Here is a 121,896-nt window from a genome sequence, read left to right as displayed (position 1 = left end):
TATATTATGTCATCATTATAAATTATTAAGCATGTTTGCGTATATTGCATACTTTTATATATGATTGTTATGATGTTAATTGGAGATGCTTTACTTTGATGGGTCTCGGTGCCGGTGGGTGCCTGTGCCAAAATCCCGAATACTATATACATTTATGAAGTAATTATGTTGAATGTCATATTAAACTGTATGCGCCGTGCCGTGCTAGTAACCGGGCACTAAACCAGATGAAAAGTTGATGCGCTCGGATTACCTCTCGGGACGATAGGACTTGCATGTAGTATATCTGCGGCTAGGATTTTACACCCTTATGCTACAACCCTTACCAACAGGGGTTTAGGTGTTGGGTAATCTGTACACCGGATTCTGTGGAGGTGGGAGAGGCCAGTCATAGTAGTATTGGTTATCAGGGGTCTGCCACTAAGTGGTCTTGGAGGCTTCGATCGGCGTAGGTCCCAGGTGACAATTGAGGTTTCATTGTAACGATAAGTTAAGTGACCCACAGTGTCTCCCGAGTTGTCACAGTAGCATATACCTCTGACTTAGTTGTGATGTTAGGTGGAAAATTTATTTAACATATGCATGCATCATTAGACTATGTGAATTGTGTGTTTGTGCATCCCCATCCCCTCACTAGCTCAATAGAGCTAACCCCCTCGTGTACACATTTTTTAAAATTATGATTCAGGTACGGAGGAGCCGAAAGCTGTGTTAGAAAAACATGGCAACGAGTGTCCTTGTGATGATTGTGCCTACGGGCCGTGAGAATTCTAGGGACTTGTTCCCCTTTTGTTTATTTTAGGGCGTAGGCCCATGTATAAACATTTACTGTTATACCCTTGTTGATCATTATTAGATGGTAATGGAAAATGGATTAATTACAGTATTTATCATCTAGGCTTTGATCATCTTGTAACTATTTGATTTTATACGCTTCCGCAAAACTATTGATCTTTTGGAATGTAATATTCCCCTTTTCGCACTCTGATATGATATTGTTTTAATATTGGTTATGATTGTGCGTTGGGACACTGTGTCAGTGATCCTAGTAGATTAGTAGGATGACACGCGTCGTCCTAGTCACCCCTTATAATGTATTTTATCCCTTGTCTGGGATGGGGGTGTGACAAATATTGTCATAACCACCATAGCTCGCCTTTGGGAGATAAGCCTCCCCAAAACAGTAACATCCACCTGGAGGATCATCTAAAAAAAACATATATAACAGTGTGAGCTCCACCGAGCCCGTGAATGAAAATGTCACCATGCATGCACATGCAAGCACAACCATATCCCCAATACATGTATCCCTGGTGCGGGCTTTTAACCCCTTTCCGCGATACACCCATTGAGTTATTGGAGAGGACCGATCAGCTCCCGCATCAGTCACCAAGGTTAGCCCGACCAGCCCTCTGGGATTAACCTGTGAGGCATCCATCCTTTCTTTCACATATCACATATCTTTTCTTGCTTATAGCCCATAACATTTCTCTTTTCTTTTCTCCTTTCATTTCATTTCTTTTCTTTTCTTTTCTCTTTCGTGTGGTCACCCTCACAGGCATCCAACACCTTAACCGCTGTTGACAAGGGTGCGTAGCACAGGTGATGATACTCTAGCCTAATGCATCTATATGGCATCTTATGAGTATGGTGGTGTCAACCGTATCCCATTCTACGGGCTACCACAGGCCTCATTTTCAAGCCGACTACGGCATCTAGTCTAGCAATTCACATACAACATTCATTGTCCATACACAGAATTCACCAGACAAACATTCTTTATTCAATAGAATTCACAGTAATTGAATTAAGTGAACAGTGTAAAAGTATCATTGTAATTTGTGTTGACATATTAGCCGTGTCGCATTTACATACACGGTGTAATTTCACTCACCTTGTTCTAGTCCTACTAATTCAGCTGTCAGTTCTGTTCTGGTTGGTGTCTGACTGTGCACCTCGAGCACGGGTTCAAAACCTAATTTATTGGATCATAAATGTGTATCAATTAATATTTAAAGTTACATTAATACCTTAATGTTGGCCTAGGCTTACTGGTCTGACTTGTATTCATACTACTATTGCTTGGGATTTCTCTAGGTCTTGCACTGGGCTTTCAAGTCTATCTCCCGGTGCATCATCCAAAGATGTGAAATTTATCTGACTTGGTACCTAACAGCATAGTCAGCCAATACATGGCCCAAACAGTCACACAAACCAGTTGCCACGCCCCCATCCCAATTATAGGAATAAAGCATAGTCAAGGGGTGACTAGGATGACACGCATCATCCTCTTTCCCACCAGGATCAATAACACAGTGTCCTAGTCCATAGTCAATAGTCAAGGATAAGCATAATAATTGTAATTTATAGAAAAGGAAAGAATATTCCATTCAAAACAGAGTGAATACAAGCGGAAGCGACATAAATAGCAATTACTATATGTTCAACTGGCTAAGTGATACAATAATAGTTTAACACTGTTTACCGACTGACCATGACGTAACTACTCAAAAGAATATAAAGTATTACAATCAATGTTCGTAATGGGCACAAAGCCCCAAAAGAATCAAAAGAGTGGATTGTCCCCAACAACATTACGGCCCGTAGGCACAATCATCACAGGGGCAACCGTCGCCGTATTCTTTCGACACAGCCTCGGATTCCTCTGCGCCAATACCATCGTAATCTGCTGGTTGAGCCTCTAGACCAGCCAGATATCCATCATCTGCATCAAAATCTAAAAGAGTGTATACACAGGGGGTTAGCTCCACTAAGCCAATAAGGGGAAGGGGAATGCATAAACACACAATCACATATAGTCCATGATGCATGTAATGTTACATAGATTTTCCACCTAACAAATAATCTAAGTCGGGGTATATGCTACTGTGATAACTCAGGAGACATTGTGGGTCACTTAACTTATCGCCACAATGAAACCTTTATTATTATCAGGGAGCCTACGCCGATCGAAGCCTCCAAGGCAACCCAATGGCGAACCCCGATGATCAGTGGTCATCCCTGACTTGACCTCTCTCCCCCACTGGCAACAAGGAGCCCCGATCACCTAACACCAAAACCCCTGTTGGTAAGGGCCGTAGCATGGGAAAGTAAATCCTAGCCGCAGATATACTACATGCAAGTCCTATCATCCTGAGAGCTATTCCGGGTGCATCAACGTCCCATTCCATCTAGTACCCAGGTACCAGCATGCCACGGCACATACAGGGCAGGATGACAATCAATAATTCTTATAATCATTTCTGGGGCTCCGGCACTGGCATACCCGACATCGTAACCCGATACAATAAACATAATCACACATTGCATCAATTCGTAACCAACATAGTTAATATGCAAGAATGCAACATGTTAAGAATGGATGCAAGCATAAGCACAATTATATGATCTATATAGTTATATATAACAAGCCCAAACATCACCCAAAACCCACTCACAGTTTGATTGATTGTTGCTCAGGGTGTTTGATAAGATTTACCTCGGTGCACGTACTCCCGTACAAGTTACAAAGTCTGGGGATGCGTGAGAATAATGTTAGAAGAGTATAGGTGGGTTCCATGAAGGGTCCCGACAATTAGTTTAAAGTCTAAGTCAAGACAGCATGGACGGACGTAGGGACGAAGGCAACCAAGTGAGTCTGTTCTTGGTTCCGCCCAGACAAGCTGTGAAAGATGGGACGGATTCACGGACGGAACTTCCGAGTGAATCGTCTGTGCATCCGTCCAAACCCTGAGACTTTCCCGAGAGTGAACGGAACCACGGACGGAACTTCTTTGTGAATCTGTTCCTGGCTCCATCCCAACCAGTCCACCAGGTTATACCGAACAGATCAACGGACGGAACCACGATGTTGGATCCATTCGTGGATTCATCGAATCTCTTTTCGAGATTAGGCAAGATTTCCATCTCCAGCCTCCCATTCTTGAGACCACAGGGTTCCTAGGCTTAGGGAGGTGAATCTCAAGCTTCGATAGGGTCCAAAGCACCTAGCCTAACATGGACCTTAGAGGATTTCAACGGGTTTGGAACCATCTCCAGGGTTTCCCAAACCCTAGACTTAGGCCTTGAGGCTTAGAACAATAGTCCAATCCATTCAAGTCATGAAAGCATCAAGGGGGAGAGAAATAGGTCTCTAGTCAAGGATCCAAAGAGAGGTATTGGGTTTCGAAAAGGAAACCCTAAGCTGGAATCGATCCCAAGGGGTTCCCAAGTTTAAATGGAAAGAGAGGGAGAAGGGGAGAGTACTCACCTCAAGGATGAGCCAATGAATGGCTTCCACCTCCAACAGCTCTCTCCAATCACCTTCTCCTTCAACTTCAATGCCCTCCAAGCTCTCAACGGTTTTAGGTAGGTAGGAGAAGAGAAAGAGCCATAAATGGCAGGGTTGTGCCTTTATAGTTAAGCTCCCACTTAGGGCCTGTTTGGTTTGGGACTTTAAGAGTTAAAACTTCAATTAAATGCCACCATAGGCAAGTGGGTCCACCTATATAGCATATGCACAATTCAAGGAGGCCAAGGGAGGGGTCCACCTTATCTAGGTGCTTAGGTAGGATGCACGGGATATGAGGTGTGGGTCCCACATGAGGAAAACACTCAAAAGCTTAAAACAGTACGGACGGATTCACGGATGGAAGCAGTCTTGTGAGTCCGTTCGTGACTCCGTCGCTGCTGTAAGGGCAGATCTCAAGGAGAATTGTTGGGCTCTGGCCCACACGTCAAGGCCTTAAAGAGGAGGGTACACTAAGATACAGCAAGGGAAAATCTTACCCCTCGACCATCACGACGTGTCCTTCGTGATCCCAAAGAGTTTCCCTACCGCAATGCTAAGCTCATCGCCGAAGGAGGTGTCTAAATGTGGGGACACAGGAAACACCTTTCGGTACTCTTCACTCCGGGGGCTCGTGCTAGGAGGGTGGTCGATGAAATCGCCATCGACGAATCTCCCCCACTACTGGTTGAGGAACCTTTCTTCTACAGGTAGACCTGTGTAGTGGTCAATGATCTTGTAGTTGGGTTTGACCACAAGTGAAAATAGTTCCCCAGCGTACAAGGTAGCAGTATCTACACATCACAAGAGAGAGAAACTATAATTAATTAGCAAATTCGGGTGCGAATGTAACACCAATACCCAAGTCAGCAGTTCAGCTAAAACCAATCTTGGACATGGTTACTTGGCCCTGTGGGGCCCCCTTAACTACCCAGGGTATGGAGGACAGCAAGCATAAATGGAGAGGGGTATTTTAGTCATTTACCACCTCATCACACAACCCACAGGTCCCTGGTAAAGGTCCAAAAAGGCAGGACACAACATGAGCCCAATTTATATCTCTGGGCGTTTCACTGGGTGATTGGGCCAATCGCCCAGTGCATCGCCCAGAGCCTGTTTGACACGGGTTTGGGCAGTTTTTCTTGGATTTTGCAGTAGGGGCTGCCATGACTTTGATCTAGTATGCATGAGGGATGATCATGGACCATAATTGAAGTAAAATTCAGTGGTCTAAATGGTTTTGGGTTTGGTTTTCCCATTTGGAAGCCAGGAGGTGTTTTGACAGCACAGAGAACAGCTGTCCAGGCTGAGCTCAAGCTCAAGGATCCAGTTTGGGCTGCATGTAGGGCCTGTTTTACGTATATTTTCATGGTAGGACACTGATCCTAAGGTATGCAAGGATCAGCTTGCATGCAAAGATCCATGCCCAGACTGCCTATTCTGGGTGCAACTATGTTGTGCAGTCAAGCATAGAGATTGACTTCAGTCTCAACTGTAAAAACAGCAGTAAAACTTGCTATATTATGATTAGATCTTACATGCAATGGCTTTGCATGTTAGATCTAATGCATCCTAAGGCATTCTCATGGTGTTCTGAGCATTACTAGCCAGAGATACCACCATCAGAGTAGAGATCAGAGAACAACCATAGAAAATAGCAGCACACAAAGATTATGAGCATTACCTGGAGGTTGTATAAGGCTGGATCAGTGCTCAGAGTGTAGCACAAGTCTTCCTTCTTCTTATCTCTTCCTTTCCTTCTCTTCTTCTTCCTTTTCCTTCTCTTTCTCTCTTTCTCTCTTTCAGCTACAACAGCAAGGACGAAATGGCAGTAGGTCCTCTCTATTTATAGAGCTGGGATGACTAAGGCCTGTTTGGCCTCAGGGTCCATTTCCCAAGAATGCATTTTTTACTGCATTTTGGGCCATTCTGGCTGCACAGGTGGGGTCCACACAGCTCCAGGGGTGGGTAATGGTTCCTAAAATTTCCATCTACCCCTAGAGGGTGTTTATGGTCTGTATGGGTGGTTCCCACATGTCTGGAGTCCAATAAACCCATTTCAGCCACTCTAGGCGATTCTCTGGGTCTTTGGGCCAATCGCCCAGTGCATCACCCAGAGAATGCAGCATTGTCGTATAGGCCTTGGGCTTGCATAGGTGCTTGGCCTATGGCTTGGGCATTGCACCAACACCTCATCCAGGGTCTAACACACATTTGAACAAGTGTGGGCCCCACATATATATATAGGAGAGAGAGTACCTGGGGCTAATGTAGTATATCATGCTGTGGGCAGTGCAACTGCATGGGTCTGCAACCCATCTTCTAACAGGTATATAGGAGGACATCCTCGGGGGTTCTCCACTGAATTCAACCACTGGAGTGATGCTCCACAGTGTGTTTAGGTGTCTGGTCAAAGGTCCATGTCCTTCATCCAAAAATTCCAGTCAGTCAGGGGCAGGTTTGACACATATTGTTCTATTCTTTACTGTATTCTCTGGATGACTAAATCTCGCTACCAGTGGTACCATTACATATCGGCGTTGCACCCTGGTAGCCATCCCCAGTGTACCGTTATGTATCACCACCGCACACAAAAGACACGTCTCACTCGTGTTGTTACGTATCACCGTCACACGCCCCCAGTGTACCGTTACGTACCATCGTCACATATTGGAGGGGAGACCTTCACCACTTTACTTTCTTGAACCTCTAGTGTGCCTTTATTTTATTAAATTCTTATACTTTGCTTAACCTCACAGGAGCTTCCACATCAATGGGGTTGCCTGGTCTTGGTTTCTTACTTTGCTCAACCTCACAGGAGCTTCCATCTCAATGGGGTTGCCTGGTTTTGGTTTCTTGTCGTGCTTTACCTCACAGGAGATTCCACCTCAATAGAGTTACCTAGTTTTGACATCTTACTTTACTGAACTTTTTACTGTGTTGTCTACTATACTTTCTTTGCTCTATTGTGCTTTATTCTACCGTGCCTTTCTATACTTTGATGTCCATTACTGTACTCTACTATGTTCTCTATTGTACTTTCTTTACTCTGTTGTGCTTTACTATGCTTTGCTATCCTTTATTGTTCTATGTTGTTCTGTATTGTTATTATACTATCACAAATCTTATTATTCCTCATCTCACTTGGTAAAAACAACATAATAGCATTTCTTTTAATCAAAAGTACAATACAAACCCAGAGGGATAATAATAAACATGCTATTATTGGAAAACATGCAAAGATATCGCCGAATTCCCCTCTCATGTATGGGATACGTCAACCTTACTTGAATTACTTCAAATATTGCACCAAAGAAAACTAAAGAAACTCCCTATTGTGTCTCGAGTCTCCGAACTCGCTTCCTACATAAGCGTGTGCTTCATTTCTTTAGAATCTTAAGTGTCAAATTAAAATCTAAGGCTCTTTGGGAACAAGGTTCCCTTTCCCCCTTTACGCTTAGTTTACGTAGGCAGCCTAGGTCTCCCAAGTATGAATCAATTTCATATTTTGGGTTCTTAAATTGTTATATAAGTCACCCCTTTTTACCAACTTTGACTCTCATAAAATTAATCATTCCAGACCCTTTTAACCCTTTTAGTCTATTATACAGTATAACAAGATCATTTAGATCTAAAAAGAAAGCCCCTTAGAGAATCTCAAAAGCATAGTTATAATATTCAAGAATTTGGGTGATATTATGAGATGTCCTATCCTATTGGGCATACTCAATTTTGCCATCTCAGCAGCACATATAACCTTTAAACAAAGGTTTAGGGTCAAGGGAACAAACCTAAAATATCATGGCAAGATTTTTTAGTGCAAATGGTGCTATCTTGGTTAGCTTCCTTCTCACAAGCATGACAAAACTCAAAATCCAGCATTACAGCATGTTCTTAAAATTAATAGCATGCCCCACATCCAAGACAAGTATAGAGAATCAATAAACTAAAGTTCTCTTTAAACATCTACCATTTTAACATCCAAGATATAAAATAGTGCATTCCCCTCATCATCGGCATGTGCATCTTCTTGACATTTCCATCATATAATCCCTCAATTACATAACATATGGTTCTAACAACACATTGTCTAAATTTCAGCAACATGTATAGCACTTTATTTCATCCAAAATACCATAGAGAAAATCCAAAAGAAAGGGGATCTCAAAATACTAGACCCATAGCAAGGTCTATCTTCTTATTCCATTCTAGCTTTCTTTTTCTTCTACTTCAATTCTCTTTTTCTTTTCCTGTAGCTATGGCTGAGGCCACATGGACCTCAACCAAGCACCTTCACCCCCCCCCCCACACACACACATACAACACTCAAACTCTTCCTCTAGCTTATGCCCTTCTAATCCCTTGCTTCGCGCTCCTTCCTTTCACTTGATTTCTTCAATTTCAGCATTAGGAATCCAAACCTCTCACTGTTTTCCTTCCACAAGATGCGAAGAAATGATAAGAAAGCACTCTTCTTCTTGCTCTCAAAACCCAACCTTGAATCGCCCAAAAATCCCCTCTTGCAACCCAAGACTGTACACTCAAACCTCCATTGGAATAACCCCCATCAAGCCATCTCTCCTTCCCCATGATTTTTCCTCTCTCTCTCTCTCTCTCTTTCTTCTTAACGAATTTGCTTATATTTCCCCCTTTTAACCCTAGTTCATAATGATATTTTCATATTAAGTTATTAACCTTTATAAACCCTTATTTTTTCTTACAATCTAACTATGACCTAAATTATTGGGTCCAAAACTAACTTAAAGGTCCTTGACCAATTGGTTCCCTTGAACCGAACCAACCCAATAACCCATTCCAATAAATTGACCCAACTCATATGGAGAGTCCAATAACTTATATAAATAAATAAATAAATAAATATATATATATATATAATTACATTAATTTAATTAATCCCATGACCATATAATAAATCCCTTGTAAATTATTTAAATACCATATCATAAATTAGAATTTCTGGTTCTTACCTTCGAGTGGATACACTCATCTTCAGGTTCCAACGAAATCTGAATCTGCCAATGCCTGATAGCATCAACAAGAAAATTATAAGTCTAAATGGGATATAGGGTTTTACATAGAGACCTCCATTACTTGGACCGGTGTGAAGAATGGCCTTGGTGGTCTGATCCTTCACAAATAAATGTGAAGGATGAAGCTCAGAAAAGACACCATTATCATTAACAAATTTTTGCACAAAAGAAAGTAAAGACTTGGTAATGGAGGAACATGAAGAACGTCAGACAAACAAAAGGAAATAAAAGGAGGGGGGAGAGAGAGAAGCATAACCGATATGAATTGTTGGTTGTGGGAGTACTTATTGGAGCAGGCGTCTCCGGCAACATTAGTTTGCTGAGGGAGGAAGATCATAGGAAATCATGACTAAATATAAAGCTAAGAAGTTCGGTATAGGAGATGGCATCAAAACAAGCAAATAATGTGGGAACAATGTCCTTGAGATTCTACAAAGACCACAAAAGATATGGATCTTGAAATCTTTAGGAGAATTGGGAAACTGGTTCATCAGACTTTTGAACCAGTTCCTGAAGGCTGAGATGCAAGGAGAGAATCCTGGTTGTTGACGCAGATCCGAAAGCCATATAAAGAGCATATCAGATCGCTTTGCTCGTATCCTTACTGATGTCACATGAAACACCTCTTCAGAGAGGGAAACAATAATGAAACTCATCAGAGTGGAGTCTTGTTGATGCCAGTGAAGAGTGGCAGCGGAGGTAGAGGGGCATGGGAGTGTGCCATCATGATATCCAAAGAGTTGTTGTCCCTTGAGGAAGGGAACAATTTAAGTCTTCCAATATAGAAAATTCTTAGAATTCAGTTTGAGAGAAAGAGAGAGTGATGGACAGATTGAAGGGATGGATGGGAGAGGGAGGGGATAGAAGCAGTGGTGGGGGTTGTAATGGAAGATGAGTTGACGAAGGGGGAATCGTCAAACATGGTGGTGGTGGTGAAGAGAGGAACCGCCTAAAGATGGTGGGGGCGGAGAGAGAGAGAGAGAGAGAAATGTTGATTAGGGTTGGAGGGCATCTAATACCATGTCAATGTTGAATATTTTGATTGTATTTCATTCATTCACAATTGAAACATACATACAAGATAAGCCCTACTCGGCTAAGGCCTACAAGGAAAGGATGTACAAGGAAACTTAACACAATTAGAATCCTAACAAATATGGAAACCGAATATTGAGTTCCATTCAAATATGGTAACTCAATATTTGGTCAATATTTTATTGCTTGGAAGTGATCCGAGCAAGAATTGACCTTAAATTCTACTATAGTAGTGGAATATTTGGTTGTTGATAAGTAGTTGGAGTGTTTAGTTGACTAGACTTATGATAATTCCTAAGCCAGTAAAGCATCTTGTTGTTCTACAATGTGATAATAAGAGAGTATTTATATAAGCAATAGAGTTAAGGAACCATCTTGTAAGAGGATTAATCCAGCGAGCTGATGAGATCAACTTGAGGAATAATTTCTCAGTTCCTTTGGCACAGGGGTTGGTATTGATTCCAGGAGGTTCTCTGCTTGGTTGACTACCTTGGGGAAACCTTTTGTTTTCGTTTTGAGAAAGCAATCGGGTGGTTGATTTCTTAGCGAACTCTTCTTCTATCTCTTTGATTTCCTCTTCTTTCCTTGTAGATAAGGGCATTTCTCAGGATCTGTGACGTATCCTTCGGGAGATCAAAGTTGGCTTACCAGTTTTTCGTATGTAATTTCTTATTTTCTTTCGCTATGGAAAAGGGTGAGGTGTTTTGGTTTCGAGTTGAGAGTTATTGTTTCTCCTTGGGTTGGGGTAAGGCGGGTTATGTCCCTCCCCCATTGTACTTATTGGCTTTAAATCTTAATAAAGTTTAGGGGCTTCCCCGGATCCCAGATAATATTCATGTTAAAAAAAAGGCTAAATTACATGACACCCCCCAAAAATCGAATGATACTCAACTCACCCCCTCTTATTTGAAAATACTCACCCATCTCCCTGTATTAGAGCACTATATTACAACTTAGTCCCCACCAATAGTTTTATACGATTAACTTATGAAATTAACAAATTAAATATATTTAAATCCCTAAACTACCCTTGACTAGTGTAGAGTTACTATTTTACCCTTGAATATAAAAACCCCAAAATCGATCCTCTTCCTCACATGACTTGCAACTCAATCTCGATTTTTCTTCTCTCAGATTCCCTGCCCGGTCGAGTTCATAGGTTCTTCTCATAGGAAGGGCGGAAATGACTACCTCACCCCCCCTGGGTAGGGTGTTCGGGCAGGGGGTGAGGTCGTCATTTTCCAACCCCCTATGAGAGGAACCTACGAACCTGACCAGACAGGGAACCTGAGAGGAGTTAGATTCCTCAATCTCCGCCAGTCTAGTTGAGCTATGCATCGGAGAAGAAGATCCAAGAATTGACGAAAGAAATTTCGACTCTGGTGAGAGGAAATCCGATGATGTAGGGTTGCAGGGACTTGGATAGCTGCTCTAAATTCACGATTTTGCCTATTATCTTTCTTGCATGTGTGAATTTTGAACTGTGAAAGAGGGAGAGAAGAGAACGAGAGAGGTCTTATACTAAACGTTCGAAGGTTGGTTTATTCTTTACTTTCTAGTTTTTTCTTCCTCTTTTATAAATGAGGTTTCAATTTTCATTTCATTATCATTGTTAACAAAAATGGTAAGAGTGTGGGACTGAGATTGGTGGAGGTGACGGTGCAAACTGCAGATGCTTTTATCTTTATCTCTATGGCACTGGTGAAGTTCCAACCACCGGCAATGTTCGATCACAACAAAAGAAATGGAAAACTCTAGTTTCCCGATTGATCTGGAAGGAGAAGAGGGACCCAAAACCTCCGATCGGAGAAGGCGCAACACTAGCCTGAGATCTAGAAGACGAAAAACAAACCTTGAAAACCTCTTTTGCTTTTCTCCCTCTCTTTGATCTTTTTTTCTCGACTCCCCCTGATTTTTCCCTCTTGCTCTCTGAAACTAAAACGCTAATTTCTCGATCTCTTTCCCTTTTCCTTTTTTGATTTCACTCTCAAACCCCCTGATTTCTTAGTTTCCTTTTCTCGGTTTTCCTTTTCTTCTCTCTCAGTCTCCCTGATTTTTCATCTCTCAAATAAGAATCTGAGATTAGAAATCCAGATTTTTAGGTGATTTCATAAAACAGAAAATTAGAGTGTCACATTGACACCAAACTCAGATCGAAGAAGTCTTGAATGGAGTCCAATAATGACCAAAAGAATTAGACACATCTGATGTCAGATAGAAACTAATGCCAGATGCAAAACTGCCCAGAAATTGAAAAAAGAGAGAGAGAGAGAGAGTATCGCTTGCACTTGGAGAAAACTTAAATATCACAACAGCAACTGCAGGTACGGGTCGAGTGTCCTTGCTAATCAATCCCTAAAATCGCAGATGGAACCAATGGTTTGATGCAGAGACTAATTGAATCTCAATTCTGCCCAGAAAAATAGAGTATCACCAGCATTATGTGAATAAAACTTGATGTTGGTGGATGGGGAATTCCATGGAGAGCCAGATGTAGGGAATCTTCATTTGTTTTATTTGACTAAATCAAACGGTTTGTACAAAGGAATGGGTTGAGGTTAAATTTGTCATTTCACGTTTTATAATAATAGATTGTGGTTTTCCACTTCATTTAGTTTGTGTTGTTTTTGTTCTCCTTCCCCCCCCCCCCCATCTTTCTTGTATGCTCCCCTCTTTTTATTATTATTCTATTGTCTCTTTTGGGATTCATGTAGCTGATCCCATTACATTGGGATAAGGCTAGAATGTTGTTGTTATATATTAACGGGTTGGGGTTTTCCATAGGTCTTCACCTAAAATTGTTTACAACTAGGGGCATAATCAAACATTTTGTTCCTATGATCTTCACACTATGTGCTCTGAAGAATGTTGACTCCAGTACACAAGTCTGAGTGTACATATGGTGTATACATCGAACTATCACATGAGAATCTTGAATTAACTACTGTAAGGTGATTCAGGAACATAATTCTCATTAGTAGCTTACAATGTAATGATCTTGACCAATCTCTTAGGGATTTTTAAGCCCTCGGTTGCCTTACAAAGATCAAATAGAGGTAGAGGTAAGAGGAGTGGGAGTGAGGGCGAAAAGGGGAGTTGATTGGAAATCCTTATACAGAAAAGACTTATCGTGCTCGGATAGATTCTACTTGTGGAAGATGATGCTCTTGTGGAGTTCGTTGCCTATAGTAATAACCTTTAATTTAGTGAGATGGGATAGGGCAAGAAGAAGAAACAGAGGGAGGGAGGTTATCTTGTGGATTGTTCTTACGTTTGCGAGTGATTTCAATTGAGGTTCTCAATGTGGGATTTCAGTTGCACACAAAAGACTGAAATTCTCAACAAGGGATGCTTGATGGGAATAACGAGGGATTCTTAGCGAGGGATGCTCGATGATAGTTTAGATTGAGAGGGTGGGAGGGATTTTAATCGGTAACGTGTGTTTATTTTCCTTTAGATTGTTCTCTTTAACAAGGTGTTTTAGGCTGCAAAACACATATGTTTTGTTCTTCCAAACTTCTTCCTAAAGCCATAGATGTGCCTAAGGGTGTTAGTCGGTATGGTATCAAGAATCTGGTACGGTTTCGATATGGTACAGAAGATAGAAAGCAGATATTGAAACCGTACTGTACCAAATGCAAACTACATTTTCAATATTGATACCGTACCGACTCGATACGGTTTTGATACCGTATAGACTCATTACAATTTGTTTTCAGTATAAAAAACGGTTTGTATTCTATATTAAAAATGGTTTTTATTTGGTATCGAAAACATGATATTGACACGGCTCAATCAAATCAACTATCCATTAATTCTCGGGAGCTTTGATTTGATTGAGTTATTCCAACATCCCACTTTCACCCACAACCTACGATGATGAAGGAGATACAATAGAAGAATGGAAGATGAAAGAGCATGAACACTTGCCTCTTGTTGTTCTCATTTATACTTGCTGAGAGTTGTGGATGACATAGTTCAGGAATTTGACCAAGCTCTTCTTAAAGGATATCAATAGTGAGAAAAAGGGTCACTAATTGATTGTAGATTGAAATGTAGGAAAAGAGAAGGATTAACAAGAATTTCAATATAAACAAATATATCTTTCATGCTTCGAAACAAAATTAGGAATGAAAACTTAGGGTTCTAATTTTGTAGGTTTAGTACTTTGGTTATACACTTTAGCCTTGGTGTGGTACAAGTACGATATGGTAGAGGAAATTTGGTACGGTATCGGTACATACTGACGATTTTGTCTTAGAAACTGATACCATATTGTATCATACCTAGGGATGTAAATGGATATTCGTAAATCCATATTCGATCCGTGTTCGTATCCGTCCGAAACTAATCGGATACGAATATGATAATCCCCCTATCCAACCGATTATTATCCGATTTGTTTAACAGTCCGACCGTAATAAAATATCTGAAATACAACTCTGTGTTTGTCTATCCTTTTAAGTTAACTTATTGGATTTTGTTATCTTATTTTTATAAATTTATAAGTTAAGATAATGTGATCATTTTTCTAGATTTGCTATTGGTTTATATATATTGTTTTATGCAGTGATACATGAAATTACATATCTATTAAAAAATCAAAAGTAAAAAACGTAAGAGAATAAAAGACTAAGAAGAGTAGAAGAAAGGGTAGTTACTGGACTCTCAAGTCTCAATCTAACCCTCATCATTAAAACGGTAAATATGTCAACGGATAGTCGAAAAATCGTATTCGATCCATATTCATATCCATTTAGGAGAATCTGTATTCAAAAAATCACTATCCGAAAATTATCCGAATCCGTCCGAATATAATCGGATACGAATATGATAATACCACTATCCGACCGAATTTGATCCGTTTACATCCCTAATCATACCGAGAGATTCTATTTTCCCATACCGAAACTGTACAGAATTTGTACCGGTACGGTTTTATATGGTCGATTTTGATTTCGATTCCAAATTGACACCCTGAGACCTGAGCAGGTTCATTAAAGATCCCTTACTTTTTTGACCAAAACGCCCTTTGGTGAACCTGTTGCTATTGTCTGCATTTTTTTCCAGCTTCATTTTCCCACTTATTTCATTTCGCGAACTTTCTGCGTTTAAAAGGAAAGAAGAGAAAGACGACCTTTGAAGAAGAGCGAGAGAACTTTTCCTGCTTGCAAACTAATTCTTGATGGAATCCGGTGAGTGAGAAGCCCTGAAACTGAATGGTTACATGTTCTTATTGGTAATCTCTTTGCTCCGAAAGGATTCTAAGGTTAGGGTTTTCGTGTTAGTTCGTCTGAATTTGGTTTTATCTCTGATTTAACAACCCAGAGAGAAACTTCTGTGAAGTTTGTGTCTCTCCGTATAATGCGAGGAGAAAACCCCATAAAACACATTGAGATTATCTTCAAATTTTATTGGGTTCCTCTAATCATTTTTTTTGTTATAGCAGAGTGGAAGTTGAAGAAATTTTGACGTGTGTAATGTTATGGTGGTTTGGGGTTGTGGGTTTTGTTATGTCTTTCCTGTGAATAGCTTCGTACGATCGGTAAGTGAGGTGTTTTCTTAATATGTTCATCTTTGTTATGGTTCAGAGAACAGCCGAGGGGCGACTTCTGAAGGTGTTTCTGAAGTAGGGTGGTATATTTTGGGGCAAAACCAAGAATATGTTGGCCCCTATTCCTTCTCAGAGTTAAAAGGTGAGTTTTGTATCTTTTAGAGGTTGTTTATTTTTTCATGAGTATTTTCCTGTAGATTTTTGTATGGATCAGTGTCTTTGTTTCTCAGATTGAATTTCACAATTTCCCTTGTATTTCGTTCTCTCTTGATCTCAGCTTTACCTTGCACATGGTCCAGAAGATGGGCCTGCTTTGAGTCTTTGACTTCAAGTACGGCAAAGTCCTCAATCTAATTCCAACTATTTGGTTGTATTTATGTATGTTTAGTTCACCATACAGCACATCGTGATTATCATTTTTCTCTTTGAAGCAACATGATTCATTAATTAGTTCGATTTTCTTATTCAAGAGAAATTAGGATCTTGCCATTTACCATTGTGGAAAGTGGAATTTTTAATTGGCTATGGTTGATATGATTACCCACCCATTGATGGAGAAGCTGGTTTTTGTATGGAGGTGTCAATTTTGTGAACATATTGATTTTGCTTGTTGCTGTTGTCTCCCCTTTCCCTCATTAAGTGTTTTTATATCTTCACACAAGACAATTTTAGTGTCGCTGATTGCGAAAAAATTGTGGTATTTTCTCATTTTTGTGCATCATTCATTTGTTTGCAGCTGTCTAATGTAGAGGGTTTTTATTTAATTTTATTACAATTCTGATTTTACCTTCTAGGTGTGGGTGTGGGGGTGGGGGATGAAATGTCAGCAGTCAAAACTCTTGGCAAATTGCATTATCAATTCAAACTAGCAAAGTATTTGACACTCAAGAGAGAATAACCACTTTAATAGTCTTGCATGTTTTTTTCCTATGAAGGCTCTGTTTGTTTCTGCCGGAAATATTTTACAGGAATTGTCCTCCCTAAAGTAAAAAGGAAGTTGTATGAGAATTAAAAAAAATGAAAATATTTAACTGCATCGCAATACAAAGATTTGTGAAACAACTTCAACTTTAAATTTCTGGTTGTTGTTTTCCAAGAAAAGTAATGGCATCTTGGTTGTTCATACGATTGAGACCTATGGAGGATAATACTCCATCTGTCCATCATTTGGTTGGAAAAATTTTCCTTAATCAACTCTGCCCAAAATTTGCTTCATTGTCATGGATAAAATAAAAAATGGTACAAAATGATTTTGCAGAAAAAATATTTTCTGTCAAGGAGCCAAATCAAACTTCAAAGTAGAAGTTTAGGAATGTTCCTTTCCACTTCCCGCTTCAAAGTAGAAGTTTGGTCATAGTCGTTCCCACTTCTCTCACCAGAGAAGGAGAAATTAAAAAAAAAAAGAATGAAAAAAATTCAATAGGAGATAAAGTCCTGCTATTGGAATGCTTAAAGCTTATGGAACGGTATCTAGTGGCCTTGTAAATCTAATAGAAACTAGCTGTCTTCAACCCAGACATTTTTACACAGATTTCTCTTTTAAGCTCTGGGTCCCCCTAACTTAAATGAAGAGGCACATTATGTGTTCTTTGTGCTGTGGTCTATGTCCCCCCCTGCATAGGCCTGTCCACTGTGCATGACAGGTCCATTAGCCCAGCTGACTTGCTTTTTTGGGCTGAGCCGAGGCAGTGCATGCGTTACCAGGTGTTGGACTAATGCAAGATTTAATATCTTCTTATTTTTAGCAAGAAATAATTTTTCTGTTGCATCTCAAGTATTGAAGTGATTAAGTATCGCTTAGTTGAATGGTGCATATTTTATCTTAACTGGTTTAATTGACTCCTCCTTTTTTAGTGTGAGTGTAGGACTGGAATAAAGATTTCCATATTTATGTATGGATAATTATTTTGTTTCTTGTTTTCTCATTGGTTCGCAGATTTAAAAGGTTTTTTTTTTCCCCCTTTTGAATTTCAGTTCTGCCAGTAACCATTATAGCACGGTTTCAGGACAATTGTTCCATCTGTGTCATGTTCAAATGGTCTAATGAGCTATAGAACAACCTACTTAGCTGTATTTGCTTCGCCTGGGCAGAGCATTTCTCGAATGGATACGTCTCCGAAAACACACTCGTATGGTCAGAAGGGCGGAGTGATTGGCAGCTATTATCATCGATTCCTGAGTTACATAGTGGAATATCTTCACGGGGACCTGATTATTCTACTGCAGGTGAATATGTCACTTAGAGCACCTTAATCTCCAGTATCATGTATCTCACAATGGGCCTAACTGTGTAGTGACTTCCGAAAATGATGATGAACTTGCAAAATGGCAAAAGGAGGTTAGAGAGGCCGAGGTGGAAGCAGAGTTGTTGAAGAATGATGCTCCATCTGCTGATGTTGGTGGCTTTGATGAATTGAAACACTTGGAGGGAGATGATGGTGAAAGGCCTACGTCACCACCGGATGGTGAAGAAGAATTCACTGATGACGATGGAACTACTTACAAGTGGGATCATAGTCTGAGAGCATGGGTTCCTCAAGTAGGTGTTTGGACATATTAGTGTTTCATTTTTGTTCGTTTTTAGTATAAAGAGAAGGGCTAGAAAATGGTGTTATATTGTGTTGGAAGAGTATCTGTTCCTAATTTACAGAGAGAATTATTTAATTTCTTCATGGAACTTGTCTCTCTCTCTCTCTCTCGTATTTTTGTGGTCCTGTTAAAACATTACTAGAGTTGGTGAACTCTCTCTCTGTTGCCAGCTTGCCATCTGACAACATGGTGGGTGAATATGATAGAGAGCCCACCACTAATCCTAGTACTGAAGCTTCAGCTCAAAACAAATGGGGAAAGTGCCATAAAAGTGTGTTAACAGTGGCAGGATGCCAGGATTACAGCGACACTAGTACATTCTATTACAATGAAATGAGATTTTTTATTTTTTTATTTTATGGAACTTTAAATTCCCCTTTTAACCAATTCCTATGGTTGTTATGGATGAAATTTGAACTGTGAGATTGTGTCAAGTTCTCTATCATGGACCCATCCTCGTTTGTTCACTTGTCTTCCATGTTGCAAGGAAGAGTGTTTTTTACTTTATTGAGGTGGCAGGGGCTCTTTCTGGTTTTTAACCCTGTAGAATGAGGATTATTGGAACAATGTTTTGAGGAGCTTCGAGGTTTGGGACAGGTTGGGCCACTGTGCAGTTTGACGGTCCGGAATGGGAAGACACTAAAGCTGTTGGTTTGGTTGGTGTAAAAAAAGTACACTAACCAAAGAAGTAGTGTTTGAGTCTGTTTCTGGGTTGTTCCTTCTCGGCTGCTCTGTAAGGTCAAGATTAAGGGGTTCAGTTTGGTGGAGGCGTAATTGTTAACTTTGGATTCTCTGGGTGCTGGCATTCCTTTCATTTTGGGTGGTCCTTTGTTCTGGTTTTAGTAAAATTTCGTTTTTCCTTTTCTGGCATCTTTTCCAGGACAACTCAATCAGTAGAAGTGGGCAGTATGGTTTAGAAGATATGACGTTCTTGGAAGAAGAAGAGTTATTTCCCACATTAACGGTTGCTGAGACCTCTGTAAAAGAAAAGTCCAATGGTATGCCTGATGCAGAGCATGTGGAGGGTGGGGAAACGAAGCCTGATCTAAAGCGAAAATTGCTTGAGAAGCAGGCTGAGAAGAAGGTATTCCCCTCTCTTTTAAGTTTTCGCTTTATTTTTCCTCTCAACTTTGATAATATTTTCTGTTCTAATTTTGATTACAGAAAAACTAGCTGCATTGTAACTTTCTGTTTTGTTACTCTAATGTGATGGGTTTTGTTAGAATGTTTCTGTGGTCTGAGAACTTCCTTTCTTTTTGTGTTTTTCTTGGTGGCATACTAATAATTTGATTAATTAATCTGTTCTTTGGCTCTAGTCTGAAGATTTATACTTCTAGCTGTATGATGATTCTTATATTGTTGCATTCTTCCCTTTACAGGAAGCTAATAAACCTCCTGATAGTTGGTTCGATTTGAAAGTCAATACACATGTTTATGTGACTGGGTTGCCGGATGATGTTACTGCTGAGGAAGTAAGTCATGCCCCTTGTTCTTTATGCTCTGGCCTCCTGATGTGTTGTTCTAGGTAGGCAAAGTAAGAGTTGGAGAACACAATAACCACAAGACAGAATCACAGAAATCCAAGTAAGAAACAAAAGGGCTGAATATAGAAAGTTATGATATCTCAGAATCTAACGGTTGGATGGTGACGAAATTTTAGACATCTCAATAGGTTGGATCTGCTGCAACAGTGGATAATAGAAAATAGGAACTCAAAAAAGGCAGAATTAGTAACTTCTAAGACAATCAATAATAACTCACAATCCGTGGGTCAGTTGACCCTCAATTCTGGTCGAAGGTAAGGTGTACCAAGGAGCAATAATACTCAAAATTTAGACCAATCCAATGGCTGGATTGGCTGGACTGGAAACACAAAGTCCTGCAACTAGATTGGGTTGGAACAGTAACAATAACTGAGAACTGAAGAATGACACCTGCAGAACAGTGAACAAATAATGACAGAATAATAAATAGAGTAGAAGGGAATGCGGGGAAATAAAGGGTGAGAAAACAAATCAAACCTAGGAACCGATGGTTGTTGGAATACAACCTAAAACAGAGAATATGATGGAAAAAGCAGAATCCGTAGGGAAGAAATTAGGGTAGAAACTTGCAGGAAAAATGAGAAGACACTAGATATAATAAAAGCAACAATATAAGACTCCAAGAGGAGTGGATTATACCTAGAGATAGCCCCGGTAGAGAGGAGAGGTGATTGCTGGAAAATTGACAGTAGGAAATAAGAAGAAAAGAAAGAGAGGGGATGGGAAAGAGGCGGGGTTTTGGTCTCGTTTCACCACCAAGACCTTGGTTAGGTTTTATCATCCGCCACTCCAAGGTTTCACCACCTTTGTTGTTTCTACATCACCATAGATGCTTGCTGTCTCATAGAGAACGCTCATTATCTTTTTGCCAAATTTGTGGGAGGGGGTTTCTCTTCTTCTATTTATTAACTTGAATAGGTGTAATACAAAATGAGGGCGGGTCTCGGCGCAACATCAAGGTTGCTCATTGCGGCCTAGTGGTTGCAGGTTCAAGTAGGGAAACAGTCTCTCTGAGAAGTGGGGGTAAGGCTGCGTATGCTATGACCCTCCCCAGACCCCGCAGTGGCAGGAGCCTCTTTCACTAGGTACACCCTTATTTAGTTGTAATACAAAACAGAAACCTTAGCTACCTAGTAGCCTACAATAAAAAATAGATAAACCAAAGAGGAAAAAAATAACATTAAAAACATAGAAACTATAAAGGTAGATGTTTCCAACATGGGACCATAAAATATGTTGTCCAGCAACTCCATCAACCAGTGGCCCATTAGGAGACAAGATATGGGCCTTAATGTAGTGTAACTGAATGGCCTGTAATGGGCTTAAGTTATAACCAGAATATGGGCCTAAGTGTGGGCTTAAGTAAGTGTGCTGGTTTTAACTTAAACACTGGGCCTCAAATAGGGGTCTGTTTCTTCTTTCTACGCTGGTACATCCTTAGCTCTGCATCACCCCCTCTTTCCCTTTCTCTATGTTGTCCCCTACTCAAAGTTCCGTGGCTATTTCTATCACAATACATGGTTTTATCAACTGTAGTGTGTAGAAAAAATAAAATATTTTCTTGGAAGTTAACTGGATATCTGTTGGTAGCCCATTTGCATTGTTATCTAGTTGATGCTGCCTTCTAATGTGGGCATGTCTTGCAGGTAGTGGAAGTCTTTTCCAAGTGTGGTATTATAAAGGAGGTATGAACACAAGCTCTTTTGCTGTCATCATAATTACAATATTAAATGCATTTCCATATTTGAACTTACATAAGGAGGATGATCCTTGCACTTACCACTATTACTCAACCAAAGTCAGTAGCTCATGAATGCGCACACACACACAAACACGCAAGTACGCATGCACATATATCAATAACAAAGAATATTGAATAGATGTGTCTAGAAAACAGATCAGATGTTGAATTTCTTATTAACAGATCATAAGCAATTATATTGACCTGTATTAGATAACCCAGATGGCAGAGAGCCTTCTGCAATGCCTGTAGCAGGTCAGGAAGGAACATGTCTGGACACAATAGGGTTTCACAAGGGGGGGGGGAAAGGAAGGCTCACAACCCACACTTCTTTCAAAAAAGTAGTGTTTGAGTGAACTTCAAACACTTGAACATATTCTAGTAGAATTAAATAACCACTAAGCAACCAAGTAGACTCAAACACTAACACTGATTAGACTAACAATAGTTAGACTAACCTTAAGTAACCCACGACCTGTCAATGGCCCCAGATTAAAAATAAATTTACAAATAATGGCACTAGAATTTAATGGAATAGCAATAATACCCCCGACAAAATAAAATACTATCTAATTACCATCTACTGGCTTTATTTGGACCCAAACCTGAGCCCAATGGCTTAGAGAATAGACTGGACGTTTTGGGCTTTGGCATCCAAAGACTATTGTGTTTGTCCGGCCACTCTAATGCCACTTCATCAGGTACTCAATGAAAGTCTTAAGTTCTTGTTCATCTAGCAACAACAACACTAGCCTTATCCCAACTAAATGGGGTCAGCTACATCAATCCTTACCCTCCAATCAGCTCTATTCGAGGTCATACTTGATACAAGGCCTAAGCTACGCATGTCTTTCCTCACCACTTCTTCCAGAGTCATTCTTTGTCTGCCCCTGGCTCTTTTAGCTCCTTCAATCTGAATGAAATCACTCCTCCGTACTGGAGCATCTAAAAGCCTCGTTGGACATGGCCATGCCACCTCAAACAACTTCTTGTAGCTTATCATGTATCCTTCCTAGTTTTTCCACACATCCATCTCAACATCTCATCTTAGCTACACTTAAGTTTATCTAAATGATGCTTCTTAACTACTTAACATTCCGCACCATGCATCAAAGCCATTCATATGACTGTCCTATAAAAATTCCTCAAGTTTTAAAGGAATACGTCAATTACACAACACTTTGGACCATAGTACTAAATCTCACCAAATTTTGCCGAAATTACCGAAATTTCGGTGAGGTCGAGACAAAATGCACCATCGAAATGGAATAAGAACATATTTCGGTCGAAATTTCGGCCAGTTGTGACATTTCGCCGAAATATCGTCCTACTGTTACAAAGCCTAGTTGTAAAAGGGCATGAACTTATGGGTCTCAGTCGAAATTTTGACCGAGACCTCACCAGAGTGCTCTTTTTGCTCCCATTTCAACTCCAAAGGCTGGTTTTTTCTATTTTGAGGTTCATTCTTCGAATTTTTGTCACATCGTCGGAAATACTTGGGAAACATTGCATTGAAGCTTCTTCTCCACATATTTGAAGCCTTCTCCATTGTTCAAGGTAAAAGTTTTTTCTCCAAAAGTTTTTTTTTTTTTGAAAAAATTATGATCAATACATGTTGGTTGGTAGACGAGATCTTCTCATACCCTGGTTACCTAACCCACCAGCCATACATGCTGCCAATGTCATCATATCATAGTGGATCAATGGGTAGTTGTGGTTCTTCACAGTTTGGTGATCCATATCCTAGGATAGGTTACCTTCAGTATGTCGATGATGCAATTTACATGGCAACTATAAAGGATTATACTCGTTTCTTCTCCCAGACTATGACGTAGGATTCATATGTCCTTCAGTCAGAGAACAATGCATGTCGACTCTAGCGGACCATGAGTGGGGTCAATCCAAGAAAGCGCAACAGTTTTTACTAGTAGACAGTTGTATTAGGATTTACGAAAGTGTAAATGTGTATTGGGTATTATAATCTTGGCTATGTACTTAATTCTATGTTTATGACTTTATGAGTTTAAAGGCTACCGTTGAGATCTTTGTATGATTTACTTGTTAACTTGCTTATTATGTTTTCTAGTACTTAGGCAGTGTGTATTTAACTATTTATACAACTAGATCTCACCGTATACTATCAATCAAGGGTGCAAATCCAAAACACCACTTTGAGTGACTATTTTTGTGATATGAACATTTAAATATGTTTATATAGCTTACAATAGGGTTTCCATGAAGTATCAGTTCTTAATTTGACCTAAAACCCACTGAAATGACCTACCGAAATTGGGCCTAAAAAATACCAAATTTCGGCGAAATCTCGCCGAAATTTTGGTATCTCGCCCATTTTGGTCAGGCCAAAATGGGCTGAGACGAGATTTTAAACTATGCTCTGGACGCACCTCTCCACTTCATCCATTCTATTTTAATTCTCTGTGAAATATCATCCTCCATATCATCTTCTTTATTTATGATTGAGAGCCCAGATGCTTAAAGTTCTTGTTCATCTAGCAAATAGATAAATTGATTGTTTAGTGTTCGTGGATGACATTTGACTGCAATTTGATAAATGAAATCATGTTAAAGAAGAAGGGAATTGATGAAGATCCAATACCAAAGATTAAAATAAGAAAGATATTAGCTGTTCCGCAAATGGTTTTACATGAATTGGAGGAAGATACAATCATACAACTATATGTCGTTTTCTCTTTTTGTAAGTTAAGAATGTATGGAGAAATGATTTTGCCTAAAAACATTCGGAGATGTGGAGCATCATCATAGTTATCAAGGCAACACTGTGACCCAAGGCAGTGACCAGGTGCATGCAATATGAGTCTATAATGCATTACCGGTGGCCATTGCGAGAGTCACAGCTCACAGGTTAGTCGCAGAAGAGCAGAGTCGCATTGATTTCATGCATTATTTTACCAAATATGTACACATGCAAATAAAAAAAGTCAGAAAACTTATCTACTTTATATAACGTAAGTGTTGGTTTTGGGAATCGTAATGTGTCCATGAGACACCAGCCCACTTCTTTATTTATAATAATGAGATACGGAGTACAAAGACAATAGAGCCTCTAGGGCAACACCAAATAAACCCTAAGGACAATTCTATCGTTATACCCCATATTACAACACTCCCCCCCAAGTTAGTGCATGGATATCACATATGCCCAACTTGCACACAAGAGGAATACATACTTGAGTATTTAAACCCATAGTTGTCAAGGCGTCTAGGCGCCTTGATCGACTTGAATGCCTTGGTTGCCTAATTAGTGTTGCCTTGATTTTTGACCCTCTCCGACTCCTTGGGTTGCCTAGACGCTGTGACAATTATGTTTAAACCCTTAGTAAAAACATCAGCTAACTGGTCTCCAGACTTGACAAATGGAGTACAAATTAGTCCTTGTTTCAGCTTCTCTTTGATGAAATGGTGGTCAATCTCCACATGCTTTGTGCGATCATGCCGGACCGTATTGTGAGCAATACTGATAATAGATCTGTTGTCGCAGTAAAGCATCATAGGTAAAGATGTAGGAATAACGAAGGTCTTTCAACAGTCCCTGGAGGCCATATCAATTCGCAAATGCTATGGGACATGGCATAGAACTCAACTTCAACACTTGACCTAGCATTCTGGCAATGACAGATTGTTTCTTGCTCCGCCAAGTAACTAGGTTACCTCCAACAAAAGTGCAGTAACCAGATGTAGACCATAGATCATCAGGAGAGCTGGCCCAGTCAGAGTCGGTAAAGGCTTCCATCCGCAGGCGATCATGAGGGGAGAAAAGAATTTCCTTTCCTGGGGCAGACTTTAAGTACCGTAATATACAGGTCACAACTTCCAAATGTGATTTGTAAGGGTCATTCATGTATTGGTTAACCATGCTGAAAACAAAGGTGATGTCTGGCCGAGTATGGGAGAGAGAGATCAACTTTCCAATCAACCGTTGATACTGTCCTTTATCCATAAGGTCACCAGTCTTGCTAGAGAAACGAACATTTGCTTCAAGAGGAGTATCTGAAGGTTTACACTCTAACATACCAGTTTCAGATAACAAATCCAAAGTGTATTTCCGTTGAGAGAGAAACACCCTTTGGTAGAACGAGTAAACTCAATACCAAGAAAGTACCTCAATTGGCCAAGGTCCTTGATCTCAAATTCCTTCCCAATATATGATTTGAGAAGAGAAATTTCCTCAGTGTCGCAGCTAGTGACAACTATATCGTCCACATAGACGATAAGAATTGCAATCTTGGATCCAGATCATTTGATGAAGAGGATGTGATCAACATTGCTTTGTGTTTAACCAAAAAAGACCATCACACCCTGAAATCTTCCAAACCAAACTCGTGGGGACTGCTTTAATCCATAAAAAGCACATTCCAGCTTGCATACTTTTCCATGAATCTTCTGAGTAGCAGAACTAGGAGGAACATCCAGGTATTCTTCCAATTCACCATGGAGGAATGCATTTTCCATGTCCAGTTGTTGCAATTCCCATCCAAGGTTAACTGCACATGAAAAAATCACACGGATAGTGTTCATCTTCACGACTGGTGCAAATATCTCCTGGTAGTCAAGCCCATAAGTTTGCGTGAACCCCCTAGCAACCATCCTGGCCTTGTGTCAATCCATAGTACCATCCACATTTTGTATGATTGCAAATACCCACTTGCAACTTACTATCTTCTTCTGAGGAGGAAGATGTACTAAGTCCCAAGTGCCAATTTTTTTTTCTAGAGCCTGCATCTCTTCAATCATAGCTGCCTTCCATCGTGGGTCTTGAAGAACCTCTTGCCAATTCTTAGGAAGAGAGACAGAGGACAAAAAAGATACAAAAACACGGTATGATGGGTAAAGAGACTCATACGAAACCACTTGTGAAATAGGGTGTTGATTACAAGTTCCAACCCCTTTGCAGACAGCAATGGGAAGGTCTGGGGAAGGATCTGAAATAATAGGAATAGGAGATTTAGGAAAGATTACCAGGAGATGGTGGATCTGATGCAGGAGGATCTGGTTGATTGGGTAGGTTCGGTGCAGCTATGGTGGTGTCTATTTGCTTCCCATGAGCTCGACAGGTATAAACAATAGGAGCTGGAACCACTGCAATAGATTGGGGCTCCCCCTGCACAAAATAGTGATCGTTACCAATAAGAGAAGGCATATCGGGCATATCGAGCACATCATCACCAACCTATGGAGAATCTCCCCTTTGATGAGATGCCAGAGAAAAATAGGGCGCAACTTCATTAAAAATTATATCCATAGTGCGGTGGGATAGAGGATGGTAACATTTGTAGCCCTTTTGGGTAGGAGAATAACCCACGAACACACATTTCAATCCACACGGTTTCAATTTACTGGGATGCGGGTGGTTCCTTGCATAACACACATTCAAATACCTTTGGTGGAAGAAGAAAGGTATTGGATCCCTGGAGAGCCTGAAGAGGAAACCGAAAGTCCAGAATACGAGAAGGCATACGATTGATAAGGTAAGCAACAGTCTAGACCGCCTCACTCCAATATTGGGGTGGAACATGCATCTCAAACATGAGAGATCGGGCCACCTCTAGTAAATGACGGTTCTTGTGTTCGGCGACCCCATTCTGAGCAGGTGTATCAACACAACTTGTCTGACGGATAATTCCTTGAGCTGCAAGATATGCCTAGAATGCATCATCCATATACTCCATCTCATTATTACTTCGGAGAATCCGAATTTTTGCATTGAACAGGGTACGAACAAGATTGCGAAATAATTGAAAACATGCAAAACTTCACTCTTGTGGTGCATCATGTAAAGCCTAGTGACTCGGGTATGACAATGAATGACGCAAACCATTTATACCCAGAAACAAAAGTACAACGGGCAAGGCCCCACACATCTGAATGGATTAACATAAACGAAGAAACACTTCTAATATTTAAATTAGAATAAGAGGAACGGGTTTGCTTGGCTAAAATGCAAGCATCACAAAAAAGTTTCTTGGGATTACATGCGGAAAATAAATTGGGAAAGGTTCTAACTAAAGTGCCCACTGGAGGGTGTCCTAAACGCCTATGCCAAAGGAGCAACTCAGGAGAAGCAGCTGGAGCTGAAGCAAAAAAGGTCTGATGAGCATGACAGTTTGGTGGAGGAGCTTCGTCGAGCAAATAGAGACCACCATGAGCCCTACCAGTCACCAAAGCCAATAGTTTCCCCCATTACTAGATCCTGAAAAAGGCAATGAGATGGTAAAAAAGTCACTTCACAGTTAAGGTCAGAAGTGAGACGACTGATAGAAATAAGATTGGTAGCAAAATTAGGAACATGTAAATTGAATTCAATTGCAAAGTAGAACGTGTGATGGACCCCTTCCAAGAGATGGAGGGAAGAGAGCCATCAACAATGCAAACCTTGTCTTTATCAGAACAAGGAGAATATTTGAAAAAAAGGCTGGCAGTACCGGTCATGTGGTCAGAGGCATCAGAGTCGATAATCCATGGACGGGAGACAACAGATGCACAATTACTAGCAAAATAAATACCTGGAGATGCAGAATTCGAAAATACCAAACTGGAAGATGAGGCGGATGAGCCCAATTTGGTTACCAAATGTCAGAGAAGCTTAGTAAGCTCATCCTGAGAAGTGGCAGGGGTAGGCACCAGGTGGAGTGGTGGGGGACAGAAATCGAGAAGAGGATTGAAGGAGGTAGAAGAAGAAACCAGAGGGGGAGGGGAGAAATCACACAGAAGAAAGGGGAAGAAGGAGACGTAGCAAGAGAAGGGAGCGTCCAAGAAGGGGGGGGTTTGCACACACGCACAAACTTTCTTTTCAATTCATTCTTCCATATCCAATACCGTGGATTACAGCCCTATTTAAAGAAAATAAAATCCTAACTATATGGAAACTTGCTAACAAAGAAACCGAAAGTAAAATCCTAACTATATGGAAACTTACTAACAAAGAAACCGAAAATAAAATCCTACTAGATCCAAACACTTAAACTGGACCCGGTTCATCTTGGTTTGGGTTCACAAACGGGTTTGGGTCAATCCATCGAAATTGTCCTACATCAACTCTCTCGATGTTGAGAAAAACTCGTCCATGAGTTTTAAAAAAGGAGAGGATCAACACCACTCGATCAACATCTACGATCAACAACTTGGATGGGGTGAACGTACGGATGTAATCGTAAAGACAAGGACGACACTCCTCAAAGTACTTCAAGGAGATGACGAATTCTATGTGCCCAACCTTAACGTCGTCAGACGTATTTATAGGGCCATATGTGTCGCCTTCCATTGTGTTCTTGACCTCCACAGTTTCAATCTCAAGTACCTTAGGACCCTCTTGGCTGGTCACGATTAACATAGTTGTTAAAGGGCCAAGTTCCTTGGTCTCGACCTCATAGCCCACTAATGCGAACATATTGCTTTCGACGTCTTCCACATGATTCTCAGTAGCAGGAACTTCGCGGGCTGGATCTTCCTTGAAGACAGAAATTACTGAAGCTTCTTTATTCTCAATCAGTGTTGCTTCAACGTCAGGCTCTTCAGGGACTGTCTTATTAGCAGTTGGGGCAGTCATTTGCATTTCATGGTTAACTGGAAGGTTTTTCAAGACCTCTCCAATCAAACGATCCAACCGTTCAAGTCTCAAGAGCTCTTCATCCTGCGTTGATTTGTTCGTGAAATCCCATGACCATTCAGTATTGTAGTTCACTGGTAACTGTCTGAAGCATGAAAATCGAATATCTAGTGCACAACAATCATCATAAATATTACGCCCTTGAAGAGCATTTCTTGCTGAAACGGCACTCAGGAGTGACTGATACTGGATAAGGGCTTGAGAACTAGCAGACTTATGAAATGCTGTCATGATCTTTTCCACAAATCCATAAGGAGAAAATACCTGATGCAGTGCTTCCATCGTTACAGGATATAATAGGTGATGGATTGTAACCAAGAGAATTCGGTTGCATTGTATCTGAGTCCTACAATTGGTCAATTCTGGTAAATATGGTGAAGTGTAGAACATTGATGGCACAATTGTAAATACAATGGGATTTATGATATCAATGGCAGAATTGTAAATATGGGATGTTCAATTAGAAACACACAAGAAAAGAGTCACGGGTATGGGGAGGGGTAAACTTGGAAAGTAATAAAATTAAAGGAGAAAAGGAAATTAGAGAGAAAGATGGGGGTAATTCTGGAAAAATAAAGAAAACAAATAGGCAACACTTAGGGGTGAGGGTAATATGGGAAAATGGAGAAGCAATAAAAGGGAGGAACCATGAGATGGAGGGGTATACTTGGAATAAAAAGAAAATAAGGGAGGTCAGAATTAGATTAAAAGAAGAGGGCAGTTTAGGAAATAAAAATAAAGAAAGAAAAGAGAAAAGTAAGATCGTGGGTAGGGGGAATTACCGTCTCTACTTGTTAGAGTCTGATTCTGGTTCGAAACCAGAGAGGAAGAATGGAGGAAGGCGCTGCAAGGAAGGAGGGGCTTCACGACTTCGAGGGATGGTGGTAATGCGAGGGAGCCAGGTGGGGAGTTGAATCGTGAGAACTTCTGAAACAGGTATGTACCTTTTTGTTTTTTTTGTTGGTGCTGTCTGCGTTGTATCTCGCTGCTCTTCTTCTCTCTGCACTTTTTTTTTTTTTTTGTTTGTTCGAGTCTGGCGGAACCAAGAAGCAGGGGGCGGTGGGTGTTAAGTGAAAAGGAGGCGGTGGGAATGGGTGCCGCTGGGGATCGAAGAGGGAGAAATTTTTTTTTTTGGTTTGCTGTTACAACGAGGAAGAAAGGAAAGGGAAGGTGGGCTGGGTTCAACTAAGAGGATGGAACGAAGGGAAGGCGTGGTCGCTGGAGTCGAAGGACAGGGAAAGGGGCAGGGTTGCGGCGGGAGATGGGAAAGAGAGGGTTGCTGTGGGAAGGGGACAAACGATTTTTTTTTTTTTGGGGTGGGAATAGCAGGGGTTGTTGCGGTTGGGGTTTCAGTGGAGTTGAAGGAGAGAAAGAAGGGTAGGGATGCTGCAGAAGATGGAGATTGCTGTAACAGTAGAACAGCAATGGGAAAAATAGAAAAAGAAGGAGAAGGGATGGGGTTACTGTTACCGTAGAACAGTAATGGGAATGGAAGTTTGGGAAGAAGGAAAAAGAGATGAGAGAGATTGAAGGGAAGGAGATGGATCTTTGCTTTGATACCAAATTGGTGGGGGACAGAAATCGAGAAGAGGATTGAAGGAGGTAGAAGAAGAAACCAGAGGGGGAGGGGAGAAATCACACAGAAGAAAGGGGAAGATGGAGACGCAGCAAGAGAAGGGAGCGTCCAACAAGTGGGGGGGGGGGGTTTGCACACACGCACAAACTTTCTTTTCAATTCATTCTTCCATGTCCAATACCGTGGATTACAGCCTTATTTAAAGAAAATAAAATCCTAACTATATGGAAACTTGCTCACAAAGAAACCGAAAGTAAAATCCTAACTATATGGAAACTTACTAACAAAGAAACCGAAAATAAAATCCTACTAGATCCAAACACTCAAACTGGACCCGGTTCATCTTGGTTTGGGTTCACAAACGGGTTTGGGTCAATCCATCGAAATTGTCCTGCATCATGGAGAGTCAACTGCAACAGTCTTAGTATGGTTGGTGGATGGTTTCCCACGACCACGATCCTTGTTGGAAGAGGCAGTGGGATGACCATGAAGCTTCCAACAAAATTCCTTGGTCTGCCTCTCTTTCCCACAATAATCACACCGGATGTTTTCTTTGTCAGAACGATCATTGGGACGAGATGACCCACCTTTGGGTTGTAAGGGAGGACCAGAAAGAAGGGCCGATTGGTCCTGGAAAGGAGACGGCAACATAGCAGCCTGATGGCTGTCCTCGAGTTGAATGAGAGAGTAGGCCTGCTCTAGAGTAGGAAATGGATCCCGCCTAAGCACCTGAGCACAGATTTGGTCATATTCCACATTGAGTCCAGCAAGAAAATCATACACCTGAATTTATCCTCAAGTTTTTGGAATTTAATAACATCTGCAGGGGTAGAGGCTTGGGATGTATCATAGAAATCCAATTCCTGTGACAAACTGCGATTTTGAATAATACTGGGACAGGTTGAGCTCCTTCTGCTTGGTCTCATGAAGTTTCTTGCGCAATGCATAGGCCCGGACATCATTCCCAACCTGTGATTAGGTTTCCTAAGCAGCTTTCCAAATCTTGGCAGCAGTACCCAACAAGAGATAGCCCCTAGCAAGTTGGGGTTGCATACTACTGAGAAGGTGAGACATAACCAGGGAGTTAGCAGAACTCCACTTCTCTTGTTCAAGACCTTCAGTAGTAGGCTTCGTCTTCGTGGCAGTAAGATTTCCCAAATATCCGCGGGAATCAATAGCAAGTTAATAGGATCAAGACGACATCAAATAATTGCTCCCATGATCCCATCCAAACGAACGAAGCATACATGGAATGTAGGGAAGCCGTCATGAGAACCATGAACGTGCATTTCGGTTCCGGATGCAACAGTAGAAAGATCAGACGACATCATCATTGTCACGACAAAATATTCCCATGGGATGCTGGAGAAGAACCTTCCAACACCAAAACAAGCCACAAAATTGAAGAAGAGATGCTAGAACATCAAACAATCCCCAAAATATTCCACAAAAGAGTGGAAACAGCCCTTTGCGATGCTATGAGTCGCATGGGATTCCCTAGTAGATTTATCCAATGGGTTCAAGCATGTGTGGAGTCATCCATGTTTTCTATTTTAATTAACGGGAGTCCGGCTGGTTATTTTGATAATAGAAGGGGGATTCGTCAAGGGGACCCAATATCCCCATATTTATTCACTATTGCAATGGAGTCCTTGACAGTCATTTGGCAGATTGGTGCAAGATGAGAGAGTGAATATTCTTCCTAGTTGCAAGGCGTTGAAACTTTCTCATTTGATATTTGCTGATGACATTATGCTCTTTATAAGGGTAGACATAGCTTCTATCTCAAAGAGTTTGGAGACTCTCTGTACATTTTCTAGCTGCTCTGGGTTGCATCTCAGTAGAGCAAAATCCTCCATTATTCTTGGAGGTGTTGATCAAGCTGTTAGGCAGGAGTTGGTGAACGTGTCAGGATTTGAGAAAGTGCAACTTCCCATTAAATATTTAGGGGTGCCTCTGGTCTCTGGGAAATTGAAGGTTAGTGACTCTGTTCCTTTGTTCGAGATGGTTCGTAGAAAGTTGGAAGGATGGAAATGCAGATTCTTATCTTATGCTGGCATGTTGCAATTAATAATTCAGTGTTACAAGGAGGTTTTATTAACTGGTGTGGTCTCTTTGCCTTGCCAGGTAAGGTGGTAAAGAAGTTGGAGTCAATGTTTGCCCATTTCTTATGGTCAGGTCCGGGTCTAGAAAGGAAGATGCACTTAATTTCATGGGATACTATTTGTAAGCCAAAATTGGAGGGTGATATGAATTGTGCAGGGATTGTAAAATTGATCTGGTGGATTGCTTCCAACAAGAATAGTTTATGGGTCAAATGGGTGCATAGAAGATACTTGAAAGTTGACTCTTTGTGGACTGAAAGTTTTGAAAGACTGTTCTTGGGTGTGGCGAAAAATCTTGAAGTACAGAGACAAAGTAGAGCACTTGATCCAACCATAGTACTAAAACTCGTGAAATTTCGGTCGAGATATCGAATATTTCGAGTATCTCGACCTGTCCGAAACGAAACGCAAGTCCGATATGAAAAAATGCAATATTTCGAATATTTTTGAAATTTCGATGAAATTTCGGTCATCTCGTTTCGAAAATTTCGGAAATCTCGAACATTTTTGGCATTTTACACCCACAGAAAAATACCATATTTCGACCGAGATTTCGACGAAATTTCGGTATCTCGGAAATTTCGGTCAGACCGAAACACTGAAACGAAACGAGATTTAGTACCATGGATCCAGCATAGGGTTGGTAATGGTGAAAGTACTAGGTTATGGCTTGATCCGTGGCATCCAGAGGGGGTTCTAATTAAAACATTTGGGGATCAGATTCGTTATGATGCAGGTTCAGATCGACTTGCTCTTGTGCATTCAATTTTAGATGATGGGGGGTGGGACCCAGGTCCAATTAGATCGTATGCCCTTGAGGTTGCATGGAGCCAACTCAGAAATATTTCAAGGCTTAATGCTTCAAATGCGGATAAAGTTGTTTGGAAAGCAAACTCATCAGGTCTCTTTTCTTCTATATCGGCTTGGGATCTTCTCAGAAAGCCGAATCCAAAGGTCAATTGGGCAGCTACTGTATGGTTTCATTTGAATATCCCAAGGCAGTCCTTCACTTCTTGGAGATGCTTAGTTGATTCGCTAACTACTTTGGATCAGATTCAGAAGAGAAATGTTCATCTAGCGCCATTTTGTTGCATATGCTGGTCAGGTTCGGAATGTAGAAATCACTTATTCTTCGAATGTAGTTTTTCTAGTCAGATCTGGAGAGACATTTGTCGACTTTGCTCTTCTAGAACCCCGACCTCGGATGTTATAGTTGAAGCTGAGTGGGTTGTTAGGGAGTTTGGAGGCGACCAAGTGGGAAGCATTGGTAAGGTGGCTTTTTGTACGACTATAGCTCACTTGTGGATGGAGAGAAATTTCAGGATATTTTGGAACAAACTTCGGACCAGACTTTCCATTGTACGAGATACCACTACCGATGTGGGAAATCGTTTTCTCTCCATTACACTAAGTGGGAAGAGATCTACTCGAAACTCTTATTGATAAATGGGGGGTGAATGCTATTCTTTTGGGGTAGCTGTGTTGGGTATGATTAGTGGCCAGTAGGCATAGTTCGAGAACTCGTTTCGTTTCGGTATTTCGGTCGAAATATTGTATTTTTTCTGGTATGTTTCGATAGGTCATTTCGGTGGGTTTTAGGCCAAGTTAAGGCCTGAAACTTCATGGAAACCCTATTTTAGGCTATATAAACACATTTAAATGTTCAAATTGCAAAAATAGTCACCCAAAATGGTGTTTTGGATGTGCACCATTGATTGGCAACGTACGGTCGAACCCTAATGTATAACTTAGTTAATTACACATTTACACATACACATTGTACATTAAATAAGTAAATTGACTTTGAACTAAGTTGGAAACATAATGACTCATAAGTTAAGTCATAAATCATAATATTAAGTACATAAGACATCAAGTCAATAACAAGTTAACAAATAACAACTTAAGAGTTAAGATTTAAGAAGATGATATCAAACATTCCAAATCACAATATGTCAATATCTCCAATTGTCCCCTACAAGGCTACAAGTCAAGTAGTCAACTAGTCATCATTCATCTCAAATGTTTACAAATTTGCTAATAATAACTATTCCGCCGTCCAAGATCAATCCCACTCATGGTCCGCTGGAGCCGACGTGTATTGCTCTCCGACTGTAGGACAAATGCATGCCACGTCATAGTCTGGGAGAAGAAGCGAGTGTAGTCATCCACAGTGGCCATGTAAACTGCATCATCAACATGCTGAAGGTAACCTATCCTAGGATATAGGTCACCAAACTGTGAAGAAGTACTACCCACTGATCCACTATGATATGAGTCATATGACGGCTCTGGGAGCATGTACGGGTTGTACGGCTGCGGCTGGTGGGTTGGGTAGCCAGTGTAGGAAAAGAAGTCATCCACAAAAGACGATCCACTATATCCTTGTGAGTGGGAGTCATACTCAAAACTGGGAATGGATGGAGAAGATATAGGCTGCTGCCCCCAAGGGTACTGCCCAGAATGCCCTTCACCACATGGATGTGAATGAGATGAACCATGCTCTGATTGTGCTGGAGATGGACTGCTGTCTACATGAAAAGATGGGGCATGGAAATGCCCACTCGATCTACTGTCTCTATCGCCAATACTCAGTCCACCAACAGAGCCAGATAGGGCATCAATGTCCATAAGCTCAGCCTGCCTACTAGTACCACTACCACGACCACCAGGCCAGGACTGACCACGCTGCTTTCTCGAGTAGGTCGAGGTGGACGATGTGGGCCGTGTGGCTGGTGTGGGGTCAGTGGGGGCACGGATTGCCTCTTGCTGCTCTTGTACCACAAACGGGACTCGAGTTCCCTCATATGCTTGACCACCATCACCATCATCATCACGTCCATCATCACCATCTCCACCAGGACCACCACCACCATCTCCACCAGATGACATAGACCAATCTTCATCCTCCTCATCAACACCACCAGTAGATTGGAACGGTATGGGTGACGCGTCCCGTGCATGTACCTCACCCTCTGCAGCCATGAAGTCATCCACATCAGCTTCTATGTGTTCAGCTATCATGGGGTCAGGTCTACCTCCAGGCTGATCTAACACTGGCTTACCTCTATCCCTCACCCAATCAACAATAGGATCTTCATCATCTGACTCCACCTGGAAAATGTCGGCGAGATCGATATTTTCCCTGATACCCTCTTGTCCCATGCGTATGTGTTGCATCTTCAACCTCAAATTATAATGCACATACACTAAGTCAGAGAGACGTTCAGAACCCAATCTATTTCTCCTCTTGGAGTGGATGAGAGAAAATGTACTCCAATTCCGTTCACAGTCAGATGCTGAACATGTCTGGGAGAGAACCTTGATTGCTATTTTTCTTAAATTGTTTGCCGAACCCCCATACAACACCCACCATTCAGCTGCATTACAACAAAAGAAACATGTCACCTTCATTTCAAAAGAATAAGATATTGAATTGAGTAATGACTAATGAAGTAATGACTAATGAGTACCGGCATCACCGTGTGTCCGGCCTTGCTATGCAGCTTCGGTTCCAAAACTTCCCAATGCATCCCTAAAAGTCTTCAACTATAATCATTTGAAAAATATTTAAAATTAGTAATGACTCGTTACTATTTAGTATTGAATTGAGTAATTCCAAATGAATTATAACTTATAAGACTCACCTCATTGTTGCATATCGCCTGTAATTTACTATTCGGCTCCAACTTGGCAACTACTTCTTTGACTGCGTCAATAAGACTATTATTCAACCCAAGCCTATGACTGTATTGGTACTTGGGGTTCAAATAATATGCTGAAATTGACATTACATATTGACTAGTTAGTAATATATCCTTCAAATTAACTTTAAAAGATGTAATTGCATAAAAAACAAAGAGTGTACACTCACCAGCCTTATGCAGTGGATGCATAAGTTGATTTTCCCAGCGCTCCTTGATAATTTTGAGAAAGTGTTTGCTACCTCGTGGATTTGCATTGTAAACACCTTCATTCATCAAGTCTATGGCAGCATATAGATGTGGCATGGTTGGTCTCTTGATAGCAGAATCAACTATATGCAAAACCTTGACCACTGGGTCCAGAAGTTGTACCACTTTATGCAACTTAGACCAAAAGTCATCTGATGAAATTGTAGCTTGTGCTTCCCTACCACCATGGGTATTGGACCCATTCCAGTTGAACCAGTCTTTAGAAGCAAACATTGATCTTAGTCCAGACTTCTTGGTTTCTATACTCTTGAGTGCAATGTAGTTGGTGGCGAATCTAGTTATGCCTGGCCTCACTAAGTCATCCCCACACTTCTCCCTCAAGAGGTTTAGTGCAAACCCATGGTTGTAGACAAAGTTGGTCATTTGCCTTGCCTTTTCCACAGCATGTTGTACCAATTTGATCTTTCCTATGTCCTTCAACATGAGGTCTATACAATGGGTAGCACATGGAGTCCAAAACAATCGGTACTCATTGTTTTGCATCAACCTCTCACCGGCACTCTTGTAGTTGCTTCCGTTGTTCGTTACAATTTGGACAACGTTCCCCACTCCTACATCTTCTACCATTTCCTTCAGCAATTTGTAGATATATTTTACATTCTTTTTCTCTTTGGATGCATCAACAGACTTCAGAAAGACTGTCCTCCCATTACAATACACCATAAAGTTGATGATGGACTTTCTTGTAGGACCAGTCCAACCATCACACATTATGGTCACCCCATAGTTCTCCCACAGCTCTCTCATTTCATTGATGTAGTCTTCAAGTTCTTTTTTCTGTTGGGGCAAATACACATTCATAATCTCATATGGGGTGGGCCCCTTATACCTTGGGCCAGCCTCAGCAATGGAATCTATCATAGTCTGATAAAAGGAGCCTTGTGCTGTGTTTGCTGGGATGATATGGTATAACATCCACTTAGCTATAGATTTCTTCACCATCCCCTTCAGATTTTTCCATGCTCCCTTGATTTTTGGTTGTTTGTTGCCTTTCTTTCTATAAACACCAGGTGCTTGGTGAAGTGCTGGGTCATCTTGTGGTGGTGGAGGCGGAGGGGGAGCTGCCCTCGTACTCTGTGATCTTCTAAAGGGATTAGGCAACCCACCTCCTCCACTTGTACCTGCTCTTCCACTACCACTAGCACCAGCTCTAGAGGTACTAGCTCCTCCACTACCACCTACTCTCTGTCTCTCGACTCTCTCCTGATCCTCATGATAACTGGCTCTGCTCATCATCTGTGCTCGTCTCCAATCCCTAGCCTCTTGCTCAGTCTCTATATCATTAGGAACATAGACATCATCACTGTCATCATCATCATCATCACGATGGCTTGATTGGCCTCCCGCTGTACACCTCACTGCTTCCTCAAGATCTACTTTTGCCTTCTCCCTCTGAGCCTTCCTCTTACTCCCTCCCTTCATGTAATCAATGACAGCCCTAGATACCTCCACAGGGACCATATGACATGCGACCACTTCAGGAGAATTCCCAGCTAGATGTTGTTTGAGTCTAGTGGCACCACCTCCCAAAAACTGCATGTGACAATAGTTGCATTGGGATTTTCTTTTATCCCCATCAATTGGAGTGCCATGCAACCATGCAATGTCACTCCTAGTGCGCTGGGTGTGCTCCCCTCCCCACAGGTGCGGGCCGGCTGCTTCTGCCCCTCTTGCCTCTGGCTCTGTCGTTTACCACGGTTCGTCATAATCAGACTAGTTTACTGTTGCATGAATAAAAGACAATTCATTAATCACTGAAGCACATGAATTCTTTTAGTTTAAATGTTTAAGAATTAAGATTTAAGAGCATTAACACAAGTATATAAGTATATAACTATTTAGTATTTTTCCCCTAACCCTCATATTTTTCTCATATTTAAAAACAATTTTTAAAAATATTTTTCAAATAAATATTGGCCTAGCACAACAAAACCGAAAAGATATGTAAATGGGCAGCAAATAAGAAGTATGTACAATTTACTTTTATATTTTTCAGTAATTTTAAAACAAAAACCTCATATTTTTTCTTATTTTTTGCTATTTTTTTGAATTTTTAAAATATTTTTTATAATTTTTGAAAATTAAAATAATTAATTATTGGCAGAAAAATATTTTTGACACCATGAGGCCATAGATCGGCCAATGGTGTCTAACATATATTTAATTCATCACCATACAATATACATAACCCCTATTATTTTTTGATTTTTGTTGTAAATAAATCCAAATTTTGAAGTAGAAAAATAAATAAATAATATATATACCAAAAAAAAATTTCGACACCATGAAGTCGTAGATCGGCTTCCAATGTCTTAACATACATTTATTTCATCACAAACAAACATATTGATCAAGCATTTCCCTAAAAAAAATCAATTTTGAGAATATGGTTTTACCTGAAATAGTGGAAAGGCTTCACAGATGTGCTACGAAGTTTGTTCTCCAAGTGATTCCGGCGTAGATGCGGCAAGGATTCAAGTGGGAAGTGGAAGATTGAAGAAGAAATAAGCAAAAACCTTCAAAAACGAAGCAAAAGAGGAAAAATGCTCTCTGTTTCTCAGTCTCGGTCGAAATTTCGACTGAGACTATCGAAACATGGTATTTTATATAAAGCATTTTCTCGAGATTTTCGAAATCTCGCGAGATTTTGATAAAATCTCGAAAAATCTCGAAATCTCGAGAATTTCGATCGAAATTTAGTATTTTTTTGATTCGAGGGGTCATTTCGTTTCGAGGGGGTCGAAATTCTCGATCGAGATTTCGCGAGATTTTGAACTATGTCAGTAGGTCTTTCCTATTGGGTTCTGGGGCTATTCTGTGCCTTTTCTTTGTATATCCCTTCTTTTTTGTTCTATATATTTGATTTTCCGATAAAAAAAAAAAAAAGAAACAGCCCTTCAATTCATGAAAGAGGACTGAAGGACAAAAAAAGGAGGGAAAAAGTCCTCGGTGGTGGAGAAAAAACACCACCAAGGGTGGCGGAGGTGGTAGAGGTAATACCCTCTGCCTCTTGGTGGCGCTAGAGAGAGACCGAGAGGTAGAAGGAGTTAGTAGGAGGAGGCGGCAGTGACTAGGTGGTTGCGACGACGGTGGCCATGGTTCGAGAACTCGGTTTCGCCAATGGTTTTGCTTAGGCAAAAAACCGAGTTGGGTTGAGATCTCGGTGAGTTGGTGCACTTTTTTTTTTGAACTCGTTTGATGGTTTCAGTGGGTTTTTGACCAAGTTTGGTCATGAAACTTGGTATACAACCTATTTTGGGCCATTTAAACACAATGGCACTATCAAATTTTCCAAAATCAAAGTCCAATAGGAGTTTGACTTTGGACCCTAGTTTGGTAGGCTACAATGTACCAATAGGCCCTATTCTACACATAAGTTAGTAATAGAAAGCAATCAAAACATACAATTAATGTAAAACATCTTAAATAAGCATTAGAAATGTAAAAGTGTAAAATACATCAATCTTAACATATACCTCTATGATTCTAAGCCATAGTTTCGAAGCAAGTGAGCCTTTGAATGTGACACATAGGCTTCCCATGTCATAGTGCTGTTGAAGCGTTGCATATACTCTTCCACATAATACATAAAAGTGTTGTCATCAACTATCTAAAGGAACCCTATCTTAGGGTATGGAAGAGGCGGTTACGATGAGATCGATCCACTACTACTGCCACCAGGCTGTTGGACTACCATCGGCATGTATGGCTGTGTTGGGACTGTGAATATGTCGTCCACAAAACCTAACCCAGTGCTCCAATTACCTCCATAGTCGAACTCATGTGCAGAGTGTACTGACTATGGTTGCCCAAACTGACCATAGCCACTATACTCAGAATGGGTGCTCTCTTGGCCATAATCATAGTCATACTGAGGCTGAGATGCATGCCACGATTGACGCTCACTAGTAGTATCTATACTCATGCTTCCGAAACTGTCAAGCATGGTCTTCATAGTCATGTCCATCGACCGTGCCTCCTTGTCCTCATCCTAAGCTTGTGATTGTGTGCGACTCAGACGTCTCTTGTACGTAGCGGGGGCACCATGGTCTTCATCCTGTGTGGCATGAGTAAACTGGCTCTCACTTGTGTAACGCACCGGCTCCAACTCCAGCCCGTACTGGTACTGCTCGCGCATCCCCTCATGATGATCGCATAATAACCACCACCACCACCATCAGATGGTTTCCCATCTGACTCGTGTTCCTCATCATCAACCCGACTTTGCTTGCACACGCCCCTCTTCCGACATATAGTCATCCACATCGGTACCCATCAAACTTGCTATGGTGGGGTCGGGTCTAACCCCAGCTTGATCCAATTCTGGTTTACCTCGATCCCTCACCCATTGGAATAGGGGATCCTCCTCATCTAAGCCTCTTGGAAAATGTCTGCAAGCTTGATTGGTTCTTTAGAATTCTCTTCCATTTCTTCGCGTATGTGCTTCATCCTTAGTCGCATTTTATATTGCACATACACCAGTTTCTCCAGTCGTATGTGACCCAATTGGTTCCGCCTCTTAGTGTATTAGTGAAAATGTACTCCAGTTGCGCTCGCATCCGTAGGATGAATAAGTCTGTGAGAACACATTGATTGCTATCTTTCTCAGGTTAGGTGCACTTGAGCCATTTATCACTCACCAGTCGACTGCATTACAAATATAGAATATTAGGAATATTTATAGGTGTGTGAAAAAATTATAATTTGTAAATGTAATGCCAGTAGGCAATAGTGGACCAACTAGGGTCTGACATTTGTCTACCTTCCATTGCAGGTTTTCGACTGAAACTCATAGAAGCATTTCTGAAGTATTGGATCTGTTTTCATTTCAAAGTTCAAGCATGCCTTGAATTAGTATTTACTATTTAATAATTAGTACACAGTACAATAAAGTAACATTCTTTTGCTTACTACCAAGTTTCACACTCTCACCTCATTATTTGCGTCAGCCTGTATCGTTGCATTTGGCTCCAACTTCTCAATGACATTTTCAACTGCTACTAGTAGTTCTGATTCAAGTCCAAGATTATGCTTGTACTGATATCTGGGATTGAGATAGTATGTTGGTAATGACATATATAACTTGTTAGTGCTTTTGAATATCTAAATGTAAATATGACTGTAAAGTGTAAAGTATGTTGAACTCGCCAACTTTATGCAATAGATGACTCAAGTGCTTCTCCCATCGATCATCAATGATCTTAATGTATGCCTTCGCACTCCGGGGTATAGTAGCTCTTACAAATTCCTTCATCTTTTGAAGGGCAGCATAAATGTGGGCCAAGGTAGGCTTCTTCTCTATATCCACCGTCCTTAGTACCCTTACCACTAGCTCTGATAAAGCAACCACTTTATTTAAGTCACGCCAGAAATTCTCACTTGCGATGGTCTCTTGTGCTGCTCTCCCTTCCTTCGTATTTGACCCCCTTCAACTAAACCATTGTTCACTGGCAAACATAGACCTCAAACCGACAACCTTCGTCTGAAAGCTCTTCAATGTAATGTAGTTGGTGGCAAATCGAGTAAGACCAGGCCTCACCAAATCACCATTGCATTTCTCCTTCAACATTTGTAATGTATAACCTTGTTTATATACAAAAGTGGTCACTTGTCTTGCCTCTTGACAGCACGTGCTACCAAAGTTTTCTTCCCCCATGTCCTTAAGCATTAGGTTAATGGAATTTGCTGCGCATGGTGCCCAAAAGAGGTGGATCCTCTTGTTTTTTTATATTCATCAATTTATCTCCAACCTTTTGAAGTTAGAACCGTTATCTATCACAATTTGGATAACTTTCTTTGGCCCTACCTCAATTTTCTTCAGTTCCTTATACAAAAATGTAGCATACTTTATGTTTTTTGATGCATCCAAAGGCTTCAAGAAGATTGTCTTACCATTATAGCTGATTATGAAGTTGATGATTGACTATCTAGTAGGGGTGCCATCCAACCATCAACCATAATAGTAACTCCATATATCTCCCACCTTGTCTTTAATGTTTTAATATAGTCTTCCAACTCTTTCTCCTTTGCCAAGTAGATATTCATCAATTCATATGGGGTGGGCCCCTTCATTCTTGGGCCAGCCCTCCCTGTAGTGTTGAGGAATGCATGATAGTATATTCCATGAGCTACATTAGGTGGGACGCTATTATAGAACACAAACTTGCTAAAGGCATCTCTTGTTGCATCTTTTTTACTACCAAACATTTGCGGGACGGTTGGCTGATAGGCATCGTGGTGCCTATATATGGTGGGATCCTGTTGACCAACAGGATCTGGGGAAGGTCCTCTTGAAGAGCGGGATCTGGGGAAGGTCCTCTTGGTCGGGGTGGGGGCTGTGGGGGTTCCCTCAACACTCTGTGTTCTCCTAAAAGGAGGAGGAATCTCCCCCTTTCCATGTCTATGCTTTTTCCTCCTTTCACTTCCTTGCACTGGCTCTATTGCAGCTGAGCCAAATCCCCCAGCTCCTCTCGCCTGCTCATATGACTTTATATTTTCAAAATGGAAAGATTGTTGACTAGTTGCCGAAGTTTGCTGGTAATGTCTCCACTCAACTTGTTACTGAAAATCCTCTGGAGGCCTAAAATCACTATCAAAATCATCTGCATTGTCCTCTACTGCTACTCTCTCTAACACTGCTTCATCAAACTCTCGTTGTTGTCGTTCCCTTTCAGCCTTATTTAATCTGCCTTCTCTTAAGTCCCTTGATATGGCCTGTTGTACCTCACAAGGAACTTGTGTGCATTTGGCCTCATCCTTATACCCACCAGCCAATTGTTGTTTCAATCTAGTGGCCCCTCCAGAATTAAGCAACTTCCCACAATGTTGACACTTGGATTTCTTTTAATCTCGCGACGTTGGGTCTCCATATTGCTATGCTATCTCACCACGGTCAACCATTGTGTAGCAAATCTCTTACTTTTACACTGTTGCATAAAAAAGTAATGTATTAAAAACTTAATGTATTAGTAACTATTAAACATATTGTCAAGCTACTAAAAGAATCAAATAGCTAAATCATATTTATCCTCAACTTTAGTATTTATTTCTTAATTAAAATAAAATTTTAGAATTTCTATTAAAAGTAATTTTACCTTAAAGTATAAAACATTATAATGGAATGATGCATTTGACCCCATTTTAATTTTGACATATAGTACATAAGTTGTAATAATTTTCCTACAAAAACAGATATTTTTTTTCTTAATTTTTGATATTTTATAAAATTTTATAATATTTATTATTTCTGAAAAATAAAATAATATAATTTATGGGTGAAAAATAAAACAGACTCCGCAACGCTGTAGAGCGTCCACGGTGTCCAACAGACATAAAAATCACTTCCAAACAATCACAATTCACCCTATTTTTTCAAAATTTTTTTGCAACAAATTATTTTTTTTCAGAAAATTAAAATAATAATTACAGAAAAATAAGTCGGACTCCATGAAGTCATAGATCGGCTAAAGTTGTCTAATATATATTAAATTGACACCCAACCACCAAGATTTGAACATATGTTTGGAAAAAGAGATTTAGGGGAAAATGGTCTACCTTGGAATCCTCCAAACTTCTTCAAATCACTGCAATCTTGATGTAGATCGACGTTACCACGTGTTTGTTGAAGTTATCCGGCGATTTTTCCGTCAAAAATTGAGAAGACAAAGTTTTGACAAACCACGAGTATTCTCTCCGAGACAACCGAGAGCAATAGAGTTCTCGACTGGTCTCGGTCGAGATCGTGCACTCTTTATACCTGGGTTGGGTTAAGTGAATCGAGATCTCGGTCGAGACATTGTAGTTTCGCCCATGGTTTCGTTTCACTTTTGCAAAAAACAACGAGATATTACTAAGATCTCGACGAGTTCTTGTTCCATGGCGGTGGCGACATTGGGGAGAAACCGAGGAAGAGAGAGGAGAGAAGAAACTCGATTAGGGTTTGGAATCCCTAGGTGGATTCTGCTCTGTTACCATGTTGGTTTTGGGAATTGTGACTTTTGTCTATGAGACACCAACCCACCTTTATTTATAATAATGAGATATGAGGTACAAACACAATAGATCCTCTAGGGCAATACCAAATAAACCCTAGGGACAATTCTACCATTGTACCACATATTACAACAATAAAAAGATAAAAAATAGTACACCATACAAAGCATCCTCCCAGGTCACACGTACAGAAAGGCGATAAATGACTAGGGAAGCCGGCAGAAGCGCCTTGACAACTATGAGCATTTATTGTTTCTAAAAGCTATTTGGAGTTCTATCAATTGATAAGTGTTTTTTTTCTGTACAAAACCTACAAATTTATTACAAAAAATTAGCACAAGAGAAGCTCTGGCTTTTGGGGAGATTTACAAGGGGGGGGGGGGAGCTTGAAAAGCCAAACCCAAAAGGTAAAAGATCTAGAAGCACATGAGGCCAAAGAATGGGCCTCCTTTACAAAATCACGAGATGCATGAAAAACAAACACAAGGAACAAGAAAAACGAACTATATCAGCTACAATGACGCTGGTAGCCCAATCAAGAGAAGCCATTATGCCGTTTAAGGCATGAATAACCGGAAGGCAGTCCAAGACATGACAATGGAGGAGATCGACAAACTCATAGCCAAGATGACAGCATCTTGTGTAGCTTCGGCTTCCATGGCGGGGGCCGAAATAGTAATACTACGACCAGCTCCACATTTTGCAGCTAAGAAAGATCCATCCGTGTTCTGTAAGATAAAGGCTCGGGCACCTCTTTGGGTGGCTGCATTCCAGGCACCATCAGTAATGCCTAAGGTAGCTCCCAGAGGGAGAGGAGGAGAAGTAATCCAATTAGAGAGATCGCATATCTCAGGGCTGGATGGAGGGAAGCTAGTATGACACTCAGCTAAAAGCTGGCATGCAAACATAGTAGAACATAAGTCGGGAATGATAAAACTAAAAACTGCTCTATTTCTAGTTTTCCAAATTTGCCACATTATAGAAGACCATTCAATGAGAAAATCTAATTGATTGGGCAAGTTTTTGTAAAGACTGACTGAATGAAGAAGCCAATCAATTGATAAGTTCTCACTCCTCCAAATTTGGTGCTCAGGTAGGCTCCAGCTTCTTGTATTCATGTGTTAAGTTTTACCAGAAAAAGGAAGGTTTAGTATAAAAAAGTCGGATTGGGCTAGTTGACTAATTTTGCAGATGGATGATTAAAATGGTTGATGTTAATGTTTGGAAAGTCTTTGAATGCCAAAAACACGGGGGAATTCTAATAAATAGTGGACATATGGTTCAGATGTCCCATGAAACTTGATGTGGGGCAGATCTAATTTTGAATTACCCAACTCTAGATGGCTCAGATCAGGTTTCCATGTTGTTAGGCCTAGCAACATGTCCATGTTTATGACCATTACCATTTTTCTCTTTGATGTTGGTGGTTAGTGTAAATGAAAACTCTGAAGGAAGAGGCTAGAACATGGAAAGTAGATTTTGTCTTGGCCAGTGAGAGGATGAATCTTCTACATGTCCCTTAATTTATTTCTGCCTAAAGTTGTATGGTTGTTTTTATTTTGATTTTTGGGTTGATATTGTAGTTTTGAAAGATACTAGCAATCTAGCATATGTCCCCGCAAATGAAAATTCTGAAGGAAGAGTTTACAACTGGGAAAATAGATGGTATCAATGTGGTCTCGGAGCTCATTTGGAGGGGAGAATCCTTGGAGGATGATTCCACACTCAATCCTTTGGGAGATTTGGAAAGAAAGAACTGCTGCATTTTGAAGGAACCGAGGTGTTCCTAATTATTTTTGTAATAAAGAATCTTTGATGGAATGGGATCTATAAGTAAAGAACTTCTGGGGGTTGATTGGTTCTGTTTTTATGCAGAATTGGTCAAATCTGATGTGGGGAGAATTGGCCATTGATTTCCAGCTTTCTATCCCGTTACTAAATCAGAAACAATATTCGGCAGTAACTAGATTCGAAAGAAGAGAGAAGGAAGAAATAGGGGAGAAAAGAGAACAGTTCGATAGGGTTCAGAATATGCTAATTGACCACCAACACATATTTATAAGCTATAAAATTCTGTAATTCCAAAGTGTAATTGTAAATTCACCCCCACGATATGTTCTCCCCCAAGCTGGAGCATTTATATTACACATACCCAACTTGGAGTAGCCTTGAGAAAAACTCTTCGAACCAAAGCTTTGGTAAATACGTTGCCAAGTTGATTGGTTGAACTGACAAATATTCACCATCTAAAGTAACGATGAGTCGAAGAACACCATGCATTGATGGATGGTGAGGTGTGTGGAAATAAGCTTCTGCATCATAGCGTCCTGAACAAAGTGACAATCATCCTCTATATGCTTGGTTCTTTCATGAAAGATTGGATTATTAACAATGTAAATAGCCACTTGATTATCACGGAACATATCCACTGGCTTGTTAATTGGACACTTAAGTTTTTGAATGAGACTTCAACCCATTGTTTCAAAAGTCGAAATAGGATCGGTTGAATCGGTAGTGACCGATCCAGATTCTGGACATTATGGAGCGGCTGATTCTATGGTTTTTTGGGACCGGATTGGTGGGTTTTCAGATCTGAGGGGCCATTTCTAGGATTTTTTAGATCGATTCCGGCTCCGGATTGGAATCCAATCCCCAATTTCGAGTTTAAAATCCTTACTTCAACCATAAACTCACAAGCAATATGAGCTAGAGCTCTGTACTTTACCTCTACATAAACTCTCCTCTGCGTAAGAAAAACTCGACCTTGGGTTTTAGACATTCGAACGATCACCTTGTTGTGATGAAGGTCAAGCTTCAGTCCATAACAGAACTCCGGCAACTCTTGGAAGTGGGGAATGCTATCTTCTAGGCAAGGAGTCTCTTCAAAATATTTTGGTGGGATGACAAACTCCACATGTTCGTCTTCAAAATCAGAGGTGTAGTCAAGTGTCATGATCATAGAGTCCTTAACTTTGGGAACTTACTTATCAAAGACTTGAGATACGAACTCCATCCCTTCAAGGAGTTCTACTGGTTATAATACTAGGGAATGAACATACTAAAATCTGGAAGAATTCTACTGGTTGGATGTCTGAGAAATTACCATTGAAAGTTGTTAATTGAATGAAGTAATAAAGAAAAGGAAAAGAAGAATAAGAAAAGAAGGATACGTAGGTATCTCACCATTGAAAGTTCTAATAATTTTTAACAAAGCCAAAGCGACGGAGTTGTCTCGGAATATGTGTACTGAATCTCTCAAGTGGGCTCAGCATTATCTTGGTGATGCCATATGAAATGTTAGAATTAAAGGTACAATGTCTCCTCTTGTATGGTCCACACTTCCCATTTTGCTGGGTGGTGCTACCTTTTTTTCCGTTTCTTTGAGTGGGAACCTACGCACTCACAACCCGGAAGACGCAGTCATACTTCAATTACATTAAATATTGCAGAACTGCTATTGGACTCTGATGCTAACCCATTAAATAACTTTCTTCCTGGAAGAAACTTATAATAATTTTTAACAAAGCTAAAGCAAAGGAGTTGACTCGGCATATGCGTACTGAATCTCTCATGTGGGCTCAGCATCATCTGTGTGATGCCACATGAATTGTTAGAATTAAAGGTACAATGTCTCCTCTTGTATGGTCCACAGTTCCCATCTTTCTGGATGGTGCTACCTTTTTTTTTTCCCGTTTCTATGAGTGGGAACCTATGCATTCACACCCCGGAAGAAGCAGTCATACTTCGAATACATAAGCTGTTGGCTTTCTCTCCAATTTAAATTCTGAATTATCATTCTCCCCATATTTGCGGTCTAACCTCCTTTAGCGTGCAGATTGTAATAGTTTCTCAAATTCATCAAATAATAGAATATCCACTAACACTCTAATAAAACAAATAGAAATTTCTTAACTGTCTAGAAGCCTATATTAGTTGGATATTAAAATTTAAAACCAAGAAGAACCTTGAACATATAATGAATGTCTGGAGTAGACAACCTTGTCTAGTTCTGCTTAATCTAGGTGTAGCCACTGGAATTGTATAACTCATTACCATCAAACAACAAAATGCATCAAGCAAACTTCTTTTTGCATGTGTTTTCCCCTAGGGTCTAACAGAGCTCCAAGTGGGCCTGGCACCACTTTGATTGTGCTAATTCAAAATATTATTTCTTAGAATTAAGGTCATATTCTGTTATATGTGCTCTCCATCGGATACTAGTAACTTTGTTTCTTAAATCCATTTTGTTATGCTTTATTTCTCCTTCCTTTTTTGTTTCTATGTGGATAATTGTTATAATGAAACCTGTAAGTTTTTTACCCCACTTTCAACAAGTAAATAAAATATTTATCAAACAATGAAAAAGCGGGTATAAAATAAATTTATGATCCAAAATGAAAAGCTGAAGTTTCTTCTTATTCTCTGTATGTGATGTCTTTATATGGCTGAATTTCTGGGTTATTCTTATATACTTATGTGGTGGAATCACCTTTTTCCTGGGAAGCCATTTGTTGTTTTGTTAGTTTTATAAATATTTCATGTTCATTTGGTGTCATGAAACTCATAATCTTTTACGCCGTTATATTGCTTTTTAACTAAAAAGATTGAATAATTTATAGGATACTGACACCAAAAAGCCCCGAGTGAAGATCTATGTTGATAAAGAAACAGGAGGAAAAAAGGGAGATGCACTCATTACTTACCTGAAGGTATTTCTTTAGCTATTACTGTGCTACTTACGATATCTTAAATTGATAGATGGTCATTTTTTTTAAATTTTCTGTTTCTTATACACTAGGAGCCTTCAGTTGATTTGGCTATCCAAATATTGGATGGTTCACCTCTCCGACCTGGTGGCAAAATTCCTATGTCAGTAACAAAGGCTAAGTTCGAGCAAAAAGGTAATTTAGCTCCAATAACCTGTCTATTCCACTGTATTGAATTCAATTTGGGTGATATTGAAAAGGTAAAAGGTATTTTGCAAGGCCCATATTGGAAGGCCTTCCTATGCAGCTCACCTACTTTTTACTCCATGGAAAGGTGACGTAACAATTCTAAACGCTGGATAGATGGGGCACCGTCTTTATTGTCCACATGTCAACTGTCAGAGCTTAATTCAATCATATACCCTTTTCTGTATTGGCATGCGCCCATTTGATTGTTCATGCACCCTCTTAGTAGCCCTGGATTTTAAACTGTTGTTTTGATATTTGGCCTATTCATTTTGGCTGAAACTTCACAGGTGAGCAGGGGACCTAGGGGTCTCTGTCCACAAAATTTGGCCCTTATCCAGCCTGTCATGTGGTTGATATATGGCCGTCCAGGAAGGTCTTCCTAGGTAGCTGTGTGGAAACGGCTACTTTTTTTTTGGAAAAGAAAATGATAATTGCAGAATAATTTCTGTAACTGTCTTTAATAAAAGGGTTACTTTCCTGTAACTCTCTTCTGGTAAAAAATTAATTAAAATGCAATAGTTGCTTGATTCATTGGGAAAATTTTTTTAGAATGTTTAACATTCAATGTGATGTATTTATTAAATATTTATGTTGTCCTTTGCTAAGTTGTGATACATGTTCTGCACAGGGGATACATTTATTGCTAAGAAAATAGATAAGAACAGAAAAAAGAAACTAAAGAAGGTTGAAGAGAAGATGCTTGGTTGGGGTAAGTTCTCATTGTACATGTTATATGCTGTAGTTGATAAGATATATTGGTTATTTAATTTTTATGATTGGTACAACCACATATTGAAAATGTTAGATTTTGTTTAATCGTGTGTGCCTGGACAAGTTGTGGAGTCAATACCGTCATGTTTGACACATGTTTTAGTTGTAGTTTTAGGTAAGATATGGAGATGAGATCTCCTTTACTAATTTTGGTACTCTTTGATGGCAGCACTTCAGTTTTTGACTTATTGGTTAAATTCACTTTTTCATCAGATTATAATCTTTCTGAATGAAACTATATTACAATCAAGGATTGAAAACTTGGTGCCGACACTAGTTTCAACCAGCCAGAAATCGAGATTGTCTCTGTTTCAACCATATCTCGGTCAAAACCTAGTACTTTCTCCTGGCTAACTCGAACCTTGGTTTCGAGGCCCAGAAGTTGTTTTTTTGCCCTGATTCTTCTTGTGCTGCCTATTTTTGACATTTTGAACCCAATCCATGCATTAGTTTCAAATAGAGAACACTCAAAATAATACTTGTGGTTTTGACCCAAGTTTGAAGTTGTATATTGTTCTTGAACATGGTATCGAGCTTAAATCTGATTTATATTGAAAGAGTTATGTTCCGGTCAAACTTAATTTGGTGTGCGCGAATGTTGTTTAAAATCGTTCCGAATGGAAATAAATTTCTAGACATCAAAACAAATGAATATTTTACAGTTCATTTGGTTTTTTGCAATGTTTTATTGTATTAAGATCTATTGAATTTTTAGATTTGAGAAAAAAACCAGCATTTAAAAGTTGAAAATTGCACCTACCGTTGAAAATCTAGTTTTTGTTGACCTTTTATCATTTTATCATTTTATTTTTTAATTATTTTTATTGGATTCAAATAAGGGGGTATTTGCTTCTTTATAAATAATATCTTAAGTAAATGAAATAACAAATATTATTTCATTTACTTATAAATGATATTTGCCGTATATAAGTATCTGTCCTGGTTTCTAAATAAGTGCTTGTCCTGGTTTCGAGCCAGGTTTCCTCAAGTTTTGATGGGGATAAGTGAATTTATATAGGTGTTTAGGTTGAAACTTGCGAAATTACCGAAATATGGTCGAAACAATGTCGAAAATGGTCGAAACTTGGTATTTTTTAAAACTCCCCTAAGGTTTCGTCTCAGTCAACTACGATACCAAGATTTAGTTCCATGATTACAATTAAGGTCCCTTTCGTTTTGCATAAAATATACTAAGGGTTTTATTAAATATAATCTTTTTGAGTGAAACTGTATTACCAATTTGGTTTTATGCGAGGAAGATCCCCAACAAGAGCTATTTTTACTTACTTGGGGGACTCATGGAAAGCTATAAAGATTGCAAGAAGGATCTCCATGTGGTCTTTATTGATTTAGAAAAAGCTTGTGACAGAGAGTCCTTGGAGAGTTAATTTGGCAAGTACTAGAGAAGAGAAGTATTTCAAGTGAAAATGTGGACATAATTAAAGATAAGTATGATGGTGTGGTGACTAGTGTAAGAACTGTGGGGGGCGGGTCAAGGAAGTGAATTCCCAATTACATTTGAGGTACATCAAGGATCAGCTTTAAACTCTTATTTGTTTGCGATTGTCATGGATGATTTAAAAACCATAGACATTTAAGATGATGTTCTTTGTTATATGTTTTTTGCTGATGATATTGGTTTGGTGTATGAGACAAAAGCAGGGATTAACGCCAAACTTGAGTTATAGAGATCAACCTTGGAATCAAAAAGTTTTAAGATTGGTAGAATGAAAATGGAGTATATGGTGTTTAACTTTCGTTACACTAGGATGGATAATGAGATGAAATTTGATGAAGGGAGATTCCGCTGGGATCAGTCATAAATAAAGAGTGTTTTATAAAGGATGATGTTTCACAGATTATTAAAATAGGATGGATGAAGTGGAGAAGTTCGTCCAAAGCGTTGTGTGATTGAAGGGTTTTTTTTTTTTTTTTTTTTTTTTTTTTTTTTTTATAACTTTAGGAAAATTTTATAGGACAATCGTACGTCCGGCTATGATGTATGGTGTGGAATGTTGGGTAGTTAAGAAGCATCATATAGATAAACTCAGTGTAGCTAAGATGAGGATGTTGAGATGGATCTGTGGCAAAACTAGGAAAGATAAAGTAAGGAATGATCGTATTAGAGCTGATTTGAGAGTAGCTTTGAGCCTTTGATACATGATAAGCAATGAGAAAGTCATTTGAGATGGCATAGCTGTGTTCAACAGAGGCCTTTGGATGCTCCAATACAAATGATTGATTTGATTTCGATTGAAGGAGCTGAAAGAGCTAGGGCAGATCTAAAATGACTCTAGGAGAAGTGGTGAGGAAATACATGAATACCTTATTCTTTGTATCTCGAACAGAGCTGATTGGAGGATAAGAATCCATGTACCCGACCCCATTTAGTTGGGATAAGGCTGAGTTGTTATTGTAGAAAGCATAAGTCTTACCTCCAAACTGCTTTCTGTTGTCTATTTCTCTCTTGTAAGGAAGGACTAAAAATTTTATGCCCAACAAAGATATTGGTGCAAACTTATAGAGTCCTTGGGGGAAAAATTACATTGATTTTCTCTCTCTCTCTCTCTTTTCTCCTGTTTTTCTTGCAAAAAAATGTGCCACTCTAAAATCATATTTTCGGTGTAAATTTTGTTTTATGGATGTTTTCTGTTAAAGCAAACATTTAGAACTTTATTTTTGTTGAATTAATTATATCTTTTTTTTTTTGGTAATCAAGGTAATAAGCCTTTGTTGAGGGAATATATCTTAACCTAACAAAATAACATAATAATGTAGTTAAAAATTTTCAGTATCATCTTTTTGGTTCCCAGATCTTGAAACTCTACACAACTAATCGAACCATTTAATTATTAGATCTCTACGCCAGTTGCTCCATTGAATGGCAATTTAGTATGATCTCAAAAATGTATGAGTTGCATTCACTCCAAATGACATGGGAAATTTCTTGAAGCAGAACAAAGAAAGTACTGTCTTATTGAATTTGCAGCTCAAAATATTGGGAATCTTTGTTGCTTTATTGGTCGAAACAGAGGATATCTTGATTTGGGGAGAGAATGGGAAATCCCATATGACCCAATATGTCTGACAAGTCGCACTGTACGTCAACCCAAATTGCATCTTCTTCTCTGGGACTACGAAAAGGGACTTTTGGAACACCAATAGGCATTTAAATGAAGCTAATCGGTGGGGGAGGGGTTTCCCCTCATCTTCATTCTTGATTAGCTTTTACTTTATGCATTTACCTATGGATTCGGATTCTGTTCTTTCTGTGATGCACTTATGAGACAATTTTCGTTCTGTGACTCGTATAAATAACTGACCTCAAATATAATGGCAATAAACATATCTAACAATCCATATCGAGTGAGTTTTGCTGGTCCAGATAGCCTCTTTATTCTATTAGGAGTGGGGTTATAGATAAGCTGCATTAGTACATTTGTGCTAATCTTATTCTGTGGTCATTCTCGTACACTGGGACAAATCTTATGTATGGCTTCATGTTCGTTATTTTTCTGGTGGTTTTTGTTTTTGTGTGATGCTTCGTCATTTTGAATTCATTTTCATTATCTTGGCAAATTCATTCCTTGTATTATGAATATTTTCCACTCCTTTAGGTGGTCGTGATGATGCGAAGGTTTCAATTCCAGCTACTGTTGTTCTCCGTTATATGTTTACAGTTGCTGAAATGAGGGTAAACATTTGCAAACCTTAAATATTGTGGTCATAACATGTAGAGTTTTCTTGTCAATGTTGGTCTTTAGCCAGATGAGTACCTGAGTTGGCTCGTTTGGATTCTTGGGTTCAAAACTCTGATTTTTGTGATGGGTCAAGTCTCTTGGATTGACATTGTTCGGTGTATGCAGTCTGATCCCAATCTACATTCAGAACTGGAGGCCGATATTGAAGAAGAATGTATCAAGCTTGGTCCAGTGGACTCAATCAAGGTATGCAGGAAGCTGAACCCTTCTAGGGACACTATGAATACAATAAAGAAATCTTGATATAGTCTAGTATCTTAGAGGAGGTATATTAAATGATAAGCTGTATAATGAAAGAACGTTATTCACTGATACCAAGGTGAGCCCAGGCGCCTTGTAGCATTGGCGCTTAGGCAGTGCCTAGGCGACTAAGGTGTGCATGTATTGAGTAAGGCTTTTAGATGTAATTGTGAAGGGGGGGCGGATAAAGTGAAAAGTTTAATTCTTTCACATATAAATGAGGGGCAATGTGTAAAGTTTAAAGAATATCTTTTCTGAAGTTATAATTTTAAGTTTTAACAAATGAATCTCAAAGGAGGCAGTCTATTTTTTTTCCTCTTTATGTCGATGGTGGAAAATGTGGTGGTTGCAGCAACCGATCCAGCTTCTGCAGCTGTTGCTCCTTCTTCCGAAATAGGTAGCTGGGGTGGTTGCAGTGGCAATGGCTGTTCCATTTCCAGCAACCGATCTGGAATCTGTGACTGCTGATTCTAATTCTGCCGTCTTCTTCTGCTATGGTGGCAGTGGATGCCGCTGCAACTATTCCAGCCGTAGTGACAGCTACTACAGCTTCTCCCCATTTTTCTTCTTATTCTTCCAGCCTTTGGGTTTTCTTCCGCTTCTCCCCATTTTTCTTCTTTTTCTTCCATCCTTTGACTTTTCTTTCCTTTTCCTCATCCCCCCCCCCCTTTTCTCTCTTCTTTCCATTGTTTCTGGGACCTAGGTACCTAGACAACTTGGCAGCCGGTTGCCTAGGACCCTGAAAATGGACTTGGCGCGTGCGTCTTGACAACTATGGGAATAACATAGAACTTCTCATTTCCTGTCCTACTCTAGGATTTCTAATAAAATACTGTATATTGTTTATTTTACTGTGATGCGTTGGTGAACAATTTGTGGTCTTACCATTGTTAAACAACCAAAGAAACAGGGCATCAGGTATATGGTCACATCACTACCAAATCACTGTCTGGCCAATCCAGCTCCTCCAACATGCCATCTGACCAATACTAGTCACTGTTTGACACATGTAGACTCTGCAACATAACTCCCGGAGACATTTGGCCATAGTTGTCATGGCGTCATATCGCTGGAGAAGTGGGCATATCGACCACTGATATGGATGATGTAAGAATATCGACCGATATGGCCTCCATGTTGTCGCCATGGCGCCGCCATGGACGCCATACCACGACATATGGTCATATCGGGCGATATGGTTGTTTCAAATTATAAAACTTAATTTTTTAACAATAATTTTTTTTAACCATTTTTTATTTTAATGCTTTTTCCTTGACATAAAAAAAATTAAAAAAACATCAAACAGAAAACACTAATACACAATCACATATTCACATCAACAAATTTTTTATTTTATTTAGATGGGTTGTTTATAAGCTTTATTCGCTCAATATAAATTACGTTCTTGTAATTGTTTTTTTGTTTTGTTACTTTTGTAATCACTTTCATATGAATCATATCTCAACTCTCATGATTTTTCAACTTTATTATCAGCAAGACTATTGCTATCAATTATTTGATAATCCATGATTTCATATACACTAATGAATATTACACTTTCATGAATTAAACCATAGTAGATTAGTCGTACACTTTCATGTTAATTTTTTATGTTATAGGGTATATATTATAGCATACTAAATGACATTAAAAATAGAGAAAATAAAAAATAAAACATGGTCGATATGATCACCATGGCAACGCCATGGCGGGCGACATGTCGATATATCGACATGACACCCCTCCACCGACTTGGATCGCCGTGACGACGTGACAACTATGCATTTGGCATTGCTACATCACTAACAAACACTCTGCCACCTCACCAGTACAGTCCCAGCACTATCACATCACTTGTGAATACTGTGCTATATATAAGCATGTCATTTTGGACTGCCACATCACTTGTGAATACTGTGCTTTATATAAGCATGTCAATTGTGACCATCGTATTATGTGAGCATATTCATCAAACCAGACTGCCAAGGATGCTACCACATGTACCGCTAACTCACTATGTGCCTGCCAGATCATGTTGTATATTAATCAGCCATCTGTCATACCTCTGTCATGTTGCCACATGTCCATAAGCTGCAACTGCATTACTGCACTGTCTGCACTGTCAAGTGGCTCTCTATTTCTGTCAGCTTTGCTAAAACACATGTGATCCCTGTCACACCACTATGGATGCTCTACCACACGGCCACACCAGTTCATTGCCTATACACCTCGGTACTCACGTCTGCCATCTATACTACTGCTCTGCTGACTCAACCTGACTGCACTGTGATGCACTTACAAGTTACAACAAAGACAACACTGTTTTGAGACCACTCGCACTGTGTCTACAACATTTCTCTTTTAAGTTAAGGTGTTTGGTTCAGTTTCTGTTTGGTCCTTTTTTGGTGGTTGGGATTGAACCTATGGGACACATGACATGTATAACCTGGATTGTTTCTTTCAGCCTAGCAGAAACAAGAACTGCTGTCAGCATGGTTTACAGGATCAGTTGAAACTGCTGCGGATCTGAATCAGCTTGTGCTTTATCCTAAATTCCTAATTTGGTGGATCATGATCAAATTGATTCTCAATGGATTAGCTAATGCATTATGGATTAGATTGGGATTGGCTGGCAGTTATCTATCCCTCGTTCCAGATCCTTTAAACCATGACTTACTGAGGAACTTTTATTTTATGTGGTCTAATTTGCAGTAGGTTAGTTCTGTTTTTATTCTATTTTTGTGTCATTTTTTGCTATCAGATTGATGCTAAAATACATATAATAAATTCAACAGAATTAATACTCTTTTTGTTGTCAATTAATTTCTTGTGCTTATGATTTCAGGTTTGTGACAATCATCCTCAGGGTGTTGTTTTGGTCAGATTTAAGGATAGAAAAGATGCTCAGAAGTGCATAGAGTTGATGAATGGAAGATGGTAGTTTCTGTCCCTTAACACATGAGCATGAACATCTTTTACATTTAAAAAATTTGTTTATAATCAAACACTATCCAAATGGTGTTGGAATCACATGACAATTTATTGTTTTCCGCAATCAACATCTTGGTCCTCTCTCATTAATGTTATTTGTGCTAGTTCTTATGTTGAACAAGAATACAGCACCTGAAAGTATTAGTATCTGAATCATGCGTGCAGCCATTCTTACACACACACATATATGCATGCCCACACAACTTTTGTTTGCTCTCATGTACACATGCAATCAAATAGAGGCAATCAAATACCACAGTACTGATCCAAATGCTTCCTCATTTAATTCCTCCTGGCCTCCCAAGAAAATATCCCAGCTAGATCCCCTTTTTCGGGAATAAAGATATACCTATTAAACTTGGGAAAACAATTAAATGAGAATTAAGCCATATAGTCACAGTCCAAAAGTTCAAAATATTTATTTATTTTATTTTCCCTATATAGGACCTTTTAGCTTCCGCATGGGCAGCATGATAAACACTTAACCTACAGTAGTGCATTAAATACTTTATTGATCAATAAAGATTTACATAGTCCATTAATGTCTAACAAAAGAGAAAATAAATCCCATGGCCACAAAATGCTTTGCTCATGTTCTGACCAATTGACAATCTTTCATCTGTTTCCACAATTGTGTGAGAAAACTCAAATCAGCTAGCTGTTAACTTGAGACGGCATTGACCTATGCTCTCCATCAAATTTATGCATGATCTCTAATCATCACTCGCATTGCCTCTGATTTTCACGAAGTGAAGGAAGCAGCTTTGTTGATTTTAACCTCCAGGGTGACCACTTTACACTTGCTTTGACCCTTCCAATGTTTTCAGTCTTCTTTTTATGGATTATTTCTGAGGCATGCCATGTGTTTTGACATGAGACAGTTCTGTGTAAGTTTAGGTGATTTTGTTAGCAGCTACCATTATATTAAATTGTTTTCTCCGGAGCACAATCATTTCTCTGTCCATAAGCCATGCACAATTTCAGCAAGAAAATCTAGCCCATCTTTCTTTGACTTGTTGTCTTAGTTTAGGAACCACTTAACAAGAGGAGACCGACCATCCATCCAAATTTAATGAAGCTTGCCTAAGACCTGCGGAAAGGGCAAACCAGACTCTTTGGACTCATTTGGAGAGTTGTACGTAAGGGCAAGACTCATTTTCCACACATACATGCCAATACATTTTCACACCATTGTTGTACATATGGGATAGACTCATTTGGAGGGTTGCCTCTACTATTTAAAGAAAACCTGGTAAGTGCACAATCAACTGTATTTCCTAAGAAAGAGTACAGCCTTGGATGGGCTGGAATTCTCCAGCGGGATTTCCAGCCCTTCACAGTCAGATTGGGCGTTCTGGTTATTCGTCCAGATCCCTGATTTTTTTTGTTGTATAATACACCGAAGGGGAAAGACATGCTCAAATCCTCAAACATGCATTTGGAACTTTTCTATTTTATGAATTTAACCTTGAACTTCGATATACATGATTTACAAATTGTTAACCTGAAACTCTCATGACACTAGATGAGCATTTATCCACAAGTAGATGTGTGCTTCTAGATGTGTCATTGTGATGACATAGATGCAGATCGAAACATGAAAACCAAAAAAACAAAACACAGTCCACGTGAAGAGTGTCATAGCCCATATTTGCCATGTGTGTGGATTCTTTTAGAAGATCTTGTGGGCCCATCAAGTGTAGAAAGATCCTATCCTAATGTTGCCAAAGTTAAATTTTAGAAAGTTTATTTTATTTCATTTAGGTAGCTTCTAATTTTAGTTAGTTTGTATTTTTGTTTCCTTGTTTGTTTAGAAGGCTGGATCCTATAAAGCCTTAGTAGTTTCTATTTTTTTACTATTTATTTTTGTAAGCTTGCCTAAGCTATAAACTTGGCATCCATTGTATGAAAGAGTCATCAATTGATTAGTGAAATTAACAAGCAATGCTTGGCTCCAATTCTGAGAAAGAATTTGCCTTTCAACACTGAGATAGCTGTGGGTGAGAGTTGAGATACCCCTCCTATCCCTGTCCCCCTTTCTATCTATCCTTCTATTTCTTTTTTTGTTCTTCCAATCGACCCCTACTGTTGCTGCCATCTTGCGACTGCAATAAACTGCTGCTGGAAAACTCTTTGAAGACTTGAATCAATCCACAATCATCACCAAGTACTGTTGCTGCTGTTTACACAATCAAGTGAAGGACTGTTGCACCTGCTCAGTTCTTCCCAGAATCTGCTGCAAATTTCAGACTTGAATAACTTCACAACTAGCCATTAGAATTCTTGCGACTGCAATAAACTGCTGCTGGAAAACTCTTTGAAGACTTGAATCAATCCACAATCATCACCAAATACTGTTGCTGCTGTTTACACAATCAAGTGAAGGACTGTTGCACATGCTCAGTTCTTCCCAGAATCTGCTGCGAACTTCAGACTTGAATAACTTCACAACTAGCCATTAGAATTGGCTGATATTTGGAGCACAAACCACCCTTGCCTAGGCCTTCAAAGTTATTAATTCTGATTTAGTTTCTATTTTGGTGTTCTGCTGCAACTATTATCGATCCTACTGTAGAGTGGTTCTTAGTTGAACGCCTTCTACATTAGACATGCACATAAATCAAAATGAAATTAATTGTTGACTCATTTTTTTTTATGATCAACCTTCATAGTCAGCTGTAACTCTGAATCCTTCTTTCTTTTTCTCACATTTGTTATTGCCTCTATAGGTTTGCTGGCAAACAAATACACGCCAGTGTAGATGATGGTTCTGTCAATCATGCTTCGGTTCGTGACCTGGCTGACGATGAGGCTCGATTGGAGCAGTTCTCTGCTGAACTTGAAAGTTGATTAGTTCTGAATTATGCTGTCAGATTGGTTGATTGGTTCTGGGTTAACCCTCTTTGTATAGTGGATTAGCATTTAATGCATCTAGTTGATTTTGTTGTTTCTTTCACCTTTGATTAATTAGAAATAATGGCAGTGGACTTATTTTACTGTTATTCATGTTAGATAATAGATATTATGGTAACATTGATGACAAGGTGAATATTTGTTTTCATAAGATTTTTGACACATTTCGTTTTTGAGCTGTGTGGTCTGATCTGTTTGATTTGTTTAATTCTTTATTTTTCCTTATGCCAATTTCATTTATACTGAAACTCAACACACGTAAGGAAACCTCAGGAGTCTATATATGTTCACAAACTTATACCAGAAAAAAATAAAAAATAAAAAATTATATATATATATATAATGGATTCTAATATGCCGTATGGTGGATTTTGTGCAGCCTAGCGAAAATTGTTCTCTTCATTTTTTTATTTTTATAATTATGACAATTAATTTATTATTATTGGCTTTGAATTTGGATATTTGAATCTTTAGTTGATTAACTTTGGATAGTTAATTCATATATCCATCTGGAATCAAATTGAATTCAAATAATGGATACGGTAATGAAATGCGAATACAAATATTGGTTTATTCACTTTGTAGACTTTCCATTTGCATCCCCAGGTTTTGGTGGGAGTTTCGTGCACTAGGTTTACCCTTTTTAATCCGGTTAGTGTAAAGGATTATATTATTAGATTTCTTGGTGTTTCTCCTATGGTTGAAGGATTCATTTACCTTGGAACTCCACTTGTCCAGTTGTGCCCAAGAAATGGAAAAAATGTTTTTGAATAATATGCTTGCACTAGTTCAAAAAATGTTTTTTTTTTTGTTCCTTCCTTCTCTCTATCTGTGTGTTCGCAGTTGGATTCCATAAGTGCTAAATTCTAGAGGGATTTGGAGAATAGGCGTAAAAATTGGACTCTATTTCATGGAAAGACTTGTGCCAATCTATACCATTGGAGAGGGAGTTTCGTCTACGGTTCCCTAGTGCCTCTCACAAGGGGAGGGTGGATCCCACCTGGGCAAGGTGTTCGGTCAGATGCCTCGGGTGGGTCCCACCCTCCTCTTGTGGGAGGCACTAGGGAACTGCACCGGTCAGAGAACCGTAGACGATAACGATTTAGAGGGAGGGGGGGGGGGAAGGGTCTATGTTCTCGCAGTTGTGGTATTTATAATAAGGTTTTTCGCAGTTAGTGTTATTTATAATAAGGTTTTCTTTAACTAAGCAAGCTTGCATGGAGATTGGTAAGTAATCCTAATGAGTTGTGGGTTAGAGTATTTAAAGCCATTTACTTTCTGATGATTTCTTTGCTTGATATCAATATTATGCAAAAGAAAGGCTCTTCTATTTGGAACGGAATATGTTAACCTATCCTTGTAGTTAAGCAGTCAGTGTGTCGTGTTGTTTTTTGTTTTTTGCTCCTTTTCAATTTGAATTGAAACTTGGGTAGTTATGTTGTCGGATTTTCGAATGCCATTTGTGTATATATCAACTATCATTATATCTTGTGTTAATGAATTAATGAATGAGACATTGCAAAGATGCCCTTGTAAATTATTTGTTTCCCCCTTTCATTACTAAGGGGATTTGTTTAATACCTATTCTCTCTAAACGTAATGCCATTGAATGGATGTGCCCTCTTTCTCATAATGGCTTGTTATCTACTCGCTTTATAGTGAAACATCTGATATGTTATAGTAAGGAAAAAAATTATTCCAGCTATAAGAAGAAAATCTGGATTGGTGTGGAAACTTCGTTTGCACCCGAGGTTTAAGGAGGTTTTTTGGAAAGTGTTAGTTGATGGTCTAGTTAGTAGGGATAAACTTATTTAGTTTTCTAATGTGGATATATCTTGCCCTTTGTGTTTGGCTGGCATTGAGTCTCTTTGGCATGTATATTTTTTCTTGCTCTATCTCCAGACATATTTGGATTGTTGGATCGTTTGTATTATGCACAGAACCAGGCTCCCTCACCACTTGAGTACTACAAGTCTTTGGCAAGTTCATCCTCTATTCCTAGAGTTAAACTTTCTCATATTCTGTCTGTTTCAACAGTTACAATGTACTTTATATGACTATTTAAGAATAAATGTGTGACCCAAATTGAACCTTTTTTCTCCCTAATGTGTTATAGCTATTACTTATAAATGGAGTTCTGATCTTGTGTTAATTTCCTACCCTTATTCCATTGTAATTTTGATCTTGTGGGTATAGGGCATCTCATGGAAAGGGAGAATAATTACCTTGAACATAAAAAATGCAATGCCTCATAGGAAACTTAGCCATTCCTAAATCTAGCAACAAACATGTCGGCAGAGCAAGGAGGCCATCTCCTTCAACACTCTTGGGTTCCACAACAAAGGAAGATTAGAAGGGAGCTTGAGGAAGAGAAAACAGGGATAGAATGGTAGTAGGGAGAGGGGCTTAGGTGATATGGTCAACTAACACTCTCCTCCAAATCCCTCAATATATGTGTTTCCTAAAGTGTTTCCCTAATTTTTGGAAACTTCCCTTCTATCTCTCTTACTAATTTGAATAAGAATCCTTTATAGCAGCAACCTCTCTTCTCTCCTATTATGTGCTACTTAGAATCCTATGCTTGCTAAAAATAGGGAAGGAGTAGCATCTCATTGGGCTAATCTACCAAAGATCTCTATTAGATAATATCTTTAACTCCCTTTTCATCAATATATATATATATATATATCTTTTAACTCCCATTAAAGATCTTTACAAATAAGAACATCTAAGATTAATATAACTCTTATACCTCCCCAAGGTAGTAGTTAGTTATGCTTAGGTTCCTTCACTTAACAATATTATTGTCAACACTCTACTCTGTCGCAATTTCATGTACGAAGAATCAGGACCGCTAATTGAACCTCTAAAACTTTTTTAAAATATTAACAAAATAAATATTAATAGGAAAAAAGAACACTACCTAGTCGCATGGACGACACGGTTCTTGCACCTAGACATATGAGCATGCAAAAAGACCATTCAGCCCCCAGTGAAATTGAAAATCCCATCCAAACCAATGCCTATGTGTGCACTCTCATTGGCCCCCACGCTTGTGCAGGGCCTACACGACTGGTTTGCGTTCTCTTCCCCCATATTATATTTTTAAAACCTTTATAAATTTTTTTAAAAAAAATGCCACCCTAATTGGATTTCATCCAGTCATGTACATACAATCTCTTTCTTAGATATTCTCTCTGAAAGAAGTGGATTCCTTGATGAGGATCTCTTTCGTTCTCAACCAAGCACTATGAATCTAACGCACTATTATATAGATGTTGATCTGTTTGCGTTCTCTTCCCCCATATTATATTTTTAAAACCTTTATAAATTTTTTTAAAAAAAATGCCACCCTAATTGGATTTCATCCAGTCATGTACATACAATCTCTTTCTTAGATATTCTCTCTGAAAGAAGTGGATTCCTTGATGAGGATCTCTTTCGTTCTCAACCAAGCACTATGAATCTAACGCACTATTATATAGATGTTGATCTATGGCTATCACTAAGAGGGGTGAATCAGTGAACCAAATTTCTTTTCTTTTTCTTTCCACACTGATACAATTAAACATTGTTGGCACTGAACAGTAATAATCATACAATTGTGTACACACCCAACCTTTCAGTCACAAACTCTTCCTGGTGTGCACACCCATCCTACAACAAACACACTCCAAATCCTAGGACAAACTGGTAAAAATGCAACCACAACACAAGGATTTTACGAGGTTCGATAATATGCCTACATCCTTGGAGTAGAGCCTCTAAGGGCTTCGTATCTACTCAATACACTGCTTTTAGCTACTATTATAGCTGGGAACTACTACTCCCAAATTTTCTCGGCATAGAACTAGAATGGCACTACGATGGCAATGCAGGAGATAGCTACTACTATCAAGGAGAACTCCCAGTGTCCAACACCCATTGAACACCCCTTATAGTTAATGAGAAATGGGCTTACATCACTTCTTTACAATGATGCATATCAATCATAGGTTCAACGTGAACAACGCTATGTCTAGCATAAATACATGGATATATAAATGAATCTGAAACAAGCCAAATGTACAAAATAGCATACAACCCTACTCTGTCGCTGTTCTCGATAACCTGAGATGATTCTGATATCCTCCACTGCTCATTGAAAGCTTCAACTCCCTTTTGTCTGGAGAACTTGAATCCTCAACTGCAAATCGATAATGGAACCTTTCAATACTCATCAAAACCTTCCTTCCTTGCTTGCATTCACATAACAGCCTCCATGTACCACCACCAAGCTCAAACTTCATTAATTGAGCAACAAATCTTCAAATGTTGTTGGTTGGTGGCCATTAATGCAAGGGGTGAACATTCCTCTTCAATTTCCCACTTTCTCCCTTCTTCTTTCTGATTTTTCACTTGCAGCAATCTCTACTCATGGAATGGAGAATTTATGGTCTTTTAATCAGCTCAATAGGAGCTATATTGAGGGAGATATAGGGTTTTGAAGTTTGAGCAATACAATCACTCAAAATAGAATCTTCAAAGTCCATTTCGTACACGTGCAATGCACCAGAAAGACGCCTGGCACAATAGCCGTTTGATGTTGATCGAGGGACACATATAAAAAGAGGACGGTTCAATTATGTTTGACCCATCAACGTGAATTACGGAGCACGCGATCACGAACAACCGCTGGATCGGCATCATGTGTGACGCAGAGTATGCCACATGCCATTTGCTGACGGTGGAACATTTAATCTGGCCCATCTTATTTAGCATGGAGATGAGCGGACAAGATTTGCTGAAACATAATCATAGAAACCTTACTAACGCACATGCTATTTAGTTGTTGGGACTAATCATGTGTGATGCGGTGTACAATGCATAATACACTGACCAATGAGGCACTGACTAGGAGAATCTCTTGCATACTCCTATCAGTGCATTTTGACAGACGCCCAATGAGACTCATTCTTTTATGCTGATCGAATGACATTCCAAATTTTGAAACCTTTAAACAGCTTGAGGTTTTGATTGCTCACCAATAGCATGATAGGTTGGGGCTTCTTTAGCATATATCGTTGAATACTATGCAACTTATGAGTTAATTGTAGGAATGCAAACATAAGGACTGGTTGTAGGTACCATGGCCTCCGTATGTGGGTTTCTCCGCCTTGCAGGTGGGATCCGTTGGTTCCTATTGCCCCTTGGTGACAAGGGTTATAGATAGCATCGAGTTTCGATGTATTAACATAGGGTTTGGGATCATGCTTTATATATTAAAAATAAATGGTGATTTCTTTGCTTGATATAAATGTTACGCAAAAGAAAGGCTCTTTTATTTGGAACAGAATATGTCAACTTATCCTTGTAGAATATGTGGCTCTGATACCAGTAGGTTTCCAGGATGCTAAATAAAATATGCAGTAATGAAAGTGATATGCAAGTGAAAACTTGAAATAAAGTTGCAGAAATAAAACTTATGTGTGTGCTTAGCAGGAACTGCAATCCTGGTAAGGATCGGTCGCGGAACTCAAGGGGGGTAACCCCAATCGATCTGTCAATTTGCAGGCAGTCTTCTGCTGTGAAAAGTAGGCGGCTGAGCCGGCCAAATATGTATTTGAAAGTTTGAAAGAAAACTTGAAATATATATATATTGCTTGGAGAATTTGAATTACAACCTTGATTACAAGACTTGAGGTAAGCTTGAAGATAACTGTTAACTTACAGGTGACTTTGACGAAAACTTGAAAGCCTGAGATAAAGGCTAAAGACTTGAAGTTACAACCTTGGATGAACACTTGAATCTTAGTTACAATTTGAAGAACACTTGAAGTAGACTTGATGAATTACACTTGAAGAAAATAAATTAAAAACTGGAAGTAACTTGGTGTAAGAACTTGAAGAGCTGAGCTACAGCAGTGCTGCGTGCTTTTATTTTCCTCTTCAGAGATTCTCCTTCTTCTCTTGGAGAAGACGAAGGGTCTTATAGAGCTTTGGAGGCTTTGATCGCTTTACTTTTCCACCGAAAGTAAACCTTATCTCGAAGGAATCTTTGGTAGAGCGTAGAAGCAAGTGGGCGTGGGCCCAAACTGTTGAAATTTGAGGCAGGGGCACCGAAAGTAAACTTGGATGGTGGTGCTACAGTAAAAAGTCAATTTTACTATTCACCATTTTGTCGGTAGAACTTGAAATCTTTGAGAAGATGCTTCAAAAACCGCACCGAGGCATTCCACGTGTCGAAACACTGTTTTTCTCATTGGTTTGGTTTAGACTGTTCACTATATTGGAATGGGCCCAGTGGTGGCTTGACTATCTAGGTCTAGAGATAGTGACTGGGACACGCCTTTTGATACAGTCGCGTGTCAGTTGCCGTGCCATTCTTTTGATGTCGTCATGGCTGACGATTCTCCAATATTAGGGTTTGGAGATTAACCCTTGGGCTAATGGCCCAACCTTCTGGTGGACCTTGTTGAAGAGAACTGTTGACTGATGAGGTCCAGCCCATCATCTGGGTCTTGAGCATATTAGCCTTCATGAAGGTGGGGGTCAATAGACCCAACACTTGAGCTGGTCAGAGAACTAGAAGTTGAAGCTCTACTTGGAACTTGACTAAGTCTTTCAAACTCTTCAGGTTTTATTTGTTTATCTTTTCTCTGGAATGTTATGGTAACCATTCCGTCTTGATCTTGGTTTATTGATTCAACGCCACTATTTGGTTCAACAATTGACTCAGGGCAAGGAGCCTGGAGACACCATTTTGTTGGAAATTTAATGTCTTTCCAGCTGACAGTTTTTGGGTGAACGGTTCTTGAATGGACAAAATCTGTTTCTATGAACGTAGTTTGTCCTTTGATGGTTCTTCTCAGGGCCTTAGGTCTTAAAGTCCTCATGACCTTGTACTGGATTCTATGGATTATGGCAATTGGTATTGATCCTTGTTTCATCTTGTAACCACTTGTAAGGATGTTAACTTTGAGAGTATCTAAGAGATTTGCATCATTTAGGGAAAGGTTTATATCTGGGTAACAATTGAAGTAAACTGGGCCTTTATGAAGACTTGTTTCTATGATCCCTAGAAGGGAATCATCGAATTGTAAGAACCTTTGATCCCTGAGTGCAAGTAGGAGAGCTATGTTGAGTCCTTCCCTGTGCAGGGGTTTGATGGCAACTTTTATAAGGCCTATGTGGAGGTAGTTGAAATCCTTTTTAAGTTTGTTAAGATTTAAAGGATCTAAGAGTTGGATCTCTTCCATATCTGGAGAGTAATTGATGGTCTGTTCTACAGTCTTGATAGTTTCAGTGAAACTATACCATTCTTGTTTGTAAACTTCTTTGGTTGGAACCTTGGGTAAGGTCCAATTTTGCAGGGACTGATCAAGGTTACTTGTTAGGACTTCATTACTAATTACTTGATTTGGCGAACTGAAGTCGCCTACCAGTCTCGAAGACATGGTTCTACTTAGTCTACTCATAGTTATCTTATCATAACCCCCTAACTAAAATATACTTCTTTCCACCAAAGGGTGAAGGAGATTTTAGTTGCTAATCAACCGCATATTAGGGTCTTACCTCTGCCCTACGGCTCCAAATAGCCACTAATTCTCACGACGCAACTCCCAGAGGACTGCCGGAAAGTAAACTTGAAAGGGAGAGACAATTAGTGTGTCGTGTTGTCTTTTGTTTTTCCACTTTCTCAATTTGAACTGAACCTTGGGTACCTTGTGGCCAGATTTTCGAATACCATTTGTGTATAGATCAACTATCAATTAATACTATCTGTGTATAGATCAACTATCAGTATATTTTGTATTAATGATAATGAATGATAGCCACTGTAAGGATTTCCTTGTAAACTTTTTGTCCTTCCATTAGCAAGGCAATTTGTTCAACCCCAAATATCTCTAACCATAATGCCACTAAATGGATATACCCTCTTTTCTCATAATGGCTTGTTGTCTACTTGCTTTATAGTGAAACATCTGATATGTTATGGTAAGGAAAAAAATATTCTAGCCATAAGAAGAAAATTGGATTGGTATGGAAACTTTGTTTGCACCTGAGGTTTAAGGAGGTTTTTTTGAAAAGTGTTAGTTGATGGTCTAGTTACAAAGGATAAACTTATGTAGTTTTCTAATGTGGATAATTCTTGCCCTTTGTGTTTGGCTGGCATTGAGTTTCTTTAGCATTTTTTTTTCTTGCTCTATCTCCAGACATATTTGGGTTGTTGGACCGTTTGTATTATGCACAAAATTCCTCCAAGCTCCCTTTCCACTTTAGTACTATAAGTCTTTGGCAAGCTAATCCTCTATTCCTAGAGTTAACCTCCCTCTCCACTTGAGTACTACAAGTCTTTGGCATGCTCATCCTCTATTCCTAGAGTATATCTTTCTCATATTCTGTCTGTTTCAGCAGTTACAATGTACTTTATATGGCTATTTAAGAATAAATGTGTGATCCAAATTGAACCTTTTTCTCCCTAATGTGTTATAGGTATTATTTATAAATGGAGTTCTGATCTTGTGTTCATTTCCAACCCTTATTCCTGTTATACCATATAAGGGCCATCCACTAATAATGTGAAATGTGGCATCAACGAAGACATCCAGTCGGGTCAGCTGGGTAATGTTGGAAAACGCATCTATAATACCCATGCCCAAAATATAAGGGTAATTTGGACTTTTTACTTTGTGTGCAGAATCTGTACCAATGGACCAATGAAGGATGGAATTTTGGTTGTTGGCATGCACACTAGAGGTAAAACCTTGCTAGTATTTTATTAGTGTTAGTGCAGGGTATGCTTATTTATTTATTTATTTTCCCTTCTTTGTGCATGGTTATATGTTGCTAGTATCCAAATATATTTATTTATAAGTGTATTAACATCTAAGAGAGGTTAGCCTAGCGGTTAGGACCCTATATGGAATTAAGGAGGTTTAAGGATCAATTCTTGAGGGAAGCAATTGAAAAGAATTTTATTTGTTTTTCTTTGGATAGCTTGGTGGACACAATATTGACTTTTGACTTGGGTACTATGGATCGATATTGAAAGGAAAAGAGAGATTCCCTTGTCAAGGTGTACTTGAGAAGTTGAGATAGATTAATGGAAGGGAGAGAATTAATAAACTTAAAGTTTAATGAATTAATAAACTGTAAAATAAATTAAGAGATTAAAACTTAAAATTTAATTAAAAGGGAGTTGAAACTTATTTCCAAAAAATAAAGAAAAAGAAGTAAAGAAGAAATAAAGAACAAATAAAGAAGAAATGAAGAAGAAATAAGGAGAAAAAGAGAGAAGGAGAGAAAGTTTTACGAAAGAGCAAGAGAGAAGGCTTCATTGGACTTGTCTTTTTCAAAAGGTATACATTTTAATGTTCTCATATTCTATTTCATGATCATTTGAACATAGGAGATTGATTCTTGAGGTTGTATTGTTACAATGTATAGTTTTGGACAGATTTTGTCCGCTACTAGAAAAAAAAAATTGTATCTCTTAATCGGTGAGGATTTTGAACCCCAATTTTGGTGGGATTATGGATGACATACAGATGGAATATTGTTTTAAATTTGAGGCCTGTTGCATTAAGAAACCGCTCAGTGGTCCTTCGAGTGCCGTAACTTGCAAAAGATGCTGGATGACAAAGGAGAACCGGTGTGGTTCCAGCCTAGGACTCTCCGATGCCTAAGTTAGATCTCTCTAAGCAAACAGCTGAGTGAATAGTAGAATTCAAGATCCTCTGATGGGGTAGAGTACCTTCCCTTTTATAGTAGTGCGTGGTGGTGTGAAGAGTCCCAGTTGATGTAGTGTAGCCTTCGTGGTGGATAGAGTCCTTGGGCATCAGGGCTCATCCTTGATTGGTTGTCTTCCCACGAGACATGGTGTCCTTGATAGACTTGGTATCCTTGATGGATAGATTTGGTTCCCTTGCTTTTTTTCTTCTTCTCTCTCTTGCTTTTCTCTTCTTCTCTCTCTTGCTTTTTGAATCTCCCCCTTTGCTTTGCTTTTGGCCTTCACTTTTTGTTGCCCACAAGGTGTTTGTCCTTTGGTGGCAAAGGGTGATGTGACCTCCTCTTGTTTGTTGGCTACTCTTTCTTGGCTTCTTCTAGCTCTTGGGCCTTGGTTAGTCTCATGGCACATGTGGTTTGGTGCTTGGTTGTTGCTCCGTGCACATGCCCCTCCTTAGTTCATGTCTAGCTTCCCTTGACTGCCCTTTGCTTGGTGCTTGATCGACGCACGCCCATTGGCGCTCGTCTACAATCCTTGTCTGTGGCCTTCACTTGGTTGTTCACGTCCGCCTCTGGTCCTCGCTCACGGTCCTCGCCCGTTTGGGCGTGCTTGCCCACTCGCGTCCACCACTGTCCTCACCCGCTCGGGCGCACTCGCCCCTTCGTGTCCATCGTAGTCCTCCCCTGCTCGGGCATGCTTGCCCCTTCATGTCCTTCGCGGTCCTCCTCTTTGCATGTCGATCCACCCCTACTTTTGTGTCCTCAATCCTCTTCTATTTGGGTGTGCTTGATCCACTTCTACTTGGGTGTGCTAGATCCACTTCTACTTGGGTGTGCTAGATCCACTTCTACTTGGGTGTGCTCGATCTACCCCCACTTGTATCGATAAGAATACACACTTTTTTTTTTTTTTTGGTATTACCCTATTGAGTGACGGGTTACGAATGTTGCTGGTTGCAGGTTGACATCCCTTCGCCTGTGGTTGGTTGCTTGACTTTGGGAGGTCATCGCTCTAAGTAAGTAGCCAACTTGCTTTTGTTGTATGTCCATGTCTTCATCTAGTCATTCCGACCTGGCCACAGTTGTGGTTGGGTCCCCTTCCCAGGAGTCCTCTTCGAGGTCGTTCTCTTCTGTGGATGCTTCCCTTCCATTGTCTCCCCTTGTCGCTAGTGATGAGGAGGAAGAGGTTTCTAGGGATACCCCTCATAGGGGTCGTATTAGGGCTTCCAAGGCCTCCTCTTCTGCTGGGGATCCTGGGAGCAAGTCGGCCCATACTCTTAGCATCGTGACCCCCTTTGACTTGGTGTCACTCTGTCAAAAATTCCATATACCATCTGAGGTCGTGCTTTGCACCCCAGGGCCCGATGATCGTGCCTATTCTCACCGGGCGGATGCGGTCTGCCTCTACTATATTTCTTTCGTCCATGGCCTTCGTTTCCCCATCCCCCGCTTTGTGGAGTTGGTGTTAGAGCATTATCACCTTACCCCTGGGCAGGTGTTACCCAACTCTTGGCGGGTGGTTCTGGGCTTTTATGTGTTCTTTGCCCAGTTGAGGCGTGCCGCTACCATCCCCTTGTTCTCGTATTTCTATGTGCTGAAGAAGGGGGAAGGCGGATGCTATCACTTAGCACGTCGCCTTCCTAAGGGGTCCCTTGCTTCCATCGATCCTCTTGTGGGGATCACCCATTCGGTGAAGATGTGGAGGGACCGCTTCTTTTTTGCCTTGGTCCCTCGATGCGTACTACGGTCTACTTGGGAGACCATTGATGTCAAGAGTGTGAACCTTCCCCTTGAGTTGAGTGACTTTGAGCGAGAGTCTCTCCAGCTGTGTCAGGGATGCGACCCATTCGACGCCTGCGAGTTGGATTCAGAGGCCTTCTTATGCCTTTGGAAATTGAGTCCGAGTAAGATGCTTGGCTCCTTTGGTATTTGCTTATGTATCTTTATTCTGTGTGCCTGTTGTGTGACCTGTTTCATGTTTCTTGATTGGATGTTGCTGTGCAGTGGATATTCAACCAGACCTTAGCATCTTTCGCTCGGACCTGCGGAAGAGGGGTGCTCAGTCTGCCCCCTGGGGTTGGCTCTGCTAGTGCGGCTTCCTCCACTCCTTCTTCTTCTCCTTCCACGATGGTTGGGACCAAGCGGAAAGGTGGTCCTGATCCCTCTGGCACGACGAGGACTGGGCCACGCATGCTTCTTCCACGAACGTCTCCTCCAGCCTCCGCATCTAGATCGGTTGCTCCCTCCCCCTCTAAGGGCAAAGGGGTGACCCCTTCTTCTGTTGACGCTACTGCAGCCCCGCCGACCTCCTCCCCTTTGGTGCTTCCTATGGACCTTCAGGAGGAAGCGACGTTGGCCAGTCGTGGCGCATGTCTGGAGTGGCTGGATATAGTGATGCCTTCCTGTCGCAGAGCCTTTATCAGGACATAGCTTCTGTGAGTCATTCTTCTTTGTCTTTACTTTTTGTGTCATTGCTTCTTTTGTGCTTGAGAATGTTCCTTGACTACCATGTTGGTTGCAGGTCCAGCACCGGGTCATAGAGGCGGTGCTCCGCCTAGAGGGTCATGCTTTTTACGAGGTCCAACGAAAGTGAGCGATGCAGAGTATGGAGAGGGAGCTTCAGGGTCATAAGGCCACTCGGGAGGAGGCTGTGGCTCATGAGAGGAGTGCCTTGGAGAAGCTCAGGGTGGCTACTGTAGCGGCTACTTAAAGTTTGTCTAGAGTCCAGGCTTTGGAGGAGGAGCTTTGCGCCTTGAGGCAGAGTCACAAGGCGGAGCTGTCTGAGGCAGGGGAGCGTGCGATAGCGGCCTATCAGTGATCTCCTGAGATTACTGCGTACTTTTATAACTACAATCAGGAGATCTATGACACATGCATCAAGGACTTGGCGGCTCACATTCTGGAGAAGACCCCAGGTTATGATTTCTCTAAGTTTTTGGAGGTCACCACACTACTTCCTAAGACTGTTGCTGAGGTTCACGCTTCTCCTGAGGAGGGTGCTACGGCGATCGAGGAGGGCATAGCTCCACTAGAGGAGGGCATCGCTCGCACTGCTGAGGCCAACATGATGTCCCCTGCTAGGTCGGATGCCGCTCCTCCATCAGACGCTCCTTGATCTTATATGTGTTTTCTGGATGTTGAACCTTTGGATTTGAACTCTTGGATTGTGGTGTTTACTTCCTTTTCGGATTGTAGTATTTGACTTTTTCTTCCTTTGATGTGGATGTAGTACTTATGTGATCGTTGTTGCTTCGATGAGTCCCTTCCTTATTTGCAACCCCTGGTGGTCTGTGGTCTTTAGGGGCGTTAAGTCTTAGTAGTTAGCGGACCCTGATGGCCAACGGGCCTTGGTGGCATTGCGCCTTGGTGGTCTACGGACCTTGGTGGCCAACGGGCTTTGGTGGCATTGTACCTTGGTGGTCTACGGACCTTGGTGGCCAATGGGCCTTGGCGATGATGCTCCCTGGTGGTCAACGGACCTTGGTGGCAATGCGCCCTGGTGGTCAATAGACCTTGGTGGCCAATGGGCCTTGGCGACGATGCGCCCTAGTGGTCAACGGACCTTGGTGGCCAACAGGCCTTGGCGACAATGCGCCCTGGTGGTCAACGGACCTTGGTGGCCAGCGGGCCTTGGCGGCGATGCGCCCTGGTGGTCAGTGGACCTTGGTGGCCAACGGGCCTTGTCCTTGCACCTCAATGGTTGACGGACCTTGGTGGCCAACGGGCCTTGCCGGCCATGCGCCTTGGTGACGGACCTTGATGTGTGTGGTGGGAGTGCTTCGATTGAGTAATAGAAGAAGACAAGTATTTCGAAACCAACTTCAGATAAAATTTTTCAAATTATCTTTGAAAACTATAATGTGATCTACTGCTACTGCTACTACTGCTACTACTGCTACCACTACTGTTGACGGTGCTGCTGCCGTGACTTCTACTGATAGTATTTCTTTAAGTGTTCCAAGTTCCAGGTATGGTCTACCTTCTTGCCCCCCGGAGTTTTCAAGGGGTATGTCCCTGGACGTATTTGCTTGGAAACTATGTAAGGTCCTTCCTAGTTGGCTGATAGTTTTCCTTCCTTCCTTGGCTGTGACACACTTGCCCGTCTTAGGACTAAGTCTCCCTGGTGGAATAATCGTTCTCTCACCCTGGCGTTGTAGTACTTGGCTGTTCGTTGCTGATATGCCACGTTCCTTAGCAACGCCTTCTCACGTACCTCGTGCAGGAAGTCCAGGTTTACGCGTAGTCCATCTGTATATGTTCTTTCATTGAAGTGTAGTACCCTGTGAGACATGGCTAGGACTTCCACCGGTGCCAATGCTTCTGTGCCATATGTTAAGCGAAATGGGCTCCTTACTGTGGTGCGATATGCCCATAGAATGCTTAGTAGTTCCTCGACCCATTTCCCTTTGGCTCCTTCTAACCTTTTCTTTATTCCATCCACCAACGTTCTGTTGGTCACCTCCACCTGACCATTGGCCTGTGGTTAGGCTACCGAGACAGGCCGATAGTCAATGTTGTAGCTCTAATAGAAGGCTCTGAACTTGGGGTTGTTGAACTACTTCCCATTGTCAGAGACTATAATCTTGAGCACGCCGAACCTGTAGATGATGTCATCACGGACGAACTTCTCCGTTTCATTCTCTGTGATCTTGGCTAATGGCTTGGCTTCCACCCACTTGGTGAAGTAGTCTATGGCGACCACCAAGTACTTGCAGTTACCTAACGCTGCCGTGAAGTCCCCTAAGATGTCGACCCCCCACATAGCAAAGGGAATGGGGTTGAGGATCGATGTCAGCTTGGTGGCGGGTAGATGGGGTACTGGGGCGAACAACTAACATTGCTCGCAGGCCTTGACGTACTGGATGGCTTCCTCTTGCATCTCGGCCAGTAGAGCCCCTGGCGGAGGATTTTATAGGCTAGGTGTCTTCCTCCCATGTGGCTTCCACAGATCCCCTCATGTACCTCTGCCAGGGCGTACTGGGCTCCCTTGGGTCCTCGGCACGGAAGTAATGGTGTTGTGGCTCCCCTCTTGTACAGTACTCCGTTGAGGACGGTGTACTTTGCAGCTCTCATCCTTACCTTGTCTTCTAGTAGGATGTCATTCTGTAGGTAGTTGAGTATAGGGTCCATCCAGCTAGGTCCTTCCTCAATCTCATTAACCTGCTTCACCTGCTCGTGTAGTATTTCAACATATACTGCACTGGCCAGGTTTCTGAGTTCATCATTGGCTAGCCTGGACTGTGTGTTTGCGGTGGTGTTCTCGATCCTGGGAACCCGAACCATCTCGAATTTCATGAACTCCCCAATCAATTCTTGAGCACGTGCCAGGTATGATGCCATTCGCTCGACCTTTGCTTCATACTCTCCGTTCACTTGGTTCACTACAAGTTGGGAGTCACTCCGGATGGATAGGTGGGTGACTTGAATGGCTTTAGCCACCCGGAGTCCAGCTAGTAGTGCTTCGTACTCTGCTTCATTGTTGGATGTTGGGAAGGTGAATCGGAGGGCGTACTGGATTCAAAATCCTTCAAGGCTGGTAAATATGAAGCTAACCTCACTTCCAGTGGCAATACTCGAACCATCCATGTACATCTCCCACGAACCTCGATCCTGGTCCTCTGGTTCCTCTGTTTCTGGTTCGTGCTCTGGCAGGGTACATTCAACGACAAAGTCTGCCAGGGCTTGGCCTTTTATTGCCGTCCTGGGTTGGAACCTGATGTCGTGCTCACTCAACTCGACGGCCCAGACGATCAATCGTTCGGAGACGTCTGGCTTGTGCAATACCTTCTTTAATGGTAGGTCGGTAAGGCACATGATGGTATGGGCTTGGAAGTAAGGCCTTAGCTTCCTAGCCACGATCACCAATGCATAGGCGACCTTCTCAATTCTTGTGTACTTGGTCTCTGCATCAATCAACACATGACTGATATAGTAGATAGGTCGCTATACCTTACTCTGTTCCCTCAATAGTACCGCGCTCATCGCGACAGGGGTCCCCGCCAAGTAGATCTACAATTCTTCATTAGGTTCTGGTCATCCAAGTAGTGGTGGACTCCTGAGGTATTCCTTTAGCTCCTCGAACGCCTTCTGGCACTCCTCCGTCCAAGTAAAGTCTTTAGGACTTCAGAGATTCTTTAATGTCTTGAAGAACTGCAGACACTTGTCTCCTGACCGTGACATAAACCTTGAAAGGGGGCGATCCTTCCATTTAACCTTTGCACTTCTCTGACCGTCTGAGGTGGTGCCATCTCTTGAATGGCTTTGATCTTGGAGGGGTTGACTTCTATTCCACGTACTGAGACCATGAACCCTAGGAATTTCCCTGACGTTACCCCGAACGCACACTTCGCAGGATTTAGTTTCATCTGGTTTCTTCTCAGAACAGTGAATGCTTCTTCTAGGTCGGTAAGGTGCTGGTGGGCTCGGACGCTCTTTATAAGCATGTCATCCATGTACACTTACATGTTGTGCCCGATCTGTTCCTTGAACATCCTGTTGACCATTCTTTGGTAGTTGGCTCCTACGTTCTTTAGCCCAAACAGCATGACACGGTAGCAGTAGTTCTCCTTGTTTGTTCGGAAGGAGGTGTAAGACTTGTCATCCTCATGCATGAGGATCTGGTTGTAACCTAAGTAGGCATCCATGAAACTCAGCATCTCGTGCCTAGCGGTGGTGTCAATTAATAAGTCGATCCTGGGTAGTGGGTACTCATCCTTTGGGCATGCCTTGTTTAAGTCAGTGTAGTCGACACACATTCGCCACTTCCCATTCGGCTTGGGTACCATGATCACGTTTGCAAGCCAAGTAGGGAACTTCTCTTCCCGGATGAACCCTGCTTGTCTCAACTTCTCGACCTCTTCCTTGGTAGCGGCCTGTCGATCGAGGGCAAAATTCGGTCTCTTCTGCTGGATGGGCTTCCTGGTAGGGTCTATGTACAGTATGTGCTCTGCTATGGACCTGGGTACGCCTGGCATGTCGGCAGTCGACCATGCGAAGACATCCATATTGCTCTGGAGGAGGTGTCCCAACTCTTCTTTCTGCTCCTTTCTCAACAACGAGCCAACCTTCACAACTTTGGAGGGGTCGTCCCTGCTGAGTGGCTAGGGGACAAGGTCCTCCACCGGTCTTCCTCTCTTCTCTGTCAGGTCATCTCTCTGGTCACTGACCAGATTCTCCATGCACAGTGCCATCCCTCGTGTGTTGTCGTTGTTTTTCTTCATAGCAGTCTCTAGCTTTCTTCTGGTCGCCTCGGACTTCACCCACTCCATTGTCAGTGGGGAACTTCATCTTTAGGTGGAGCGGAGATACGACACCTCTAAGGGCTATCAGAGATGGTCGCCCTAGGAGACCGTTGAACGACACCATGGACTTGATGACCATGAAGTTCACCATGATGGTCACCTGTCAAAGATGTTCTCCAAAGGTGACGGGTAGCTCTATGGTGCCTCTGATGGAGGCCGTGGCACCCGAAAACCCATGGAGATAGGTAGGCTCTGGCTTGAGTTGGTCATCTCTGAACCCAAACTGGCGGTAGGCTTCTAGTGAGAGCACATCCACAGATGCCCCTGTATCTATTAGCACCCTGTGCACTGGTCAGTTAGCTATCTCCACCTGTACTACCAGGGCGTCCTCATGTAGAAAGCTTATACCTTCCAAGTCTGCATCCGAGAAGGAGATCACCATCTCGGTCTTTGCCATCTTGCTTGGCTTCTCTGTTACTCCCACGAACCTAGCATGGGCTTTGGCTTTCCTGGTTGATTCTTGCCCAGGTCCCCCGAGTATGGTGAGGATGGGGGCTCCCTTAGTGCCGCTTGGTTTAGGTACATCTCTCCTCTCTTCTGTGCAGTCTCTCTCCCTATGTCGATCCGCTCTCCTTTCTTCCCTCCTTGGTTCTTCTCTTTCTTGATCCCGTCCTCAATCACCTTGGCCTGACCGGCCATCACGTCTCCCCTTCACGTACTTGTTCAAACTCCCTGCTTTCACAAGGCCTTCTATCTCCCTCTTCAGTTGGTAGCATTCTTCTGTGTCATGCCCATAGTCCTTGTGGAAGAGACAATATTTGTTGGGGTTGCGCTTCTCAGGTCCTGCTAGTATGGGTCGTGGCCATCGAATTAGGTCATGATCCTAGATTTGCATAAGAATTTGGGACCTGATGGTGTTCAGCGGTGTGAACTCTGGACTGCCTGCTCTCTCACTCCTCTCTGGGCGATGATCACTTCTTCCTGATGGGCGATTGCCCTTCTCTTATCGACGTTCAGTCCTCAACCTCTTGCTCTCTTTGCTGTTGTCCGCCGCCGACCTCTTGTTGTCCTGTGACTTGGCTTTGATCGCCTTCTGTCGAGCTTACACTATCTCAACCATGTTAGAGAACTCATTGCATCGCTTCAGTAGCTCTTTCATGGTCCTGGTCTCATGACGTGCCAGGTCCTTGATCAACTCCATGTCACGGATGCCCCCAGCTAAGGCAGCTTGCTGGGTCTGGTCGTCTAGGTCTCTGACCTCCAAGGACTCCTTGGTGAACCTGCTGACATACTCCCTGAGGGACTCCCCAGGGTTTTGGATCATGTTTAGTAGATTGGCCATGGTCATCTTCTACTTGACGCTGCTCTGGAAGTGGGTCACAAACTGTTCGCATAGCTCTGTAAACGATCCAATCGACAGTGGTCACAATTTGGAAAACCTTGAGGGATGCAGGGAATGCTCGACAGGATACCACGTCCGATCCACCATATAGTGTCATCATGCCATTGAAATAGTTGATGTGGTCATTAGGGTCGGTGGTACCACTGTAGAGTTCAAAGGTAGGTAACCTGAACCTGGATGGCAGTGAGGCTGACATGATCTCTTCTGAAAAGGGGTGTTGTCTAGGGATTGAGTGTGTCTCGCCCTTGGTTTGCTTTTTTAACCCTTTCAGTTTCTCATCCAATTCTCAGAGTCTTTTGTCTAACTCTTCATCCCGTGCTTGTTCCCCACGCCTTACTGGTTGTTCACTGCAAGCTCGCTCACGTCCTCTCCTGGAAGTCCCCTCCCGCCTTGACTGTTGGCGGGATGGTGAGGGGTCCCACCGTGATGAATCCTGTCTTGAACGCGAGGGGGTTCCTTCACGGTAAGTCCGGCTTCGCTCTGGTGCATGACTTCCTCCTAGTCGACCATCAAACATCGATCTCCGAATGGACCCTTCAGGGTTAGGTACCACAGATCGGTGTGATGGTGTTCTCCCCCGGTTCGACCGTACTGGAAGGTCTACCATTCTCCCCCTAGGTTGGGAAGGCTCTCCCCGCTGCCTGGTGTGCCTCTCTGACCTGTCACCCCTGGGAGGTGTCCTCCTGGGGCTCTGGTCCTGTCGAGGGTCTGTCCTATGATGGTGTGATGTTGCACACTGCCTTAGGTAGTCACGAAAAAGTTATTGGTCGTCGACGATCTGACGCTGCAGGTCATTGATTTGACCCATAGTGGCCGGTGCATTGGGATCAGGTACTGCCTCCACCCCCACTTCGTTGTTGGGCTCGCCCACTACGACTTGATCGTCGGCTGGGTTTTCCCTCCCCAGAGAGACATGGTTATTGGCTCTTCGACATGAGCTCTTTGGAGGAGGTGATGTGTTCCCCTCTCTTGGGGCATTGTTGGTGGAGGGATCAGTCTTCCTACGTGCGATGATTGATCAATGATGGAAACAAGCTGGTAAAGGTAATGGCTAGCGTCGTTCCCACAGACGACGCCAATCTATTGCGTCGAGAAATTGCTCAGCGGTCCTTCTAGTGCCGTAACCTACAAAAGACCCTGGATGACAAAGGAGAACCGATGTGGTTCCGGCCTAGGACTATCCGATGCCTAAGTTAGATCTCTTTGAGCAAATAGATGAGTGAATAGTAGAATTCAAGATCCCCTGATGGGGTAGAGTACCTTCCCTTTTATAATAGTGCGTGGCGGTGTGAAGAGTCCCAGTTGATGTAGTGTGGCCTTCGTGGTGGGTAGAGTCCTTGGGCATCAGGGCTCATCCTTGATTGGTTGTCTTCCCACGAGACATGGTGTCCTTGATAGACTTGGTATCCTTGATGGATAGACTGTAAATAGATTCTGGGTGTTTGAGTCCATTGTGGGTACGTTGACTGATAGGCGGTGGCCTAGAGTCCTGGAGATAGTGTACGTCTTGCAATTGGAGGCGGGGCCTAGAGTTCGTTGTGTCTGTCCATGTGCATAGGGTCCTCGCCAAAAGAGGGGGGTTCGCCCACTGGGAGCTTGCTCAGGGGGAGTTCGCCCAAGTGGGGGAGCTCACCCAAGGGGGGTTCGCCTAAATGGGGGGTGTTCACCCTGCCTTGCTTGGTCCCGCCATGTGGTGGTCTTTGGTTGGTTAGCTTTGTTTGGGGTTCATCAAGGCCCATCCAATTTCGTTTGGTATCCCATCTAAATGAGAACTTGGGACTAGTCTGTTGTCTTGGCAAAATTTGAACCTGAACTTGGGAATAATGAAAGCCCAACTAATATTTGGAATTTAGACTTGAAATTTGGTTTGAATCATTATTATTTAGTCAAGTTTAATACAAAAAAAAAAAAAAAAAGTTTGGGATATGGTATTTATGTATCTTTTAAATATGTTCCGCAGATTCTGGCTGAATCTGTGCACTAAGATTGAAACAAATGATTTAAATATGAAATATGAGAATTTGGAGATGGTTTTTGGTGGAGAAATTTGGTATTAGGGTAAATTGGTCCCCTATAAATTTTAAGAGTCTCTAGATATGTACAAGTGGGGGAAATATTGCAATTTGAGGGTTGCCCGTGTTTACAAGTTGGGTACAGCATTGTAAGGGTACCTAAACCTATTGATTTTGCTATTTATAATCTATGTAGGGGATATTGGATCATTATTTTTGTGATTTGAAGTGCAGTGAGAATTGAGTTAAAACTTGCAAAGGTGAGTGAGACCCCGCAAAACCTATGTATTATTTTCATATATAAATCTCTTTTCTTTGATTTGCCGTTTTATGAAATTTTATGATTTGAAGCAACATGACTATTTGTGCATAATTGTCTTGAAGTCTATTTTGAAGTATTATGCATGTTTTGAAATAGAATTTGATTTTTGTGAAAAGAATGCGTGATTGTGACTTTATCAAAATTATGATGAGACTTTTTATTTTATAAGATATGATTTGAATGCAATATTGTTGAACTGCAACCCTTCCAACAGGGGGTTATGTGTTGGGGTGGATTGTTGAGCACAGGAGTGAGGCAAGAGCGTGACGTTTAAGGACATGGTCCGGTTCTGTAAGCCAAGAGCTCGAAGCTTGCAATTCCATCACGTTTTGGTATGTGGACCGGGGGGTGAGGCAAGAGCATGACGTTTAAGGAACGTGGTTTCCCCTCCATAAGAGCCCGTTACAGGTTCTGTGAGCCAAGAGCCTGAGTCCCATCCTATTAATTATAGGTGATATGTTGATTTTTAATAGTGCCATTTTATGAACCTACTGAGGCTATTAATTGGAACTGGATTTATGAACTTTTGAACTCATGGCATGTTTTACTGGAATTTATGATATTTTCAGATTTATATAACATATGTTTTGAGATTCTATTACATTTCTGGATATGCATTTATTTATCGATTTTTATATTCTGTTTTCCCTTACTCATTAAGCTTTCCCCAAGCTTACCCCTTTATTTAACCACACAGAGAACGAGAGTCAGGAGCCATGCTCATGTGATGAGTGTACTGGAGTTATTGGAGGAGATACTCAATTTGGGGATGATTAGAAAATTTATGGAATCATTTATCTTTTTTTTTTTATTATTTGGAACGATTGTAATGATTTGGATTTGGATTTGACCCTGATACATGGTTTATTTTAATATTTGGATGGATGGATGTAATAAAGATTTATTCTTACTTTTAGTTGTGGTGCCATCAACACCTTAGTTTTAAATATTCGAATTCATATTTATCAAATGCTGAATTTAACTGTTTAAGTGTTCCGCTGTGTTATATGATGGTATTATTGAGGATTTATTTGGAGATTATGACTACTGGTTGAATTTTGGTTCATCTATCTAAAATCATTTCGATCTTGTGGATTTGTGTGACGATCCTTACCCCTAGGCCGGTTTGGGGGCGTTACAGCGGTGGTATCAGAGCAGAGTTTTAGAGTAGAGTATGAACTAGAACTAGTGGCATAGGATCTTAATCATAGAGATATTACACCTAGGATTAAACCCATATCAATAGGGTAGTTTATCTTGGTTTCCTATGTACTAGAAATTTTGGCGTGAGAGTAATATACTGCTTTGAACTAAAGTGTACCTCTTATTGTTAGGTACAATGCCTCCCCGCAGAGGACGCTCAATTCCTCCACCACCACCACCAGCTGAGGAGAATCTAGCCCCCCACCACCTATTGTACCTGGGGTTACGCCACAGGATTTTATGGGAGCCTTTACAAATTTTATGAATTTTGTGCAACAATAGGCTACAGTTGGCGCTAACCAACCACAACCTAGGCAACAAGCCCAAGGAGAGAGGATACCAGTAGGGTGATGGAAAAGTTTAAGAAATTAGGACTACTGGTCTTCAAGGGAGTGAGTACAGATCCCTTGTGGCCATCAGTTTGGGTTGACGAGATGGAGAAGATCTTCAGAGTCTTGGAGTGCACTGACCACCAGAAGGTGACTTGCGCCACATTCATGCTGCAGGGAGAAGCTAATATGTGGTGGAAGACTTCTTGGCAGATTCTGGAAGCTCAAGATCCAGTAATTACATGGGCGAGATTCTTAGAGGTCTTCTACGAGAACATCTTCCCTGAAAGCCTTAGGGATAGAAAGGAGGTGGAGTTTTTACATTTAACTCAGGGATCAGATTCAGTGATGGCCTACAAAAAGAAATTTAAAGAATTAGCTTGGTTTGCACCTGTACACATTGATACTGATGCTAAGAAGGCTAAGAAAATTTTGAGAGGTTTGAATCCCCAATTGAAGGGATCAATCGTAGTATTGAAGTTGAGATCATATGCTGAGGTGCTAGAGAGAGCACTATTATTAGAGGATAGTTAGAGGGGTACTATACGGGGTAACTCGAGTAAAGTACAGGGAAAGAGGCCTATTGACAGTAAGCACTCTAGGGATGATAGACCCCAGAGGCATCAGAGGACTCACTATGAGCAGACCACATAGACCTCTTGTCGTACCTGTGGCAAGCATCACAGTGGACAGTGTAGGCAGAATTCTGATAATTGCTATAGATGTGGAGGACGAGGTCACATGGTAAAGGACTGCCCTACCTCATTACCTCATGAAGCACCACGGCTTGGACAACAAACAACACCACCGCAAAGGCAGCATCAGATACAACCGTATAGGCAGTAGCAGATACCACAGAGGTTACCATATCAGGGGCAACGTCCACATCAGACACAGCAGGGACAACAACAGCCCTCGAATCACCAAAAGCAGAAACATCAGACTACATAGACAGTTGAAACACAAAAGGCTCAGGCCCGAGTTTTTGCTTTGACGACAGAGGATGTTAAGGCTTCACCCACAGTGGTTACAGGTAAACCTATATCTAAGGATTTGATTTACAGTATAACTGATGACTTCTTTGAGTGATTGATGAAATGCATCTAAAACTACGAAATGAAAACTAAAACCTAGAACATCTTTTAGGTGCACTGAACATTTCTACTACATCTTCCATTGTATTATTTGACTCGGGTTTGACACACTCCTTTCTATCTAAATCATTTTCTGAGATGATTAGTGTTGACCCTAGACCATTGAAACCCTCTTTATTGGTGACCCTACCATCAAGAGAGAATTTGGTTGCAGACACTATGTTTGAGTCTTGTTTGGTTTAGATAGAAGGTAGAGAGATGCCAGCAAACTTAATTCTTCTAGACATGACAGACTTTGATGTCATACTTGGCATGGACTGGTTGCCTACTTACCACGCCAGTATACAGTGTTATGAGAAGGAGATAGTTTTTAAACCTAAGAATGAGACTGAATTTAAGTTTAGTGGGTTAAGGACGGGTAAACCTACATCGCCTCTGATATCAGTAATGCGTGCAAGGAAGTTACTTGCTCAAGGTTGCCATGGATTTTTGGCTTCTCTAGTTGATTTAAAGAAAGAGGAGCAACAGTTGGAGCATATCCATATCGTTAGGGAATTTCCAGATGTGTTCCCTGATGACCTTGTTGGGTTACCACCCGAAAGGGAATTGGAGTTTATCATTGATCTAGTACCCGATACGACGCCGATCTCTAAAGCACCATACAGAATGGCACCATTAGAACTGAAAGAGTTAAAAGACCAGCTGCAAGAATTATTAGAGAAAGGGTACATTAGAGCTAGTGTGTCACCTTGGGGAGCACCAGTTTTATTTGTGAAGAAAAAGGATGGGACCTTGAGATTGTCCATTAACTACAGAGAACTGAACAAGGTGACCATCATGAACAGATACCCTTTACCCCGGATCGATGAGTTGTTCGATCAGTTGCAGGGTGCAAGTGTCTTTTCCAAGATTGACTTGAGATCTGTGTACCATCAGTTGAAGATCAAGGGTGAAGACATACCAAAGACTGCATTCAGGACCCGTTATGATGACTATGAATTTGTGGTTATGCCATTCGGGTTGACTAATGCACCAGCTGCATTTATGGACTTGATGAACCGGGTATTCCATGACTTCCTAGACAGATTTGTTATTGTGTTTATCGATGATATCTTGATATATTCCAAGAACAAGGAAGATCATGAGAAACATTTAAGGACTGTACTGCAGAGACTCAGAGAAAAACAGTTGTATGCCAAGCTAAGCAAGTGCGATTTTTGGCTCAACCAAGTTGCATTTCTGGGTCATGTTATATCAGCTAGTGGGATTTCAGTTGATCCTGCTAAAGTCAAGGCAATTACAGATTAGGCCAGGCCAACCACAGTTATTGAGATCAGAAGCTTTTTGGGTTTGGTCGATTATTACAGAAGGTTTATTGAAGGCTTCTCCAAAATTACTATACCTTTGACTAGACTTACCAGGAAGGGTGTGAAATTTAAATGGTCAGAGGAATGTGAGAAAAGTTTTCAAGAATTGAAGCACAGATTGGTGATAGCACCAGTTTTGATGATACCAGTAGGAACTGGAGGGTTGGTTATTTATAGTGATGCTTCACACAGAGGTTTGGGTCGCGTACTTATGTAATATGGCAAGGTGGTAGCCTACGCCTTGAGGCAATTGAAAAATCATGAGAAGAACTATCTCACACATGATTTAGAACTGGCAGCGGTGGTGTTCGCGCTAAAAATTTGACAGCACTACTTGTATGGTGAGAAGTGTGAGATTTACACAGATCACAAGAGTTTAAAGTACTTCTTTATCTAGAAAGAACAAAATATGAGACAGAGGCGGTGGTTAGAGCTAATAAAAGACTATGATTGTGACATTTACTACCACCCAGGGAAGGCGACTGTGGTTGCAAATGCATTGAGCAGAAAGTCACAAGGATTTTCAGCAGCCATTTTGACTGAACAAATACAACTTCAGGAGAACATCAGGAGCCTGGAAGTAGAACTTATTGTCAGTTGCCCCACATCATTATTTGCCAAATTGACTATCAAACCATCATTGATTGACCAAATTAAATCAGCTCAGACTATAGACCCTTACTTGATGAAAGTCAGAGGTGAAATCCAGGCAGGGAAACAAACACAGTTCCAATTGACAGAGGACGGGATTGTGATGTATGGCACTCGCTTGTGTGTACCAAATAACACTGAGTTGAGAGATTTAATTTTGAAGGAGGCTCATCATTCTCCTTACACCATCCATCCGGGCGGTACCAAGATGTATCGGGATCTAAAGGAACATTACTGGTGGAATAATATGAAGAGAGAAATTGCTCTGTATGTAGAAAAATGTTTGACTTGTCAGCAAGTGAAAGCTGAGCATCAGAGACCATCAGGATTGTTGCATCCATTGAAAATTCTGCAATGGAAATGGGAGCATATAAGCATGGATTTTGTCACTGCACTACCAAAGACCCCTAAGGGACATGATTCAGTTTGGGTAGTGGTAGACCGTCTGACCAAGTCAACACATTTCATTGCTTACTCTATGAAGCATTCTCTGGAGAAGTTGACGCAGTTGTATATTGATGTGGTAGTCAAACTTCATGGAGTGCCAGTTTCGATAGTGTCAGACAGAGACCCGAGGTTCATGTCCAGATTTTGGAAGAGCTTACATGAAGCCTTAGGGACAAGACTGAAGTTTAGTACAACTTTTCACCCACAGACCGATGGACAGTCAGAGAGAGTGATACAGATACTTGAAGACATGTTGAGAGCCTGTGCTCTAGACTTGAAAGGAAGTTGGGAGAAACACTTACCTCTGGTTGAATTTCCATATAACAATAGTTTTCAAACGACCATTGGTATGGCTCCATATGAAGCATTATATGGCAGAAAATGCGATCTCCTCTTCATTGGAATGAGGTTGGTGAACGAAAAGTTATGGGACTAGAATTGATACAAGAAGCTCAGGAGAAAATACAGCTCATACAGAAAAGAATCAAGGCAGCACAAGACAGATAGAAGAGCTATGCTGACACAAAAAGGAAGGAGTTGGAATTCAATGTGGGAGACAGTGTTTTCTTAAAGATTGCACCAATGAAGGGAGTAGTAAGATTTGGCAAGAAAGGGAAGCTTAGCCCCAGATTCATTGGTCCGTTCAAAATTTTGCTAAGGGTTGGACCAGTAGCTTACTGACTTGCACTACCCCCAACTTTAGCTGGAGTACATGATGTCTTTCACATCTCCTTACTCAAAAAATATGTTGCAGACCCATCGCACGTTCTGAGTTATGAACCGTTGCAGCTAAGAGAAGACCTATCCTATGAAGAAACCCCTATTCGTATTTTGGATCATAAAGAACAAGTCCTACGGAACCACACCATATCATACGTGAAAGTTCTTTGGAATAATCATGGCATTCACGAGGCTTCTTGGGAAACAGAAGAAGATATGCAGAGAAAGTATCCACAACTTTTTAACGATCTAGGTATGTAAATTTCGAGGATGAAAATTTTATAAGGGGGGAGGGATATAATACCCATGCCCAAAATATAAGGGTAATTTGGACTTTTCACTTTGTGTGTAGAATCTGTACCAATGGACCAATGAAGGATGGGATTTTAGTTGTTGGCATGCACACTAGAGGTAAAACCTTGCTAGTATTTTATTAGTGTTAGTGCAGGGTATGCTTGTTTATTTATTTATTTTCCCTTCTTTGTGCATGGTTATATGTTGCTAGTATCCAAATGTATTTATTTATAAGTTTGTTAATATCTAAGAGAGGTTAGCCTAGTGGTTAAGACTCTATATGGAATTAAAGAGGTTTAAGGATCAATTCTTGAGGGAAGCAATTGAAAGGAATTTTATTTATTTTTCTTTGGATAGCTTGGTGGATACAATATTGACTTTTGACTTGGGTACTATGGATCGATATTGAAAGGAAAAGAGAGAGTCCCTTGTCAAGGTGTACTTGAGAAGTTGAGATAGATTAATGGAAGGGAGAGAATTAAGAAACTTAAAGTTTAATGAATTAATAAACTGTAAAATAAATTAAGAGATTAAAACTTAAAATTAATTAAAAGGAAGTTGAAACTTATTTCTAAAAAATAAAGAAAAAGAAGTAAAGAAGAAATAAAGAAGGATTGAAGAAGAAGAAATAAAGAACAAATAAAGAAGAAATGAAGAAGAAGAAATAAGGAGAAAAAGAGAGAAGGAGAGAAAGTTTTACGTAAGAGCAAGAGAGAAGGCTTCATTGGACTTGTCTTTTTTCAAAAGGTATACATTTTAATGTTCTCATATTCTATTTCATGATCATTTGAATATAGGAGATTGATTCTTGAGGTTGTATTGTTACAGTGTATAGTTTTGGACAGATTCTGTCCGCTGTTAGAAAAAAAAATTGTATCTCTTAATCGGTGAGGATTTTGGACCCCAATTTTGGTGGAATTATGGATGACATACAGATGGAATATTGTTTCAAATTTGAGGCCCATCCAATTTCGTTTGGTATCCCATCTAAATGAAATTTGGGACTAGTCTGCTGTCTTGGCAGAATTTGAACCTGAATTGGGAATAATGAAAGCCCAACTAATATTTGGAATTTAGACTTGAAATTTGGTTTAAATCATTATTATTTAGTCTAGTTTAATAAAAAAAAGATTCAAATTAAAATAAGTTTGGGATATGGTATTTATGTATCTTTTAAATATGTTGCGCAGATTCTGGCTGAATTTGTGCACTAAGATTGAAACAAATGATTTAAATATGAAATATGAAAATTTGGAGATGATTTTTGGTGGAGATCTTGGTATTAAGGTTAATTGGCCCCCTGTAATTTTTCAGAGTTTCTAGATATGTACAAGTGGGGAAAATATTATAATTTGAGGGCTGCCCGTGTTTACAAGTTGGGTACAGCTTTGTAAGGGTACATAAACCTATTGATTTTGCTATTTATAATCTATGTAGGGGATATTGGATCGTTATTTTTGTGATTTGAAATACAGTGAGAATTGAGTTAAAACTTGCAAAGGTGAGTGAGACCCCGCAGAACCTATGTATTATTTTCATATATAAATCTCTTTTCTTTGATTTTCCGTTTTATGAAATTTCATGATTTGAAACAACATGACTATTTGTGCATAATTGTCTTGAATTCTATTTTGAAGTATTATGCATGTTTTGAAATATAATTTGATTTTTGTGAAAAGAATGCGTGATTGTGACTTTATCAAAATTATGATGAGACTTTTTATTTTATAAGATATGATTTGAATGCAATATTGTTGAACTGCAACCCTTCCAACAGGGGGTTATGTGTTGGGGGTGGATTGTTGAGCACAGGAGTGAGGCAAGAGCTTGACGTTTAAGGACATGGTCCGGTTCTATGAGCCAAGAGCTTGAAGTTTGCAATTCCATCATGTTTAGGTATGTGGACTGGGGGGTGAGGCAAGAGCGTGACGTTTAAGGAACGTGGTTTCCCCTCCATAGGAGCCCTTTACCGGTTCTGTGAGCCAAGAGCCTGAGTCCCATCCTATTAATTATATTGGAGATATGTTGATTTTTAGCAGTGCCATTTTATGAACCTACTAAGGCTATTAATTAGAACTGGATTTATGAACTTTTGAACTCATGGCATGTTTTATTGGAATTTGTGATATTTTCAGATTTATATAACATATGTTTTGAGATTCTATTACATTTCTGGATATGCATTTGTTTATCAATATTTATGTTATGTTTTCCCTTACTCATTAGGTTTTCCCCAAGCTTACCCCTTTATTTAACCACACAGAGAACGAGAGTCAGGAGCCATGCTCATGTGATGAGTGCACTGGAGTTATTGGAAGAGATGATACTCAGATTGGGGATGATTAGAAAATTTATGGAATCATTTATCTTTTTTTTTTAATTTGGAACCATTGTAATGATTTGGATTTGGATTTGACCCTGATACATGGTTTATTTTAATATTTGGATGGATGGATGTAATAGGGATTTATTCTTACTTTTAGTTGTGGTGCCACCAACACCTTAGTTTTAAATATTCAAATTCATATTAATCGAATGCTGAATTTAACTGTTTAAGTGTTCCGCTGTGTTATATGATGGTATTATTGAGGATTTATTTGGAGATTATGACCACTGATTCAATTTTGGTTCATCTATCTAAAACCATTTCTATCTTGTGGATTTGTTTGACGACCTTTACCCCTAGGCCGATTTGGGGGCGGTACAGCGATGGTATCAGAGCAGAGTTTTAGAGTAGAGTATGAACTAGAACTGGTGGCATAGGATCTTAATCATAGAGATATTACACTTAGGATTAAACCCATATCAATAGGGTAGTTTGTCTTGGTTTCCTATGTACTAGAAATTTTGGCATGGGAGTAATATACTACTTTGAACTAAAGTGTACCTCTTATTGTTAGGTACAATGCCTCCCCGCAGAGGACGCTCAATTCCTCCACCACCACCACCAGCTGAGGAGAATCTACCCCCCCCACCACCTATTGTACCTGGGGTTACGCTACAGGATTTTATGGGAGCCTTTACAAATTTTATGAATTTTGTGCAACAACAGGCTACAGTTGGCGCTAACCAACCACAACCTAGGCAACAAGCCCCAAGGAGAGAGGATACCAATTGGGCGATGGAAAAGTTTAAGAAATTGGGACCACTGGTCTTCAAGGGAGTGAGTACAGATCCCTTATGGCCATCAGTTTGGGTTGACGAGATGGAGAAGATCTTCAGAGTCTTGGAGTGCACCGACCACTAGAAGGTGACTTGCGCCACATTCTTGCTGCAGGGAGAAGCTAATATGTGGTGGAAGACTTCTTGGCAGATTCTGGAAGCTCAAGATCCAGTAATTACATGGGCGAGATTCTTAGAGGTCTTCTACGAGAACTTCTTCCCTGAAAGCCTTAGGGAGAGAAAGGAGGTGGAGTTTTTACATTTAACTTAGGGATCGGATTCAGTGATGGCCTACAAAAAGAAATTTAAAGAATTGGCTTGGTTTGCACCTGTACACATTGATACTGATGCTAAGAAGGCTAAGAAAATTTTGAGAGGTTTGAATCCCCAATTGAAGGGATCAATCGTAGTATTGAAACTGAGATCATATGCTGAGGTGCAAGAGAGAGCACTATTATTAGAGGATAGTCAGAGGGGTACTGCACAGGGCAACTCGAGTAAAGTATAGGGAAAGAGGCCTATTGACAGTCAGCACTCTAGGGATGATAGACCCCAGAGGCATCAGAGGACTCACTATGAGCAGACCACACAGACTCCTTGTCGTACCTGTGGCAAGCATCACAGTGGACAGTGTAGGCAGAATTCTAATAATTGCTATAGATGTGGAGGATGAGGTCACATGGTAAAGGACTGCCCTACCTCATTACCTAGTGAAGTACCACGGCTTGGACAAAAAACAACACCACCACAGAGGCAGCATCAGATACAACCGTATGGACAGCAGCAGATACCACAGAGGTTACCATATCAGGGGCAATGCCCACATTAGACACAACAGGGACAACAACAGCCCTTGAGGCATCAACAAAAGCAGAAACATCAGACTGCACAGACAGTTTAAACATAGAATGCTCAGGCCAGAGTTATTGCTTTGACGACAGAGGATGTTGAGGCTTCACCCATAGTGGTTACAGGTAAACCTATATCTAAAGATTTGATTTATAGTATAACTGATGACTTCTTTGAGTGATTGATGAATTGCATCTAAAACTACGAAATGAAAACTAAAACCTAGAACATCTTTCAGATGCACTGAACATTTCTACCATATCTGCTAATGTATTATTTGACTCGGGTTCGACACTCTCCTTTCTATCTAAATCATTTTTTGAGAAGATTAGTGTTGACCCTAGACCATTGAAACCCTCATTATTGGTGACCCTACCATCTGGAGAGAATTTGGTTGCAGACACTGTGTTTGAGTCTTGTTTGGTTCAGATAGAGGGTAGAGAGATGCCAGCAAACTTAATTCTCCTAGACATGACAGACTTTGATGTCATACTTGGCATGGACTGGTTGTCTACTTACCACGCCAGTATACAATGTTATGAGAAGGAGATAGTTTTTAAACCCAAGAATGAGACTGAATTTAAGTTTAGTGGGTTAAGGACGGGTAAACCTGCATCGCCTCTGATATTAGCAGTGCGTGCAAGGAAGTTACTTGCTCAAGGTTGCCATGGATTTTTGGCTTCTCTAGTTGATTTAAAGAAAGATGAGCAACAATTGGAGGATATCTATATCGTTAGGGACTTTCCAGATGTGTTCCTTGATGATCTTGTTGGGTTACCATCCGATAGGGAATTGGAGTTTATCATTGATCTAGTACCTGGTACGGCGCCGATCTCTAAAGCACCATACCGAATGGCACCATTAGAACTGAAAGAATTAAAAGACTAGCTGCAAGAATTATTAGAGAAAGGGTATATTAGACCTAGTGTGTCTCCTTGGGGAGCACCAGTTTTATTTGTGAAGAAAAAGGATGGGACCTTGAGATTGTGCATTGACTATAGAGAACTTTTGATTCCAAATCCACTTTGCATAGGGCACCAAAGGCAAGATTTGTCTAACTTCATTCCAGATAGATTTAGTTGTAAAACGACCATCACCTGAAGGGGTCCAAACCAACTTATCGCTTTTGTTGGTTATTGCAATATTACCATTGGTTATGTTGTCCCGCACCTCTGTCGAATCAATTTGATTTAAAATTTCTTGATCCCACATGCCTTCCTCATTTACCACATCCTTGACCCACAGAGAAAGTTTAATCTAAAGAGCATTATCCACATAGTCGATAGGAGGGTCCACTCGAAGCTAGTTGTCAAGCCAAAAGCAAACGTTGCCTGAACCGATAAGCCACTTTGATCTAGCAAGAAGAAATTCCTTGTAGACCAGACTGTTTCTCCAAGACTTTGACCCAAGTCTACATGGCCCTACCAGCACCACATGATTATTTTTAAAGAACTTAGCTTTAAAAAATGAACTCGAAAGAGACTGTTCAGATGGAACACGCCAGGCCCTTTAACCTTAGGGAGAGACTAAAGTCTTCCAAAAGTCTAACACCCAGGCCACCTTCTTTCAACGGTCTACACACTTTTTGCCATTCCACCCTGATTTCCCCAATCGGAACTACCCCAAAGAAAGTTAGCACAAATTCCATTATAAGAAAAGTGATTTATTTTTTGCTAAAGGTCAACAAACAGATATATTAAAAATAAATGAAAGGAAGATGTACAAGCCCTTGAAAAAAGGGAGAGGAAACCAGAAAAGTCAATTTAGGATCCCACCTTTGGCAATGCCATTAGCAGGAAACTAAACCAACACCAAATTAGACCTCAACAAGCTTGAAAAATTCCACCTTCACTCTAGAGTGAAGAGTCAAAGAGAAGGGGAGATCTAAAGGATTAACAAAATCTGAAAAAAGGACTGGTAGACGCATCCCAATCCAACCCCTAATGTATAAAGGAAGGAGCCGAATTCCAAGAGATAGAGGCTTTAGTTTTAGCTGCATGACCTGCCAAAGCATCAACAACGGAATTTGACTCTTTGAACACATGAGTTATCCTCCAAGATATGCCATGAAGGAATCTCCTGTAAGCCCTCCAGTCTTGTTCAAAAGACCATGGAATTTTTCTGGACAGGATTGAGAAAACAACCGAGGCTGATTCACAGCCGCTCCACACCCATTGAAGGAGCAATTTGAATACTTTTAAAGAAAGCAACAAATTCTGCCTTGAAATTCGATTCCACACCTAGAAACTTGGCAAAACAACAGAGAACATGCCCACTACAATCTCTGAAAACCCCTCCCGCACTAGCAATAAATTGCCACCATGCTCAAAAAAATCAAGAGATCATATTTAATAATCTTAACCACCTGAGCGGGATTTCTGGCCAGATTTTTGTAACGACGACGGTTGCGTTCCGCCCAAATCTGATAAGGGATCAAAGTAACCAGCGCAAACCACAACTTCTTAAGTGCAACATTAACACCCTTTCTCTTCCACCAAGAGAAAAATTCTTCCACCGATGGCAAACCACCCCAAGGCTGAGCAAAGATAGAAAGAATATTAAATGGATCCATCGTCAATCACCCACCTCTCCCTTTCAGAAACAACATTCCACACCTTACGTAGACCTGGAAGAATGGAGGAAGAGCGAGATAACACCTTTAGTGAACCATCTGACTTCATAAATCTGTTTTGAAAAAAGCTAGCAAATATAGAAGGATTTGATTTAATGGACCAAGCCAGCTTAGAGAGGAGCGCCAAATTGATCTCCTTCAACCTACGAACCCCCAATCCACCTTTTACCTTAGGCTTACATAGAGAGCTCTATTTTACAATAATGGCCCTAGAGGAGGACGCATCACCATTCTAAATAAAATTGTGCATCTATTTCTCCATCAAAGATATCAAAGACACTGGCCAAAGATACACTGAAAATTGTGTATCGGGATGCTACACATTACTGATTTGACAAGCTCCACCCTACCCGCCATGGAGAGAAACCTGCCTTTCCAGCCAGCCAATTTATCTTTGAATTTATCCATAAGCGGCAGAATGAAATCTTTCTTGACACGGCCTTTAAATAGCTCAACACCAAGATATCTAGTTGGGAAAGAGCACTCAGAGTTACCCACCACCTCTTTGATGCGCCCCTTTCTATAAGCTGGAATAGAACCAAAGAAAACTTGGCTCTTCTCCAAGTTTATCTATTGACCCGAACATCCTTAATAATCATCAATAAACTTTTTGATCTTTTTAACACAACATATGTCTACATTCATAAATATAAATAGATCATCACCATATAAAAGGTGGGATGCGGTAAGAGTATTCCTGGGACCTGGAATGCTCTTCAACAAATCCTTGCTTCTGAGATCACTCAAGCCTCTACATAAAACCTCCTCAGCCAGAATAAAAAGTAAAAGGGATAAAGGGTCGCCTTGCTTCAAACCCCTTTCAACATTAAAGAAACCAGCAGGGCCACCATTTATGAGAATGGAAATTCTTGTCGAAAGCATAGTTTGATACTTTGATGTACCCAATTGATCCAAGTTTCATTGAATCTGAACCTACGCAACACGTTAAAAAGGAAGCTCCACTCCAGAGTATCGTACGCCTTTTGAACATCCAACTTCAAACCTAGATTCCCTCCACGACACTTTGAGAACAGCATATTACTAAACTTTGAGGCTACCCCAATATTAGAAAAAATTACTTTTCCTTTCTGGAATGCGCCCTGCTCCTCAGAGATTAACTTGGGCAGCAGAGGAGCCAACCGAGAAGCAATAATTTTAGAAATCAATTTAAAAAAAATATTGCTAAGTCAAATAGGACGGAATTGACCAGCCTTGTTCGCATTGTCCACCTTCGGAATGAGAGTAATAAAGTTGCAGTTCACCCCTTTTGTGACAATTCCTCTTGGAAAAAGTTTTTAATGGCCATACAAACATCACAGCCCACAATATCCTAACGGACCCTATAAAAAATGCTGGGGAATCCATCCAGACCTGGAGCACTGGAAGGATCTAAGTCAAACACAACTAATTTGATTTCATCATCAAAGGGGATCGCCGTCAAACAAACATTATCAGCCTCAGAGATCAAACTAGGGATATACACATGAGAAACCAATTGCTGCCCTATCGAAAGTGGGTCTACATGAGCAATACCATCCTCCGACTGAATTTCACGGATAATATTCCTACCTCTATGGATCCGAGTAGAGAGGTGAAAATATTTAGTACATCGATCTCCACATTTCACCTGTTTATCTCTAGCCCTTTCCGCCCACAAATTTTCTTCCAAATCAAAAGCCCTGTCATGGTTCCTTTTTGCAACCAGCTCTTCCTCAAATAAATCATCAGATGCACCATTAGTCTCAATCCGGCCCTAAATTTCCTCCAAACAGGCCTTGGTAGAGGACACTTCGACATCAACATGGGGGAAATTCCTTCTAGCCCAGTCCCGAAGGGGACCCTTCAACCTCTTCAGCTTCTTAACCACAATGTACATAGGAGATCCACCAATAGTGGTAGCCCAAGAAGACCAAACAAAGTTCTTAAAATCTTCGTGCTCTACACAGAATCTTTGCATACAGAAAGGGGTATGAGCTGGTCTAGGGAAATCATCGCAAAAGACCACAATTGGAGAGTGGTCAGAATAGGAGCGATTTAAAACCCTTTGCGCACTACCCTGGAATTTTTCCATCCAAAAATCATTGCAAACACCACGATCTAAAACAGCCTTGACATTGCCCACACGCCTGTTATTAGACCATGTAAACCTGCACCCCGACGAAAGCAAGGGAAAGAGCAAACAAGTATCCAGCATTGTAGAAAAATCTTCAGAGGCACCAATATTGAATCTGCCAAGACCCACCTTTTCTTGGGAAAAAAGACAAGAATTAAAATCACCTTACACCATCCAAGGGAAAGACATACCAACAATAAAGGCTAAATCCGCCCATAGATCCCTTTGAATTGCTCTGAAACTGCTAGCATGAACCACAGACAAAAATTACCGCTACCTGTCTACTTCCACCAATAAGGAAAAATGCTAATCAGAGCTAAGAATAATTGTCGGTCGAGGCAAAAAACTCTTCCAGAAAAACCAAATATTCAGGGCACCCTCAACCCTTTCATTATGAACAAAATCAATATCATACCCAAAAGATGAAAATAGCCGCTTAGGACATTTTCTAGGCAACACCTTCGGCTCTACAACACAAAGGAAGAGAGGGTATCTTGATCACGTATCAACATACGAAGATACGCCCGAGCTCTCCTATTCCCGATTCCATGAACGTTCCAGAAGCATAGCTTCATTTAGGACCATTTTTATTTGAATTTCTGGTGGTACGACCAGCAGCAGCAATAGAGGCTTGCTTAGAAATCAAACCGTCCACCATACTCACCTCTTGATTCCTTTGCTTATTGCGACCCGTGTGAGAGTCGGAGGATTCACCCCGCACATTCCCTCCTTTATCCTGCTGAACTAGGACAAAAGGAGCACCCAAATTGTTTGTCTCAACCTACACAGAGGAATCATGTTGAACAATCACAGTACGGCCAAAATCTCTGCTCGTGACCGATATAGGAGAAGAAGTGTGCCTACTTGACTCACCAATAGAAATCAGAAGTACAACAGCCAAGGAACCTTGTAAAGTCCCGGCCACACCATCCACCTCGGATCCTTGCAAAGACCTGACCACACCACCCACCTTGGATTGGGTAGCACCCGGATCCGATTCTAGGAAATCTTCCTTCTCCGTGCATTCCAAATCAGTTCCATAATTAACCATATTACTACCAAAATCAGGGCCATTCAAATCATCCACCATGACATGTGTCGCGACATCAATAATTGCTATATTGAGAGAGCAACCTTCTCTACAAAAAACGTGTACAAAAACCTCTTCCCCTTGCAAATCGGCAACACAATCCCTATTAACCATAACTTCTTTATTTCCTGCGAAAGAGACCCCAACGTTACCATCAGTAAAAGATTTGCGCAAATTGGGATCCCCACCAATCTCGCCCTCTTCGACCTTTGTAACGCCCTCCACGACCACTGTAGTGGCCAACAGCCTTGGCCGCCATTCCATTCACTGACGATGAACATGAAAGCTTTCATCCACATAATTGGCACCATGAATCTCCAGTTCTACCTCGTTCTTTTTCTGCTTCTCAAGGCAGACATCAGCCCTGTGCCCATAGCACCTGTACACAAAGCATCGCGACGGTGGATCATAAAAAATCACCTATTGTTTGAAAACAAACGAATCTGCAGAGCCATCTTGATCCCGTTCCACAAAAAGTTCCTGTACACGAAGATGAGAATCATCTATATTCACACATACCCTTGCATAATGGCCAAACTACGATTCCTTTATTTTCCAATCAATTGACATAGGCCTACCCATGACATTCGCCATAGACAAAAGTATATCCTTGTGCCAATATTCCTGCGGTAGGTTCAGGAAACGAATCCATGTGAGCCTATGTGTGATAGCTTGATCATCAACGTTGAAGTCCTTTCGCCATTGCTGAAACGGTAGTAGCTGCCCATCTACACGCAACGGACCTCGCTTCCAAATAGAGGCCATATCTCCCTCATTTGAGAAACAAAATAAGACAAAAACTTTGCCAAGCGACTTGAGAAAAACCTTATCCTTCAATGACCAAACAAAATTAGCAATATGTCGCAACCATTCCATGGTGATAAACCGAAAGTTTACCCGACCCAACAGAGCAAAATGATGGCGATCCAACTGACAGTTATAAGCAGCCTGAGGGATCTTAATGCGAGTCAAACTTCCATCCTTCACCGGAGTGGGGAGCTTCTCCAACGACGGAAGAGACAAATGCCCCACAACTGCAGCAAAGGAAGGACGGACACTAGCTTGTCGCTCCCTTGAACGTGGAAACTCCTTCTGCACCAGGGGAATCGCAGGAAAACCAAGAAAAACCCCCAAGTCCAACAACACTCCTGCAACCGAACCACAGTCACCTCCTCCACCAGGATCTTGAGCATCCCCCAAAATCCTATGAGTACCCTCCTGAGTCGCCATGTTTCCTCTCCAATTCTTTATCAAAACATCAGTCATTAGTTCTCGTAAGCTAATAAAAGTGATTTATAATGTGACCACAATAGAAAATAGTCAATCCTGTTACGTGCTGAACCACTTCCATTAATCTGTCTACAGTGAAGGAAAGAAAATGAGATTCTGAGCATCTATGCAAATTAAAGTCCTTAAGAAGAAGGTCATCACCATATGAAAGAGGATTACTCTTACAGGAAATTGAATCAATTGATAACGAAAATGTGACATAAAAAATAAATTCACTTTAATCTGTGTCTTATGTCTTGATAACAACAGTCATTAGTAATTAGCCATTAATAAAATTCAAAGTTTCAAACAATTCTACCCATATGTATAGTGATAGGCCTAATACCAAAAGCTAAATTAAGAAACCATAATTTTCAAAAGCATACCTCACCAACATAAAAAAGCCAGTTTGGTTGTAAGGGAGATAAAGGGAATAGAAGTTAAATCAAATCAACACTAAAGAAGAAAGAATTTGTAATTATTATTTTACACAATGGTATAACGTGTTGGAGATATCTCTTCATGCACAACCACCTATCCTAACAACACTATCTCCAGCTCTTATGAGATTACTTAGTTGTAGTTGTTTTGGATAGTCTTGTACTTTGTATTTATCTTGTATTCTGTCTTGATTCATTGAACTTTTATATATAAGTGTGTAACCTCATTAATGAGCTCAATAGCAATAATACCTTACATGGTATCAGAGCATCAAAATATTCCAATGAGTTTTTTCTTCGTCAATGGCATCTTCCACAGCCACGAGCATTGACTCTGGTTCTAGTTCTCCTTTGCCATTAATCTCTACTAATGTTTCTCCTTAGCTTCCTCTTAAGTTGACTGCTATGAACTACTTGTTGTGGCATGTGCAGTATCTCCCTCTTCTCCGTGGTTACAAACTCCTTGATTACATAGATGGTTCGTTTCCTCGTCAATCTTCCAAATTTAATTTTGCAACTTCAAACGCAAATAAATTATCTGGATCTGCCACAACCTTATGGGACTATCAAGATCAATTCATTCTGAATTGGATCTTATCCTCCCTCTCTGAATCTATTGTTCCTCATGTCAATGGTGCTACATTTCAAATGAGGTGTGGAACAGTCTTGCTCAGATCTTTGCTCCATTCTCTAGTACCAGAATTATAGATTTCAAAGATCGACTATGCCGCCCACAGGGAAATTCAGATTCTATCATTTATTACTTACACTCACTTCGCTCAATTGTTGATATACCCGTAACCATCGATCAACTAGTTGGTGATGAAGACTTAGTTCTTGTGGCTCTTCATGGTCTCAGCATTGAATATCTAGATCTTGCCACCTCTTTTCATCTCCACACCACTTTGATTTCCTTTGTTGAGCTCTTCAGCCTTCTACTCAATTACGAGAGCTATTTTCACTCTAGTAATGATTTTACTGTTGGCATTACTATGGCTAACATAGTCTATGTGGGCTCTCCTTGCAACTCATCTCTGTGTAATTTTTCTTAGAGTTCTCATTGTTTCAATAGTTACCATTCTCCTTATTCTCATGGCACTCGTCGGAACAATCGTTACTCTATGGACAACAACCAAGGTCAACGGTTTAAGTGATACTCACGTTCGTGGTCTACATTTGGTTCGTCTGGAGTGCCAGATCAATATCCAAATCAGAATTCCAACAAAGGTTCATTCTACAAAGGTTCTAGGTCCTCTCAGTTTCCTCCGTCTCGTTTGGAGTATCAAATTTGCAATCAACTGGGTCACCAAGCTTCTCACTACCCTCAATGCTTTAATCACTAATTCATTGGTACCACTCTAAACTCTACCTCCCTCTCGTACTCTTCATGGCTACTTGATACGGGTTCTAATAATCACCTTACTGTAGACATCAACAACCTTACTCTTATCTTTCCTTATGTTGGTCCTGACCAAACAATCGTTGGCAATGGTCAAGGTTTTCTAATTTCAAATGTTGGTTCTTCTAATGTTACTTCATTGAATCATCTTTTTCATCTTCTGCAAATTTACTGCAACTTGTTATCTATCTATCAGTTTGCAGTAGATAACAATGTGTTTCTTGAGTTTCATCAATCTTATTTTTTGATTGAGGGTCAACAAACGAAGCTGATTCTATTTTGCAACCAAAGTAACAATAGCCTCTATCAATTGCCCCAATCTCCTTTCTCCTCTATTCGAGCTCCAATAACCGATTGAAAATTTCATTTAGGCCATCCATCTTTCACCAAAGTTTTCCATATTATTACTTGGTTTCTGCTCCTTGCGTCAACATTAACTCATACAACATGTAGTGACTGCCAATGTTCTAAGAGCCACAAATTACCATTTACTTTATCTTCTTCAATAAGCTCTGCTCCCTTGGAGCTATTGCATTATGATGTATGGGGCCCTGCCCTTATGTCTTATGTGGACAATTTTCAATATAATGTACTCTTCATTGATGATTTCAATAAATACTGCTGGTTATATCCTATGTCGCACAAATCTGATGCCCATTCTATTTTTGTTTGCATTAAGAATGGGAATCAGATTTGTGCGACATAGGGGCTCTTAAACTCCGCAATATAGGTGCTGATTTGAGGTCCATCATTAAGCATAGTCCCATCCGTCTTCTTTAGTACCCGAATGAGGTTCTTTGATTGCCTGATCTTTGTCGCAAGGTGGAAGAATCTTGTGTTGCGGTCGCCACAGGTGAGTACCCGGACTCTGGACTTCTCTGACCACAGTTTTTCTTGCAGTGTGATTGCATTGATGTACTCCTATTTGGCTTGGCATTCACACTGAATAAGATACTCTGTGCTCCTCACCTTTTCCATAACCTCTTGGGCATCCTCCAGTGCAACTCTTGTTCGGTCCACCTTTATGTTAACATTTGGGAAGGCTGACGTGGACCAAGCTCTAAGAATCGATTTTAATCTTCTTAACTTCTGGGTGACCACATAGAAAGGTGAGCCTGAAACATAACTGCCCCAGGAATGGCTCACGACAGTGGCAAAATCTTTATGCTCCAACCAGAAACGTTGCAACCTGAAAGGGCAGTTCATAGGCTTTGGCACAGAGTCAGAAAAAACCACAATTGGGGAGTGATCCGAAATAGACCTCGGGAGTACCCGCTGAAGCATCATGATATAGATCCAGCCAGGCAAAGTTGCAGAAACTTCTATCCAGCACTGTTGTAGCATTACCTCACTTCCTGTTGTTACACCATGTGAATTTATTCCCTTTTGACGGTAGCGGCAAGACTGAAGAGGAGTCTACAAACGCTGCAAAGTCCATCACTGGCCTTGTATGAAAAGCACCAATTCCCCTTTTCTTAGACCCAAGTAGAGTTGCATTGAAGTCACCCAAAACAATCCAAGGTAGCACTGATATAGGCTGACTTGAAAGATCCACCCATAGGTCTCTCCTCTAAGCGCGAAAGCTACATGCATGAATTGTAGAAAGAAAAAACTTTTCTCCCCTCACATCCATAAACATAGTGATTTGCTGATCAGAAGTGTTATAGCCCACCAGCTTAGATAGTGAGTCCCTCCAGACGATCCATAGATTCAGATTCTTCCCCATTCTCTCATTATGAACAAAATCCATGCTGAACCCCAGGTGCTTAAAAAACAATTTAGGAAATTTGCTAGGGAAAACCATAGGCTCTGCAATGCAGATCACATTAGGTGTTTGAGATTTGACCAAGACCTTTAAAGCAGCCTTAGTTCGGCTGTTTAATATGCCAAATAGATTCCAAAACACTAGCTTCATTGTAAATTTATGGATTTTATAGCACCTTTTGCCGCTTGCCTTGGCATGTTTCGCACCTTCAAAGGCTGTTTACCCGATCTTTTGGTAGTCACTGGCATGAAAGTATCCACAAGAGCTGCATCCACCTGTCTGATCGCATCAAAGGCTGTTACAGTTGCCGATGGATCTTGGCTTGCCACCTGGTCTTCACAAGTGATTAAAGGGACAGGGTTATTCTCCTACAAATCCACCCCATCTGGGGTGCCTTCCTGAGAGCCGAACGGGCTTGTGCAACCCAAGACCACCTAAATAGTGCCCCCTACCATTGCTTCCTCAGCCTATGCATCAATTTTCTCGTGGTCACTGCATCCTGCTCATTATGCACCACTAAGGCTGTTGAGCTGATTGGATTGTCTTGCACCGCTAGTAAAGCTGTCTCCACAGTGCATTGGTTCACTTCCCCTGCACCACGTTCCCCACTCACATCGTCCACAGTCTCATGAGTGGGTGGGGCAGCCTACCTGTTTCTCCTTCGCCAGGCTTTACGGACAACCCTGGCATTATCATCAACATAATCAGCGCCTGGGATCGAGGGCGCTTCCTGTGATCGGCTTGGGCATGCCTCCGCTCGGTGTCCATATTTCTTGCACTCAAGACAACGTGAGGGAGGATCCTCAAACACCACCTGTTGTTGGAAAAGAAAAGGCTATGCAGAGCCAGGCTATTCCCGCACAACCAACACCTCTTTAACCCTAGGAAGGGTTTAATCAACATCCACACACACCCTCGCGAAGTGACCATAATGGGATTCCTTGGTCTTCCTATCAATTACCACCGGTTGTCCCACCGCGTTAGTGATAGAGAAGAGTATATTGTCATGCCAATACTCCTGCAGTAGGTTAGGGAAATGGATCCATGTTAAGCGATGGGTGATCGACTCCGTGTCCACGTTGAAGTCAGGGCACCATCACTGGAATCTGAGAAGCTATCCTTCAATGCGATAGGGCCCTCGATGCCATGTCATCGTCATATTCGCTTCAAGAGAATACGTGAACAGGATAAATCCTTTACCTAGGGTTTTCAGTTCCACCGAACCTGATAAAGCCCAGGAGTCATGTATGAATCTACGCACATCGTTCATGGAGGGGAATCAAAAATTAAGCCTTTCGATCAAGGAGAACCTCAAGCGATCAATCTGCTTCTCATAAGCAGCCCGAGGGATCTTAATTCTAGTCATATTGCCTTCCCTCACTGATTGAGGAAGATTATCCACGTTTGGAAGGGGCGACTGTGTAACCACAGCCGCAGTGAACGATCGAGGTAGGGCAGCAGGCACCGTGGCTGATATCACTACCCCCTTCATGAAAAACACTAGGAGAAACCCCTGCTGCCGCAAATACTCTCTCTCCTAAACTCATATTTTTTCCTCCAAATCCATGTCTTCGAACCCAAATCCATGTATTTCATATTTTTTTCCTCCAAATCCATGTATTTCTTATTAATACATACATTGCTGATCTTTAGCAAAAAATATTGCAATTATATATGTGGATGCAACCTTATGGCAGTCCGCAACCCTGCCCCTTCTTTCCAAATTTTTGGTGTGTGTGTGTGTGTGAATTTAGATCTGCTTCAATGACAATCTCCCACCATCCATGGGGTGTGGTCCCCACATCCTAGAGGTGCTCCCCACACCCTATGGATAGTGGGAGATCGACTCTGGTGTTTACATGTCATTGGAGAAGATCCATAGTGAGTGAGTGAGTGTGTGTGTGTGTGTGTGTGTGTGAGAGAGAGAGAGAGAGAGAGAGAGAGAGAGAGAGATCCTTTGCTACCGCCTACTCGTGCGGCCTCACACAGCAGGGCATGGACCCCCACCCAAGCAGGGTGGTGGGGCAGTGGGTAGGGTGGTCATTTCACCTCTGCCTGTGTGAGGCCGCACAGGCAGGAGGCAGCAGAGAGAGAGAGAGAGAGAGAGAAAATTAGAAGGACAAATTTTTTTAGCTAAAACTTCCCTGTTTTTAACCATGAAACTCGATATTGTGAGCAGCTACTCAGATAACTTTATTAATGGAGAAAAATTAAAACGTACAAAGATTTTTTTTTCCTGGGGAAGAGGAAAACCACCTTAACCAAGAGCCAATTATTTCACGCTCAAAACAAATCTAAACCCAAACTTCTTACCTTGAAACTCAATTACTTCCAGCCCTTTCTCTGAAGAGTGATGGCAATGCTCACAAGTTCAATAGGAAGCTTCTTGACCATGTCATAAATTACCATACGAGTAAATTTCTCATACAATGGTTCTATAATCTCATGTCCAAAATGGTGAGAAATCAGGGGTTCTGAAATTGATCTGACATTTTTAGCTACCTTATCTCCCTTAACTTGCATGTTTGTCTCTTCCTTGTCCCCAATATCTAGAGCAAATGTTACCAATTGTTTTGTGTCGAAGGAGCCCTCCTTGTCTATTACTTCTTGAATTTCCTCGCATGATGCCGTGTAATATGGCACATTAAAAGAATCTAACTTCTCTTCCTCAATTAGTCCCTGTTTCCAAATAAAAAAAATAAAAAAAATATGTGCATGGAAGGAACTTTAGCAATAAGCTAATGGAGTTTCTTAAAGCCCAAATATATGGTAAGTAGTAGTACTACCTCTGAAACCATAGCTATGAGGGCCTCTGATAATAGTTCCCAATAATCACAGGTAGCTGAGGAGGGGTCACCGCCTTGTCTACCATGAAATATCATGACCATACGAGCGTTGGGGATCAACTCTTTTGATCTCAACTTGATGAACGAAGTAAAATCCTCTTGAAATTGTTCCACGTAAGCTTTGCTGACGGTAAGGGGGCTAGTATTGGAGATGTAGATTTTCCCCTTGTTTATTGGAATACCTACTTCACTTGTGAGCCCTGGTGGAACCTGTCAACGAGTTTCATTAATTCATTCAAAAATATTAGTAATTTATGTAGTGATCTAAATTAAGGACTGAATGCTTACAGCAAGTTAACAAAACAAACAAAAAAAAAGAAATATAAAAGCACCAGGACAAAAATGAGAAAGACATATCTCGACTTGGTTTCAACAGAAACCCTTCCAACCTAGCGAGAATGGTTCCATCAGGTTCTCATATGAGAACTATTCTCGTACACCAGAGCTATGGCACATAGATGGAATCTACTAACTATTTAGGGCTTACCCAGTGCACGAGGCTCAATGCACACCTTGATTTGCTGGTGCTTGGTGGGGCCAGGTGAACAGTGAAATAGTTCGAAAGTGATGAAACTTAAGCTTCCTTACCCGAGAGAGCCAATGTGCACTATAGCAAGAATGGACAAGGTGTAAGGTATTTTTGGGGAACAGTCTCTCGTAGAAGGAGCCAGGAGCACCTGCAATGAAACACATCTTACCACCCTCGCCGATCCTTTCTCCTTCAAGTTGTTGATAATTTTCAAAAAAGAACTTGAACGTTGAGTTGAAATCATTTCCAGGAAGATCATTTAAGAAAACTTGAAGCTCTGGTTGCTTTACACCTAATTCGTTGCACCTTTTCTCTACTTTCCGTTTGATCGTAGTGATCACTCTGAACGTATTAGGACCGAAGGCGCAACCCAAGTCCGCAATGGTTAAGACATTACAGGGAAAGCCCTCGCTCATGAGATCTTCAATGGCCTTCTCTAGGATAGGTTTTGTAGTTGATATCACCGATCTCTGCTCCAACCATCAAAAAAAAAAAAAAAAATCTTAAATCACAATATATACAGCAAAAGTAATAGGATAGAGATTTCCTTCACCATAAGAGGAAAAAAAAACGAAAGTGAGTTAGAGTTTAAGATGTACTAACATTGAAAGAATTTTGAGCATAGCTTGTATCTCGTTCTCCATTACTCATGCATAGGAATTCCTTCACCCCCATGACTTCAGTGATCAATTAATGTATACTCACTCGATAACGTTTCTATGTTTTGAGTTACTTCAACTATGTTTGTATATATAATAAGAGAAAATTAGTCTTATGCTCGTTTGGTGATTATAATATAACTCAGCTGATATTTAGCAAAAAAAAAAAGAAAGCAATTGGATGGCGCACATGGCCTGCGAGAGCAATGTTCTTCACATGTTAGTTATGTGAGAGATGGCATATACAAAGTCTTATTAGGAAGGAGTTGTATATATAATAAGAGAAAGTTAGTCTTCCACCAGTAGTTGAAGGTGTGAACAGGTTTCTTCTAAGAGACAAGGAGAATCCCTTCAATTATTGTGGCTTGTGGAAGACAATTTGAATTTTGCATGGGGGCTCAAATGCATTAAATATGCTTTACCAAAAAAAAAATGCATTAAATATGTTAGTGGAAGGCAATTTACCTTATCTACTGATGAGTTGGACGCATGGTTTGAAATATCGGATCGGATCGGCTGATATTGGCTGGATCGGATCGGCATCAGCCGAGACCAATCCTGATACCGATCTGATCCAGCTGTACGGACAGGGGTAAAAATATAAAAAATTAGTTTTTTTTTTATAAGAAAACAAGGACATAAGTGTTATATTTGCCTGAGTTTGGGCGATCCCGATTTGTATCGGCCGATCCGATCCGATCCAGTCAATACCGAGATCACGAACCATGGTTGGATGGGAGAAGTAATAGTCAAACTGGTGGCGTTCCCTATTTGGAAGGTCCACAATCTGAGATTTGTATTTCAAATTCAAATATTTCGGATCAGGGATTTGTGACTTTTGGCCTGGGTCGTGGATCGGGTAGTGGTGGTTCCCAAGTGATGGGCCATGGTCGTGGTGTGGTGCCCTAGAGGCAAGTCTTTCAGGGGCATGCATGGGGACGTTATCTGTGGGGGTCTAAATCGATAAGTCATCAATGTATATCTTTTTTTGGAACATTAGCATGTTTGGTTGGAGGTGTCGGCGGAGTCGGATTCTGATTTTGAACCAGCTTCTTAAGAATCTGGTTCATGTGGATTCGTAGTCGAGAAAAAAAATTGTTTGGTTACCTGGAGTCTCTCAGATGGAATCCTTTTGAATCCATCTATAAAACTGTTTGGTTACCCGGAGTCTGTCAGTTGGATTCATCCTGAACCCATATGAAAAACTGTTTGGTTACCCTGAGTCTGTCAGATGGATTCTACTTTAATTTTGTTTGAAAAAATATTTTAACCTACTTTTGTTATTCAAGATATGTATACATTTAATATGAACTTTATAAAAAGTAAGATAATCAATAAATTGGATTAAAATTCTCAAAAGAAATAATCTTTCCCAAAATTTAAGGACATACATATGGTAAAAACTCCATATCCATGTAATTTAAGGACAAACATATGGTCAACAATCCATATCCATTTAATTTAAGTACATACATATAATAACCAAAGTCATACACCTTCTATTTCCCTCTTCTCATACTATTTCACCTGTTAAGATCCAGTGCTTTTACAGCATCAAGCACCTCCTCCAACATCTTTCTATGGTGCTCACATACTTGTGTATGTTGTTCTGAATCTTTGATTTTTGCAGTTAAGTATCCCTCCAGATATTCTTTGGATTGACGTGAAGTTGGTGCAGTGGTTGGTTGATTTTTGACAGTATTCACCGCTTGGTTGTTTGAAGACGATGTTTGTCCATCAACTGAGGGACTAGGGTGTTTCCAATGGTTCCTAATTTTATGTTTGGTGTTGATGGTTGATGGCCATAGATGAGAGGCTTTGATTTTGCACTGACTCTTCATGTTGGGGACCTCTCCAATCTTGTATTATGTACTCTTTTATTAGTTAATATACACTTTGCTGACCTTTAGCAAAAAATATTATAAATTTAAAAAATCCACAACCATTATATGATGTTCAAAATGCTTAAACCTACTACAATCCGGTCAATTCTCTCACTAGTTGTTACCTTCAATTGGCCACCAAAGAAATATGATGTTCAAAATGCTTGTATACATGGTAACCTCAATGAAACCGTGTTCAAGACACAGTACCCAGGTTTTGTGGATCTAAATCATTCAGATCATTTATGTCTTCTTTGTTAATCTCTGTATGGGTTAAAACAGGCACCCCATGCATGGTTTACCCATCGTAGTGGCCTCTAAAACCGATACCTCTCTGTTTGTTGGTGTTGATGTTCTATTCTTTTTTATATATGTTGATGATATTCTGTTGTCGGGTTATAACTGGTCTGCCATTACATCTCTTGTGATTGCCTTGGTGGAATCCTTTGCTCTCAAGGACCCTGGAGATTTACATTTTTTCCTCGGAATGGAGGTTTCACTGGCTTTCTCTAATCATGAGCAGACAAGTAAATCTCACATGGCGATCCCAAGTTCGGCACCTGCTCACGGCGCTTGGATCCCATCATCCACATTCATCTCATAATCATCACATATCCATCACCTAGCCAACATCCACATCCATATCTCATCACATATCCATTAACACCAGTCACATACCATCCATATCATTTCAATGTAAACATCAAATCCTAATCATCTACATTCAACATGATAGGCATCCTAGCATTTCTAACCCTAATCTAGCATTTAATAATTATTCAATTCTAATTTAACATCCATAATGAGTAGGCATCTCAACATGTTAAGCATAGCATATGCATGAATGGCATTCATAAGATACATATGAGAAACACTCTGAAATTAAGTTCAAGTGTCTAATCCACTCACCTAAATCATCATAACTTCGATGATACAATAAGACCTTAGGTTCTTGCGCATGCGTACTAATTCACCGTAGGTGGTAGGTACCTTATAAAGTTAGGTTACAAGTGTACATTAGCCGGGGAAATGTCCAGGGTAAAAATCCTGGGTCAACCCTTAAAAGCAACAAGAAATAACCTTTGCAGACTGTGAGGTCCCCAGTCCACAGGGGTGCGGTCTGTGCAAGTAGACCTCAAAAACCTGCAAGATTCCATTATTGATGAGGGTATTGCGGACAATGTCTACACAGTTCGCAGCCATTGACTGCTCAGGCTTATTTCATTGTTTTTTCAGCAAAAGCCTGGGCTGTGGGTGGTCTTCGAGCATGGGGGCTTCAAGGGTTCAAATGGGAACATCTTCTAACCTCCTAGGGTTACAATTGGTTAATGTTACAAGGTCCAATTAGGGTTTTATCACAGATTTGGGTTTCCAACCAAGAATTCCCCAATTTCAAAGTGTTTCAATGGTGGATTCATGGTGGGTAGGCCAAGGAGCTAGGAATCAGTAAATTAAGGTAATCAATAGATGCTTCTAGCATTCAATTGGAAGATTAAAGTAAAATAAACAAGAAGCCCTAAGGTCTGAGGTCTAATTGAAAATCTATAATTCAAAACCTAATTGAATTCAATGGAAATGGATAGGAAGAGATAACTTACAGTGAGAGATGGGCTAGCACAGCAAAGGGAGTGATCTTGAGCTTAGAAGAAGCTTAGTCTCCTACTTCTCCACAAAATCCTTGCCTCCCGGATGCACAGAAATGGTGGAGAAACTCAAGGGAAGTGCAGAAATGGGAATTGGACAGCAAGGTGAGTTTCCTTCCTTCTGCCCTCTCTCCTTTCTCCTTCTTCTTCCTTCTTTTCTTGCTCTCCACGTTCTCTCTCTTCTCTAGGGTTGGGAAATGAGTGAAAAGAAGGGATATTAGGATTTCTACCAATTATAGGATGGGAGCACTAAGGTCTGTTTGGGTGGAATAGTGTTTTGAGTCCTAAAAGTGTTTAAAATACATCTGGGTCCAAATGGGCTTTAGTCTAGGTGTATGGATGACTAGGATAGGTCAATTAGGTCTAAATCCACTTAGGAATATGAGGTGTCACTTTCCAGGTCAAACTATGAGGGCTCCATAGTAAAAGATTCCCCTTCTAGGCATTTTAAGCCTTTGTGGACTATGCCTGCAGATGATGTTCTGCATAGTTTGCAGGGTACTCAGGCATGATTCGCAAGGACCAAATTTTACTGAGTTTGACTCCAAATGCAATGGGGTTTTCTCTGGGGTCTTCGTACATGTAAGGGACTTTGTCTAAAAGGTTTATATGACCTCAATACATGTGTTGCAAAGTATAATTCATTTAAATAGGTCATGAATAGACTTACCCTTAGATTTTCGGAAATGGCTTCGGTACCATGTCCTATTACTCCAGCCGGTCCTACATACAAAGTTTAAATTAGACCCAGATTTAGGCATAGGTGTAACAGTTTGCGTGGGCCAAACAAGATGGGTCAACATCTCGCAGTTATCGTCGTCCTTGTGTGGCTTCCGCTTCCTACACTACTGACTTGGGTTCCACCTGCTGATGCTACGGGGATTGATTTTGGGGTTCTAAGTTTTGATAATCAGGGAATGAGAATTTGATCTTAACATGGGAACCACATAATTTAATGGTGGCCTTATTGTAAGTCATGGTAGCTTCTTCCGCAGTATTGAAGGTTCCAAGCCAGATGCGAACTGCGCAATATGGGTCCCTAATCTCCGCCACTCATTTTCCCCATTGCCACTGTCAAATGCCTCTATAGTTCTTCTCTGTCTACTTCCTCCTAATCTTCTTTTGAGGTTGTGACACTCCAAAGAAATTGCAACCGCTCCAGAGGTGAGCAGAGGTGAGCGGCGGTTGCAAAGGTGAAGGCTTCTTCGTTCGATTGAGGAAGAAGAAGAACTTGCTTCACTTGTTTTAATTGGAAGGGTATAATAGTCTTTAAGACTAATATTACCTGGTGACATCACAACTTAACAACACTAAACGTTAACCCCGTTAGATTTTTGGTTTATTTTGATATTTGGGTACTTAGTGGGGTTACATTAAAATAAGGGTGTAGCTCAGTGGGTGGCGATGATAATTTCCCTTTCTTTACTTACACATTTTGGTCAATCCAGAATTTCAGCTTTTCGGCCTTACTCCACTATATTTTTCTAAAACCCTATCAATCTCTATATCGTCACGGTACCTATTTTCTAAAAAATACGTTCCACCCCCCTTGTCAGGCTGGAACGTCATTCCATGTATATAGTTAATGCATCTAGTCATGTTTTAATAGTGGTGATGTCCAAATATGATTTATTTGCATTCTTGTCATTTTTGCCCTCAAGGGCATTTTGGTAATTTACTAATTACAGGCCTGGAATTTCATTCCAATAATACTATTTTGTTTGCCTGGTCATCTTAAGATGATCAACATCAATTTTGATCCCTGCCACACCTCTAAGTGTTTGTTTTGACACTTTTACCATTATGCCCCTAGGGGCATTTTGATCATTTTACAACCAAATTTGCTTAGGACCCTAGAGGGACTCCAACCAATTTTGCCACATTTTTAACATTAATAAACATGTTTTGTTGCATATGACATCATTTCCATGTATTTTTTGCATTTTTACCCCCAAGGGTATTATGGTAATTGTGATCATTTTATGCTTGTTTGCATTTAGATATTTTGAATATCTCAAATACATGTTGTTAATGTATTTAGTCATGTTTTGATCAATGGTGATGTTCAAATATGACTTTATAGGCATTTCCTGCCCTTTTGCCCTCTTGGGGCATTTCAATAATTATTGTGCTTTATGCTTATTTCATTTTAGATATTTGGAATATCTCACATACATACATTTAATGTATTTAATCGTGTTTTGATCAATGGTGATGCTCAATTATGACTTTATTGGCATTTTCTATTCTGCCCTCTAGGGGTATTTTGATAATTATAACCAGTTCTTGCTTACTTGCATTTTAGATATTTGTAAAATCTTATATCCATTTTTTTAACATATTTAGTCATATTTTAATTAATGGTGATGTTCAAATATGACTTTACGCTATTACTTTGACCCCCTATCAGTTTTGGTCATTAAAGTAACCTGTTTCAGTGTTATTTTCATATAGTGTTTTCCATGTGATGCATGATATTCTGATCATAAATTAACCTTGCATGTTTGTTGTATGATACTTTATTTTGAGAGAATCTTTGAATCCTAGCATCTAGCACAAAGACCGGCTCATCAGGGTGTAGTGGGGTGCGTAGAACCTTCCCATCTCTGTAGCTTGACCTCCTATCCATTTTCTGGCCAAATCATATGAAATCAATTGTAGTCCTATCCTTTGACCAAGATTTGGGCTATCCCTTCAGGGTTCTAGGCCCTTCACAAGCTAGGTGGCGATTCCCTTCCTTTATTTCAAATTGTTCATTCCCCTGCACCCCTAGAGAGACACGATGTCACATCACTGTCACCCTGCGCCACACCAATTGAGTAGTTAAAAGGGATATCAACCTGCGGTAAGCCCAATGTACGAAAATCGCAAGTTGACCCTCGATCGGTGCGTCGTTGTACCTACGCTGGGGTGTTTACACCCACAGAGATGTGTACATATCCACTATGGGAGTAGAGGTCAGATAAAGAAAAAAGAATGTATAAATGCATAATGAATCGAATGACTGAGAATGTGAGAGAACGATATGAGTTAATCAGGATAATGATTATAACTGTAATGGAAAGCAATTAAAGAAGGCTATGTATCGATGAGTGATTGATTTCTAATTGATATGCAGTACTTTAACTAATGTTAGTTGATGAATGTAGCATGGTTGTGTTATATTTTTCACTGGGATTTTCAAAGCTAATCCCTTTATTTTTTTTGCTAAATGTCAGCAGCATTGTATTATAATCACCAAACAATCCAAAGAAATACAACATCATTGAGTAACTGGTCCACCTTCGGCATGGCCATCAGCAGAGCAGTACCCAACCAAACAGGGCATTACAAGAATCTGTATCTAGGTTTCATGAGGGCATCCCAAGCTATTTCACTAGAAAAAATGCCGGAGGGCTATCCTAAACATTGCTAGTCGACGTAGTAGCCGCCTGATTAGCCAATTTATCCGCCACTGTGTTCACCTCCCTGAAGCAATGCGTAACGCTCCAAGAAGCGTTTTCCAGATATTTTTTGTAGTGCCACCATCTTTGTTGAAAAATCCACGAGATGCGCTGATTTAAGATACACTTCACCACTGAGAGAGAATCGCATTCCACCCAAAGCAATTCTCTCCTTCAAGAGAGGGAGACATGTACATGTAGGATTGCCGTTTGAATGAAGCACAAACTTATATTGTACTCCAAACTTGGTTTCATCTAAACAAGGACCTTATAAACGACAATCGATATCCAGAATACTTTGAAGGGCACATGATTCATGGAAGGAAGATCTACCAAGCAAGATAACGCCGTTTGCTAAAAGCATATGACTAATATAGTCACAATTTCCGAAAATACTAATCCCTCTTTTTCTTTTTTGACTCCATTCAAGAAGGAAGTGAGAGGACAGTACGTACCTCGACACAAAGAATGAACAGATAAGTGGATAATGAATCAAGGCCAAGATATAGTTTCTCTAATTAATACAATTTCTGTTTTTTTATTTTGTTGGTATAGGAGGAGTGTATCTATAGATAGCTACGCCGAAGGTGGACTACTCTTTCCTATAGTGTGCTTGTATTTGTCTAAGAATGCCTAGACGTTAATTCCTTGTACTCTATTTGATTTTATTATATCTTTGTTGACCTTTAGCAAAAAAAGAAGATAATGGATTCCCTTTGACAAAGACCACGGGTGGAAGTGAAGTACCGAGGTGGAGTACCATACAACAATAAAAGAGCAGAGGTGTTCAATATAAAACATGACTTTGTCTATGCAATTTAGATTGAAACCATAATGAGGAATCCCCACTCCAGTAGCATAGCATTGCATACCACCGTCACATTAAACCGAAGAAAAAAAATCCGAGGTGTCTATTGGTTAATTTTTGGGGCAATTACTATCACTACCCTACACTTAACCTATATTTACTAAAACTACCCTACCTTAAACTTCTTTTCTGAAACTAACTTGCTTTTAAACTTTTACATCACCTTCTACCCTCATGTTTTTAAATACCCAGACTAACCTTCCTTTTCACCTAGTAACCTTTAACCTACCATTCTTCTTCTATTTTTTACTATTTTTGTCATTAAAATAGAAAGAAAGCACCCACCCGCTTCTTTTTTCCCCCGTTTTTTACTCCATTCACTTTTTTCTTTTTTGTTTTTTCTTCAATTTTTCTATTTAATTAATTTTTTATTCAACATTTCATCCTCATCGCTTTTCTTCGAACAAATCATGGTTCTAAGTATTGGTATCGTATCCCCCGATACCAATTTTGCTAGTCACCATCTCACCGATACCGTGTCGATACCATATCGATAGCATGGTACGGACAAGGGGTAAAAAGGTCAGTAAACTCATTTTTTTAAGGAGATTCAAGGGTAATTTTGTCTGTTACAACCGATCCAGGTCGATACCGTATCGGTATCGTATCGGTTTTACAGGTTACCGATACCCATTCCGATATCGTGCACTAAAACCATGGAACAGATCGAATCTCTTCAAAGCACCCCACTTCTTCTCTCTCTCTCTCTTCCTCTTTTTATTCAATTTACCTTTCCATGTTTTTTATTTTTTATTAACCTACAACGTGATTCTCGAGTCATCACTCTTCTTCTCTCTCTTCATATTCGTAGAAGAAGAAGGCAACCCTCCCTCTCCGTTACAATTGATCTCTACACGACCATTTTCATTTCTCCTCAACCTCGCAGCCATGGGATAGAACGACACAAGATCAATCATCAGATTGTCTCTGCTGTTGCGTGTGAAAACCTCCGTTGCCTGGTTTGCCCACGGATGAGCCTGCAAAAATCAAGTGAGCGCAAGAGAGTCGATGTGGCTCCAGCCTGGGACTCTCCGACGCTCAAGTCAGGTCTCTAGTGCAACAGCGTAACAGCTAGTAAAAAGTCAGTTGAGCATGTGAGCTCCATACCTGGGTATTTATAAGATGAGATGAGGCAGTTGGAGGAGTCCTTGCATGGTAAGAGTCCTTCTTTGGTAAGGCTCTTTCACGCGTAGCGATATGGAGAGTGATTTCGGGGTCGGACTCTCATTATGGTAGGAGTCCTAATGGGAGTATGATTCGGTATCGCGTGGGATCGTGGCTTGATCCTTATCCCGTAATTCTAGGGCTGTGCTGATGTGGCACCGCAATCTCTGGTGCGTCGTTATTAAGGTTTCTGGGGAGGGCTCGGCCTCGGATGATGGTGGTCTCACTAATCGGCCTCGGGTGGCCGTGGCCTCACTGCTCGGCCTCTGCCTCGGCCCCGGCGTATGTGGCATGGAGATTTTATTCAACCAAGCAGGAGCTCGGCTGAATCATGGCCGACCTGAGCGGGCTCGGCTTAAGGCTTGGTTGGCCTGATGCTCAGCCATTGAGCCAGGCCAAGCCAGAGGCGGGGAAATCGTCCCCTTGGTCTGGTGTTTGAGGTAGCACCATGCACCTTGTGCTCGACCCGGTTCTCAGTGGGCCCCAGCTCGGCGTCAGTGCTCGGCTAGACAGGGACCTAGACCATGTCACTCTTCCAGCGACCGATTTGGTTCGGCACGAGATGGCTCTAGTCGGTCCCAGCATGTCCACGTGGTGCTTTCTGGTTGGTGGGGGATTCTATGACTCATCACAGGCCCCCCACTCATCAAAGGCCAGTCTCAGCTCGGCTTTGATGAGTACGATCTCTGTCTGCTAACTGTTCTCTTTCGAGGCCGAGTCCGAGTTCTTCTTCTTCCGCTATTTGACGTTGTACGGAGTGACAGTTGGGGTGTCAGTGCCATGTCACTCAGAGTCATTATGGCGCTCGGGAATTCGAATCATCTTTTGATCTAGACCGTTGTATTTGGCTAAGTTCTTCTTGGCCGTCGGATCTTGGTAACTCAGAGGCTATAAATAGGCGACCCTTCTTCCCTCATTCTTCATTGTTTCAAATCTTGGAGTGCTCGGCTAGCTCAAAGTCTTCAGCTCGTCAAGTGCTCAATGCCCACAGCTTTTTAGTTCGTGTTCAGCTCATCTTTGAAGCTTCCTCAACCAGTAAGTCCTCTCTGCCCAATATGTCAGTCGGTAGTAGTCGCTAGGGTGAAGCACTCGCCAGAGTGGGTGAGGGTGTGGGTCCGAGTCGAGAGCTCGCCACCCGTTCTCCCACCATAGACTTGTTGGTCTCGACCTCGGATGAGCCTGCCGCATTGGAGTCCCGCCAGGGCGATGCTGCCGAGGTCCCCCTAGCCCTAGAGCCTGGCCATGAGGCCTAGCCAATTCTTGAAGACCTAGCCGAGAGCTCGGGTTCGTCTTCAACGGATGATGATGAGTCCGTGGGAGAGAGGTCTTCCTAAGATGGGGTCGGCTCGGTCGACTCTTCCACCAATGTACCCACGCCAGAAGAGGAAAGCGTCGGCATAGTTGAGAGTACGATCACCGAGGCCGACCTCAGACATTTGAGGGCTACCTATGCCATTCCCGAGAACATCTGCCTTCGAGTCCCCAGCCCTGGGGAGATGGCCTGTTTCATCCGGCCCCGCTAGGTGGCCCTGTATGAGATAGCATTCAGGTACACTTTTAGGTTCCCAGTGCTCGGACTGGTGTTCCAGATCTTGGACCATTTCCACCTCTCTCCAGGTCAACTAACGCCGAATGCGTTGATGCTGCTATACGGCTTCCACGTCTTCTTTCGCAAGATAGGCCGAGCCACAAGTGTGGCCCTCTTCTCTTAGCTCTATTACTTGAAGAAGTCCTCGGAGAAGGGGTGGTACTACTTCACCCGTCGAGTAAAGAAGGGTTTGGCTCTGAGCAGTCACAAGTTCTTGGTCGGGGTACCGACCTTTAACTAGTACTGGAAGCCTCCGTTCTTCTTTGCTTCCATCCCTGACTGCCCCTTGTGAACCGAGTGGAAGGAGATACATCTGGGTTATGCCAATAGGGTATTACCTCTGAATGAGAATGAGCTGATCTCGCTCGATCTGATTCTTTAGCAATAGCCCTTCGACATCCAGCAACTCCTTAACGAGGGGTTTCTTCAAAGGTAGAACCTGACCCCCGGTAGGGTATCCAAGCTGAGCTCTTGACTTGTATTTTTCTTTTAGCATGCTCTAATTTCTCTTTCTTTCCTTTGGCAGTGGTCGGCCACAGTCTCCTGATGGACTCGGCTAGTCTTAAGGCCGAGGTGGCAGAGGATAGGAGAAGAAAAAATGCAGAGAAGAAGGCAATGAAGGGCAAGGGCATGCTGCCGAGCCCGAAAGACATCGTGGTCGGCCTCGAGGCCCGGAAGGGTAAGGACCCTGCGGGCTCGCCGAGAAAAGGGAAGGGCCGAAGGGGCGAGAAGAGCCCACCGAGGGATGGGAAACGGCCAAAAATATCCATCAACCTCACGACTGGGAACCTCCCTGGGGTCCCCTCACCTCCAGATGTTGCTCGGTTGACCTTGGGGAGGGCCTCGGCTAGCAACGTCCCAGTTTGGTCTAGCTAGCATCTTTTCCTCTAAGACTCCGCCCTAACCTCTGCCGCGCATGCCAAGGAGTGGCTTGACACTATCCGGCTTCCCGCAGACAAGGAGATGCTCGAGAAGTTGTCCGATCCTGAGCTCCTTTCCACTCTATTTCAGGACTTTAACATGGTGAGTTCCTGCTCGGCTCCTAGTAGGTGATTAGACCTGTTGGGCTCGGCTTTTGCTAATGCTCAGTTGTCTTTTTGTAGGGGGTTGCCAAGGCGGTGGAGACCCTTCTCCGGTTCGAGCGGCTCCAAACCGTGAATTCCTCCCTCGAGGTCCAATGTGAGCAGGCCAACAAGAATGCTCATGAGGCTGTCTTGAAGCACTGCGAGGCCGTGAAGAAGCTCAAAATCACCGAGGCTGAGGTCCAGAGCCTCAAGGATGAAGTTACCCAACACAAGAATGAAGCCGAGGCTTTGAGGGATCAGCTCAGCCGAGCTAGATAGAAGGCCGAGGCTGATCTAAAACGTGCCCGGACCGAGGCGATGAGTGAATACATCTTGTCCGAGGATTACACTGAGGTGTGCCACAGCATGAGGAAACCTTCTTACGCCAATGACTATGATACGGGCCAGGTTGATCTATTGGCCGAGCTCCGCGCTGCCTACCCCTACCTCAACCTTTCCCAATTCGACGATGATGCAGTCACCGTGATGGAGGAGCTGGGAAATAAGGAGGGGTTTGAGGTTGTGCAGACTTGGGCCACCGAGGTTGTCCTAGTGCCTACAGCCTCCATCACCGCCGAGGACCCCTATGACCCCCCGGCCGAGCACACTGTCGAGGTCATCGTCGAGGATCATCGCAAGGACTCCATCGAGGAGACCGTCGTCTGAAGACCTTTGCTCTTTTTGTGTCTGCTGTACTTATGCTCGTGCTAGGGGGTTTTGTCAATAGTTTTTTTTTTTTAAATGTACTGACTGAGCCGAAAGGCCTCTCTTTGTACCGCGCATAGCTGTCGGCCCCTAATGAATGAAATATCTTTTCTTCCAAATTTGTCTAAGAGTATGAGCTCAGCAATTGTCTCTCTTTTTTTTTTTTTGACGTTATTCTATTCGTCCGAGTGCCAAGGATGGGCAGTTCCCCCAGTCGAGGTCAGGAACTTTGTTGCTACTAACCACGTCATATTGGGTTGTTGGCTCGGTCTGGGTGCTCGGCCGTGTTATGCTTCGATGGACCGAAGTTGAGCTTTTCGTCCGATCTCGTATCCTTAGCTAACTTTCCATTTTGAGCGATCAGCACAGATTGGTGACCCTCATGGCTGTGCGGTTAAGCCGTCCTTATGGCCGAGCTCAATGCCTTATAGATTTTTGTTCGATTATAGCTTTTGTACGGCTCAGCCGTGGTGTGAGTTTGTGTTTGTTGGTCCGCCAGCCTTCGAGGGCTGGTCATATGACCTTGTTGCCGCCTAGGAGGGTAGGTCCGAGACGTCGGCCAATCTATGTGGACTAGTTTCATGACTCGACTGCCGACCTATGAGGGTCGATCTTTGATGTCGGCCAGTCTATGAGGATTGGTCTTATGACTCGGCTGCCGACCTATGAGGGTCGGTCTTTAATGTCGGCCAAGTCTATGAGGACTGGTCTTAGGACTTGACTGCCGACCTATGAGGGTCGGTGTTTAACGTCGTCGGCCAGTCTATGAGGACTAGTCTTATGACCTTTTTGTCGACCTATGAGGGTCGGTTTTCAATGTTTTCCAGTCTATGAGGACTGGTCATATGACTCGGTATGTTTTAGACTTGAAACAAACTATAGAAGGAAGGAGAATCCTTATTCATTAACTTTCAAAACCGAGGCTGAAGCTGAGTACATAGGTGTTCGGACCGAGCCGAGCTTAATTGAAAATTTTCCTCAGGCTGAGCCGAGCTGAACATAGTAATTATTGGAAAATTTTCTTCAAATTTTTTGAGTTCCACGGCCTCGGTACCTTCTTGTCGCCCGGAGTCTGCAAACGATACGCCCTTGGGCGAATTTTCTTGGAGACTATATACGGTCTTTCCCAATTTGGTGCTAACTTTCCTTGCTGCCGTGGCTGAGATGCGCTGAGCTTTCTAAGGACAAGGTCTCCCTAGCAAAAGTGCCGCTCCTTCACTCTTGGGTCATAGTACTTTGCAGTCTTCTGTTGGTAAGTTGTGTTCCGAAGCAAAGCATTCTCTCGAACTTCATCAAGGAAATCAAGATTGGCCCTGAGTCCATCCTCGCATATCCTTTCGTCAAAGTTGAGCACTCAATACGACGAGGCCTTGACCTCTACAGGGGGTGAGGGCTTCAGTGCTGTATGCTAGCCGAAACAGGCTTTTTCCTATGGGTGTTCTCATTGTCGTCCGATAGGCCCAAAGGACGCTTGGGAGCTCTTCCACCCACCTTCCTTTGGCCTCATCCAACCTTCTCTTGATCCCCGCTAGCAGTGTTCGGTTTGACACCTCTACTTGCCCATTAGCCGGTGGATGAGCCACCGACACAGGATGAAAATCTATGTAGAAGTGCTTGCAGAACTCTCGAAAGCTCAAATTGTTAAATTACGCACCATTGTTAGTGATGAGCACTTTGGGTAGCCCGAATCGATAGATAACCTTGTCTCGAAAGAATTTCTCCATGTTCTTCTCAGTGATGGTGGCCAGGGGCTCGGCCTCGACCCACTTGGTGAAGTAGTCGATGGCAACAACCAAGTACTTCTGATTTTCGGACGCCGGGGTAAAGTCTCCGAGAATATCCATCCCCCACATAGCGAAAGGAATCGAAATCAACATAGAGGTCAGCTTCGTTGCAGGTTGGCTAGGAACTGGTACGAAGAGCTAACACTTCTCGCACATCTTCACATATTTCATGGCTTCTTCTTGCATTCTCGGCCAGTAGAACCCTTGCCGAAGTATTGTGTAGGCTAATGCTCGGCCACCCATATGGCTTTCACATATTCCTTTGTGTACTTCTGCCAACACGTACTTGACCCCCCTCGGTCCAAGGCACCGAAGGAGCGGAGCCGAGATAGCTCTCTTATACAGTATGTTGTCGATCATTGTGTACTTTACAGCGTGAATCTTGACTTTCCTCGCTTCATCTCGATTCTCAGGGAGTTAGTCATTCTCCAAGTAGTTGAAGATCGGGTCCATCCAGGTCGGCCCGTCTTCCTCGATGTGTTTGACACTTTCTTCTTATAAGGAGGGCTTCTCAAGAATCTCTATGTATACCGATCGGCTCAGATTTGGGAGATCGGCCTCGGCCAACCGTGAGAGGGAGTCAGCCATGGTATTTTCTTGCCTAGGTACTCGGGTCATCTCAAAGTGCTTGAGCTCGGAGATCAGTGCTCGGGCTTGGCTCAGGTATGCCACCATTCTTTTGTCCTTAGCCTCATACTCCCCATTCACTTGGTTGACCATGAGTTGGGAATCGCTTCGGACTTTAAGTCCCCCGACGCCTATAGCCTTGCTCACTCGGAGCCCAGCTAGGAGGGCTTCGTATTCGGCCTCATTGTTCGAGGCTGTGAACTTGAATCTTAGGGCGTATTGGATGAGAAAACCCTTGGGGCTAACCAACATCAAGCCTGCTCCACACCCAACGGAATTGCTTGAACTGTCAATGTTCATGACCCATGAATGCTTGGCTTCGGGCTCGGCCTCAGCTGCTGCCGTTGACTAGGCCTCCCGCACCTCAGGGTCGGGTATGGTACATTCCGCTATGAAGTCTACCAGAGCTTGTCCTTTTATTGTCATCCTCGGTTGGTATCTTATGTCATATTCGCTCAACTCTACCACCCACATGATCAACCGACCTGACACATCCGGCTTGTGTAGTATCTTCTTGAGGGGTTGATCGGTCAACACCGCAATTGGATGAGCTTGAAAGTATGGTCTCAGTTTCCTAGCGGCCGCGACGAGGGCAAACGCCACCTTCTCAAATTTTAAGTACCTGGTCTCGGCATCGACGAGAACATGGCTAATGTAGTATATGGGCTTTTGTGCTTGGCCCTCCTCCTTGATCAGTACCGCACTGACCGCCACCGGGGTGGCGGCCAAGTAAATTTGGAGTTCCTCTCTCAGCTCTGGTCGGGAGAGGAATGGCGGGTTCTCCAAGTATTTCTTCAAGTCTTTAAAAGCTTTTTGCCGCTCGTCAGTCCATTTGAAATCCTTCGGGCTTCGGAGGTTC

The 121,896-nt window shown here is 41.3% G+C and overlaps 3 protein-coding genes across 6 annotated transcripts; 2 read left to right on the top strand and 1 right to left on the bottom strand.

Moving 5' to 3' along the window:
• Positions 1-15,511: 15,511 nt before the first annotated feature.
• On the top strand, positions 15,512-60,812 carry LOC122656645 (splicing factor U2AF-associated protein 2). Of its 4 annotated transcripts, none has more exons than XM_043851257.1 (14): positions 15,517-15,569; positions 15,966-16,070; positions 18,020-18,154; positions 18,223-18,467; positions 19,398-19,601; positions 19,897-19,989; positions 21,708-21,746; positions 49,714-49,803; positions 49,893-49,995; positions 50,678-50,758; positions 54,438-54,514; positions 54,709-54,767; positions 57,667-57,758; positions 60,542-60,812. In XM_043851257.1, the coding sequence occupies exons 1-13, from the start codon at positions 15,560-15,562 to the stop codon at positions 57,737-57,739; spliced, it is 1,314 nt and encodes a 437-aa protein (XP_043707192.1). In that variant the 5' UTR covers positions 15,517-15,559; the 3' UTR covers positions 57,740-57,758; positions 60,542-60,812. The 4 variants fall into 4 exon arrangements, with proteins under 4 accessions (XP_043707190.1, XP_043707192.1, XP_043707189.1 ...); XM_043851254.1 differs by having other exon boundaries at positions 15,519-15,569; positions 54,687-54,767; XM_043851255.1 differs by lacking the exon at positions 21,708-21,746 and having other exon boundaries at positions 15,512-15,569; positions 54,687-54,767.
• Positions 60,813-83,047: 22,235 nt separating this feature from the next.
• LOC122655324 lies at positions 83,048-83,476 on the top strand. The gene has a single exon (XM_043849529.1). The coding sequence runs from the start codon at positions 83,048-83,050 to the stop codon at positions 83,474-83,476; it is 429 nt and encodes a 142-aa protein (XP_043705464.1).
• A 21,083-nt stretch (positions 83,477-104,559) lies between these two features.
• On the bottom strand, positions 104,560-106,284 carry LOC122655323 (probable caffeine synthase 4). Its single transcript, XM_043849528.1, has 4 exons — positions 106,213-106,284; positions 105,669-106,079; positions 105,021-105,290; positions 104,560-104,913 (listed from the first exon to the last, which is right to left on the bottom strand). The coding sequence occupies exons 1-4, from the start codon at positions 106,282-106,284 to the stop codon at positions 104,560-104,562; spliced, it is 1,107 nt and encodes a 368-aa protein (XP_043705463.1).
• Positions 106,285-121,896: the final 15,612 nt, after the last annotated feature.

The sequence above is a fragment of the Telopea speciosissima genome, chromosome 3 (genome assembly GCF_018873765.1).
Source record: "Telopea speciosissima isolate NSW1024214 ecotype Mountain lineage chromosome 3, Tspe_v1, whole genome shotgun sequence".
NCBI classification, from domain to species: Eukaryota; Viridiplantae; Streptophyta; class Magnoliopsida; order Proteales; family Proteaceae; genus Telopea; species Telopea speciosissima.
The sequence above is the reverse complement of the archived record's forward strand: the minus strand, read 5'-3'. Positions and strand labels throughout refer to the sequence as shown.

Bases quoted from the DNA above. Each gene is read 5' to 3' on its own strand.
- LOC122656645 (XM_043851254.1), top strand. The intron at 54,768-57,666 runs GTATGCAGGAAG...TTATGATTTCAG, and splicing joins GTCCAGTGGACTCAATCAAG to GTTTGTGACAATCATCCTCA. The intron at 57,759-60,541 runs GTAGTTTCTGTC...TTGCCTCTATAG, and splicing joins GAGTTGATGAATGGAAGATG to GTTTGCTGGCAAACAAATAC.
- LOC122655324 (XM_043849529.1), top strand. From the start codon at position 83,048: ATGGAGAAGATCTTCAGAGTCTTGGAGTGCACTGACCACCAGAAGGTG.
- LOC122655323 (XM_043849528.1), bottom strand. From the start codon at position 106,284: ATGGGGGTGAAGGAATTCCTATGCATGAGTAATGGAGAACGAGATACA. The intron at 106,080-106,212 runs GTTAGTACATCT...TGGTTGGAGCAG, and splicing joins ATGCTCAAAATTCTTTCAAT to AGATCGGTGATATCAACTAC. The intron at 105,291-105,668 runs GTAAGGAAGCTT...ACTCGTTGACAG, and splicing joins GTGCACATTGGCTCTCTCGG to GTTCCACCAGGGCTCACAAG.